Here is a 144,179-nt window from a genome sequence, read left to right as displayed (position 1 = left end):
GGAGAAGCTGGAGAGGAAGGGAGAAGCGATATGTACTAAGAAGTGAAAGTGGAAGTGTTTCTTTCCCTACGCGACCCAGCAATCATGTGACCTCAGAGAGCCCCCTGGCACAGCAGAGCTGCAGCATCCAAGCGAACCCTGATCAGCTCTGCTAGTGACTATTGTTACTACATGGGGATGTTTTCACCTGTAACTGGAGCTCATTTGGATGCCCCAGCTACAGTGGAAAAGTGTGAAATATGAAAAAAAGACCATATAAATGACCCCAGATCTTATATGACATCATGGGGGTCATAGATGTTTAAAAAAAATTAGTTACAAAAATAAGTTAAAAAAATTACAGAAAAATATATAAATATATACATATTTAGGGCTTATTCAGACATCCGTATATCGGCCGGGTTTTCATGCCCGGCCGATCTACGGTGTCCCTCTCTGCAGGGGGAGGAAGCTGGAAGAGCCGGGAGCAGTGCACTGAGCTCCTGCCCCCTCTCTGCTCCTTGCCACTATTTGCAATGGGAGGGGGCAGGACGGTGCAAAACATCCCAAACTAAATAAGGAACCCATTCCTATACTTTATTAGCGTAAATGTAGTAATAAAAAAACAACTATATATATTAAAAAAAGCTTTTTTTTTAGCTTTTTACCCCCAATAACACTAAAACATGGAGGGGAAAGTCAGTGGAAAATGACATAAAATATTAGCACTATATGTCACGGAAAAAATAACTGCAAAAATCATTTTGGTAGCTGAAGGGAAAAAAAAAAGGCCAGTAAAACCATCACATGGGTAAGATCCCTAAAAAGTGTCTGGTCCTTAAGGTACAAAACAGCCTGCTCCTTAAGGGGTTAATGTTACGTTTCTTTAATAACTATAAACTCAATACACATAAATTAAAATAATATATAAATAGAAAAAGCTTACAGTTAACTAAAATCACCAAGTCCTTTTCAATGTCAATTTTGCCCAGTAGTTTCCCTGCCTATGTGCATAACCTTACATTTATCAGTGTTAAACCTCATTTGCCACTTTTCTGCCCCCAAGTTATCTAGATCCACTTGCATCCGCAACTTTACATAGTTTTGTGGCATCTACAAATATTGATATTTTCCTGTGCAATCCTTCTAGAAGGTCATTATTAAATATATTAAAAAGAATACGGCCCAGTACCGACCCCTGTGGTACCCCACTAGTAACGGTGACCCAATCAGAGTATGTACCATTAATTACCACACTCTGCTTTCCATAACTGATCCAGTTACTTACCCACATTGTTACCTAAACTAAGCATTCTCATTTTATATACCAACCTTTTATGTGGCACAGTATCAAACGCTTTGGAAAAGTCCAGATACACAAGATCCAGTGACTCTCTCCGGTCCAGTCTACAACCTACCTCCTCGTAGAAGCTGATCAGGTTGGTTTGAAAGGAGCGACCCTTCATAAATCCATGCTGATTTGGAGTTATATAGCTATTTTCCTTGAGGTCCTCCAGGATAGCATCTCTTAGAAACCATTCAAACATTTTACCCACAATAGAAGTAAGGCTTACCAGTCTGTAGTTTCAAGGCTCACGTTTTGAATACTGGCACCACATTGGCTATGAGCCAATCCAGTGGAACAGACCCCATCACTATTGAGTCCTTAAACAGACAGACCCTAATTTCTTAAATCACATTACTTAATTCCTTTAAACCCCTGACATTTCATTTTCCTCTGTAAAAACACTGGAGAAAAAACCTATTTAATAGATTTGCTTTCTGCTCATCACCCTGCACAATTTTTCCTCCTTAGCAATATGTCTCTTTATTATCATCTTTGCTGTTTTTATCAGCTTTTTACATAATTTATTTTTATACTCATAGGTTTTTTAATGCTTCTTCACTGCCTTCTTGCTTTAGTAGTTTAAATGCTTTCCTTTTACTTTTTATTGCTCCCTTTAGATCTTTATTGAGCCGCATTGGTTTTCTCCTATTCCCAATCCTTTTATTTCTGTAAAGTATGAACCTCTCACAGTAAGTATTTAGGATGTTTTAAAACATTTCCCATTTTTTGTCCGTAGTCTTACTTTTGAGGACATTATCCCAGTCAATATGCTTTAGGCCATCTCTGAGTTGGTCAAACGGCTGCATCCTTTCTGTGATTTCGGATTGGTGGGATAGGGATGAAGATTCTGGTAGATGTTAGGTTTTTTAGCGGAGCAGCTAAGGAACACGTGCTTTCAGCAAAGCAGCTCCAATATACAGCCCTTGATTGAATAACTTGGCCTAAACATATACAGCAGGGCTACACCACCTATAGACATACATGCTCAGCTTAGGATAGGCTAATGAAGGGACAGCTGCAATTTTACAAGAGCCACATTGTCCGCATTCATTGTTTCCAGAGGTACAGGAGCTTTTTCATATAAGCGTCTCTCCCTCTCATACAGCAGATACTTTAATATTATATATGTTTATAACTGCATAGGCTTCTATATGAGTACATAAGTGCAAGAAATGAGATTTAGCAAACTATCAACCATTTTTAGGAAACAATGCATACAATAATGACCTACCTGAATTAAATATTTCTGCTAGTTGTTTGAGTACAAAATATAAATATTCATCCCCCATAGACCCTGCACCCAGATGAAAAAAGGTATCTAGATATGCCTTTGGACTGAATAAGTTCTGGTATTCGTGCTCTCCTGGGAAGTCAGACATAGTTTCTTCCTTGTAGATATTGGCTGAAGTAACTGCAGGGTCTCGCTGCTGGAAATGTTTTCAGTGCACTGCCAGTCTTCAGAATAGCCTGAAAACAACTAATTCTGCTAAGTTAATATTAGACATGAGCCAAATTAATAATTACACATTCTTGTTATGAAACTACGGTCAGTCGCTGCAAGCATTGAAACTGAACAATTATCATTCAGATTCCTGCGATCCAGCGAGAATCTGGCAGATAATTGTGCAGTGTATAAGGGCCCTTTGCAATTTAAGCAGATACATAACCCTAAGACGCTGCATCTCTGAATCATCCCAGGAGGCAAGGACTGTATTAGGGCAATGGGGAGATTTATAAAAATGATGGTTCATCTTTATGGTATAGACTGAAAACTACTTGAGGTGTTGCCGAGTCCAAAGCACCCACTTTCATCTTTCTATGTCCTCAGGATCGGGCAGATTTGGATATCATCTGACTTGATAATCTCTCCTATATCATGTAGGGTGTCCGTAAATAGATAAAATAATGTTATAAAATATGATGGTCATAGTTTACCTCTAGGAATGCTATATTTATCTTGGAGTTTTGTGCATCCATTCAGCCTGCTTCTGCCTAATGTCACAGGTGCAAGCTAAAAGGTGTGGCTGGGGGAGCCCTTAAGACCCCAGGGATGTAGAACCCGGTTGTAGGAATTACAGGAGATTGTATTAGATACAAGAACTGTCCACCCCTAGCTTGTCTCTTAGCGCCTAGACTTCTTAACCAATCTAATCAATAAGAACTAAAGTCTGGAACCTCGGAACCCAGTAGGTGGAGAAAGAAAAAACAATATCAAGGCCAAGCATTCTGGAAGTCACAGATTGCATCTCTAGATCTCGTGTTTGAACATGGGATCCGAGGGAGTCCCAGTGTAGATGAAGTCAGCACCTGTGGGGGATACATTGTAAGGGGGAGTTACACCATAGACCAAAAAACTTCTCAAATTTATTAGGGCACTTTTGTCCTTTATAGACTATATAATTATATGGTATGACAGAGTTAACGGTCTTCCTTCACATAGAAAGTGACTGATTTTTATGCAATTATTCCTGGCTAGGAAAATAATGATTCCCTCAGAAAGATTCTAATATGGTGCTGCCATTGTTCTTCGTCTAGTATCCCAAATAGGCAAATTTCAGGGCATGTATAAACCGGGACTCCTAGGTTCTCCAAAAGAGAACCCCTGTAACCTCCTCCCAGTATTGGGTTGAGGCGGTTCACCAACACCTTGGGTTGGAATGTAGGATTACATACTGTTATCTTATTTATCACTGATAATACACTGGTGTTTCATCTTTTTGGTTTTGTTTCCATAGAGGAGGCATGGAGCATAAGTAGTTCATCAAGGATTTCATTGAAGTGTTTCTTTCTTTTTCTTACTCATGGAAGGTAACCGATTTAAAAAGCAGAAGCATATAAAAAGTTAATTGAAGTTGCACAGAAAAATTTCCCTGGACAGCAGATAGATATAAAATTTGTGTGAAGGCAAAACTTCAGAACATGCAGAATGTCTATAAGGCCTGGGTCACACGGGCGATATTCCGTGCGACCTGCGCATGCGATCTGCGATCTTATAGAACCATTGCTTTGCAATGGTATCGGACACATGAGCGCTTTTTATGCGCTCGTTCGATAAATTATAGAACAGAAATCGCAGATCGCACCTATCTGCGATCTGCGATTCCTGTTCTCTTCTCTATATGCGCTCAATGGGGCCGGCGGCAGCAGCGCCGACCCCATTGAGAACATATAGTAGACAAATCATTCTCCTCTGCCACAGCTATAACAGCTGTGGCAGAGAAGAATGATGTTTGCCTATTTAATTTAATGAAGCCGGCAATACAGCCGGCTCTATTGAAAGCAATGCGCTGCCGGCGATCGCACGATGAATTTTCGGGAAGGGCTTAAATATATAAGCCCTTCCCTGAAATTCATCCAGAAATGCGTAAAAATAAAAAAATATATATATACTCACCTGGTCCCAGCAGACGGAGTTCAGCCGCGGCCGGCCCGCAGTTCTCCTGAACCGCTGTGAGTAGTATTCAGCAGCCAGGGCTTTAAAATCCCCGCCTGCTGAATGAGCTGCCTCTGATTGGTCACAGCCCTGACCAATCAGAGGCAGCTGTCACTCACCCATTCATGAATTCATGAACGGGTGAGTGAGTGCTGCCTCTGATCGGCTCAGCGCAGGGATGAATGACAGCTGAGAGCTGCCCCTGATTGGTCCCTGCGCTGAGCCAATCAGAGGCAGCTCATTCAGCAGGTGGGGATTTTAAAGCCCTGGCTGCTGAATACTACTCACAGCAGTTCAGGATCGCGGGAAAAAACGCCCATGTGACTGAGGTCTAAGAAAGAACTGAACAAGATAGAGAGCAACACAAGATCTGGGGCTGGTGTGGATTACGTTTACACACCAAGACTGTGTTACTACGACCTCCTGACTTTCACCAAGGACCAAGTCTCACTTTCTTCACAATATGTTCTGAGTACTATCATTCCCATAAGCAATTTATTTATTAATATTTTCTACAGAGCACAACGATTGATAAAGAAGACATCAACAGCTGTGAACACACAGGAAAGTAAAGCATGACCTATTTTTATGCGCACACGCAAAATATGCATGCAAAACACACATATGTGAAGGAGCCCATTGTGCTCCAAAATACCACCATCCAATACTCGGCCATTTTTGCCAACATCTACCATCAAAAATTCGTAGTTAGCATTCACAGGGGCCATCACATATACACTAAATTAGCCATTGTAATTATTGAAGTAGGATCCTGAGTTTGCCGGCTGAGAGATCCGAACATGTTTGCCGTCAAGGGCCCCTCCACAGTTGGGAAATTGTTCGAGACGATCCTCTGAAAAAATCTTCCACTCCTCCATGCTCTTTGTAAACTGTAGAAAAAGAAAAAATTTGGTTACAAGAATGATCACAGCAGTGAAGCTCGCAAGCAAAAGCAAACCTTTATCAACCACTTTGCACCACATTCTGGTAGGTTTCATTTACACAGGGCAATGCGAATTGCACCCAAGACTCTTGCACCCCATCCTTGTGCTGTGTCAGGTTAGAGGGATTAGTTAGGGCTCATTCACACGGCCGTGATTTCACCAAGTATTATACACTTGATGCACGGCCGCGTAGTTCGCTGTGAACAGTCAATGAGAGTACATTGATTTTCATTGATCCATTCACATTAGTGTATAGACATTGCATGCAAAAGGTTTGCAGCATGCTCTATTTTACCACGTATCAAGCACGAACAGGCCTATTGTTCTGTATGGGCAGCGTATTGGCGACGTATATGTAATGCCACTATAAGACAGAGCAGGGAATTAAAAATAGTAAAAGATACAAGTCACACTCTGTGTGAGCGTATGTGTGAGACATGCAGTCATGCACAGTGCACTATCACTGCCATATGCAGCCATAGCCGGCTCCCATGGCGGTGAAATGGTATACGGCCGTATGAATGAGCCCTTAGTGAATGATTCAGTGGTATTTTAGAAATATCTACATTTACTGTTTTTGTTGAGAATTTATTGAAATGGTTGAAACTAGCGGTTGATTGTAAATAAAATATAAGTTTCAAAGTTTAAGCGCCAATTAATGTTTAACACAAATTCACGGGAGTGAGCAGAAACTCACAGCAAACACTGCCATGTCTCAAGTTTCATACATTTATTGATTAGCCGAGTTAATCATTGCTTACTTTTCAACTATGCATACCAAACAAGGTTGGGTAATCAAGCCTAGACTACTTTGATGTGAGGAATATTTTGCTTTACATCTACTTCTTTAGGCTTCATTCACATGAGAGCATAAATGGCAACGTTTTTACGGCGGACCGATATATATGACCATCTGAGGTATTGCTTTCCAATGCATGTGTTCACACGGCGAATATACAGCGTGCAAATATGTGAAACTGTCAAAAATCGAACATACACGACCGAAATACAGCTGACATATACACTTGTGAAAGAGACCTTATTTTACATAATAGTAAGTAAAGTCAAGTTGTTATTCAATTGGCTATTGCATTTGGCATCTTTATCCATGCTATCGTTGAATGAATAGTATTATAGACACGTGTTACAGCCTAAACATATGCATACCGTGTTTCCCCCGAAAACAGGCCCTACTCCGATAATAAGACCTACCTCGTTTTTTGGGGGAGGCTTGAAATATAAAGTCTTCCCCCAAAAATAAAACCTAGCTAACCTGCATTAAAGAAAAAAAAAATCAATACTCACCTGGTCCGTGACATCCCGATAGTCTCCGGCTGCGCTGCGGCAAACTGCAGTGTGCTCCCCGTCTGCAATCTCAGCTTCTTCTGGTGACTGGGCTTTGAATACCCCCCCTCCAGCAAAGCGAACACTGTGATTGGCTAATCAAGCGCCAGCAGCCAATCACAGCCGACGATCGATGAGCCAATCACAGCCACTCAGTGAATGACATCACTCAGAGGCTGTGATTGGCTCATCGAGCGACGGATGTGATTGGCTGCTGGCGCTCGATTAATCAATCACAGCACTCGCTTTGCTGGAGGCGTGGTATTCAAAGCCCCGTCACCAGAAGAAGCTGAGATGGCTGTTCCTCTTTGGGGCAAAAATTAATACAAGACAGTGTCTTATTTTTGGGCAAACACGGTAGAATAGTTTTATTAAGGTATGCTCACATGGCAGAATTCACAGTGGATTTTCAATTCTTTCTGCTGCGTTTTTTGGCATGGATCCGTGCACAGATTTAGTCAATAGGCAAAAGTCTCCTGCGGAATTCCAATGCATTTCTGCAAGTTTCTGCATGAAGTAGTGAATTCTGCAAGTAGAATTTGACCATTGACAGGGCTCCATCCCTGCACAAATCCGCATCAAAAACCACGGCAAACGGACACGTTTTTTTATGTAGTTTTTAGAGGTGGAATTCACGTGGAAAATTCCATGGTGAATTCCTCCATGTGAAGATCCCCTTAGGGAGTTGTACCACGAAGCATATTGTCAATAGTTAAAATTAGCCCATAATTACAATATTTATGACATACATTATACTTTGTTAGTGGTAAACATTCATTGATAAATTTTTGTCTTTATCAATAAACAAAATCAAAATCTACAAAAAATTATGAAAAATTAGCAATTTTCAAAATCTGAGTTTTTTTCTGGTATTAAGATAGATAGTCATATCCTGCAAAATATTACATAACATTTACTATATGCTATATTTACTATATTTTTTTGCATTTACACATTTTTTTTTAAGAATGCTCACATCCAAGGATTGTCCATAAATGTTAGAATAGCGCCACCTGCTGTTTCTACTGAATAGCATTTCTGTGTGGACTTTAGGAAATGAAAAAGGTCTAGTACCGTGTTAGCCAGTAGAGCAAAATGTGATTGTTGTCAGCAAGAGAAACTAAGTAATCTTATAAACATGATACCTTTTACTTTCTAACAAACATACATGACGTTATAGCGAGCTTTCAACCCTACATAGGGCTCTTCCTCAGGCATAATGAAACTGATCTGGAAAGGGTATATATATGTATATATATATATATATATATACACACACACACACACAAATATACTGTAGCTCAGCGGGGGTTAAAGAGCACTCCAAACCGTCACTTTTCGTTTCTTTTGGTTTATTTACACAGTCTTTAACAGAAACATAAATAAACTGGGTCTCCAGATAAATAGTAAATCATAGCCACAACAAAAGTCTCTGTTCAGGTTTAACCCTCCTCACTCCGGAAGGTGACACAAAATCCTCAGCTGAGGAAACCATATGAGTCCTTAGAGGTGCACAGACCTGTGGATGTCCAGAGTGTCGCTGGTCCTTATGCCTTCACTCTCTCAGGCTCTAGTCCAAGGGCAGGCGTATCCCCAGGGGTCCTGCTGGAGGCTTGGCAGCGCCTCGTCCACAGCGCCTCTTTGCTCTTACTGCAAGTCACAGAGTAACTTCAACCTGTATCTCCCAGGCACATACACACCCCCCTACCTTCCACCTGTCTCCTTAATTGGCAGGCTGGACAGGTGGTAAGATCTGGCCTGGAGTGAAAGAGGACCGGACTACCTCACAGAGGCTAATAACCTCTGTGACACATACTTTCCACTCCAGACCATTCCTCTTACCCTGTTACATACCTCCCCCCTATGCCCCAAGCCGTCCGGCTGGGCACCAACTGCCACTGAACAATAAATTCTAGACAGGGCATCTGCATTACCATGTAATTTTCCAGGCCTATGTTCCACTTCAAAGTCAAATTCTTGCAACGTTAAGAACCATCTTGTCACCCTGGCATTATTCCCTTTATTTTTATACATCCACTTCAAGGGAGCATGTTCTGAGATTAGTTTAAATTTCCTTCCCAGGAGGTAGTACCTTAGGGAGTCTAATCCCATTTTCCGCTAACCCTTCCTTCTCAACTATGGCATAATTTTTTTCATATGGGGACATTTTTCTGCTTAAGAACAGCACGGGATGCTCTTCTCCGTTAATCTCTTGGGACAATACGGCCCCCAGCCCTACTTCGGACGCGTCCGTTTGGACTATGAACTTTTTTGAAAAATCGGCAGCTACCAATATGGGCTGTCGACACAATACACGTTTTAGCTGTTCAAACGCATGTTCCGCTTCTGGTGTCCATTGTACGATTACCGACCTATTCCCCTTTGTAAGCTCTGTCAGCGGGGCTGCAATCGTGGCAAAATTTGGGACAAAGCATCGGTAATAGCCCACTATACCTAAAAACGCCCGCACCTGTTTTTTGTTAGAGGTCGTGGCCAGTCCTGAATGGCTTCCACTTTATTAATTTGGGGTTTAACTAGCCCCCTACACACTATGTAGCCAAGGTATTTGACCTCTTCCATTCCCACTGCACATTTTTTTGGATTTATCATGAACCCCACCCTCCTGAGGGAGTCTAATATTGCCTGAACCTTGCTGAGGTGGCTTTCCCAGTCCCGGCTAAATATTATAATGTCGTCTAGATAAGCTGCTGCGTACTTCTTATGGGGAGCTAGGATTTTGTCCATCACCCTCTGGAATGTTGCGGGGGCTCCTTTTAATCCAAAAGGCATGATCACATACTGAAAACACCCTTCTGGGGTAGAAAAAGCCGTCTTTTCTTTCGCGTTGGCCGACAGGGGAATCTGCCAGTACGCTTTTGTGAGGTCTAGTGTAGTCATATACCGGGCTGAACCTAGTCTGCCAATCAGCTTGTCGACCCGGGGCATTGGGTACGCATCAGACTCGGAAGCTTCATTAAGCCTCCGATAATCATTGCAGAAGCGCCATTCCCCTGACGGTTTCGGCACCAAGACTATGGGGCTTGACCATCCACTTGTGGATTCCTCAGTGACCCCCATTTCAAGCATCCTTTTTACCTCCTGGGACACTACTTCCCTGCAGGCCTCAGGGATCCTATAGGGTTTTATATTGACCCTTACGTTAGGGTCTGTCCGGATCTCATGTTCCAGGACCCTAGCGCGACTGGGTCGGTCGGTAAACAGATCCCTATTCCTCTGCAAAAATTCTTTGCTTTCTTGTTTCTGGGATTTCGACAGGGTTTCTGCTATAATCACGTCCTGGATATTACCCTCCGGCTCCGTGACCAAGCAGGGAGAACCCAGTGAATCCCGCTCCTTCCAGGGTTTTAACAGATTTACATGGTAAATTTGGATGGGCTTTCTCCTACCTGGTTGGAGGACTTTATAATTGACAGTCCCTACTTTTTCCACCACCTCGTATGGTCCCTGCCACTTGGCAAGAAACTTACTTTTTACGGTGGGGACTAGCACCAGCACCCGATCCCCTGGGTTAAACTGTCTGACTCTGGCTGCCCGATTATAGACATTAGCCTGCCTTTCCCTCGCTTGGAGTAGCTGTTCTTTTACTAACGGCATTATCTTGGCAAGTCTCTCCTGCATTTGAGCCACATGTTCAATGACACTCTTATGTGGGGTGGCTTCGCTCTCCCATGTCTCTTTTGCTATGTCAAGTAGTCCACGGGGTTGTCGTGCATACAATAGCTCAAAGGGAGAGAAACCCGTGGAGGCTTGTGGTACCGCTCGAATGGAAAATAGTAAGTACGGCAGCAAACAGTCCCAATCCCGGCCATCTTTTTCTACCACCTTTTTTAGCATATTTTTTAGTGTTTTATTGAATCTTTCCACCAACCCATCTGTCTGGGGGGTGGTAGATGGAGGTGCGCAATTGCTTAATCCTCAGCAACTTGCACAGTTCCTTCATCACCTTCGACATAAATGGGGTCCCCTGGTCTGTTAGGATCTCTTTGGGGAGTCCCACCCGAGTGAACATCTGGAACAATTTTTTACCGATACATTTAGAGGAAGTGTTCATCAGATGTATTGCTTCTGGATACCTGGTGGCGTAGTCCACGATTACCAGGATATACTGGTGACCTCTAGCTGACTTCACCAGGGGTCCCACTAAATCCATAGCGATTCGCTCAAATGGTATTTCTATTATTGGTAATGGTACCAACAGGCTTCTGAGGTGCGAGATAGGAGCAGATATCTGGCACTGAGGACAGGATCTACAGAAATCCTCTATTTCTTTATGGCACCCTGGCCAGAAAAATCTCTGTAGAATGCGTTCCTGTGTTTTTTCTGCCCCTAAATGACCGCCCAGTATGTGAGTGTGGGCTAGGTCGAGGACCGTACGCCTATATCCACCAGTTGTTGGAAGTTGTTTTATCACTTCATTATTTACTTTCGTTACCCGATATAACAATTCATTAATCAATTCAAAATGAGGAAATCGCACCTTACCCCTTGCCTCTTGGGGTACACCATCAGATATTTTCTCGTGCATTCCTTAAAGTCAGATCATTAAGCTGTGCAGTCCCAAAATTATCCCTGTTCACCTCAAGGTCCGGTACCTGGGGTTCCGGAGTGGGTTCCTCAGAATCAGTCAGTCCTGCAAAGGGAAATTCGTTAGGCTGATGTTGAACACCTCCCGTGGTGTTCAACGTGCCAGCTCCGCAAGGCTGCGGCACCTCCGCCCACAGTTCCCAAAACAACGGGAAGTCCCTCCCAATTATCAGTGGGTAGAGTAATTTGTTAACCACCCCCACCTAGTGTACATAGGTTCCGCACACTGTGTCTATGGTCACCTGGGTAACCGGGTATTCTTTAGTGTCCCCGTGTATATAGACCACCCACAATCTGCCCCGGGGGTCCAGTCCAGTGGTGATGGCTGAGTCCAGCAACGCAATCATGCTCCCTGAGTCCAGCAAGGCTGACACTTCCACACCATTCACTGTCACTTGACACATCTATGGCTAGGTGTCTCTGTCCACCCCTGTAGCGCAGGTAGAATGTGCCACCAAAGAAAAGTCCCAGCCATAGGAGCATTCCATGGGTTCAACCCGAGCTGGACAATGAGCGGCGATATGCCCTGGACGTTGGCACTCCCAGCACGTAACGGGGTTGACTGGGTTTCTTTGTACAGGCTCCAAACCCCTCTGGTTCCTTTGCTTCCTTTCTGAAATGGATTTGGCGCTCTCTCTCCAAGCGTCTGCAGGATGACTAGGAGGCCTCACAGCCGCCGCGGTCTCTTCCGCTGCAATATACCGTTCGACCAAACCGACCAGATTGTCGATACTCTCGGGATTTCCCTGGGCCACCCATCGTTGGATAGGCCTGGGCAGAGTCTGTATAAACCGGTCCGTCACAACCTTCTCTACTATTTGTGTAGGTGAGGAGGTTTCCGTCTGTAGCCATTTTTGAGCTAGGTGCAAGAGATCAAACATTTGTGACCTGGGAGGTTTGTCTTGGCTTTACTTCCAGTGATGGACTCGCTGTGCTCGGACTGCCATGCTCACTCCCAGCCGAGCCAAAATCTCAGTTTTTATCATATTCCCCGGCATCCTGTTGGGGCAAGTCATAATATGTCTTTTGCGGCTCCCCAGTGAGATATGGGGCTATAACTTCCTCCCATTGTTCTGGTGGCAGTTTTTCCCTCACTGCCACCCTTTCAAAAATGGCCAGGTAAGCTTCTACATCATCCTCTGGGGTCATTTTTTGTAACGACCTCCTTACAGTTTTTAATATGTCCATGCTGGTGAATGACTTCTCTTTTCTTTTAGTCTCCATTAGCAACGCCATCTGACGAGTCAGCAATTGATTTGTTTCTTGCTGCAGACACAATGCTTTCTGCTGCTGTGTGCTAGTTGCTGCTAGCTGTTTTATTAACTCCTTCATGGCTATGGCAACAGTTTGTTTTTTCCCTCGGGGAGTCTACTACTATCAGTGCCTTGAGCTGTTTTATTAACTCCTCCAGAGCTATGGAAGCAGTTCGTTTTTTTTCCTCGGAGAGTCTCCTAATGCCAGCGCATCCTCCACCACTTGTAGCACAGTGGGGGTTAAAGAGCACTCCAAACTGTCACTTTTCGTTTCTTTTGGTTTATTTACACAGTCTTTAACAGAAACATAAATAAACTGTGTCTCCAGATAAATAGTAAATGATAGCCTCAACAAAAGTCTCTGTTCAGGTTTAACCCTCCTCAGTCCGGAGGTGACACAGGTAAATCCTTAGCTGAGGAAACCATACAAGTCCTTAGAGGTGCACAGACCTGTGGATGTCCAGAGTGTCGCTGGTCCTTATGCCTTCACTCTCTCAGGCTCTAGTCCAAGGGCAGGCGTATCCCCAGGGGTCCTGCTGGAGGCTTGGCAGCGCCTCGTCCACAGTGCCTCTTTGCTCTTACTGCAAGTCACAGAGTAACTTCAGCCTGTATCTCCCAGGCACACACACACACACCCCTACCTTCCACCTGTCTCCTTAAATGGCAGGCTGGACAGGTGGTAAGATCTGGCCTGGAGTGAAAGAGGACCGGACTACCTCACAGAGGCTAATAACCTCTGTGACACATACCTTCCACTCCAGACCATTCCTGTCACCCTGTTACAATACACATATGAAAAGGCATAGACATAGCGTGATTAATTTGCACTTTAAACAATACCAGACAAGATGAGCAGATAAATAAATTCTTACCATATATACTCGAGTATTAGCCGATCCGAGTATAAGCCGAGACAATAAGTTTCACCACGAAAAAATGGGAAAAGTTATTGACTCCAGTATAAGCCTAGCTATACTGGAGTATATACTAGGTTAAAAAAAACCTCCAGCCCGCGTCTGTGTCTGTTCGGCAAGCTGTTTGAATTCTACATGCTGGTATACCCTGCCCGTCCTCTCTGCTTGGCTCTGTCAGTGCTGTGTAAGTGCTGTGATTGGATTGAGCGCCAGTCAATCACAGCTGATGCTCGATCCAATCACAGCACTTACTTACACAGCACTGACGGCAGGGGATTTAAAAGCCGAGCAGGGAGATAACAGCAGGGAGAATTCTAAAGCAGCTTGATTGGCTGTGAATGATCGAGCACCTGCTGTGATTGGCTGACACTTGATCCAATCACAGCTCTTACTTACAAAGCGCTGACGGCGGGGGATGACAGAGCCGAGCAAAGAGGACGGTCGGGGATGACAGCAGAGAGGATTCAAGCAGCCTGCCGCACCGCCGCTGGAGACACAGATGCCGGCTGGAAGGTGAGTATGAAGGTGTTTTTTTTTAAGCCTTCCCTGACTCGAGTATAAGCCGAGGGGGGCTTTTCAGCACAAAAAAAATGTTCTGAAAAACTAGGCTTATACTCGAGTATATACAGTAATTAGTCTACTGGTAATGAATGTGACAGTTTTCTGGTTTCTTAACTGGTGGTAGGGGGTCACAGGCCTGTGTGTTATCTCTACTTTAGATTTGTCATATTCTCTACTGATGCAAAAAAAAAAAACCCTCCGAGGTTCATTCCATTCTTGAGGGTATCAAAAATGGCCATAACTTTATACTCCTAAATACTTCTGTGACGCTGCGACTTGAAGTTGTCCTTCAGTATGATAACTCTCATCTCTTGTATGTGTTGTGGGGATATAGCTTGGTAGGTGTGCGGGTTCTTGATACACAGAGATGGAAACCCCAGCGGATGCAGTCCAAAACAGCAGTGACCTGCGTCTTTATTTTCTTATATCAGCAACATAAACAGTCCAACCTTAACTTCAGGCAAAATGGCAACATAAAAGTCCAGATTCAGCTATCAGGCCCTCCCGGCCTGATCAGGTCCCACTTGGCAGGTGCAGCGCACACAGGGTTTCTCTCCCCAGCCGGTCACACAGGCTGCCAGGGCTCAGCAGCCATCTTAGCTCCCTCTGTGTCCGTGCGCCTGCTATTTAAAGGCACCTTTGGTTTGGCTCAGCCTCAGCACCTGGGCTGATTGGCCTTGCCCACACCCTGGAGTAGAGGAGGTGGAATGGACAGCCCCACTACCAACCTGCCATCCATTCCAAAAAAACCCGGCCCGGATATTTTTAAACAACAGATCTCCAGCAACTACTTGCTGGAGACCACATTACACTCCCGGTTTCTTATGTCTTTGAGAGCGAGAGACATGACCCTCCTCCAGTCCCCTTATGCATAATACTGTAATCGAGGGGCGACGTAGCGAACATTCACCACTACACCCCTCAGTACCTCACAGTGTCTGATAGAACAAGATAGAACAATACCTCTACAGAGCCACCAATTGGAAGGCAGCATTCCTTCAAGTCAATGTCAAACTTTTTAAACAAGCTTTGTAACAATGACTGGGAATTGCAAACCAAAGCCACAGTCTTCCCCAAGAGGAGAAGATAACCATGCACAGACAGCTGTTTTGTGGTGATTGCCCCTCTAAAAGGTGCAGCAGGTTTCTGGCTTGACTAGTACGAGGCCTATAGATGTGGGTCAGAAAGGGTATTATATTTTTTTAGGGAGAGCAACTAGAAGGTGTGAGGAGACTTATAAGGTCATCTATGCTCTTCTGGGAAATGTACAAATGGTAAGATGGAACAATAACTCTACAGCGCCACCTGTTGGAAGGCAACATTCCTTCAAGTCAATGTAAGACTTTTTAACAAGCCTTGTAACAGTGACTGAGAATTGTGAGCCAAAACCAGAGCCTTCTCCAGAAGGCGAAGATATCTATGCACAGACAGCTGTTTCAGGGTGTTTGCCTCTCATCAGTGTGCAGAAGGTTTCTGCCTTGTCTAGTGAGAAGCCTATAGATGTGGGTCAGGAAGGGTATCATCTCTCCTTATGAAGAGCACCTAGAAGGTGGGAGGAGATTTATAAGACCATCCATGCTCCTCTGGCAAATATGCAAATGGGAAAATGGAACAATAACTCTAGAATGCCACCAATTGAAAAGCACCTTAGGAAATATTTTGACAGGCTCATATATACTTTGCTCCACTCGGTATGGATGTTGTCATCTGCAGGAATCCTCCTGCTGTTTAATTATCCCATCTTCTAATTTCTTGTTGGGGTGGTTGCTATGAAACTGTCTCATAGCTGATCTATTAGATTGGTCAGGTCACCTCATTCTTGGAGATCAAGCTTCTTTGGAGGAGAGTTCCTAATTGGCTAACCTCCCTTAAAATATTTTTTGCTTCTGCGAAGTGTTGCTGATTATAACATAAGCCATGTATATTTTATTACAGTATTTCCTGTTTGCTTCCATCACCATTAGCATCATTAATCTACACTATTTTCCAACTTCCATCTTCATCATCCATATGTGCTATAATCTGATCCTGTTCCTGAAGGATAACAATAAGTGAACAATGCCCAGCACTCTAGAGAATATGCCTGTATATATACAAAGAGTAGGTAGAAGTAAGGAACATTCCCTTACTTCACAAGGGGGTCTCAGATGACAACACCCCATAATCCTGGTTAGTGAAGTACCACTGAGGTATTCTCAAAGGCTTAGGCTGGGTTAACACAGGGCGGATTTGCCGCCGAAATTCCAGACGGAATTTTTGCGCGGCAAATCCGCCTGCGGCCGCTAATCTCGGGATTAGCCAGCCATGTGGACGAGATTTCTGAGAAATCTCGTCCACACGGGGCGGCCAATCCGCTGCGGTTAATCCGTCCAAAACCGCAGCAGTGGCGCAGCTTTGCCGACCGCAGCATGTCCATTCTTTTTTCTTTCCGCTCTCCTCTATGGGAGCGCCGGCCGCAGCAGAAGAGCGAGCGGCCGACCTCTTCAAAGCCGCCTCGGGTTTTTCCACGGCGCTTTTCCCGGCGGAAATCTCACGGTTTTTGCTGCGGCCAAACCGCGAGATTTCCGGCGGGAATTCACCCCATGTGACCCCAGCCTTAAAGAGATGGATCCAGCGGAGATAAGGTGTACAGGGTTTATTTACAAGGGTTTATTTAGAAATAATATATAATCTTTACAAGTTTAACACATTATAAAAAATAAAAAAACACAGGCTTATTAACTAAGAAAAGTGTGCAACACGTTTCGGGGGATAGCTTAACCCCCTTTCTCACACATACATAACAGGGTGTCTAGCTAAGTATTTATAAAGGTCAGACAACAGTGTGTTTGAAATTACCCACTACTGCAGTTGTTTTGGCATGAAAAAACAAGCGCAAAATGAGCGTTTGTGTGTCTAGGCATAGAACCCCTCGGTCGAATCCACATGTTGCACTCCAAATGCCGTGGTGCGGACAGGTATGAAAAAATTGGGCTGCTTGACAAAAAAAAAAAACATAAGTCAATCTATAAGTAAACACAAACTTCAGGTGTGATGGATTGCCCCTTCTAGAGTGGCCCAATCATGCCAGGTAAGTCACCTCCATTTTCTGTGAATTAATTTCTTTTTCCACCCCAGGAGCGCTGCCTTTCTTTACTATCCCCTACAATCCTGTTACTGTCATCTATTGGTGAATTCCTATTCTTGCATTTTTGTTACCAACTAAGGGCGAGCACCCACTGGCGTTTTTTTAACTGCGTTTTGCGTTTTTCCTGCACAGGCATAGAGATAACATGTGTTCCTGTCCACTGGCGTTTTTTTTGCGTTGCGTTTGCGTTTTTAACATAGGAACTGTCAGTTGCATATGTGTCCTTATTTTTCTCCTAATGCACCCATGAAAGTCAATGGAAATTAATGGAAAAGCCGCGAAAACGCCGCGAAAAACACGTGGAAAAATCGCGGGAAACGCGGCAAAAACGCTGCGTTTTTTTCCCGCGGAAAACGCAAACGCCAGTGGGTGGGCGCCCTAATGCTGATACAGGCTTCTTATTACGCATTTAAATGTCCAGATGTTAAATAGCATAGCCCTGGGGAACTGGGGATGCGTGAATACTTGGAGACACTATTAATACAAAGGAAATGTGACTGCTCTGGGTGAAGACCAGATTGTCTTGTGTCCAGCCAGCATCATTACAGTGTCACTGATTAATTTGACGTTTGGCTACTCCTGAGGGCTGCTACAAGAGGTCCTTGGCCTTCTTGCTTTTACCCAGGTGTAATGCTAGTGCAGGGGCAGCTGAGCCAGGTGGGCCAGAAGACACTGAGGCATGGTGTTACAAACAGAGCATGGACCGACTAGACCAATCAACCAATTTGGCTTTAGGCTACTCCCAATGCGGCTGGAAGCTGATTCCAGGTGAACAGATGTAAAACTAGGCCTTGACTAGTAAGGGACATTGGGGTAACCCTGCCTATAAGCAGGGTAGGCGTCCTGATAAAAACGTCCCTGAAGGTCTTCCTCTTGGGCCTGAGTATCCCAGACGAGACACAGGAGAGAAAGACTGGACACAGGAAGCACCAAAGACACAGGACAGAGCTGTACAAACCATGGAACTAGGAACGGTACCAAGACCATATCTGGCAGCAGATGGAGATGCACAAAGGCACAAGCAAAAACAGGAACAGATCTGGGTCAGGAACAGGGTCAAACAGTAAACAATGTACACATAGAAAAAGGTACAATGTTACGGCACTCTGCCCCCCGAGTGCCAAGTGGGGTGCCCTGATCTTCCCGCACCCCACTGTCCCTGCCTACTTGCCTCGGCCCTGGCTAACCCCAGGCGGACAACTGGACGGCGGTCCCTGCCCTGGCTAGGGACCTGGCGGCTGACAAGAAGAAAGCTACCTAATAGGGGGAACAGAGTGCCGACAGGGGAGGCAGATGGATCAGACCAACAAAACTTACAAGGCTGGAGATGGAGCTCACAGGCAAACTGGAAGGATGCTGGATAGCAACTAGTGCTGACTGGGCCAGACTAGACTAAAGGCTAAACGAACTAGCAAGAACAAACAGAGCAATAGGGAACCAGAAGGAGCTGACCGGCAACTAGGGACTGGCTGAGGATAACCGCAGACAGACTGGCTAGGTGCATGCAGAACCAATAACTGGCAGTGAGCTCACTTCACTGCCAGTCTTTTAACCACAAGGTTCCGCCCAGGGGCGGAGAGTGGGAGGAGGCAACTCTACCCACTGCTGTATAAGAAGAACGGAGGAGTGCAGGCGGCACCCTACGGGCGGACATGCCCACGCCGCCGCCCACCGGCCGCCCCAAGCTGCTGGGATAACCTCGACACAGGGCTCCAGGCCGCCGGAGCCGACGCCTGAGCGACGCGCGCCGACCGCGGGACCCCGTGCCGCGCTGTATGGTAACATACAAGATGCCTAAGCTGGGTGACTGGAGCAAGCTCACACCAGGCAAAAATACCAAAGTCAGGAAGCAGCAAACATACAAGGCAATGAGCAGACTAAGAATACAGAAGTGGAGAGGCTATGCAGGAAGACAGATCCAAACACACAAATGGAATAAGGGCAAAAACAGTAAGGCAAACAGTAAATGGAATACAGATACAGAATCAGAAAAGCAATAAAGACAGAAACAAGGAACCTAGGAGACCTGAGTGTCTGAGACCAACACACAACAACTATCAGGCAAAGAGGAAGTGCCTCAGTCCAGCTTAAATAGGAAAATAATGCCAATTAACCCCACAGCTGGGCTGAGAGCCAGAGAGCTGGTTACCTCTTTCAGTGATGGAAGAAAACAGACATAAAGAGTCCATACACAAAGGAGGAACCGAACGATGCTCATATCTCCCTGGAACCGCAAGAGGGCGGAAGACATGGGTAGCAGACCTAACACAAGGTACAAAGGGGACAAGCAAGGACATAGGCAGTAAACAGGTCAAGGTCAGGACTAGCAATTGGCTGGCGCTCGATCCAATCACAGAGTTTGCTTTTCTGGAGGCGGGGTATTCAAAGCCCCGTCCCAGAAAGAAACTGATATATCAGTGCGGAGGACACTGCAGCTTGCTGCAGAGCCCCAGGAGACCATCGCGAGGCATCGGGAGCCGCAGACCATGTGAGTATAAGTCCCCCTCCCCACCCCAAAAATAAGACACTGTGCCTCTTTTGGGGCAAAAATTAATATAAGACAGTGTCTTATTTTCTGAGAAACACGGTACGATACAAGCAAATATTTATATAAAATCATAAGAACTTGCTTGTAAGGTAGACAATTACTGTGTAAGCGATGCTGGGTTGTTGCTGTGGCATCATCTTCCGGGATCAGGTGGGCATGGTCAGGATAGGCAGAGTTTTTGAAAGCTGATTATATAGACATGGGTCAGAACTGAGAATAAGGCAGATACTGTAACAGCTGTACTTGGATCACTAGGAAACTTATTGCTCAGGTGCCCTCTGGGAGGATGATGCCTAAATTAACAGGGAAGCATCCAGAAAGGTTGGTGATAGAAAAGCTAGGTGCACAGACTGTCTCTTTCATTCCTTAAGGGAATGGCCTATTTTGGCCTTAAAGGGGTTTTGTCATTAAAAAAATTCTATAATCACCTATTCCTCCCCTGTCAGTCCCCTTACCACATCTTCTCCTGGCTGAGCTTCTGTAGTGCCCCAGGTCACCTCAGCACATGCTGGCCGGCTTGTTATGAAGCTGGCATTCCTTGCATTCTCTTCCGGCTGGGTCAGTGAAGGTCACGTCCTGTGCTGTAGCGTTCACTGCCTAGTAAAGAATTCTGATCTGTTTCAGAGGCAGCTCGCATTAGCAGTCTCTGAAGCAGATCGGCACTCCCCCTGCTGGCCTGTGAGCTGTGACATAACGTACATTCGCTTGCAGGAAGAAGACTGCCAGCAATGTACGTAACCTCACAGGAAAGAGAAGAGTGACACTCCCGGACTGCAGGAGACAGGAGAAGATAGGTGAGGTGAAGATCTGGTAAGTAGACTGATGGGGGAGGAATAGGTAAGTATAGAATTTTTCTTTTTTAATGACAGAACCCCTTTAAGGACCAAGCCGTATTTTTCAAATCTGACATCTATCACTTTGTATGGTAAAAATGTTTTAAAGCTTTTACTTATTGACATGATTCTGAGATTGTTTCTTTTCATGACATATTGTACTTTATGTTAGTGGTAAACATTCATTGATAAATTTTGTCTTTATTAATAAACAAGATCAAAATTTACTGAAAATTATGAAAAATTTGCAATTGAGTTTTTTCTAGTATTAAGACAGATACTCATGTTCTACAAAATAATAATTAACATTCACTATATGCCTACTTTATATGTCAATCATTTTTTAAGTTAGTTTATTTTTTGCGACTCCACAAAATATGTATGTTTTGCAGTAATTTATTACATTCACAAGCAAATTTCAAAAACTGACTTTCTTAAAGGGGTTGTCTCGCGAAAGCAAGTGGGGTTAAGCACTTCTGTATGGCCATATTAATGCACTTTGTAATATACATCGTGCATTAAATATGAGCCATACAGAAGTTATTCACTTACCTTCCCTGCGCTGGCGTCCCCGTCTCCATGTCTCCGTCTAACTTCAGCGTCTAATCGCCCGATTAGACGCGCTTGCGCAGAAGGGTCTTCTGCCTTCGGGTCTGTCCGGCAGCAGCGGCGTTTTGGCTCCGCCCCTTCTGTGCGTCATCGAGTAGCTCCGCCCCGTCACGTGTGCCGATTCCAGCCAATCAGGAGGCTGGAATCGGCACACGTGACAGGGCGGAGCTACGCGATGACGTATAGAAGGGGGCGGAGCCAAAACGCTGCTCGTGCCATTTTGAGCAAAAATTTGATCTGAAGAAAAAAACCTATTAAAGTTTACCCCACTGAGCACTGTTGTATTAAATTCTATCCCCGAGTTCCCAGTAAAGTCAGGGATCTAGGGTCTGAAATTTTCTGGGGTGATCCATTAAGCATCAGGTGAATCAAAGTCATTTACAGGGCCAGTTCTTGGACGCCTTCTCAGAGGTTCAGTGTCACTACTAGACGATAAAGAGGATAACGCCATTAAAGTTGGGTCATCCTCACTAACTGAGTCTGACTCAGATACAATAATTGCATAAGCATCTTTGCGGTTAACCTCCCGCAAGCCAAAGTATAGATCCATGGTGGCGAACCTATGGTACGCGTGCCAGAGAGGGCACACAGAGCCTTCTCTGCTGGCACGTGCGTCGACGGCTGTTAACCACAATAGTGATTACCAGCCGGGGTGCTGCTGGTAATCACTCAGTGGCACTGCTTGGGTGCACACACTGATGCAAACACCAGGGATCTCTCCTCAGTTTCGTTAGGGGAAGAGGAGTTCAGGTGCACACACTGTCATCAATGTGTGCGTCCACAGCAGCGCCAAGAGCAGAATCAGCAGTGCTCCGATAACAAGAAGGACGTAAGTATATGATTCTCAGGGGGACACTATTACTATTGGGGCTACTGTGGAGGGTTACTATTACTATTGGGGCCACTGTGGGGGGTTACTTTTACTACTAAGGCTACTGTGGGGGATCACTATTATTACTGAGGCTACTTTAAGTGTCCATATTTCTACTGGGGCTACTGTGGGGGGTCACTATTACTACTGGTGTTACTGTGGGGGATCACTATTACTACTGGGGCTACTGTGGGGGATCACTATTTTTACTGGGGCTACTGTGGGGTAGCATTATTACTACTGGGGCTACTGTGGAGTTCACTATTACTACTAGGGCTACTGTGGAGGTCACTATTATTACTGGGGCCACTGTGGGAGTTCACTGTTACTACTGGGGCTACTGTGGTGGTCCCTATTACTACTGGGGCTACTGTGGGGTTCACTATTACTACTGGAGCTACTGTGAGGTCCATTATTACTACTGGGGTCAATATAGGGGACACTTACTACTGAGGACACTATGGGGGTAACTAATACTACTGGGGCCAATATGGGGGTCACTATTACTACTGGTGCTGATAAAGGTGACACTATTAATACTGAGACCACTCTGCACATGGCAGCGTACCTCAAGCTGACTTGAGGTACGCTGCCACTTGTTTACACATGGTGGAAATGCTGCGGAATATCCGCATCAGACATTTCCGTGGCAAATTCTGCATCCAAAAAATAGTCAAAATTCACACCATTGGTGCTCCCCCTCACCTCCTCTGTAGGCTTCCCGCTGTCCGTGCTCCCTGACTTTCAGTTCCCAATGGCCTGGTCAGGTGTGGTGTCGCTGTTCAGGTGTGGCTAGTACAGGTTGCTGAGAACCAGAAGCTGGGAGCACTGACAGTGGGAAGCCTTTGGAGGAGGTGAGGGTGAATACCGCATAGTATGAAATTAGCTGCAGGTGTGCAGCTGATTTCCAGTCAAAATCCACACCAATTGTACTCCAGTGCTCCAGCTAGGACAAAAAAACACATACTTTTTCCTTGTCTATTTTGAAACTACCCTGTCCTTTTTATGAGGATGGAGGTAAAATCATACGTCATGATATTACGATAAATAAGTGGGTTTTGGGTTGCAGTTTGGCCACTCAATCTCTAAAACACCCACCATCACTGGTATAGATAATAAATTTATTATGCACCAAGAAAAAAAATATTGGGTGGGTGACCACTGGAATGGGGTGGCCACTGGACAGGTTCAGGAACCCAGGAGGAACTTTTTATGGTTTTTTTTTTACGCTACGCTGACACTACACTGATTAATTACACTGGGAATTCAATGATGCTGCACCTAACAGGGACGACTCAGAAAGATACAAGCTATACTCTGCAGCCATCTATTCTAACATATCATGCCTCCAAAGGATTGCGCTTAATTTGGTGGTGCTTTATTTCATAATATAAATAGAGATGAGCGAACACCAAAATGTTCGGGTGTTCGTTATCCGGAACGAACTTCCCGCGATGTCCGGGTGTTCGTTTCGAATAACGAACCCCATTGAAGTCAATGGGCGACCCGAACATTTTTGTATTTCGCCGATGCTCGCTAAGGTTTTCATGTGTGAAAATCTGGGCAATTCAAGAAAGTGATGGGAATGACACAGTGACGGATAGGGCAGGCGAGGGGCTACATGGTGGGCTGCATCTCAAGTTCACAGGTCCCACTATTAAGCCACAATAGCGGCAAGAGTGCCCCCCCCCACACTGTCAGCATAAAGATCGTTCTCCTCTGCCACAGCTGTAACAGCTGTAGCAGAGAAGAACGATGTTTGCCCATTGAATTCAATGGAGCGGCAATACAGCAGGTTCCACTGAATGCAATGGGCTGCCCGCGATCGCAGGATGAATGGTCGGAAAGGGGTTAAATATATAACCCCTTTCCTGCAATTCATCCAGAAATGTGTTACACTAAAAATATATACCGGCGTATAAGGCGACCGGGCGTATAAGACGACCCCCCAACTGTCACCTTATACGCCGGTAATACAGTGGAGCAAAGAATAAAAATCATTACTTACGTTTTTAGATGATCTGCGGCGCTCCTGCAGGCTGTCACTCCCTCCTAATCCACGGCAGACAAGCTTTCTCTATGAAAGGCTTTAAATCCCTGCCTCCAGAAAGACACGTGCCTTCAGCCAATCACAGCCAATGACAATGATGTCATTGAATGGCTGTGATTGGCTGTGTTTCTGGAGGCGGGGATTTCAAGCCTTGAAATCCCCGCCTCCAGAAACACAGCCAATCACAGCCATTCAATGACATCATTGTCATTGGCTGTGATTGGCTGAAGGCACGTGTGCTTCTGGAGGCAGGGATTTAAAGCCTTTCGTGGAGAAAGGAATACTTTGCCGTGGATTAGGAGGGAGTGACAGCCTGCAGGAGCGCCGCAGATCATCTAAAAACGTAAGTAATGATTTTTATTCTTTGCTCCACTGTATTACCGGCGTATAAGGTGACAGTTGGGGGGTCGTCTTATACGCCCCGTCGCCTTATACGCCGGTATATATTTTTAGTGTAACACATTTCTGGATGAATTGCAGGAAAGGGGTTATATATTTAACCCCTTTCCGACCATTCATCCTGCGATCGCCGGCAGCCCATTGCATTCAGTGGAACATGCTGTATTGCCGCTCCATTGAATTCAATGGGCAAACATCGTTCTTCTCTGCTACAGCTGTGCCAGAGAAGAAGGATTTGTCTTCTATATGTTCTCAATGGGGTCGGCGCTGCTGCCGCTGGCCCCATTGAGCGCATATAGAATGCATCCATAGCGAACCGCGGGAGGGGCAGACTTTTATATCAGGCGGACACCTTATCTCCCCAGCCACTCACAGCAGGGGGGTGGTATAGGGCTTAAACGTTGCAGGGGGAAGTTGTAATGCCTTCCCTGTCTTTATATTGGCCAAAAAAAAGCGCTAACGTCTCAGGGAAGAAAGTTAAAGTAACCCGGACACCGCATGGTGTTCGTTACGGATAACGAACATACCGAACACCCTAATATTCGCACGAATATCAAGCTCGGAAGAACACGTTCGCTCATCTCTAAATATAAAACAAAAAGAAAACCAAACAGCAAATACACACAGTGCATGTCAGTGACCTTAGACGTTATTCAAAGTCACCAGTCCGGCCACTATGAATTAATTGCAGACCATACACAGCTAACAGTGGGGTCTGGGGAATTCAATTAGGCTGTGCCAAACATGGACAGCTCACAAAGATGCAAGCTATATTCTGTGGCCTTCTGTTCTTACATATTGTGCCTCCCAGGGATTGCAGTTTAATTAGTTGGCAGTGCATTTTTTGTTAATATAAAACCAAACAGGGAAACCGTAAATACACACAGTGTGTGTCAGTGGCTTCAGAAGTCAGCAATCTGGCCACTACAAATTATTTGCAGACCTTACACAGCTAGCAGTGGTTTTCTGCAAACTACAAAGTTAGCTAATGTTACTTAAAACTACACAAAAAAGTAAACCTAAAAAAAAAAAACTAAATTAAAAAATAAATCAAAAGGAAATCTGAAGAAAGCAAGGGGTAAAGGACGTGTTGGTGGTGGAGGTGGTATAGGATGGAGCAAGTTGGCACTTCAAGTGGCTCCTACTGAAACATCAGGTTCACATTCGCAGGAGGCGAGGCAAGCCTACTGCCATTCCTTAAAAGTGGTTCTACCCATACATTGCATACACAGCACACACAATAGGTCATAGAGTGGATGACACAGCATGCCTCAAGTACCACCACCTCCTGTTACTTCCAGTTGTAGGCACACAGCAGTCAGTCTGCATCAGTCAGCCATGAGCATCCCCCTCTACTTCACCCGTGCCATACCCTTAGCAAACTCCGAAGCAGTCCACATGAATCAGTCTGAGGAGCTGTTTGATCATTCTGTGTCGTGGATGTCAACCAAAGGTAGTAAATAAAGAGTGGGGTGGAACTCCTTCTGTGTAACTAGTCTGGTTCTGGTTTGGAGCCTCTGGTGTTGTAGCCTGTGCAGACTGAAAGCATAGTCAGAGAAGAGTCAGGAGTCAGTAACAGGTGGTATCCGTTGAAGTAAAAGAGAGCAAGCAGGTATCATTGTCAGAAGGAAGCCAGGAGTTGGTAACAGATGATATCGGTTGCGGTAGAAGGGAGAAAGCAGGTAATGTTGCCAGAAGGAAGCCATGAGTTGGTAACAGGTGGTATCAGTTCACAGGTATAAAGGATCAGGTTTGGAAGAGGAGCTAGACTATTGGCAGGGAGTTCAATGATTGTGTATTGGTGCAGTGACAAGGCCAGGCTTTTATAGTTTGTCTAATCAGAAGCAGGGCGGGGCCAGAACAGGGAACCTGACCAGAAGTAAAGATCATGGCTAAGCTTAGCAGGGGAGCTGTCCAGGCGGCTGCACAGCTCAGCAGGGAGAGCTGCCGACTAGAGCACAGGAGTTCCTGGGTTTGAACCCTTACAGTAGACCCCTTTTCTAGGATGGCCTTTGGACATTCCAGGGACTGGCTTACCCGGATACCTCCTGTGGAGCTCCCCCGTGAGTCTTGGAGCATGCACATTTTTGTCCAGCTTCTGGAGAAGAATAAGACCCAACATGCTTGTCTTGCTGACAGTTATTCCCAAAGTCATAGTTTCTTTCAGCTGGTGACATGATATGTGACAAAAAAAGCACATGGGTGCAGTTGCATCTTGTCTCTCACTCATTGAGATAGGACGGTTCCCATAGCAGAATCTGAGGTGTTCACTTCAACAACAAAGTGTAATTCCGGATTTGGATGAACCAGTAATGGTGCAGAAGAGAACAGAGCTTTTAGTTTTTCTAAGGCGCCCTTTGCCTCTGGAGACCATGAATATGTTTTGGATTTCTTTGTTAATGAAGTGATTGGTGAGATGATTTTTGAGAAGACTTTAATGAATCTCCAGTAGAAATTTGCAAATCCTATAAAGTGTTGCACATCTTTTAAGCTTCTTGGAGTGGGCCAGTCAACCACAGCTTTAATTTTGCTAGGGTCCATACTCAGATTAGCTGGGGAGATAATATACCCAAAAAATTGGATCAGGTTTGTTCAAAATCACACTTTTCCAGTTTGATATAAAGATGATTCCATTGAAAACATTCCAAGACTAGCTAGACATGCCTGCGATGTTCCTCCAAGCTGTCAGAAAATATAAGAATATCATCGAGGTCGAAACACAAGATTAATAAAATGTTGAAGGTGACAGGAGCATTGCAAAGGCCAAAAGACATAACCAGGTATTCAAAATGTACATATCTCATTCAAAAAGCTCCCTACCCCAAAATTCCCCACCCTAAAAGCTCCCCATCCCCAAACCCCATACATCCATAACTTTTTCACTGCTAAATTCCTAAGCCTACTAGCTCTCACAGAAAAATGGATACAGCAATCTGACAGGGCCTCCCCTGCTCCACTGTCTTACCTGCAGTTCTCCCATACCCCAAGACCAGAAAACAGGTGTGGTGGAGGAGTGGGTGCTCTCCTGTCAATGCAATGCACCTTCCAGGTCATTTCTCTGGTACCCTAACTCCCCTTACCATTATTCGAGGTACATGCCTGGCGACTTTTCTGTCCGCTGTCCATGCGAGTAGCAGTCATCTACGTCCCGTTCCCACCCCCCACCCCCACCCCCAGGTTTTCCTCGCCTTTTCCAGGATCACTTTGTGGCTTAACTCCCCCACTTCCTCTCCTGCGAAATCCCAGCCCTCATCCTAGGTGACTTTAACATCCCCACCAATGACCCCATCTCTCCCTCAGCTTCTATCACTTGCCTCTTCCCTTTGTCTTGCACAACTCACAACCTCTCCCGCTCACAGAGATGGCAACACTCTTGATCTGGTCTCCCCCATCTCTGCTCTGCTTCCCACCTCACTAATTCCCCTCTCCCACTCTCGGACCATAACCTTCTCTCTTTCTCTGTCAAGCTCCCTAGCATCTCCCCAGACCCTCCTACGCACCATACATACAAGTACCTTCAGGTCACTCACACCCAAAAACTTTGCTGAGTCTCTACAGTCCTCTCCTGCCGCACATTACAACACCACTCTCAAACATGCATTGGATGAAGCGGAAACACCCCACCCCACCCCACCCCCGTGACCCAAGCCACCCAATGCAGACCTCAGCAACCCTGGCTCACGCCTTCCTCCACTTCAAATTCAGGCTCAGAACCTACAACCTAGCCCTCCACCATGCAAAACAACTCTATTTCACCTGCCTCGTCTCCTCCCTATCCCACAACCCTAAACGACTCCTTGACACTTTTCACTCCCTTCTCAGACCTAAATTGCAGCCCCAGTGACGGATCTCAGTACTGAAGAACTGTCTGTTTACTTCAAAAAGAAAATCGATGACATCCAGCAGGAAATAACCTCCCAATCCCAGACTAGCCTTGACCCTAGTCTCATCAGTACTGCATCTAGCTCCTGCTCATAGTCTGTACTTAGACCAAAGACTGAGGCAGAAGTCTTCAGATTGCTTTCCTCTGCTTGCCCCACCACCTGTGCTGGCGACCCTTTATTCTCACACCTTCTCCAGTTTCTCTCCCCGGTGCTCATCTCCCACCTCACCACTATATTTAACCTCTCTCTGACCTCTGTCATCTTACCCTCCTCATTCAAACACGCTATCATATCCCCACTACTAAAGAAACCGACTCTTGACTTGACGGATGCTGCCAATTACTGACCCATCTCAAATTTACCCTTCATCTCCAAACTATTAGAATGCCTGGTTTACTCCGCCCTATAAGCTATCTATCACAAAACTCTCTTCTTGACCCCCTGCAGTCCAGCTTCCGCCCTCTACACTCAACATAAACTGCCCTGACTAAAGTGTCAAACGACCTTCTGGCAGCTAAATCGAGGGGTCACTACTCCCTACTGATCCTCCTTGATCTCTCTGCAGCCTTTGACACTGTTGACTTCAAACTCCTTCTTAATATCCTTCGCTCCATTCGACTAAAGGAGACAGCTCTCTCTTGTTTCTCTTCCTACCTATTTGACCGTTCATTCAGCATTTTGGCAGGCTCCACCTCCTTTCCCTTGCTGTTGGGGTCCCCAGGCCTCAGTCCTCGGGCCCCTCCTCTTCTCTGTCTACATAGCCCCTATTGGACAAACCATCAGGAGATTTGGCTATCAGTAGCATCTTTACTCTGACAACACCCAGTTATACACCTCTTCCCGTGACATTATAGAACCATTCCTCCAGAATGCCAGCGACTGTCTGTCCACTGTCTCTAACACTATGTCCTCATCCCCCATTTGGACATCAGAGCCACCATTATCTCCTGGTTCTGTCACCCGTTGGTGCCGGCTCCAGCCGGGTCCCCAGGTAGGAATGGTGCACTCTATGTCCATCTAGGGCAGTGATGGCGAACCTTTCAGAGACCGAGTGCCCAAACTGCAACCCAAAACCAACTTATGTATCGCAAAGTGCCAACATGTCAGGGGGCGGGGCTTATCACGACATGATTTTACCCCCGTCATTCTAAAAAGGACAGGGCTGCTTAAAAATAGACAGGGTGCAGATTCTGACTGCTTTTTGGATGTGGAAAATTCTGCAGCATTTCTGCATCCAAAAAGCAGTCAAAATCTGCACCCTGTCTATTTTGAAACAGCCCTGCCAGTTTCTGCCACATGTAAACATACCCCAGTGGTAATAGTGGCCCTCCTAGCGATAATAGTGACACACCCCCCACCCCCCACCCCCCAGTGGTAATAGTGACATACCCCAGCGGTCCCCCAGCAGTAATAATGCCCGCTTCCCCCCCAGCGGTTCCCACAGCAGTCATATTACCCCCCCCCCAGTGGTCCACCAGCAGTCACAATGCCACCCCCAGCTGTCTGCCAGCAATAATGCCCCCCTCCCCTCAAGCGGTTCCCCCAGAAATGATAATGCGCCCCCCTCAGCAGTCATAATGCCTTCCCCCCAGCGGTTCCCCCAGCAGTACTAATGCCTCACCCCCCAACAGTTCCCCCAGCAGTCCTAAAGTCTTCCCCCCCAGCGATTTTCCCAGCAGACAGAATGCCCCCCCTCCCCCCCCAGCGATTTTCCCAGCAGACAGAATGCCCCCCCCCCCTCCCCCCCAGCGATTTTCCCAGCAGTCACAATGCCCCCCCTCCCCCCCCAGCGATTTTCCCAGCAGTCACAATGCCCCCCCCCCAGCGATTTTCCCAGCAGTCAGAATGCCCCCCCCAGCGATTTTCCCAGCAGTCAGAATGCCCCCCTCCCCCCCCAGCGATTTTCCCAGCAGTCAGAATGCTCCCCCTCCCCCCCCCCCAGCGATTCTCCCAGCTGTCAGAATGCCCCCCCTCCCCCCCCCAGCGATTTTCCCAGCAGTCAGAATGCTCCCCCTCCCCCCCCAGCGATTCTCCCAGCTGTCAGAATGCTCCCCCTCCCCCCCCCAGCGATTCTCCCAGCTGTCAGAATGCCCCCCCTCCCCTCCCCCCAGCGATTCTCCCAGCTGTCAGAATGCCCCCCTCCCCTCCCCCCAGCGATTCTCCCAGCTGTCAGAATGCCCACCCCCTCCCCCACATACGTACCCCTTCTCCTCGCGGGAGCGCCGCTCCTCTCCTGCCTGATCCCAGGTGCATACTGAAGGCAGTGTGCTGCTGTTGGATGCCTTCTCCCCCTGCTCTTGCGGAACCAAAGTAGGAGACGTCGGGGGACGGGGGAGAAGGATCCTAGCTGCACACTGACTCACAGTGTGCGCCGGGATCAGCACAGAAAGCAGCGCTGAGTGAATGTCAGCAGGGGAGCCGCGGCCCCTGCAGGCATTCACTAAGGTGGTGATAAGTGGCCGATGGCGACGCGTGCCAGCAGGGAGGGCTCTGCGTACCGCCTCTGGCACGCGTGCCATAGGTTCGCCACCACTGATCTAGGGTATCAAGACATTTAAATGGGTGCAGAAAATCGGCTTTCGGTACATTTAGCTACGCAGGAAATTATTACCTTTATTGCAATATATATACATAAGATTATCATTACCACTTGTAATATACTTTGTAGAATTCCCATGAACCAACCTCCTAACCCCGAGAACCAATTGGAAGGGTTAAGAAAGCTAAACCATCCCTGATCTTTATCTTGTTTTATGCTGGCAACTATTTTCCCTAAGTTATTGATTCTTTGGTGTATGGATTCTGAGTGATCAGAGAGGTTAAAACAACACATCCCCTCAAATTCCTCACATCCGTGGTTTAGCGCAAGTAGTAAGTAATCTATGGTGGCCCTGTTCTGTATTGCTGCTTTTCTAACTCCCTGTATATCTAATAGAAGAAGGTCCAAAGCCTGAGAGGTGGCATTCAGACCCTTTACCATATCACATGCTAGGCCATTAATTACTCTTGCGTTATATTGGGCCAGTCCGGGAACACCCACAATACTGACAGCAAGTGCCGTATGTTCCGAAAAACTCAGTAAAGTGGGTGGTCCTTCACACTTGCTATCTAGCCCCTTCACCTCCCGTCTTCGTCTATTCATGGATCCTGGGCTGTTAGGTTTTTGGTACATTAGTATACTTAGCCTGGACAATGCACACGGTCCTCCTGAAATATTACCAGGGATGTATGTATAAGTCAAGTTGCCGCAAGACAGGACCCATCCTAACGGCAGCTTGACATGTCGGAAATGGCTAGGACTTTTAATTGTACTGTTGCATTGCATAGTATTGGCCAGCTGTCGGCACTAACTAGTCGTACGATTGCAAAGTATTTGAGAATCATTAGTAGCTGTTACTTCTGCTGCCTTAATTTGTTGACATTTCCCGATTTCATTAGGGTCACAAGTAAAATTATAACACACTTCAGCCAATGCAACATTTCTCACCTGAAACTGAGTCATATTCATCCAATGTGTATGTTCAATGGCATTACAATGGAGACAATATTCATATGTATTAAGGAAGGTGTTTTCCTGAACAACATTGTCATCTACTACATCACTATCATTGTGTACTCTTGAGTATATGTCTCGAAGAGTCTCTACGGGAGTGGGGACGGATAATAGACAAGTCCGCAAAATGTCTTCTCCACTCCTGAGGTTGGGCATACACATGTGAGAAATGTTCAATACATCCTTTGCTAGGTATTCCCACATATTGGGGTGTCCTTCTGCCCATCCAGTCCATCGCTTCTCAATGTGGATCGTTTGTAGTGGTGTTCCCCAATAAGAGGACAGTCCAATAAGACAAAATGCAGATGTCAAAGTCAAAATGCCCAGTACCCCCCACCCAAACAAAGCCAGGATCCCACCCATCACTTTTCCTCTGGTTCAGGAACTTTCTTGCAGTGGGAGGCGTGTATCCAGGTAGCTCTCCCTTCCACTTTTACCAAAGTAGGTGTTGTCAACAGAACTTGGTATGGTCCGTCAAACCTTGGTTCCAGAGCTTTTCTCACGTGTCTCTTTACGACCACCCAGTCTCCAGGCTGCAGGGAATGAGTCCCTTCTAGGCTATCTGGGTCTGGAATTGAAGAAAATACTAGATCGTGTGTTATTTTCAGCTTACGACACAGTTCTTGTACATATTCAGTAACCTTATCACACCCCTGCTGCAGGGCCTGCGGATGGTACAGGCCTAATCTTGGCACTGAGCCAAACAGTACTTCATACGGAGAAAGACCTGTCTTTCGATTAGGGGTGGTGCGCACAGAGTAAAGGGCCATTGGGAGACACTCTGGCCATGGTTTTCCAGTCTCAGCCATGGCTTTCTGGATCTTGAGTTTTAAGGTACCATTAAGTCTCTCAACCTTTCCTGAACTCTGCGGATGATAGGGGGTGTGGAAGGCTTGTTCCACTCCTAATGCTGACATGACTTCTCGCATTACTTCACCAGTAAAGTGTGTGCCTCTATCGCTTTCAATGGTCTCTGGGACCCCAAATCTACACACCAATTCTGACACCAGTTTTTGTGCAGTGACTCGCGCAGTGGCCCTCCCCACCGGATATGCCTCAGGCCACCCGGAAAAGAGGTCCACGCATATAAGCACGTACTCATACCTTCCTGATTTGGGCAGCTGGATGTAGTCAATCTGTAGTCTCTGGAAGGGGTACAATGGTCGGGGTGAGCATTTTCGAGGGGTCTTCACCACCTGACCAGGATTGTGTAACGCACACACTTTACATGCCTTGACATATGCTTTTGCCATCCTGTCAAACCCTGGGGCATACCAAACCTTGTCTACCATCGAAACCATAGCATTGCGCGAGGCATGTACCTTTCCATGGGCCAGTGATGCCAGAGTGGGGTAGGCAGAGGTCGGTAGACATGCTCTATTTCCCATCATCCAAACGTTCTCTACCTTCTTTCCTCCTGCTAGGGCATATCCCTCCTCCTCCATCCTGGTAGGTTTAAGTACCATATTGGTCGGAGAAGTGGTCCCCATCGGGGTGTCCACACCCTCCTCAGAGGTTCCCACCTTCGTATCAGGGTGAGGGGCCGACTGAGTCTTTACCTTGTTGCACACATGGTCCTTTCTGTCCAGTAGGGCTGCAGCCTTGGCTGCTCTATCGGCCTTCTCGTTGCCCTTACTTTCCATGGACTGACCCTGGGTGTGTGCCTTAACCTTCACTATGGCCACCTGTTCTGGCAACATGATAGCCTTCATCAATGCACTTACAGCTTCACCATTCTTTACCGGCTTGCCTTGAGCTGTGAGGAAGCTCCGTGCGCGCCAAATAGGCCCATAGTCGTGTGCCACACCAAACGCATACCTGGAATCTGTGTAGATGTTGGCAGTTACACCTTCAGCTAGTTTGCAGGCCTCAGTCAAAGCACACAGTTCGGCCTCCTGTGCTGACATATGTGGAGGCAATGGTTTACTTATCAGTACCTCGTGCAGAGTGACCACAGCAAAACCCGTGACAAAACTGCCCTTCTCATTCAGGTATCTAGATCCATCCACAAACATTTCAAGGTGGGGGTTTAGAAGAGGTTTGTCAGTGACATGTGTGAACCCAGCTGTCTCCTGCTCCATGAGCGCTGCACAATCATGCTGGTGTTCTGCGTCAAAGGCCTCCTCCTCATCATCAGTCAGGAAATTTGCAAAAAGCTGGTCCCCTGTACTTACTCCCCCATTTGAATCAGTGTCACCTAATGGTAATAAGGTGGCCGGATTCAAAGTGGTGCAACGTTGAAATGAGACATTGGATGAAGAGTGTACTGCAAGTTCCATTTTGATCTGTCTAGCAAGGGACAGATGTCTACGGCTTACCTGTGTCAGAATTCCGTGTACATCATGGGGTGTCAGAACCACTAGAGGGTAGTCTAGGACCATCTCAGAGGCTTTCTCAAGTAGTGCTTGTACTGCCAGAACTGCTCTTACACAGGAGGGTGAACCCCTGGCTACTGCGTCAAGATGTGCACTGTAGTATGCTACAGGGCGCTTTTTGTCACCATGCTCTTGTGTGAGGACGGCAGTAGCATGTCCCGCCATCTCAGTCACGAACATTTGAAAGGGTTTATCATAGTCTGGCAGGCCCAGTGCCGGAGCACTGGTAATCTGTATTTTCAGCTGATGGAAAGCTGACTCGGCTTCCGGGGTCAAAGCAAATGGCTTAGAACTCAGGCAGTCGTACAGAGGCTGCATGGTCATGGAGGCAGAGCGAATCCACGGCTGACAATATGAAACTAACCCCAGAAATGTCCGCAACTGAGCATAGGAGGTAGGGAGTGGCATGTCCTCCACCACCTTGGTACGTTCTGGCGTGAGGTGTTTTGTACCAGGACCTAGGCAGTGACCAAGAAACACAACATGAGATTTGCAAAACTGTAATTTGTCTTTACTGGCTTTACACCCGCTGTCTGCAAGAAAACAAAGGAGGCTCAGGGAAGCATCTATGCAGATAGATCTGTCCGGTGCACAGAGCAGTAGATCATCGACATACTGTAGGAGGGCCACTCCAGGCGGGGCGGCCCAAGCATCAAGCACTTACATCATACATCTGGTAAACTGGTTGGGGCTATTCTGCGCCCCTTGAGGTAGGACGGTCCAACAATACTGTTTCCCTCGGAACGTGAATGCAAACAGATACTGGCAGTCAGGGTGCAATGGAACTGAAAAGAAGGCGTTAGCAAGGTCCACCACTGTATACCAGCAAGTTCCGGAAGGTATAGTTGATAACAAAGCATGTGGGTTGGGGACCAATGGTGTTTCCAAAACAGTTACTTTGTTAATTTCTCTTAAATCGTAAACCATACGGTAGGTGTCTGGTTCGCCCTTCTTTCCTTTCTTCTTTACTGGGAAGAGTGGCGTGTTAGCGGAGGAGACACAAGGTTTTAAAGCATTCAAGGCACATAATTCTGTAACAGTGGAGGCTATTGCATCTTCCTGTGCCATGGCAAGAGGATACTGGCGAATCATGGGGGCTTTTTCCCCATCTTTGAGGTACACCATGACCGGGGGTACTTGAAGACGCCCCAAGTCCGTCTTCCCCCTTGCCCATAGAGTCTCTGGTACTGCTGAGAGAACATGTGCATCTTCTGGGGTCAACATATAGACAGTACAAGAAGGAGGCGGAGTGACCAAGTCTGCTGCCATGAGACAGAATATTTGGTGGTCGGCCGCGGAGGTGCTGACATGAGCCTCACCCGAAGGGTGGAGCTGTATGCAGCACCCCAGGGGTCCCATCACGTCGGTTCCCATAATGCAATCCCCAGCGGGTGACACCAGGAAGCGAGTGAGGACTCGTGACCCCTGAAAACAGACTTCCACGGGCTCTGTCTCTCTCATCGGTGTGGGATCGCCAGAAATACCAAATGCCACCTGGATCGTATCAGATAGGGGAAGGTTAAGGTCGCGGACTGTTTTGCGACTAATACAAGACTTGGTTGCACCAGTATCTATTAAGAAAGGCACCTCCTCCCCCCCTATCTCCTGTGGCTGAAAAATTTGAGTCCCCCTATCTTCAGCGCTCACCAGGGCTATGGGGGCAGGATAGCCAGGACTTCATTGGTAATTAACATAGCTGCCTCTGCCTTGCGGGACGGCGGGTGCAGCTTGTCCCCCACCCTGCTGACTGTCATTGGTTTGTTGCTGTTGTCTCGGTCTCCTAGGAGCTCTGCAATCCCGGGCCAGGTGTCCGGGTTTCCCGCAGTTGTAACACTTGCGGGTCTCCCGTGGTGGTCTGTCAGTCCCCTGAATCTTCCCACCTTGGTTGCTATAGTACTTGACCGCCACACCGGGGCGCTTCTCGTCCATAGCAAACCCTACTGCCTTTTTATACAAGTCTCTAGATTTGGCTTGACTCCAGTCAGGAGTACAGGCTTTAACTTTGTCTGCTATTGATGGCCCGATGCCCTGCATAAAGGCTTCAGTCATCATGGTTTCGTACACTTCTGAAGGACAATTATGCAAATTCATATCGCGGGCCTTTGTCTCTAGTCGTCCGTAGTAACAGTCAATCATCTCGTTCTTTTCTCTCCTACAAGTTGTCAATGTAGTCTGTCTTTCCCTGTTCTGAGCTTCTGTCCATCTATAGAGTTTCTGTAGGAACTCCTTGCCGCTTTCCTCTGCGACAGGGATGCAGGCGGGTTATTCAGTCGACAGACTGTGGACACAGTACTATATAGTCCCTCGGGTAATTTAATGCGTGCTAACGTCTCTAAATCAGCCCATGCAGCGGTATAATTTTTCTGTATTATCTCTAATTTACGGTGGAAGGCTGCCGGTTCAGTCTCTGGGTCAGGAAGTTGTTGGCATAGGGCCATTTGGTCAGTTACTGACCAGGGACGCCAAGAGGTAACCGTCCGCTCGTCTTTGGTGACGGACCGCGCAGGCGCTGACGCCTGGGCTTCGTCCGTTGAGTCTGCACCTTCAGCCCCATCAGCTCCTGATGTTGGTGCGGGTACTACAGGGTGGGTGCTTATGCTCTTACCTTCGGTGATACCAAAGGTGACAGGATAAATGCACTGACCGCAGGGCCGGGGAGTCCCACAGACAAAACATGTCTCCCTCTGACAGGCATTTTGTTGACCGCATCTGGGGCAGTCCCAGGCCGGTCCTCGATTGGTAATATCTCTATGTGGTGTTGTAGGAGCTGTTGCCGCAGGGTAGGTCGGCGGCTCCTCCTCTACTGGGGGTAATGCAGGGTATAGACTGGTTGGCGTGGGCGGTGGTCCTGCCGGAGGGCGTGCTAAGGGACAGTAGACTAGTATGCCCTCCGGTCTGGGCTCAGAGTCCCAATGCTCCTCATTAGCCTTCTTGCTATAATTTAATATGGCTGTCATACCTTTCTCTAGACCTGCGTCTCGTATCTCCTTCCAATTTTTATCATGATACTGAGACCAAAATTCAAAATTAAATGTTCCCGCCTTTTTAAGGCCTATTCGCTTATATACTTTATATGCTTGTCTGCATATGTCTCCCCCTTCCCTCTCCTTAATTATCTCTATGGGAGTCAGATAAGTTTTAGACTGTTCAGACCCCATTTTCAACCACGAAGGTATTTTATTCCCACTATTCTTCACTAAGTATACAGGACTTTATTTCACACAGTTGCACTAAGGACACTTAGTCCCTGGTCCTGGAATAGTTTTACGGACTCACTACAGCAGTCACTTAGACTACTTAGGGGTTCAGGGGAGACCAAACCTCTCCTCTAAGGGAACTTTTGGTGATATTATAACAGATCCAGTAAAAGCAAATTATGGCTAAAATAACACAGACTATCAACGTACAGATTTCAACAATTACTACAGGCAACATGGCATGAAAATATCCCAGTAGTGAGTTCTTCCGTCTAATACAGTTTCATGAACAAACTACACAAAGAGGCGGGGAACCTGAAAGTAACACATGCAGCAACTAACCTTCTGTCAACAGTAGACACAAATCAGGGGAGCCCAGAGCAGAAAATGGCAAGTCAAGGGCTTACCTTACACCGGTGTTTTGTAGATCTGGGGTCCCGTGATCCTGGTCCTGGGGTGTTGGCAGTTGGTGTCGTCAGGTATCGGCTGCAGGTGAAGAGGAGTCCCCGCCCCACGTTGGGAAGCCAAGTACACTGTTGGGGGGGTCTTCAACGGCGACCAGTGCTGATGTTGCCTGAGTTCAAATTCAAAGGAAAGTTATAGCACGTGCTTGAGGAGAACCAGAAGAAGCCACTATACACACAGCTCAGTGGATCAAATGAGTTCTGGTTTATTTGGAGAAACACACAGCTTATATAGGACGTTGCCCGCGCAGGGTGCAACTTTGAAGAATTACTTAATCAGGTGACTGAAACAGAATATTAGCACATTGGGAAACCAACGTATCTTAGAAAGGAAACACATCTGCTGTGGTTCGGGTGCATCCGACCACAAACTGTTAGTAAGCCCGCCACAAACGGTCAGTAGGCCCGCCACAAACTGTCAGAAAGGAACCTTATTACTACTTAGTTCGTTATCTGGTGCAAGGCCCTGACTGAAATAAGGAACTTCTAAGTTCCGCTCCCTATGTTATGTTACTTCAGAAACTAAATTAAATTAAATTAACCCTTATCATAACCGACCTCATCCTGACATCTCAATCTCAGTGTATGGCACCACGATAACTCCCAGACAGCACGCCCGCTGCCATGGGGTTATATTCGACTCCAATCTCTCCTTTACCCCCTACATTCAATCTCTGGCCCGAACATGTCACCTGCACCTCAAGAACATTGCAAGAAAATGCTTACTGTTGCTCCCATCCACCTTTGGCTCTATTATTGCAACTTGCTGATGATCAGCCTCCCCTGTGCCAGACTCTCCCCTCTCTAATCCATCCTGAATGCGGAAGCCAGGCTCATCTTCCTGTCCAGCCGCTACTCGAATGCCTTTGCTCTGTGCCAGTCACTGTAGTGGCTGCCCATCAAATACAGAATTCAATTTAAACTCACCACCCTCATCCACAAAGCCTTCCACAGCACTGCGCCGCCCTATATTGCTTCTCTCATCTCAATCCACCACCCAGCCCACGCCCTCCACTAACGAAATCAGATTGTGACCCTTTGATTTGAAGCTCTCCTTCTCACCTCCAAGATTTCTCCAGAGCAGCACCAACCCTCTGGAACACACTGCCTAAAACTATCCAGACAATCCCTGATTCACGCAACTTCAGGCTTGCTATAAAAACGCACCTCTTCAGGGAGACATACCACATCTCCTAAACCAAACCCCTCTGTACTCCAACTGATAACATGTTCCCTGTCCTACCGACTGCAATACCTGCTAGCCGTAACCAACCACCCCCTGCAATCATAGCGATTCAGCCACTATACCGCTCAACCTGACCATTCTCTGTGTATAGCATCCCACACTCTCCATCTCGCCATACAGTGCACATCTCCAGCTCCTTTTCCTTCTGTATTACACCATTATTTGTAATGAAAACAAAGATCTGGTACGGTGTTAGCCAGTAGAGCAAAATGTGATTGTTCCCAGCAAGAGAAACCACGTAATCTTGTAGATATGATACCTTTTAATGGCTAACAAAAATACATGATGTAATAATAGCGAGCTTTCGTACCAACGCAGGGTACTTCTTCCGGCTTAAATGGATTGGATCTGAAGAGGCATGCATATTTATACACACTTATAACATACATACTTATGACAAGGCACAGATATGGATGTGATTGGTTCGCACTTAAAAGGAATTCTGCAAACCAGAAAACAAACTTTTTTTGTCTAGGCACTGATAGCGGAGTGAAAGTTTTATGGTCTCTAAATTACTGTTGGAGGATGGGGGGGGGAAACTTAAACATAAACTTTCACTCCCTTATCAGTATTTAGCTAAAAATGTTTGTGTATCTCTTATAACAATTCAAGCCTGTTGACCTTTCCCCCCCCCCCCTCCAACAGTAATTTAGAGACCATAAAACTTTCACTCCGCTATCAGTGCCTAGACAAAAAAAGTTTGTTTTCTGGTTTGCAGAATTCCTTTTAAGTGCGAACCAATCACATCCATATCTGTGCCTTGTCATAAGTATGTATGTTATAAGTGTGTATAAATATGCATGCCTCTTCAGATCCAATCCATTTAAGCCGGAAGAAGTACCCTGCGTTGGTACGAAAGCTCGCTATTATTACATCATGTATTTTTGTTAGCCATTAAAAGGTATCATATCCACAAGATTACGTCGTTTCTCTTGCTGAGAACAATCACCATTATTTGTAGTATGTAAGCTCGTTGGAGCAGGTCCCTCACCCCTAGTGTCTCCATCAACTGATTACTTCATGTAACCGTGGTTTTGTTTTTATTACCCGTTTGGAAGTGCTGCGGAATATGTTGGCGCTATATCATAAAATGGTATAGTTGGAAGGGACGTCCAGGGTCACCGGGTCCAACCCTATGCTCAATGCAGGATTCACTAGATCATCCCAGACAGATATTTGTCCAGCCTTTGTTTGAAGACTTCCATTGAAGGAGAACTCATCACCTCCCATGGTGATAATTATTATTATTACTATTATTAAAAGTGGTCTCCCACTCATCCCCTGGGCAGATCCGTATGACGTAATAGACCCCTCTCAGATCGAGTTTGGTAAAGATCTTGGCAGAACAGAGTCTCTCCAGCAATTTTGTGATTAAGGTGAGAGGATAGGGATTGTTAGCAGTAACTTTATTTGGTTCCCTAATCAATACATGGTGCATGGTTGAGTCTTTCTTTTCTACAAAAAAGAAGAGTGAACCTGCTGAGCATGAAGAAGGTCGAATGAAATCCAGGTATTCTCAGAGTACTTTTAATTCTGTTTCGGAAAGATTGTAAATTTACCGGAAAGGAATGGTTGTTCCAGTTAGCAACTCTAAGGAACAATTATATGGCCGATGAGGGGGTAGTTGATCATCATTGAATTGCTGGTATTGAAATGAACCATCCACGGTTTCCATATCGATAGGTATGAGTTTGGTCCTGCTTGCAATGGTATAATCAAGAGCATATTTAAAGTCCACGAAATTCCCTCCAGCTCCCGTATCTAACATAGCAGAGCAATTAAATTTCTGGTCCCTGACTAGGCCCAGTATAGGAATGACAAAGTGAAAAGATGGGGGATGTATCTTATCTTTCTCTTGAGTGAGCGATTGGATGGCCTGTGACTTCAGAACCAGAATGTCAGATTTGCCTACAGTCTTCGCACTGGTAACAGCAATACCGTTGTTTTTTGGAACTTGGGCAGTTAATGGCATAACATCCCGAGACCCCATAATAGAAACAGATATTGTTATGTCCATGCAGCGCACTAAAGCACCACACCTCAGCACGGACACAAGTTGGTATCCTAATAAAACCGCAACAAATGTTGCATAGACCAATTGCACCACTCCAAGTAAAGATTAATGGACCCCTGTCCCTTACTAATCAAGGAAAGTGGGGAACCCCTGCCGGGGGCTGCATTCAGACGAACGTATATCGGCTCAGTTTTCACGCCGAGCCGATATACGTTGTCCTCATGTGCAGGGGGGGGGGGAGGATGGAAGAGCCAGGAGCAGGAACTGAGCTCCCGCCTCCTCTCTGCCTCCTCTTCGCCCCTCTGCACTATTTGCAATGGGGAGAGGCGGGCGGGGGGCGGGGCTACGTTCCGAGAATTAGCCCCGCCCCACCTCTCCCCATTTGCAAAGAACAGGAACCTCATCCAGAACTCACATGCATACAGATAGTAAAACATAGCTAGTCCAAGTGTCGTCACACCAAGTGGAGAGAGAGTCAGCTACCTTACTGACATACAGGGAACAGTGTCAGGCATCAACCATCTGACACACAAATGAGACGTCTGGAAGCCGCATCTGTAAAGGGATAGGGAGAAACCTGCGGGTGTATGCACCTGTGCGGTCACCAGACCACACACTACTCGATGTACACACCACAGAATACAAGGAAGGGAGGGATAGCAGGTGTCCAGACGATCCTCAGGGAAGGTGAGAGAGACACTTCAGACAAGCATGCAAACACCAACTCTGAGTTGGATTAACACAGAGTAAAACAGTAAAGCACTAAAATGACCAGCATCTACTACCAAGAGATGCTGGTATTTAAATGCAGCAGACCAGAGGCAATTGGCTGATGGAGTGTACCACACACAGCCAGCTCAATTAACCCTCACCTGTGAAGCTGTGCTTATGGAAACCTGTAGAACCACAGGTCCCAGACGCACAACCTAACAGATATTCTCTGTACGGCACCTTTCCTTTTCTGCTAGGGAAAGAGGTTTGCGGATGATATCAATCTGCATTGGTCCAGGGGCAGCTTCAGTCCTTTGCTGGGCATTTAATGCTGGTTGGCTGAAAAATTAAGCAAAGTGGTTCCCAAAAGCTAGCAGCTTTTCCTTCTTATGTTGAGTATTTGATCAACATGAATACACAACCAAATAAAGTTCTCCAAGTTGTCAGGGGTCTCGACTCTGGCAAGCTCATCTTTTACTGGTTTGGATAGTCCTTGTCAGAATTGACTCTTCTGTGCAGCTTGGTTCCATGTGGTATTAGTCACCCAGCGAAGAAATTCTGCCATATATTCGGCAACAGAGCGTCGCTCTTGTTGTAGGTTATGTAACCTACCCTCTGATGTGGCACAGCGATTCGGATCATCGAAGACTTGATCCATAGTGGTAGTATGGTATCGAAGCTTTCGAGGTGGTTACTGATAGTCTCCACATATGGCGAGGCCCAAGCAAGGCCCATTAGTGAGGAGGTTGGTGGTGAAGAATACCTTCTTCCTGTCACGGTAAATGGAGTGGGTTGCATCTGGAAGAAGATTCGGCTCTGATTCAGGAATCCGCGGTATTGGCAACCATCTCCACAAAATTCCACTGGCAGTGGCATGCAGACATGTGAACCTGAATTGCGCATCTCCAGGAGTTGCCTCTGTAACACATCTATCTCTCTTTGCATTTTAGCAACGCTTTCCTGGTAGGAGACACAAAACTTTTAGAGCTCTGTAACCTGTCGCTTACCGTGACCACAACGGACTGCGTTTTAGCTGTGATTACTTTGTAACCAGTCTGGTTCTGGGTTGGAGCCTCTGGTGTAGTAGCCCATACAGACTGAGAGCATAGTCAGAGGAGAGCCAGGAGTCAGTAACAGGTGGTATCGGTTGCAGCACAAGGAATCAAGCAGGTAACGTTGTCAGAAGGAAGCCAGTTGGCAATGTTATTTGGAAATGGGGAACATTTGGTGTGTGTGTAGTGAAGCCACATTCGGGAAGAGCTCTTAAACTGACAGAACGGGAACAGCAAAGCCTTGTACGAGTTGTGAAGGCATAATGAACATTGTTTGCCAAAACACTCGCTCACGAGGTCTCACAGGTAGAGATGAGCAAGCATACTCGTTAAGGGACAATACTTGAGCGAATATCGTCCTTTTCGAGTACCTGCCTGCTCATCAGAAAAGATTCGTTTGCCGCCGGGGGTGAGCAGTGGGTTGCGGGAGTGAGTAGGGGGAAGCAGGCAGGTACTCGAAAAGGACGATACTCGCTCAAGTATTGTCCCTTAACGAGTATGCTCGCTCATCTCTACTCATAGGCCATCGGAACACCTATTGGCGCCAGAAGCTTCCATAGGGAACTGCAGGCAAAGGGTTATCATAGACGAGCTGCTACACACAAACCCAACATAACAGCAGTGAATGCACAGAGGCGCCTGCGGTGGTGCTTTGAGCGCTTTTCTTGGACTGTAAATGAGTGGAAGCAAGTGTTGTGGACAGCTGAATCACAGTTCACCATCTTCTGATCGGATAGCTGCCCTTGGGTGTGGGGATCGCCTGCCGAGCGTTTTCTACATGGCTGTATTGTCCTAACAGTTCATTACTGTATCTATGCAGTTAGCTTGGTTCTGATACTGTATCTAGGCAGTTAACTTGGTTCTGATACTGTATCTATGCAGTTAGCTTGGTTCTGATACTGTATCTAGGCAGTTAACGTGGTTCTGATACTGTATCTATGCAGTTAGCTAAGTTCTGATACGGTATCTATGCAGTTAGCTTGGTTCTGATACTGTATCTAGGCAGTTAACTTGGTTCTGATACTGTATCTATGCAGTTAGCTTGGTTCTAATACTGTATCTAGGCAGTTAGCTTGGTTCTGATACTGTATCTAGGCAGTTAGCTTGGTTCTGATACTGTATCTAGGCAGTTAGCTTGGTTCTGATACTGTATCTAGGCAGTTAGCTTGGTTCTGATACTGTATCTAGGCAGTTAGCTTGGTTCTGATACTGTATATATGTAATTAGTTTGGTTCCGATACGGTATCTATGCAGTCAGCTTGGTTCTGATACTGTATATATGTAGTTAGTTTGGTTCTGATACGGTATCTATGCAGTCAGCTTGGTTCTGATACGGTATCTATGCAGTAAGCTTGTTTCGGATACGGTATCTATGTAGTTAGCTTAGTTCTGCTACTGTATCTATGCAGTTAGTGAGCTCAGTCTGGTATCCTCTTAATGCAGCAAACATTAGATTACTTTAGATCGTTGGACTTGTGGGGGTCCCCAACTTTCATGTAACCCAGAGCACTTGGTAGCGTTAATTGACCCTTGAATAGAATATAATACTGCTTCATCTGTGGGAACCCTGGAAGGTACTTGTTTTTTACCTCAGAGCCACGGCAAGTCATTATAGTGTTACTCTTAGCACTATTAGCAATGTCTCCTGTCAATCCAGTTTCTCAACCGCACTACAGTATAAATAACGTCGTTCCTTCTCAGCCCCCTTTTGCAGCACCCACAGTACACCGCCTTACGGCAGCCGCCTGCTTGTGCTTCTGGTCACGTGACCCCCGCTGGCCCCTCCCTCTGTTAGCTCGTCGGTTGTTGCTAGGTGGTGTGACGTCACGGGCTCGGTGTGACAGCCTCTCGCTGGGGTTCTTTTCCGGAACGGACCGGGGGTCAGTGTAATCCGCCGTAATCCTCCGGCACCGGGCGGAAGCCGAGCTCGGGAGTGACGGGAGCACCCGGCCACCACCCTCCCTCGTCACTACAGCTTGCTTGGAGGCGCCTTCATAGCCGATGGCCACCGGGAACTGATGGTGAAAAGTGCGCCGGAGGTCAGAGGCTGATTGCGGGGAGGAGGAGCGGGTCGGAGCGGCATCATGGAGCTGAGAGTCGGGAACCGGTACCGGCTGGGCCGGAAGATCGGCAGCGGCTCATTCGGAGACATTTATTTAGGTAAGAAACAAAATGGAGGAGGAGGAAGAAGGGAGGCGGGTTGTCGGGGCTCCATTGTGGCGGTTGTCGGCCGCGGGTGTCCTGTAGGCCCGGGCGGTGGGGGTGGGGCCTGTCAGCCCTAAGTCACCCCACATAGCCCTTATTGTGGCCTCACCCACACCCTGAAGGGGGTGCAGGACCTGGTGCCCCCAAATGTCTGTGATGTTATCCACCCCAAAAATGGTGGTGCTCCTCGACGTCAAGTGCAGGACGGAAACCGCAAATGTGAGCCAGGCGTCGTGTGGTGGGAGCTGTTGTGTACGTTCTCCTGTAGGGGGCGCTGTGTAATGGGGGCAGAGCTGGGGCGGTTGTAGACGTCGTCGTGGAGAGGGCGCCCGTGTAGTGGGGGCGGTTGTAGACGTCGTCGTGGAGAGGGCGCCCGTGTAGTGGGGGCGGTTGTAGACGTCGTCGTGGAGAGGGCGCCCGTGTAGTGGGGGCGGTTGTAGACGGTGTCGTGGAGAGGGCGCCCGTGTAGTGGGGGCGGTTGTAGACGTCGTCGTGGAGAGGGTGCCCGTGTAGTGGGGGCGGTTGTAGACGTCGTCGTGGAGAGGGTGCCCGTGTAGTGGGGGCGGTTGTAGACGTCGTCGTGGAGAGGGTGCCCGTGTAGTGGGGGGCGGTTGTAGACGCTGTCGTGGAGAGGGCGCCCGTGTAGTGGGGGGCGGTTGTAGACGGTGTCGTGGAGAGGGCGCCCGTGCAGTGGGGGCGGTTGTAGACGTCGTCGTGGAGAGGGCGCCCGTGCAGTGGGGGCGGTTGTAGACGCTGTCGTGGAGAGGGCGCCCGTGGAGTGGGGGCGGTTGTAGACGTTGTCGTGGAGAGGGCGCCCGTGTAGTGGGGGGCGGTTGTAGACGCTGTCGTGGAGAGGGCGCCCGTGGAGTGGGGGCGGTTGTAGACGCTGTCGTGGAGAGGGCGCCCGTGTAGTGGGGGCGGTTGTAGACGTCGTCGTGGAGAGGGCGCCCGTGCAGTGGGGGCGGTTGTAGACGCTGTCGTGGAGAGGGCGCCCGTGGAGTGGGGGCGGTTGTAGACGGTGTCGTGGAGAGGGCGCCCGTGCAGTGGGGGCGGTTGTAGACGTCGTCGTGGAGAGGGCGCCCGTGCAGTGGGGGCGGTTGTAGACGTCGTCGTGGAGAGGGCGCCCGTGGAGTGGGGGCGGTTGTAGACGTCGTCGTGGAGAGGGCGCCCGTGGAGTGGGGGCGGTTGTAGACGGTGTCGTGGAGAGGGCGCCCGTGGAGTGGGGGCGGTTGTAGACGTCGTCGTGGAGAGGGCGCCCGTGGAGTGGGGGCGGTTGTAGACGCCGTCGTGGAGAGGGCGCCCGTGGAGTGGGGGCGGTTGGAGACGCCGTCGTGGAGAGGGCGCCCGTGTAGTGGGGGCGGTTGTAGACGTTGTCGTGGAGAGGGCGCCCGTGTAGTGGGGGCGGTTGTAGACGTTGTCGTGGAGAGGGCGCCCGTGTAGTGGGGGCGGTTGTAGACGTTGTCGTGGAGAGGGCGCCCGTGTAGTGGGGGCGGTTGTAGACGCTGTCGTGGAGAGGGCGCCCGTGTAGTAGGGGCGGTTGTAGACGTCGTCGTGGAGAGGGCGCCCGTGTAGTGGGGGCGGTTGTAGACGGTGTCGTGGAGAGGGCGCCCGTGTAGTGGGGGCGGTTGTAGACGTCGTCGTGGAGAGGGTGCCCGTGTAGTGGGGGCGGTTGTAGACGTCGTCGTGGAGAGGGTGCCCGTGTAGTGGGGGCGGTTGTAGACGTCGTCGTGGAGAGGGTGCCCGTGTAGTGGGGGGCGGTTGTAGACGCTGTCGTGGAGAGGGCGCCCGTGTAGTGGGGGGCGGTTGTAGACGGTGTCGTGGAGAGGGCGCCCGTGCAGTGGGGGGCGGTTGTAGACGTCGTCGTGGAGAGGGCGCCCGTGCAGTGGGGGCGGTTGTAGACGCTGTCGTGGAGAGGGCGCCCGTGGAGTGGGGGCGGTTGTAGACGTTGTCGTGGAGAGGGCGCCCGTGTAGTGGGGGGCGGTTGTAGACGCTGTCGTGGAGAGGGCGCCCGTGGAGTGGGGGCGGTTGTAGACGCTGTCGTGGAGAGGGCGCCCGTGTAGTGGGGGCGGTTGTAGACGTCGTCGTGGAGAGGGCGCCCGTGCAGTGGGGGCGGTTGTAGACGCTGTCGTGGAGAGGGCGCCCGTGGAGTGGGGGCGGTTGTAGACGGTGTCGTGGAGAGGGCGCCCGTGCAGTGGGGGCGGTTGTAGACGTCGTCGTGGAGAGGGCGCCCGTGCAGTGGGGGCGGTTGTAGACGTCGTCGTGGAGAGGGCGCCCGTGGAGTGGGGGCGGTTGTAGACGTCGTCGTGGAGAGGGCGCCCGTGGAGTGGGGGCGGTTGTAGACGGTGTCGTGGAGAGGGCGCCCGTGGAGTGGGGGCGGTTGTAGACGTCGTCGTGGAGAGGGCGCCCGTGGAGTGGGGGCGGTTGTAGACGCCGTCGTGGAGAGGGCGCCCGTGGAGTGGGGGCGGTTGGAGACGCCGTCGTGGAGAGGGCGCCCGTGGAGTGGGGGGCGGTTGGAGACGCCGTCGTGGAGAGGGCGCCCGTGGAGTGGGGGGCGGTTGGAGACGCCGTCGTGGAGAGGGCGCCCGTGGAGTGGGGGGCGGTTGGAGACGCCGTCGTGGAGAGGGCGCCCGTGGAGTGGGGGGCGGTTGGAGACGCCGTCGTGGAGAGGGCGCCCGTGGAGTGGGGGGGCGGTTGGAGACGCCGTCGTGGAGAGGGCGCCCGTGGAGTGGGGGGCGGTTGTAGACGCCGTCGTGGAGAGGGCGCCCGTGGAGTGGGGGGCGGTTGTAGACGCCGTCGTGGAGAGGGCGCCCGTGGAGTGGGGGGCGGTTGTAGACGCCGTCGTGGAGAGGGCGCCCGTGGAGTGGGGGGCGGTTGTAGACGCCGTCGTGGAGAGGGCGCCCGTGGAGTGGGGGGCGGTTGTAGACGCCGTCGTGGAGAGGGCGCCCGTGGAGTGGGGGGCGGTTGTAGACGCCGTCGTGCAGAGGGCGCCCGTGGAGTGGGGGCGGTTGTAGACGCTGTCGTGGAGAGGGCGCCCGTGGAGTGGGGGGCGGTTGTAGACGCTGTCGTGCAGAGGGCGCCCGTGGAGTGGGGGCGGTTGTAGACGTTGTCGTGGAGAGGGCGCCCTTGGAGTGGGGCGCGGTTGTAGACGTTGTCGTGGAGAGGGCGCCCGTGAAGTGGGGCGCGGTTGTAGACGTTGTCGTGGAGAGGGCGCCCGTGGAGTGGAGGGGGGGGGGGCGTTGTCGTGGAGAGGGCGCCCGTGGAGTGGGGGCGGTTGTAGACGTTGTCGTGGAGAGGGCGCCCGTGGAGTGGGGGGCGGTTGTAGACGTTGTCGTGGAGAGGGCGCCCGTGGAGTGGGGGGCGGTTGTAGACGTTGTCGTGGAGAGGGCGCCCGTGGAGTGGGGGGCGGTTGTAGACGTTGTCGTGGAGAGGGCGCCCGTGGAGTGGGGGGCGGTTGTAGACGTTGTCGTGGAGAGGGCGCCCGTGGAGTGGGGGGCGGTTGTAGACGTTGTCGTGGAGAGGGCGCCCGTGGAGTGGGGGGCGGTTGTAGACGTTGTCGTGGAGAGGGCGCCCGTGGAGTGGGGGGCGGTTGTAGACGTTGTCGTGGAGAGGGCGCCCGTGGAGTGGGGGGCGGTTGTAGACGTTGTCGTGGAGTGGGGGGCGGTTGTAGACGTTGTCGTGGAGAGGGCGCCCGTGGAGTGGGAGGCGGTTGTAGACGTTGTCGTGGAGAGGGCGCCCGTGGAGTGGGGGGCGGTTGTAGACGTTGTCGTGGAGAGGGCGCCCGTGGAGTGGGGGGCGGTTGTAGACGTTGTCGTGGAGAGGGCGCCCGTGGAGTGGGGGCGGTTGTAGACGTTGTCGTGGAGTGGGGGGCGGTTGTAGACGTTGTCGTGGAGTGGGGGGCGGTTGTAGACGTTGTCGTGGAGTGGGGGGCGGTTGTAGACGTTGTCGTGGAGTGGGGGGCGGTTGTAGACGTTGTCGTGGAGAGGGCGCCCGTGGAGTGGGGGGCGGTTGTAGACGTTGTCGTGGAGAGGGCGCCCGTGGAGTGGGGGGCGGTTGTAGACGTTGTCGTGGAGAGGGCGCCCGTGGAGTGGGGGGCGGTTGTAGACGTTGTCGTGGAGAGGGCGCCCGTGGAGTGGGGGGCGGTTGTAGACGTTGTCGTGGAGTGGGGGGCGGTTGTAGACGTTGTCGTGGAGGGGGCGCCCGTGGAGTGGGGGGCGGTTGTAGACGTTGTCGTGGAGAGGGCGCCCGTGGAGTGGGGGGCGGTTGTAGACGTTGTCGTGGAGAGGGCGCCCGTGGAGTGGGGGGCGGTTGTAGACGTTGTCGTGGAGAGGGCGCCCGTGGAGTGGGGGGCGGTTGTAGACGTTGTCGTGGAGAGGGCGCCCGTGGAGTGGGGGGCGGTTGTAGACGTTGTCGTGGAGAGGGCGCCCGTGGAGTGGGGGGGCGGTTGTAGATGTTGTCGTGGAGAGGGCGCCCGTGGAGTGGGGGGCGGTTGTAGACGTTGTCGTGGAGAGGGCGCCCGTGGAGTGGGGGGCGGTTGTAGACGTTGTCGTGGAGAGGGCGCCCGTGGAGTGGGGGGCGGTTGTAGACGTTGTCGTGGAGAGGGCGCCCGTGGAGTGGGGGGCGGTTGTAGACGTTGTCGTGGAGAGGGCGCCCGTGGAGTGGGGGGCGGTTGTAGACGTTGTCGTGGAGAGGGCGCCCGTGGAGTGGGGGGCGGTTGTAGACGTTGTCGTGGAGAGGGCGCCCGTGGAGTGGGGGCGGGCACTGCTGGGGCGGTTGTAGACGTTGTCCTGGAGAGGGCGTCTGTGTAATGGGAGCAGTTGTATACGTTGTCCTGTAGGGGGTGCTGCTCTCCTCATAGCTTTTGGGAGCGTCCAAGGCACCTCTTTATGGGGAACAGATCTCGGTGTCGAGCAGGTTCACCGCTGATGCCCCCTGTGTTCTGATTGGCCGGCCTATACTGTTACCCCCATTGCTCGCCCTTATATAAGTGTCTGGGGGGTCGGCGGCATCCTTCCAGGTTGGAGGTGTTTTCACGTGAGAGTTCTGGTCAAGATGGGACAGAATTCGCAGGGGGGAAAAAACATTGCTCTGAATGGGTTAAATCACACATAATTAAACTTTTTTTTTCTTTTTATTTACCTCCACCCCCAAGTTTGAAAAATCGCTGCCCATCCTATTTTTGTGTGAACTGAATGGCCCCTTATGAGGGGCGAGTTTGTTCCGTTTTTCATGCCTGTTACCGTGGCGACTGCATGAGAAAAAAAACAGGAAGTGCAGAACAATGAAAACTCACTTAAAATGGATGCAAGTCGTGTGTGAAAAACGCATGGAAAGTCCGTGTCTGTCAGGGACGCGTTGTAGAAGACTCGCACGCAGCTCTGAGGGCCGGTATGCCAGTAGGATCCTACACCTTAAGGCCGCTGTTACACGGCCGAGGTTTGTGCGTTTTTGAGGTTTTTGTTTTCCCGCTTTGCGGTGCAGGAAAAAACTGCGTCCTGTCCAATATTCGGGCATTCCAGCAGAACACGTCGTCAATGGGGCCGGCAAAAGCTTTCCTGAAGAGATGCCAGTGTCTTTGACACAAACTCCTCGCGTCTGCGGAGAAATCGCTCGTTCCTGTGCGCGATATTGGGCCGAGTTTCACAGCCCTATATCGCACTCGCCGGTGTGGCATTGGTAGGGTGCGTCCACGCGGGTGGGATGGTTCCACCTGAATGTAGCAGAAATCCCCACTCTAAATGCAGATTTTGATGCAGAATCTTCCAAATTTCATTCCGTATGAAAATCCGCTCGTTGGCAGATATATACCACGAGCGCAAATTCTGCAAGGCTCTAGTGAAAGCATCTTAAAGCTGATCTCACCTGCTCCAACAATCAACGGAATTCCTTACCCATTGAAAAAATGGAGGATTCGCGTGTCCGTTCAGATGAGCGATAGTAATCACGATTTCTGCAAACGGATTTAAAATTGCAGCTTGTTCTATCTTTGTCCGCAATCCGCACGGGCAGCTTCCCATGAAGTTAACGGAAGCCGTCCGACCCGCAGCCCATCTGAAGTTGACATTGCCGTTAGGCTTGCAGGTACCTGCTTCATTGCCTAGCGACAGCGTGTTAAAAAAAAAAAAAAAGGCAAACCTGTATTGCGGATGACTGACGGCGAGCGTTTGCTCATCTTCTATACAGAACGTGAAGTCCACTGGGTCGCCAACCGGGGTCAGACGGATTCTGCCGCAGGCTCCCGCATGCAGATTCCAACTCGTTCGTATGAGAGCGGCCTAAGATGGTTTTCAAGAAGAGCCCGGGGCTCAGAAAGCGCTGCTCAAATAGAGAGAAGTTTCTTGCAGGCAATAAGTGTCACTCAGTTGGAAAATCCGTCGGCGCTCTAGTCGGTCTCTGACCGGCTGTGATGATGCCGGTAAGGCTACCAGCAGGGGGCGCTGCAGCCCGTGACTATCCTCAGAGGTCACATATGCTAATATTCCTGCTGAGGACTGATCTTGGCTGCATTGGTCACAACGACATCACTGCCGGGCGGCCGCACAGATCGGTGGTGGATGTTCCAGGTGAGTAAGGCCGCCTGCAGACGACCGGGTCGGATCCGGCTGTGAGAATTCTCGCAGCGGGACCCGACCCGAGCGTCTGCAGAGAGCAGCGCGTACTCACCTGCTTCCGCGGCTCCGGCGCATGTGCATACCGCAGCCGGCAGCCTGGGAGTGCGGAATTTCTGGCCGTCTGCAGGCGGCCTAAGGACTTCTTCACACTGGCAAGAAAATAGTGCTTTTTTTTTTTCTTGCAATGCGAGAGTGAGTGAAAACGCATGATTCTGAAACCAATGAATTTCAGTGGTTTCATTCTCATCTCTGATGTTTTCACTCCTGCAATGCTGTGCTAAAAAAAAACAAAAACATAGCATTTGCAATATTTCCCATTGATTTCAATAGGCCCGGAGCAGCAGTGCCGACCCCATTGAAATTAATGGAAGAAAATCGCGAACCCCCTCCCTGCTGCATTGTGACAGCTGCGTCGGGGGATTCCTTTAGCCTTGCAGGGAATCGAGGCTGCCGCCTTCAGGGGTTTCCACATGTCTTAAGTGGGGCTGGCGGCAGCAGCGCCACCCCCATTGAAAACAGTGGAAGAACATCGCAAGCTCCTGCCGTTGCTGTGACAGCCGCGGCGGGGATGAAGGAAACCCCTGCAGGGATGTGAGACTGTTTCCATGTGGAATCGCATCCAGGCATTTCCAGAAGGATTGCGAGGGCGACATTGGCCCGATAACGCCCTCGGCAGCGTGCAGGAGCCCTAATGCTTATGTTTTCATTTTCAGCTTCGCCTACTTTCTGACAGGTGTTTATAGAGGACTGATCACCTAAACATGGGTGACACATTTGGGAAGGATACTCATTGGGGATTTTTTTTTTGTTAAAGAGTCCCATATTGCTGCATGATGTTTTCAAAAACGCCATGCATACGCTTACAGCTTTGTCTTCCCGGCAGTAACCGTGACATAAGAGAGTTTTGGAACTTGAGATTTCACAAGTTATCGCAATAGCATGTGAGATTTCACAATCCAAGATTCCCTTACGTTGCCGGGAGGGGGAAACCTGAAAATGGCAGGCTCACTTTTTTTCAGAGAAGTCAGAAGAATTTGCGGTATGGCGTTTGGGTTTTTTTCTTTCTCCTTTAAGTGAGGAAAGTGAATGCCCACGGACGGATCTCTACAGTGTTTCCGGCGGCGGAATTCCGAGCATGAATTCCACAGCGATAGCTTTCTGCCTGCCAGTGCTCACGTGCATAATTCTACCGCGGATTTCCACAGCGGGAAATAAATTTCAGCATGTTCTATTTGCCTCGGATTTACGCTGCGGGAGGTCTTTATTAATATAGCATTTATGGAGACCGCAGAATTCCATGACCACCAGCAGGCACTTTTTTTTGTTTAATTGCGGTACTCCCGCGAGCGTATCCCGTGACGCTGGGGGGGAATGAGCCCTAAAGCTTTTACTGGTAGAGGGGCCTGTTGACTTGTAAAATAAGATTTAAGTTTAGGGAAGAGGTCTTCATAAAGGGGTTTTTCACGCAATATACCTTTTGATGAAGTTGGTGCCAACTCTTAGTGCCGCTACATGTGTCTGAGTAGAAGCTGCTGCCCTGGCCCCTATGTAGTGCTCGGCGCTCTGCTTCCCTGCACTCGCACTGCTCTCAGATCTGCAGTCAGGGTGTACACTATCTCTGCCTCCCCCAACCTGCTATGTGCACTTATCTTTATGTTATAGGTATGTTGTGTGTCTCTAGTTAAGCAGCTAATGACAATAATTCCAATAGGAACTATGTTTTGCCAACAGCAAACGGGAGACACACCAAATACCTATAACATAAAGATAAGAGCACATAGCAGGTTGGGGGAGGCAGAGATTGTGTACACCCTGACTGCAGATCTGAGAGCAGTGTGAGTGCAGGGAAGCTGAGCGTGTGAAACAGGCCGTTCCCCAAAGCTAAAAACATGTCCTAATGTCCCACTTACTAGAGAAGCTGAATGCCTGACTACAAGCAGTGGATTGCAGAGGGGCTGCACTTCACATTTGACTTACAGTGGTAAAACCAAAACAAATTTTAATGAGTATCTTACAATATTTATGAGACACGCAGGTTATTAGATAAGCACAGGTTGTCTGAGAAGTTGGGTATGATTTAAGTGTCTAGGACAACCCCCTTAACGCCACATGACCTATGTTTATGTAATGGAAGTGCCGGCTTTGTATGGATACACAGTCCTACACAGTTGGTGTCCGCTAGCTTTGACAGCTGACACCTGACCATAAAAGCCAGGATCAATGTTCAGCATTTAAATGCCGCTGTCGGTTCTCACAGTGGCATTTAAATATCCACACCCCCACCCCCGCAATGAAATCGCGAGGTGCTGTTCAGTTGCAATGGCAATCCAGGGTCGTCTCAGGATGCAGTAAAATGCAATATTGTGGTATTGCATTATACTGTAGGAGCGATCAAACAATTGCAAGTTCAAGACACCTATTAGGACTTAATAAAACTTTTTTTTAAACTAATTTTTACAGTTTTTTAATGTATTAGAAAAAATAAAAAGTAGCAGAGGTTTAATAGAAAAACCCTTTTCAAAATTAAAAAAAAAATAAAATATATATATATATATATATATATATATATATATATATATATATATATATATATATATATATATAAAAAAAATCTGGTATCGTTGCGTCCGTAAAAGTCCCATCTATCAACGCATTATTTATCTTGCACAGTGAACGTCTGCAGAAGAAAAAAATGCCAGTTGTATGTACTCCCAAATGGTACCAATAGTAACTACAGCCCCCACCTCGTAGAACTGTCAACAGAAATAGAAGTTATGGTTGTCAAAAGTAGTACAACAACAAACTATATAATTTTGGCCTTGTCATGATTGCATGGAGCCATAGAATAAAGTTTACATAACTTTTGCCGCACTGTTTACACTGTAAACCCCCGCTCCCATTCCCTCTCCTAGAGCTATGCTGACAGAAAAGTGAGTTACCTTTCTTTGAAAGTGGGGAGGAGAAACCAAAAAAGAAAAAGGGGTTGACTTTTATATTGTGGTGTTATGATTCGCTCTCTAGTGATGTCTTGATAAATCACCAAAGAGGCTTTCTTTCTAGGAAGTTGAGAAAATCCTTTGGTTCATGCAGTAGCCAGGTTTTATATGGAGAGTTTCGAAACCCTTCCTTCAGGCAAAAACATGTATAGCAACTCCATGTGCCGACCCAGTACAAGGAAGGGTGGGGTTGGCTGAAGACAGCGAGATGTCTCACCAGCTGTGGGTGTAGGTGAGGCATCTTGCCAACTGAGTGATGGTAAAACGTCCTTACCCCCCACACAGCAGTTGGTAGGCAAGACACATGTCACCATGTACAGCCAGCTGCTACCTGCTTCATACAAGGGTTATATCATACTTTGACAATGATTTTTTTAATTTTTTTTCCAAGTCAGTCTTGCAAGGGTTAGAGGAACGTTTTGAACAAGTCTGACACTGCTAAATGTTTCTGATGACTGCGGAAGACACGTGTACGTCTTCTAATGATCCGATCTCATGACCTCTTGAAATGAGGAAAGTGGTTATGATTCATATTTGCAATACAAGACACTGTTTGTATAGACTTCTCTGGGGGTTGTGTGCATAGAAATGACAAGTGACTTAATGGATTGTTTTCATCTAGTCCCATCACAATCTGCTGGCTGTACAGTCATATCCTGTTTGCCTAATAACCTCTTCTATGTTTCAGGTACTGACATTGCAGCAGCCGAGGAAGTTGCCATCAAATTGGAATGTGTGAAAACGAAACACCCCCAGCTCCATATTGAAAGCAAGATCTATAAGATGATGCAAGGAGGAGGTGAGTGGAAGACGTGGTGAGAAATGTATACTGGATCAAAGCAACAAGCGTGGCACGATAGCGGTTCCTCAAATGGGTGGACACTAGTGCTACATTAATGTGAGGGACAATGGGAGAGAGCAGTGCTTAAACGCTGCATTTTTTCTTCGCCGTGTCCAGTGCTAATACTGTTTGCCGGAAAATAAGACCCTGTCTTATATTAACTTTTTGCCCCAAAAGAGTAGCTAGGTCTTATTATACTTGCCTTGCAGACTCTGTCCAGGTCCCTCCTGAGCTCCCGATGCTGCTCTTGCAGTCTTGGGCCGCCCACAGAAGATGACTTTCTGGTTACGGGGATTCACAAATCCCGCCTCCAGGAAGTGATGGCTGTGATTGGTTCATCAAGTGCTGGATTAATTGGCTGAGCAGCAGTCGTCAAAGAACCAATCACAGCTATCGTGTTGTGGAGGTGGGATTTGTGAATTGGCTTAGTTGCAGCATTGATTGGCCAATTCATAAATACCACCTCCACAACGTGATGGCTGTGATGGGTTCTTCGAGCGCTATATTGATTGACTGAGCAGCGCTCGAGAACCAATTGGAGCCAAGCGAGTTGGAGTTCTAAAGAGCAGCGGGAGGAACCTGGGCCAAGCCTGCTAGGTAGTGTATTCCTTTGTTTTTTAAATGTAATGCAGCTAGGGCCTATTTTTGTGGTAGAGCCTATATTTTAAGCCTCCTCAAATCTTGAAAAATTTGGGTAGAGCTTATTTTCAAGGAAACAAGTTAATCGTCTTATTTGCTTTTCAGTTGGAATCCCAACTATAAAGTGGTGTGGTGCAGAAGGGGATTACAATGTCATGGTCATGGAGTTGTTGGGACCAAGCCTTGAAGATCTCTTCAACTTTTGCTCCAGGAAATTTAGCTTGAAAACTGTGCTGCTACTTGCTGACCAGATGGTAAGCCAAAAGGAGCCAATATTAATGTGATCATGTGTGTGTTTGAGTAATAGCAGGATTTCTCATCAGAAGGGTAGGCTTCTTTCACATCACGCTTTTGATTCCAGCACTGGCTTTGGCTCGGATTTCCAGGATAGTGCTCTTCTATCCAGCTAAAAAGAATGGGGACAAATCTCATGTTAAATGGAGAACAAGAAGGTCTCGCTTTCACAGATTAAACCCTCTGGTTCCCATAGAGGTTTTCGTCTCCATGCTATTCTCGGAACAAGTCAGACATTTGAGACAAACTATGCTGGATTACAAATCTAATGTGAAGGGAGCCATACCTGTGTGATTCATGGCTCAGCGGTTCCCCTCTGCTGATGTCACCTCTAGCTGTCACTTTTCCTGAACTCTGCTCCAGATAAGGCAGGTATAACCTGCTATGGTCTCCAGTACTTGTAGCACTTCACCCTGCCCTTAGCTCACAACTGTACACCTGCTTCTATTGATCAGTCATCTGCTCCCTCCCCATACTTGAGAACTGGCAATGAAGGTCTACAAATTTCTCCACTTGCACCCCTTGACACAGTAGTATCCCTTTGAACCGTGGCATCATAATTAATGGGGTTCTCTGTTACTCACATAGACTTGGTTTTCAGATGGGATTGAATTTCCATACTGGTTGTTTGAGCATACTTTGGGTATGGCCTAACTGATGCCTGTGGATATCATGTTAGCACTTTTTTATTTTTTATTTAAACAAACCTTAAGCAAAAATATATATATATTCAAGGTGAACATTAAGTCAGAAACAAAAATACAATACACATTTTTGCCTTAAATCTAAAAAAAACAAAAAAAAAGCTGCTTGTGTCACCATGTCCATTGTGTAGAGGTGCTGGGCAGGACAGCCAGCCAGAACCTGACTGAAGGGTCTAATGCTGAGAAATCATTCCTACCAGAATGTATGCGTGGCAGAACCAAGACACCACTACAGTCTCCAAAGTCATACTCCGTCTCCTTTGCCCACATTGTCACTCCATGATCCCTCTAGGGACAACTCTCGCTCTGAGGATTAAATATCGGATTCTGACTCTTAGCGGAGAAACTGTCATCCAAAGATCCAATCACAGGAGATAATCTCATAGAGGCCATGAGATGCTCCATGTCAAAGACCAAGATTCCTCTGCCACAGCAGACTCCTTTTGATGTCTAAGATGTTCGCTTACGACATTCCTCACTCAAGTTTAACTTGAGGCTGTCTTTTTTTATTTATTTTTTTTTATTTTATTTATTTATTTTTTTTGTAAGGAGCCAATAATCCTGAAACGCAACTTATATATTACCTGAGGAATCGGTTTTTAAAAAGTGGTCTTCCACCTATGTCTTGTCTTTCCAAACGCACTGCCTTAGCAAATGCATCTTCAAGGACCAGCATGTTAAGCTGCTGGAAACCTTCGCCAAAGCATCTTTTGAGACAACATGGTCGGCCCACCGCCCTTCCATTCCCTCATCCTGGGTTAGTAGGGCTTCATCTAAATGAAAGAAATAACTGTGCTGAGGCATCCTATCCAGTGCACCCCAAGAGGAGTTGGCTGAACTTGCTCTTCAGCTCCCTCAGGCAAACAAGCTCATCTGTGATGCCTCCTTGGATGCTGCCAAGCTTCTAGCTCGCTCCTCCGTGCTTTCTGTGGCAATTACATGTGCTGTGGATAAAATGTTGGTTCTGCAGACGCCACCTCCAAAAGGTCCTTAACCAGACTTTCCTTTTGGGGGGGCTCATCGATCGTCCAAAATCCAACATGGCTCATTCAGATCAGCTTACCTCTTTGGCCTGGTCTTCAACACAGTTCAGGCAAAACTACAGCTTCTGAGGGACAAACTTGCACTTTTCCAGCAATAGGTACACTTGCTGCGATCATGCACTCGGCTCTCCATCCACCAAGGCTTGCAGGAGCTGGGACTCATGGTTGCCGCCTTGGAGCCGGTCCCATATACAGAGTTCCACACGCACCCACTGCAGCAAGCCATCGTATCCAGTTAAAACAGGTGGCACGAGTCCCTGGATCGGCCTTTGATCCTTCCTCGCTCTGTCCATCAATCCCTTCTTTAGTGGCTGAAGTTTCCCAACCCCTTCCAACGTAGGTCCTTTCCCCGACTCTGGTAGGAGGGGAGATCTACGGACCTCTTGTTTTTGTATAAAGTTAGTTAAATGTTAGTAAAATGTATCGACCCACAGAAAACGTTTAACGTGTCATTTATACCCCACAATAAACTATGTAAAAAAAATAAATAAAATTGCTATTTTTCATTACTATACTTCCCTAAAACAGTATAAAACGGTCAAAGGCACATCTACCCCAAAATGGCACCAGTAAATACTCAAGAACATCCTGCAAAAAAGCAAGTCCCCTCAAAGCTGCTCTAAAAATTAAAAAAAAAAATTCTAAGTATGGCCATTAAATATTGAGCAAAAGTAATAAGACCAACTAGATAGATTTGCCATCAGTAGTACTGACCCACGGAATGGTTTTGCTTTAATTTATACCGCTTGATGAACGCCATAAGAAAGGGAAACCCCGGCAACAATGATGGAATTATTGTGTGTGACTGTTTGGTTTTTTTTTTCCAATTTTCCGCCACCACCCCAAGAAATTAAGCCACGATTCACTCTGCGTAAAGGGTTAACCAGCTTTGTAAATGTCGTTTTGAAAACTCAGCGCTGCAGTTTTTAAAAGGGGATAACTTACAGGTGTTTCTAATATTTCGTTAATCACTCCAGAACTAAAGTGAAACAAATAGAATTTGTATATTCAAAACTAGAACAATTGCCCTAGAATTCTAAGCTTTCTGACTGTTTACAGAATGATGCCGACAGAGTTCACATAAGTGAAAATGTTATTAATTAACTATTTTGTGTGGAAGAAGTAGCAGAAAAATTCAGTTTTGGGGGGGGAGGGGGGTGTTCAAAATTATCAGAATTTTTAGATCTATTTATTTTTTTAATTCTATGTATTAACCAAAGTTGACTACAATAAAGTACAAGGAGGTCATGAATAAATGGTCTCAATTGCTTGGATAAGTAAGGGCATCCCAAAGTTATTTCTGCATAAAGTAATAAGGTTAGTTTTGAAAAATAAGGCATGGTCAGGAAAAATAAACTGTCTGCAGGGGAAGGGGTTAATGAGCATGGTCACAAGGGTCGTTAGTTTGTTTTCATGTACTTTATATTTGGCCAGCGGAGTGTGCTATGCATTCAATTAGAGTCATTTGACAGAATAGGAGTTTAAGCCGAAAAAAAATATCAGGACGGCTTCATTGCAAGGATAGAATTTCTTCCACTTGCTGCACCCAAACAGCAGGACAGAACGGCTGCCAAGATTAGGTGCATCTGTTTGAACATGAGTCTTGTGGTTTGTAGCCTTAAAGGGCCAGCACACTGAGAAATGAATGAGGGGGAAAACTAGCAACTCGAGCTCTTCATTCTTTGACGCCTGTAAGTTGGGAAACTAAATGTTTGCCTCTGGCAATGCTGACGGATCATATATTTCAATTTTGTGCCCCTGTTATGTTTTGCATTCCACATCCAATTCACTCTGAATGTAGAATTTTGCCATTTCTTGAGATTAAAGGGGTCACTGCATTTTGTTAGCGACTGTCTCATTCGCTGCTTTTCCTTCCATGGCCGTACTCCCAGCCACACTTGCCTACATGGTACCATAGCACAACCCCCCCCAAGACAGCAGTTTCTTGATACGAATGTACACATCAATGTCTGAGGATGGTCATAGGCTCTGCCAGCTTTAGTCTGTATTGTATGTTGTGTTAGAGCTGACCAATCTAATTCTGTTATTGCATAGGATATATGCAGACAGATTTAAAGCTGCTTTGCATAGCGATCAGCATACTTTTCAATCCTTTCTCGTATGTCGTCGTTTTCAACCGCACCCCCTCCCAAAAAAGGCAAATAAAAATAGTTCAGTATCTGCTCCTTCGATGTGTACGTATGGGCACTGACTCAGAGCTGCAGCAGCGTCCGATCTTCCCAGTCTTAACAGTGAATGTTAACAAGAAGTGTCGGAAGCAGCTATTTTATAGTGGCGAGAAATGTAAACTAGCGGAGGAATGGGGTGGACTCTTCCATCATTCATTCCATTACCTAATGGCGGCAGCCTGTTCCAGCAGGCGAATGCTCCCTGCCACACTGCAAAAATTAAGGAGTGGTTTGAGGAACATGATGAAGAGTTCAGCGTGTTGACTTGGCTTCCTGAATTCCCCAGATCTCAAATTGGATTGAGCTTCTATGAGATGTTGGAAAAATGAAGGTCCCACCTTGGAACTTACAGGAATTAAAGGGGATGTCCAGCTATAGTAAAAACCCTTCTGTATCTAGTAACATAACAAAAAGACCTACTCACCTCTCCTTGCTCACTGTGTCCTGTGCTGGTGCTTTGAGTCTCCCCTCTGACATGACGTTTACAGGCTGCAATCAATAACAGCTCAGCGATCGATCACTGAGCTCTGTTGTTGGCTGCAGTGCCTGTGACCTTCCTTTAAACTGGGCGGGACTTCAGCCTATCAGCAAACGGACACAGAGAGCCAATCACAGGTGTGGGACACAACAGGTAGTTGTCTATTAAAGTTACTACATGTAGAAGGGCGATGTACTATAACTCAGACAACCCTTAAAGGATCTGCTGCTAAAGCCGTTGGGCCAGATATCATAGAACGCATTCGGAGTATTGTAGAGTCCATCTCTCCGCAGGTCAGAGCTGTTTAGGCAACCAATAAGGGACCTATCAATATTACAGGTTTAATATTATGGCTAATCAGTGTATTGGAGTTGCGTTTTTGCTTTTTTTTTTTGTTACCATATATATTGTCCCATATATGAAGCTCTGTGTTTAAAATTCTATATTTCCAAATACTATAGCGACAGAAGCTGTAGTATTTAGCTCGCGGTTTTGGTTAAATCTGACTCGTGCTCACCATCTTGTTTTCACAGATTAGTCGCATTGAATACATTCATTCCAAAAACTTCATCCATCGTGATGTTAAGCCCGATAATTTCCTCATGGGCCTTGGTAAGAAAGGAAACCTCGTCTACATAATTGATTTTGGACTTGCAAAGAAGTATCGAGATGCCAGGACACACCAGCATATCCCTTACCGTGAAAACAAGAACCTGACTGGGACTGCCCGATACGCATCGATAAACACTCACCTTGGAATAGGTATGGATAATTACAAATCATCTAAAGTATTTTTAAAGGGATTGTCTGAGATGGTCAAAAAGTTTCTCTCTGCTAGAAGTGTGATTAAATGGACAAGCGTAGCTTATTTTATCTGCCGCCACTCTCCGTACCATAGCTTCGGTTTTCTCATCATCCTTGGTTTACTTGGTTGCAGTGATGTGTCCATCTACCTCACATGACCTCTGTAACCAATCACTGGTTGCGAGCTGTAGGCCAATGAGGCCAGTGATTTGCTGCAGCTGTCACATGGGAAATATGGACATGTCGGTGCAGACAAAGTGAAAACTGGAGGAGCGCTACTGGAAGCGGCTGATTAATGGGTATCAAAACTATCTAACATATATGGGGAAATCCTTTGACCTTCATTTTCAAGCAAACTTTTTTTATGTTTCTGAGATGACTAATGCTCATGCAATGCCACAAAGTTGTAAATTGAAATCCTAGAGCTTTGTGCTTTGACAATGTAGTAATAAAACTGTTTGTTTCTCTACAGAACAATCTCGCAGGGATGATCTGGAGTCATTGGGATATGTGCTGATGTATTTCAATCTGGGTTCATTACCATGGCAAGGACTGAAAGCTGCCACCAAGCGACAAAAATATGAGCGTATAAGTGAGAAAAAGATGTCTACACCCATAGAGGTTCTTTGTAAAAGCTATCCTTGTAAGTTTTTCAGGCTTCATAGCTTCTTTTGGGGCTGCAAGATAATAGAACCAGTATTGATTGATTCTACTTTCCTCTTCTTGACGAGGGTTAGTTGTGCGGCCTGAAGACTGCGGTCCTGGGATATTGCATCTGAGGAGCGTGCATGTGGTCGCATCACGACATATCTTTCATACAACACTGGCTCTAAAACAGTCGCATGACAGCAAGCCGTAGACTGTTTGTGGTTTTGCATGACTTTCATCATGCCACAAACTTGATGTTACCAGGCAGCCATAGACTAAATGTATGGATAAAATTTTACAAAGCTCATCAGAAACGTCATGTTACCCCTTCAAGGGGAACCTGTTATTTACTTTGTGCTTCCCTCAGTGAGGGCAGGATAAAGTAGTGACACGCACACTGATTTCAGCAGTTAATCACTTATGGGGTAATGTGCAGTTTTTAAGAACTTTTGGTCCTTTTACGCGAGACGATTCTCGGGCACTTAAGCGCCTGACAGTCGTCCCAGCGGTTACTGCACCTGCGCATTCAGTGATCTTTGGCCCACACCGTTTGTCTGCCTCCGTTACAGTAAACATGCGGTCCTTCATAGATGGAAGACTGCATGTTTACCCAGGCCGATCATATATTTGCTTTTAATACCTGCACAAACTGAACCATGAATGATAACGAACAGATTCTCATTCCTTTAGTCACTGGCAGCATTCACAAGGAATGATTGTTTTAGATTCGCAAAATCTAGCAAGAATCTGACTGATAAAATCATTCCATGTAAAAAGGCCTTTACAGGTTTCTGCAGCTCCCAGTAAGAGAGAAGTGCAGTCAGCCCCGCTCATCCACCACGATTGACAGTCTTCTAGCTGCTACATAGCTCTGCATACTGAGAGGTGCCATCAGAGTGCGGGTGAATCTAGACTCCTGAACTAATCTGGACTCCTCTTGCTGGGAGCTGCAGCTTGCGTTCTAAAAATTATGTGTTAAGGCCCTTTTACACGCAAGGATTATCGCTCAAAATTCGTCCAAACGGCCGAAAATTAGCGATAATCGTTACATGTAAATGAGGGCATCGTGTGTTTTTCGTTTTAACGATGGATTTAAGCTCTCATAAAATCCACCGTTCAACCACTGGAAGACTGAGCAGATACATTCCATTTGAATGTATTTCACTCCTCTTTCAAAAGACTACAGCATGTTCTCCTCACGGCATGTTTACACTAGCTGCAAGAAGAACGATGGAATGTGTCGTCAGATGTTTGCATAGCTGGGCGTGCGTTTAAACACACTGGGCTCTGCAAACAGCTCTCGGAGGTCCTTTCGCATAGTGGCCATTAACACTTTATGCAAATGGATCGCTCAATCTTTCAGTTGTTTGAAAGATTATTTGACAGCTTGTGGCACATATTTAATAAAATTCTGTCTTAAAGGAGTTTTGTCATTAAAAAAGATAAAAACCTCTACTTGCCTATTCCTTCCTAGGCAGTCTTCTCACCAGATCTTCTGGCTCCTCCAGTCCCCAGTCACGTCACCTCCAGCCGGCCAGATCCTCTACCTGTGATGAAGCGATGTAGTGTTCACTGCCTAGCGGGGAATGCCAAATCCTCGGTGGCCTGTTTTAGTGTGACTACGCATGCACGATGTCTCGCCACTAGTGTTTTTATGTACTATGTGAAAAACTAGCAGCAATATATCATGCATGCGCGCTGAAGCCGGCTGCCGAGGATTCGGCATTCACTGCCCTGCAGAAAGTGAACTGCGGCTAATAGACAATCCAAAACGGGAAGAATAGGATCCGGCTGGTTGAAGGGGAGGTGACCCAGGGGACTGGAGGAGCCAGGAGAAGATAGGGGAGGTGAAGATGCGGTAAGAAGACGGCCTGCGAAGGAATGGGTAAGTATAAATTATAATAAGTTTAATTACAAAACCCCTCTTATCAAAATGGAAATGGCTGTTCCTGAACATGAATCTTGGTATTCTGTCTAACAAGAATCATGCAGTTCTCATTGTATACAAAAGGGCTATAACAAAACATGGAAAGCGCATTTAAACGGGTAGAGCTGGTTTCTGCCAGCGGTGGACTGTAGCAGTGGAGGGGTTCCACTGCAGCTCATCAATTAAGCCACTGCCAGCTGAGTGCAGTATGATCAATTAAAGGCTTTGGCTGAGAAACTTATTTTAAAACCTGATTTCCCCCCCCCCCCCCCCATGGCAGAAAATAACTCTTATACTCACCGCTCCCGATCTCTTGAGTGACGTACTGTATACAGGCTGCAGCACCCCTGAATGGGATGTCACATGCTGCAGCCAATCGCAACACGGGTTAATAATCTATTGATGACCTATTCCCAGGGTAGGTCACATATAGCGGAGAAGTAATTAGTAGTCGGCCATCTGAGACCCCTGGATCAGCTTTTCACCAGGGCCAAGTGGAGCTGTGTGCCTGCAATACCTCTCTAACTGCGGGTTTCCAGCACACAGCACCTCTATGTAGCCAGCAAGGGTCCTAGATGGTAGACCTCCACTGATAAACTAGAGATCTGTCCTGGAGATGGGTCATAGAATAGTGCCTAGGACACAGGTCTCGGAAAACTGGCTGATCTGGTATTGATGACCTATCGTGAGAATTGGTCAGCAATGGCTTAATCCTGGAAAGCCCCTTTTAATACAGATAATGGCCTAGCTGGGTCACTTTCTACTAACCCATTTTAATCTTTATAGCAATAGATCTTCAGAGCTTTTGATAATACTGCAGTAGATTACCATTTTAGCCGCATTATCTGCCAGGCGTCAGATATCTCTACAGCCAACACTGGAATAGCATGAATAGGATCTCGCCTCTTCTATTCTGTATGATGGTAATGTCAGGAATTGACAATGATCTTCTCCTTAAAAAAGAAGTTCCAATATGTATTATTTTTTTTCTTCTTTGTGTTTTTAGCTGAGTTTGCCACCTACCTGAACTTTTGTCGGTCTCTACGTTTTGATGACAAGCCAGACTACTCTTACTTAAGGCAGCTATTCAGGAATCTCTTCCACCGTCAAGGATTCTCCTACGATTATGTGTTTGATTGGAACATGCTTAAGTTTGTGAGTATAATGTAGACCGAAATATTCTTATTATAAAGAACTTTTTTTTTTTTTTTTTTTTTTTTTTTTTTTATTAATTCTTTGGAAATGGCTTAAATAAATGAGTGTTCTGACTGCACACACATGGGATAACCATGTAATATATATATACTATAAATATCCAATATATGGGGGTTCCCTGACACGCCTTAGGCTGCCTGTCCACGGGCGTTGCGGTATCCTGCAGCGGATCTCCCTCCTCCAAGGGAGCCGCCACCCGGGAGCAGGAGCCGGCAGACGGAACTCCACCGGTCAGCCTATTTGACAGGCTGACCGCGGCAAGTCGCAGAATCACAATGATTCTCTGCTGGTGGGGGGAGCGCTCTCCATAGCAACGTGGGGAACGCAATGAAAACCCGCCCATGGACAGGCAAGCTTATTCTGATCAAAGCCAGCACACAGCTACATATTGAAGCCAATATGTTTTGGAGGACCTCTGTTTTGTCTAATGGCTGAAGAGGCTTTTCAATCCAAAGTTGTTCAGGACGTATTCTTAGAATTATTACAATTCTGTGTATGTATAAATCTATAATGTTTGTCTGTAGTGTTGGGTTGTTGGATGATAGTTTAGATGACTGCAGCTATTTGATTGCTTCTCTAGGGCGCAAGCCGTGCTGCTGAAGACGCAGAGCGTGAGAGAAGAGAGCGAGAAGAGCGCCTGAGACACACAAGGAATCCAGCAGCCCGTGGCTTGCCCTCTACCGCTTCAGGAAGGCTAAGAGGGACGCAGGAAGTAACACCACCTACTCCACTCACACCAACCTCCCACACAGGTATGGCCATGTTGAATGATTGGAAGGCCTTTATTTTACCATTACAACACATTTGAAAGAGGAATTCTTACAAAATGCTTTAAAAAGACTGTCACCAACTTTTAGCACTATTAGCTAAGTTCCCCTTCCTCCTCTCCTCCCGATGTGAGCGCTGAAAGTCAACGCTTGGTGCATTAAGCGGCGCTGCTAAGTAGTCCGCCCATTATGAAATTAGAACTGGCAGACTACTCAGCACTGCAGTGGCAACTTTTAGTGGTGACAATGGGAGAAATAAGTGTAAAACTTGCATCCCCGAACTCTGCGGGTCACCTAGGTTCAGCCCATAAGCTTAGCTTATAGGACTCAAGGTAGCTGACAGATTCCCTATTTTAAGCCTATGGGAGGATTCTAGTAGGATATATGCTTTCCAAATTTTGATCTGTAATAACTCCTTTTCCTTTTGGTTTTGTTAGCAATTAACGGTTGCTGACCAGTTGTCGCCAGCAAATATGATGTATTGCAGAATCTAAACTCAACTTGCTATATGCATATGATTAAACTTGAGTTTATGCCGTTTATACAGGTACAACTTGGCCATAGTTTGGTGTCGACATTGTAATTGCAACACTGAGGCCCAATGTGCATGGACGGATTTGATTTGCAGAATACGCATAGGTCACCCGCACATAAGACCCACCATTCAAAGTGCCCATAGTAAAGCATTGGCATCCACAACTAAATTTAAGCATGCAGATTTGATTTGTGGACAGTTAGTGCGGAAAACAAATCACAGCATGCTCTCAGTGTGGATTCTATGTGGACAGGCACAATAGAAGTCAGTGGGTGCAGATTATCTGCTGTGCATCCGCAAATTCAATTGTGTATTCACTGCGGATTTGAAGTCTAAAATCAAGAGGGGATGTAGAGTAAAGGCTGGGAGTTGGGGGTTACGCATTTTTTTTCAGTGCGGATGATCTGCAATGCATCCGTGCAAAAAAACGATTACACCTGCAATCTCCCACAAATAGTTTCAGCAGGTTTCCCGCTGCAGATATCCACATGCAGAATCCGATCCGCCCGTAGATATGAGGCCCACAGTTGTAAGGAAATCAATTTGGATCCCTATAGGGACTCAAAAATTCTCCATGAGTATGCATTGAAACTTTATAAAACCGGCCTAAATGGTTGCTGGACCTCGCGGCTTTCCTGACATGTCTGTTGTAGTTTTAAAAAAAATTGTATTCCCAATAGTATAAACAGACCTGGAGCATCTTTTCTTGCAGCTCTGCATTGTACAACTTATCTGTTGTGCCTAATAGAAACTCATGAATAAATTGACCCCTTGGTGTTACTAACTGAAGGCGTCCTTACAGTCCAATGGCACACAAACAACTGATGACCCCATTTGTCTTTTATTCCTCCAAAAATGTGTTAATTGAGGAAAAGCACAATGCAGAGTTATAGGGTGGTGGTGAATTATTTAATGGGGGATACAAATATTAAAACGTGTCACAAGGTGAGAAGTCTTCTTTTAAATGAGTTTTCTGAGATTCAGATATTTTAAAGTGTTCATATTTTGATTAATTCCATAATCTATTTTATATAGGTCAGAGTTTAGAGTCCAAATCTCTTAAAGGTAATGTCATCACCTGTGAGCACTATAAACTAAGTTTATGGTGCTCATAGGGCAGGTCAAAAAGACTTTTGCTTTGCATACTTACCTGTCTTCCCTATCTAACACTGTCACCCATGGAAGTTTGCGCGTAAACCGTGCAGCAAACTCCTCTCTGCATAGTATGCGCACGCACTTACTCTTCTCTATTCGTGTGCACGCTTTACAGCATGCAGAAAGAAGTCCGTTGCACGCTCCTCTACAGGTGACAGCGTTGAACCGGGACACGCTTAAATATGCAAAGCACATCCACTCATAGGTTCCTCTTGACTAGCATTAAATGAAGATTTGTGTATCTTTGAATTCAATGGGAGCTGTATACAATTGGTGGCTAAAATCCAAGCTGCTTTCAACCAAACAGAACCCTCCTACCCCCTCTTCAAAAAAAGGTAAACAACTGTGTAAGCATATGTTCACATACAACAGATTTTCCACAGCAGAAAAAAAAAAGCGGGAGCACTAAGGATTTGCTGCAGATTTGGTTTTTTTTGTTCTTTTTTTCCTACTATGAGAAATCCACATTTCTGTAATGCATGAACATACCCTCTATCAAACCTTTTTGTGAAACGTACAATCTCTGCATGTGTAATATACACAAATTACAAATGAGGAGTAGTAAAAAATGTTAAGCCTACATAGGTGAATATGCAGATGATGTCCAAGAACATTGATGTAATGAATTTGGCATCTTTACAGCAACAGGGTTATGGTGTGTGCTGTCCAGCATGTCTAGAAGGGAGTTCAGATCTTAAAGGGGTATTCCGGAGATTGGGCAAACTTTCCATAGCATTTCCACTTATTGCCATTATTCCAAACACCAATCTAAATCCTTAAACTGAACTTCAGTATCTTTTTGCTGACCTGCACCACCGCTGATTTCAAGCCAGGTAAAGACTTCCACGTTATTTAAAATGGCAACCGAGGAGTTAAAAAACTACATTTCCCACAATGCCCCATTGCCAGTTACTGATGAGTGAGCTTTGACAACTGTACCAACTATGTCATCCTTGCAGTATTTGAAGGCACTGAGCATGCTTGACTAGTAATACAGCGGAGCCTACAGGACGTAACCATTGGATACCAATGGAAATCAACCAGGGGGACACGGGGTAAAGTCATATCTCTGCAACAAGCTATAACATTACATTGTAAAAGCAAGCACTTAGAAATGCCGGAATACCTCTTTAAGGAACTGGCAGGTAAAGGGGTTTGAGGAGCTGAGCACAATGCATCACAAACCTTCTTTGATAATTTTTGGCACTTCCCCTATTTGTACAGTTCTTTTCACACATACAGGGTAAAGGTTGTATCTTTTACTCTTTTTGTTTTGCATCTTTGCTCTACCAGATGTGAACAATGTTTGGCACCCGCTAGATTACCTGGTGAGGCACCTTCATTCATTTCTCATTAATAGTCTTAATGATTTTCTCTTCCATTTAATAGCCAATACTTCTCCCAGACCCGTGTCCGGTATGGAACGTGAACGGAAAGTGAGTATGAGACTGCATCGCGGTGCTCCTGTTAATGTCTCTTCATCTGACCTAACTGGTCGACAAGATACCTCTCGCATGTCAACCTCACAGGTATGAGTTAAACTGCTAAGGCTCATGGGTATAAAAGAACACAAGTCGCTTTTGCTTCTGAGCTTGCTAGCTGGCAAAGGTGTGATTCATACCTTCATCTCCGCAATGCTGTCTGTCTGACTTGCCTACAGTTAGGGGAAATCAACCCAGTTTGGGTAGTTCTCCTCTAATTGGGGCAATGCTTGCATTTAGAGTTTTTGTTTTGCTTCCATAACTATGATGATGGACCTGTGGATTCTTGAGAGCTGCTGCTATGATCATTTCAGTTGGTAATACCAACCGCACAAAGCTCTCCATAAAGCCACAGCGCCATCATTTGTAGACCAACCTTCATTCTCCGTCTGGTGAATCAGCTTCTCATTAGGGCACTGCCACTCCCTACTTGTTGCACATTCTCCATCTAATCAAATGTGATGAAATTGCCTCTAAAATGAACACGCCTAATAGCAACGTAGTATGACTTTATAGGGTATTCTTTCTGTTAACTCTTTTCAGGCTTCTCATGTAATACCTTTTTTATGCTTGATGGAGATGGTTTCTATTTCCTACATACCTTGTCATTTAAACCTTAGACCTGTCTGCCACTAGGATTGCTCTTTGAATTTGAGAATGTTCCCATTGCTCTAATGGAAGTGAGCTAGCTGTTTCCTTTTCACTTGTTAAACCAACCTCCTCCCACACACATTTAACTTTTTTAATAGGCCCTTTTGGCCGAAAGGATGCAACAATTTTGGGGGAATTTTCAACGCTACGTTTCAGAAGCCATAACTTTTTTTTTTTTTTTTTTTTCTTTCCGTTGACATGGCCATATGCAAAAACGAGCCCTAATGGCAATCTGTAGCTTTTATTGGTATCCCTTTCTTTTTTTTTTTTTGTTCTTAATTTCCCTGTAGGGCATTTGAAAGGCAATAGCTAGGATATTGCATTGCAGGACTTATGTCCTGCAATGCCTTATCGCTAATGATGGCATTGGCAAGCCGGAACACCGGTATCTGGTTTTTTGTTTTTTTTTTGCCATGGTGGAGGGCCATCGACAAGAAGTAAGGTTACATCCTGTGGCATTAAGGTTAAAATCTAACCTTGCATGAGAAGATGGGTGTCTGACAGGCGTGTTACGAAAGTCCATCAAACGTGCATATCTAAACCACTGGATTAATTCGATTGTTTCCACTAAACGTTTAACTCAGCGTTTTGAATTCTCACACATTTTAAAGCTAATGAATCCTATAAACCTTCTGATCAACCATTGAACACATAGAAAGCTCAGCTCTTATGCATGAATATGACGTGATCACTATGGATGCAGAAATGGCTTTTACAAATGGACATGTCTAGAGGATCCACCATGTGACTTCATAATCGTGGGAGATTACATTGAGAACGAAGACTAGAAATGGCACCATTTATTTATGGGGTCTGTCACTGATGTGTTAACTCCAATGCATGCATCCCTAGTGAATACACATAAGCAGGTTATGCAGAATAAGGACCGGTCTTAATGTGGTTGTAGGACAAACGATCAGTCTCTTTAACCACGCATGCATAAGTTGATTTGGGGCATTAGTATGAATTTTAAGTGTCTCTTGGGCAATTCCATTTCTGGAAACTAAATGGAGTTTACTCAGAGCCTGAGTTTCTCGGCCACTGCTTCACACTTCCTTCTGGCTGGCGCTTTATGGGTGTATGCTTAAACACAAAGCTAATGTACATCTTAAGCACAGTAAATTGCTGGGTTGTCGGACAGTCACAAGCAGCTGTCTTTTCCCCACCTCAGAATAGCATTCCATTCGAACATCATGGCAAGTAGCTGCTCGCCCCAGTCTCGGTTGAAGGCAACACTGGGTGAGTGTTGGTTAGAAAGCATCCCTATGAACTGCAGCTATTCCACTCTGAAGGCGCATAGAGAAATCTGCTACATGTGTGTAAATATACAGCTGCAGAAATTCTCTTTTGTAATAGTGGTGTTGTATATTGTAAAGGGAATGTCATCAGAAAATGACTTGTGGTTAACAGTAAACTTGAGTTAAACAATGTTTTTTAACAATGGTAATATTTTTTCCCAAGTTTCTAATCTTTATTAGCTTAAAAAAAAGAACAAACTTCCTTTTTTTTTCTAGTGATCACTTCCTCATTCTCAGTTAGGGTTACTAGGAAAAGTAACACTTCTATTATATAACAGGCAAGTTACACATTATCCATCATTGACAATGAGTGATGGCCACATCTTGCCTTTTGCCTGCCCAATGATGCCTGTACAAGTCAGAGCGTGCCTTGAACCTATAGCCCATTTGATTTCTTTAAAGAATTTTCTATAAATGCTGGTAACAGCTTGGGCAAGAAACTCTTAATCATGGAATCATACTTAAAAATCTATACTTAACCTCTCCGCCACTGCCGGGGGCTCAGCACATCTAGCCGCTTGGGTCCCGTCATTGTAATGAAGTGCTTTCAGCAGGCAGGGATTTAAAATCCCTGCCTGCTGAAAGGGCTGCGTCTGATTGGCTGAGCGTTCAACCTATCACAGGCAGCGCTCAGCCATTCGTTGAAAGAGATGAGTGCTGCCTGTGATTGGTCACAGCACCAGCCAATCACAGGCAGCGCTTGGCAATTCATCGAATGGCTGAGCCCCAGCAGCGGCGAAGAAAGTATATTTATTTATTTTTTATTTTTTTTATTTTTTTTACTACAACTAGGGATGATTTTCAGGGAAGGGCTCATTTAAAGGCCTTCCCCGAAAATCACTCTGCGGGTGTCGGCTTGTACTCGAGGTGCCTAAATTTTCCCAGTTTTTTTTTTTTTTTTGCTGGTAAACTTGGGTACCTCGGCTTATATTCGGGTTGGCTTATACTCTAGTATATACAGTAACTTAGAGAGAAACCATATGTAGGTATCTAGTTTTAATTGGCAAAGTGATACTTTCTCTTTTTTAAATGGTGTGGAGATCACTCAAATATTTTGTTAGTTCTTCATCCTGTCGGCCCTTTCCTCCGTTAACCTATCACCTACAAGACTTGACACAAACCAAATCTGTCTAGAGATCTTGTAGAAGTTTAATTGACCTGCAATTTATTGTGAACTCTCTGCAGTAGACGTCCTTCTTTGTCCTATTGTGATGTTTACGAATCTGTTAACTAGATGATCTGTCCAACTGCTTGGATGTAGAAGAGCTTGGCAGAACATGACTTTAACTTTAGGATTGCAGATATGATTCAGCCCTGTCCAGTAGTTGTTACCCCAACACAAAAGTATAGAAGTCCTTCAGTTGTCCCCTTTCTGCCATATAAAAAAAAAAAAAAATCTGTTCAGCCATGGGGGTTGCAATGATTGCTGGGTAACATCTGCTGACCTCTGGAGGTTCTACAGGGCTTGTCGCAACTTTTGTAGTCCTTATCTGGCAAATCAGTTTGCTTATGCAGGATAATATGGTGCCCTTCTTGAAATATTGGCACAAAGATACCTTTTTTGAAATGCTCAAAAAGGGAGCCCGTTTGTCTTCTCTACACAGTACTCAGAACTACAGATTCTGCTTCTTGTCTGTAACAGACCTATGCTGTAAGACGGTGTACAGCAGTACTGAAAGTGTAGATGTGAGTAAATTGCATCTCCATTAGCTCTAACGGAACATCTGGGTGTGTCTCCTGCACCCATTCTCCCTCTGCTCCCATAGACTTCAATGAGCAGGATTACTCTCCCCCTCCATTTACTTTTCTTTATCTTCAAGTAACATCACTTAAACAGTAAGTGAATAGACAGGAAGTGAGACCCCTAGTGACCAGCCCTGTGGAGGGATTTGTTTTTTCAGCATAAAGATGTATTTTGGGTAAATAAATTGCTAAGCACAAGTTTGTTTGCAAAGTTGGTGGCCATTGAAGTACTTTCAGTGAGAGATAAACATACAGGAAGTAATTGCAGGAACCATTTAGTTTTCTGTAGGACAGTTGACGTCTAAACCTTTGTTCCTCTGCCATGGAGATGTACATCAGAGTAGCGGGGTGAAGATGACGTATGCTTGAACCAGAGTCCTTTGCTTACCTGGTGGGTGCCAGCTGTTAGGTTCCAGCAGGTATCAGCTGTTTCAGCCTGTGGCATATAGGCTTTCAGTCAAGGGAGCATGTCATCTGTTGCTGATAGCTAGGGGCTACACAAAAGCGTGTATTTAACCACATAAAGCCCCGCCAATAAATATTGAATAAAGTCATGTGTAACCAAATGTGATAGCAATAAAAACTACAGCTCACCTCGCAAAAAAACAAGTCCTCCCACACCCTCCTGTAGAGAAAAAGAACAATTATAGCCCGTGGAATGCACGTGTATCTCCCATAGACTTGTATAGGAAAGCGCCTGTAACCCTGAAAAGACTGGAAAATCTGACTATCTTTTGGAGGGTGGATCGAAGGAGATGGGGGGGGGGATCCTTGCACCCAACTCCTTGTCACATCTCCTAACACTGCCATAACTTATGCTGCATTTAAATGGACCGATTATCATTCAGAAAATTGTTCAAAAGAGTGAAACTGAACGATGATTGTTTAGTTTAAACAACTAACATCATGCAATCCAAACTTGCTGCGCGAATGAGGTGGCGACATCACCAGCTCATTCAGTTAGGCAAACGAAAATTGTGAGACTCTCATCCTGTGTAAAAGGGGCGTTAGTTTATGGGGATGAGACGGATTCCCTTTAGTGACTTGTGTAGTCTCAATAACGGGGGGGTGCGCATTGAAACTAACTTCTAACTTGTTTCTGTGACACGCTGACCTGCAGCACAGAATACGCGGTCATCTGCCCAGTAGCCTCACATGGTTAAATGGGTTGTAATTAAACTCTCCCAACAAGCTGCTGCATGCTTCCTGGTGACATTTTGGCTCACTTTGTGTGCCCCCCACTTACTGCAGTACTACGATGTCTCGCTGGTATTGCATACTGCAGAGAGCTGGGGACTAGCAGGGAAAGCGGCTGTATGGAAATGACAATACCCGTTTATTGTTGAAAGGGGTTATTTTACATACAAAAAGTTAATATTTTCTTCCCAGCCTTCTGTACAAGTCCGCAATATTCTTCTATACCTTATCTAACTGAAGGCTGCTGATGAATTTGTGTAAGTATCCCTGGCAGTGCCTAGATGAGTGCTTCCCACCCAGTGACTCTCCCATACATGGATTTTGGGCTGACAGTAATTTTTGCCATCTGGCTGCTGATTTCCCCACTAAACACGAGTGACCTGCCGAGCCAAACGTTCATGTGTACGAGGCGACCAGGAGAGACGGCTGTCGAATCATTTATCCCACAGTGTTGAATGTGTATGGCCAGCTTAAGTAGTCAGTCCAGCTTTACTGGCATATCCTCCTATTGATACTTAGTCTGCAGTTTCTATACACAGTGATGTGTAGAAACTACAGAAGACACAGTGCAACATTTTCCATTAACCCCCCCCCCCCCCCCCCAATTGTAAAATGTCAGCCCAAAATCCATGCATTTAAGTGAAAGGAAAAAATTGTCCTACGGGCGTTTAATAGGTTATAAACATGCCAAAACGATTGCATTGAATTATTCGGCTTCCCTGCAAAAAAAATCAAGCCCATATACAACTCTATTAACTAAAACATTGAAGTACTCTCTGAATGTGGTAACAAATAAAGGTATGCTGTCCAATAATAAAGTGGTTATGCAAAATGTTTCTTTTTGTTTTTTGTTTGTTTTAGACTTATACAGACCATTGTGTTCTACATAGTTACAAACTGCAAACAATTGCTGTGAAGAAAGTCCGCTTCGAAGACTGGTTAAAGGGGGTTGCTCAGTTTTAGGACAATCTTGACAAATAAGATACTGTTGTGTTTATGCACTTACTGGTACAACATATGTTGAAGTGTCCCAATGTTGTTCAAGCCACACACCACCACTGTGCCGGCCTTCTGTCCCCTTTGGATGGAGATCCCATCTAGAAGATGGCAGCACATGGTGGGGCGGGTGATCCAATGCGTCTTTATCCAGTCTTGATCCGTCAAAATCCAGTGCACTTGGCATCTGCACAAGTACTGAACGTTGGGAACAAGTGCGTGGTGTTTCAATGTAGGAGGCATCTTGAAGTATTGGTCACAAGTCTTACCCTATGCAGCTTATGGCATCCAGAATGGACAGGAGGTTGGCTGAGCGGGGGTGTGTGGGTTACATAATATCGGGACATATCTTCAAAGTTCTATCAGTAAGAACAAAAACACAGCATTAATACACATTTGTGAAGCTTGCCCAAGAGATGGCCAACCCCTTTAAGCCTTCTAGTATCTTGTCATCCTCTCCCCTTTAATCTTTGTTTCTTTGTTATATTTCATATCCGTAAAGTTGTTCTCCTCTGCAGCATGCTGACAGATTGTTACCGTAACACATTGGAAATAGTTCTGACCTTCTTTTGCAGATTCCCAGTCGGGTGGCTTCCAGCGGTTTCCCGTCAACTGTACACCGATGAACACATTCCCCTGTGGAGGGGCGGTTAAGTGCATGGCTAATCTTTCAGTGGTTCACTAGCAAATAAAATAAAAATAAAAAAATGAAAAAAGGCACAACCACGGCAACAAAACCCAGAAATAAAAGCAACCAAATCCAAATGGAGCTTTACATGCTTTTTACAAAGATGGCGTTCTGAACAAAAAAAGACCAGCTAGCGAAGCGGGAGCTTTGGGGGAAAAAAAAGATGTGATACCCTTTAGGACTTTTGACCACCAGTGCAGATGTAGACTTTTAAGCGCCAAATACAGAAATGCCATTTTGATTTTACGTATGTTTGTTTTCAGGAGCCCTTTTTATTCTGTACATGACTTTGTATCCATTTTTGTTAACATGAATAAATGTGCCAGATGTGTCTTTTTTGTTTTTGCTTCTCCAATGACCGTGATGTAGCATGAGCGAGAGCTGAGATTTGCTGGCCATGATTTTACTGAGAAACGGCATACTAGTGCATACGGCTTCATGTACAACTTTTTTTTTTTTTTTAATAAACTATTTAATTCTTTTGTTCAATGGATTTTAGTTTTTCACGCTTTTCTGTTTTTATTGGGGTTTAATAAAGCATTCCTATGCATACCTAGATAACAGGGTTTTGTAAAAGTCAAGTTCTCGAAGCACTGGCCATCATGCATTATGGAAACCTTTTTTCTGGGAAATCCCTTTTTTGGTGGTTTTTAATTTTCCCCTCCCCTTTTTCCACCCCCCCCCCCCCCCTTTTGTTAATAGACATGTCACTAATGCCTTTGACTTCATATCAAAAAAAGAAAACTCGCACTTCCATTTTGTAGCATTGCCGTGCGGGAGTGCGGCTTTACAGCATTTAGATCTCACTGTTTTGAGCCTCAAGTTATCACTGTAGCAAGTAAAAGGTGAAAGCCACTAAGTGTACGTAGAGGTAACTCTTTGGAATTGTTGATCTGTGTCCTTCATATATTAGGCAGCACAGGCCCTCGTTAGAGATTCATAGGACTGGCTACCCATACTTGGGTTGTGCAATATTGACGAATGTCTAAATTTTGTGAGGGAGTAGGGTGGGTGATTTGGGGAGGGTAGGCTGGGTTTCCAATGTTTGATGTGGTCTTCAGCTGTGTTTTTTAAATTTCCTTTTCATTCAGTAGGCTTCACATAAGTTTTTATGGTACAGGATGCAGTCTGTTAGATGGATATTTACAATAGGTAAGGCTTTGTGTTCTTGTTGTGAGAATGTTTATTATCTAAAGTGTGAGGATCGTCATGGAAGGAGTCGTCCGTGTATGCTAGTTAACATGTAATTTCCGCATGTCCCATGTGCTCTGTACAATTCTTCACAACGTGCTTTTTCTCTGTAAATATCTGTGAATGTCCTGTTAACTAACCAACTTTTCTAACCACTGTACACAAGGTCTTTACATACTGTTTGAAAGCATAGTAAGTTACAACAGAGGGGAGCGCTCATTCCCTCATTTGCCATAATGACAGAATGTTTTTCTGGGATCCTAAGAAATCCTCCTACATTGATACTTATTGCTGAGAAAACAATTTGTATCTCTACTGTATTTGTGTACTTTACAAAGTGTGTAAATAATAAATTCGTAACTTCTACAATTCTTTGTTTGCATTTCTGGGGGGAGGGCAAAAAGAGAAATGGAGGGGTAGGAAGTGTAGATAGCGACCTGGCCAAGTGATGGGAATGTGGGTAGAGCAGGGGGTGGGATTAGTACAGTTAGAACTGACCGAACAGCCAATAGTACCATTAGTAGCAAAATGAATATAAAGAGTGGAAAAACAACCGTATAAATTGTATGGCAACGAATGCAAGACGTCTGATCGGTAAAGTGGGTGAGCTTGAAGTGAGAATGACTGATGAAAGTTACAATATAGTTGGAATAACAGAAACATGGCTTGATGGTAAGTGCGATTGGGCGGTGAATTTACAGGGTTACAATCTCTTCAGAAGAGACCGTGGGGAACAGAAAGGTGGGGGGGGGGTATGTATGTTAAATCCTACTTAATGCCGAGGCTACAGGAGGATATAAGGGCAGAAGATAAAATCATGGAATCTCTATAGGTAGAAATACAGGGAGAAAAAAAATAACAATACTGATAGGGGTTTTCTATAGGCCACCAAAAGCAACAGAAGAAACTGAAATCCTATTAAGGCAAATGGAAGAAGTGTCAAACCGCAATGAAGTAATTATTATGGGGGACTTTAATTATCTGGATATAATATGGGAAAACAAAACCTGCAAATCTCACAAGGGTGATTTAAGTTTGTGAACAATTAAGAGAACTACCTTACCCAACTTGTGCGGGAGCCAACAAGAGGGAGGGCCACTTTGGACTTAGTATTAACCAACAAACCAGACCGAATAATGGAGGTGCAGGTTGAGGGACATTTGGGAAATGGTGGCCACAATATAATTTTCAGCTGTCAAATAATAAATCTTAGGGAACGACAAAAACGAAACTTTAGTAAAGCAAAATTTGATCAGCTCAGAACTACTATCGGTAACATAAATTGGGACAACACCCTCAAAAATATCAGTACAGATGACATGCGAGAAGTTTAAAAACATCCTAATTACCTTATGTGATCAGTTCATTTCCTTTTACACACAAAAAAACCCCAACACAAGTAGAAAGAAACTAATGTGGCTCGACAAGACTAAGCTGGGGGGGGGGGAGGGGGATGGAAAAAAACGTTTAAACTACTAAACCAAGGCAACAAGGAAGTGTTTAAAATCATACAGGGAAAGATCAAAATTGCTAAGGAGGCAGAAAGACTGATCGCCAGAGAGCAAAAGTAACCCTAAACTATTCTTCAACTATCTTAAAAGCAAAAAGATTTGCACCACCACACCCCCCCCCCACCCCCCCCCCCCCTACACGCACGCACACACTTACTTCCCTGCTAAATATTGCATACCTAACAGGAGGAAGTACAGAGACGGTTAGAGGATAAAAATTGCTAAATTGCCAGGCCCAGATGGAATACACCCAAGAGTTCTGAGGAAATGAAGTGATGTAATAGCTAGACCGCTATTATATTTATGGACACCACCAAGACCAGGGTTGTACCATTTGGATTGGCGCATTGCCAATGTGGTTCAAATATTCAAAGGTCCAAAAGAGAGCCTGGTAACTACAGGTCAGTAAGTCTCACTTCAATAACTGGAAAAATATTGGTGGGGTGTCTGAAAGACTCCAACCTAGAATACCTCAAGGAGAACCGTATAACCCCTCATCAGCATGGGTTCATGAGGGGTCGATCATGTCAGACCAATCTGATCAGCTTCTACGATGACGTAAGCTCTAGGCTGGAGCTGGGAGAATCTATTGATCCCATGTATCTGGATTTCTCTAAAGCATTTGACACCGTGCTGTATAATAGGCTGATATATAAAATGAGACCGCTTGGTCTGGGCGAAAACGTGTGTATCTGGGTAAAGAACTGCCTCAGATAGAAAATAGAGGGTGGTAACGGTTCGTACTCTGATTGGGCCACCGTTGCTAGTGGGGTGCCACAGTTTTCAGTCTTAGGCCCCATTCTGTTCAATATATTTATCAATGACCTGATAGAGGGGCTGCACAGTAACATATCAATATTTGGAGAGGATACAAAATTATACAATGGAGGACAATGTACGGCTACAAAAGGACCTAGATAAGCTGGGGGCTTGGGCAGAAAAATGGCAAATGAAGTTGATAAATGTAAGGTTATGCACATGGGCAAGAGAAATGGAGGTCGCCAATATACACTAAATGCAGTATAGCTAGTGAAAAGTAATATGGAAAAAGACCTGGGAGTACCAGTGGATTATAGGTTTAACTGGAGTAACCAATGCCAGTCATCTGCTTCAAAAGCAAATAAAGTCTTGGGGTGCATTAAGAGTTAAAGGGACGAGAACATTATCCTCCCACTATATAAGGCACTTGTCAGGCCTCACATGGAATACTGTGTACAGTTCTGGACACCGGTGCTCAGGAAAGATGTTGCAGTGCTTGAGGGGGTTCAAAGAAGAGCGACTAAATAAATTGAATGCGAGGACTGGAATACCCAGAGAGGCTATCAAAATTAGGATTATTTACCCCGGAAAAAAGATGGTTATGGGGTGATCAAATAACTATGTATAAATACATTAGAGGACAATACAAGGATCTCTCCCATGATCTGTTTATACGCAGGACTGCGTCGGCAACGAGGGCATCCGCTACGTCTAAGTCAGCCTGTCCATGGGCAGGTTTAAATTGGCCACGGGAACGCAGTAAAAGCTCTTCATAGCGTTGCTATGGAGAGCGCTCCCACCCCCACCTGTCCACGAGTGGGCAGCAATTCGCAGCATGCTGCAAATTTACTGTGATTCTCCGCAGTCAGCCTATCTGTCTGCCGGCTCCTGCTCCCGGGTGGCGGATCTCCGCAACGCCCTTGGACAGGCAGCCTAAAAGAAAGCAGGTTTCATCACAAACACAGAAGGGGGTTCTTTACTGTAATAGCAGTGAGACTGTGGAACTCTCTGCCTGAGGACGTGGTGATGGCAAAATCCATAGAGGAGATTAAGAGGGAACTAGATGTCTTTCTAGAGCGCTATAATATTATAGGATATAGACATTAGGTAACGAGCGGGGTTGTTGTCCCGGGTCTTACATTTAGGTAGGACCTATCAAAGGTTGATGCAGGGATTTTTCTGACTGCCGTTATTGAGTTGGAAAGGAATTTTTCCCCCGAATGGGCTAATTGGCTTCTGCCTTTCAGGGTTTTTTGCCTTTCTCTGGATCAACAAGGAGATTGAAACAAGCTGAACACTCTTCATTCAGCCTAACCTACTATGTATTATGGATGGACTTTCTGAGATGTCAGAATGCATTGCGTATTTAAGCATCATTCGCTGGACTGCGCCACTTTATTTTATTTCTTATTTTTAATGATTGTTGAAAATTTAGATTTTTACTTCTAAGGACTCTTTCACACGGGCGTAAAGATTTTCATCCAGCCGTGTCACGGCCACAGCACTGCTGAAAATCACATGAATGAGAGGCAGCCGTGACCAGGTCACGGCTGCAACTCCAGTTTCAACGCCCATTCAGACGGCCGAGGCTGCGGTGCATATATGTCACAGCCTCGGAATGTCGGGGATTTTTTTCAATTGAAGCTCTCTAGACCTCTAGGAATTAAGAAAAAAGGCAGGGTTTTTCCTTTTTAAATATCCCTGTGAGTAGGGAAGGTACTTTGGCAGCTGGGGAGTAACCATTCAAAAGACAGAATCCTGGACAGACTGAGGCTTTTGCATGTTTTACATTCATAGTAACCTGGACTGTTACCAACTGATTAGTAGCAAGATATTGTATCTCCCTCCTAACATATCCTCAGAAAAAAATATGTGAAGGAAAAAAAAAAAAGTTCCCCATGTTCCTGGTCCATATCCTCTTCAGGAGATGCATTAGACCATCCCATATCTCCTGAAGTACTACTCAGCCTATCATGCCTCTTTTTAAAACTCTTAGGGTGCGGGCAGACGAGCGCATAAACGGCGCGTTTTTGCGACCAAACGTATATACGTGACCATCTGAGGCAATGGTTTCGAATGTATTCGTTCACATGGGCGATTTTATGGCGCGTAAAAACGGCAATTCGAAAAAAAACGGAACATATGCGACCGAAATACGCGCCAACGCATATTCGATCGCCGAAAAGACCGTTTGCAAAGTAGGAACAAACGAAAATACGCTTTCTAGCTCTGGTCGTGATCGGTGAAAAACGATCGCTCGGGCGATTATACGTTGCGCTCGTGCGAACGTAAATACGCCTACGCTCGTCTGCCCGCACCCTTAAATAGAGAATACGTTGGGCGTACTACCATCTAATGGATTGAGATAAGGAGGCAGATTCTTCAGTTACATTAGGATGGTTTCACATCTGCAGCAGTGATTTCACTTACCTGCTCCGTTCGGGGAGAAGGAAAGAGGAATTCCCGTGGCTGAACGGTTCATTCTCTAGATAGAACTGAACAGCACCAGGTGGACCCCCATTGACTATAATGAGGTCTGCAACTTTCTGGCTCTTGGACAGAAGAAAAAGAAACACTGCATGCCGCACTTTCTTCCCGTATTTTCAGTCAAATCTGCAACAGAATCCATGGCGGGAGGTTCCAACGCAGATGTGAAACCGGCCTTATCTACACAAGAACACAGAAGGTTTTGGATGGGAAGTGGCAATTTCTCCTTGCACACTACACACTCTCTCCTTTTATTGTAGCAGTAGCCTTTTTTAGCAGTCCCTTTACTAGCCTGTATAAAATAGAACAAACAGAACCACAATTACAATAATAAGGTTATGTCACACATTCACCAGCAGTCACCAAAACTAGTCTGGAGGATCTAGAATCATGTCTCTTTGAGCGTGGACCAACTACTCCTTGGTTCAGACATGGTGCAGTTAAGAGGGAGGAGCAAGCACTGACCAACTCCCCTCTGTAGTGCTAGTGGTTGGCTGGTGAGGACCTCCAGGCAGGAATGTTGAGTGCAGCTTTGAAATAAGCATTTCCAGCGCACTGAAGGGAATCTTTCACATGAAACGATGGGCCCATAACCATAAGTGGATAATTAGTTGGCTCTCCCAACCCCTTAAACCACTGAGAATGAATTACTACAGGCAAGGAAGCAAGCTCTCCTCAATGGCATCTAGCTCAGCCAGGACACCAGCCCTGCTAAAGGAGGAGACAGACCCCACAACAAACTGCTCTCGAGACACCTTGTATGTCACAAAGTAGCCCCATTTAACTGCCACAGCAATGAGGGACCTTCAATGCAGAGGTAAATTCCAATGATAAAAAAGGCTCAAAGACCCAACTCAAGAAGTCTTATATCTGGCCAGGAAACCTGAATGAAGGATCCTTTAAGACAAGCAGATTCTCGTTTTAATGAGTGAGGGATGTCCTTAGGCTTCATTCACACGGGCGTATATCGGCTGTATTTTAATGGCCAGTCGATATACGCCTCCCATCTGATGCATTGGTTTCCAATGCATGTGTTCAGATGGGCAATCACGCATAAAAGCCGCCAGACAAGATAGCGCATGCCAGAAAAGATAGTTCTGGAACTCTTTTCCATCTGGAATACGGACGCTGCCATAGACTTCTATAGGAGCCTATGACCGCTGCCAGAGATGGGAGGTAGTTTAGCAGCATGACCGCTAAACTCGTTCCCCATCTCCACCCCTTGCCAGCTGCCTGCAATGGGAGGGGCGGGAGCTAGTCTGCTAAAGTCCTGTTCCCTCCCTGGCAGCTCCCATAGGCTAGAGAGAGGGAGGGACTAGCTCTACTAAGGCCCCTCCCCTTGTCATAAGCCAGCAAAGATGTTCAAATCATGTGTTCCCTCAGCGGCGTTCTACTCATTGTGCTTGAGAAAGTCGCAGATAGCGACGAAACGCGCTGCATTAAAGTACTGTTTATTATCGAGAGGATCCGGATATCTTTTTTTCTAAACGAGCACTGAGGGGATTTTTTCAATAGGAGCTTATTCTGTGTGCCCGCTTCAGCCTGAAGGGGCATAATCACTCAGCAGCTTTCCTGTAGCCACAGGATAAGAGAGAAGATTGCGAGGTTCCCTCTACATGCCTACCGGGATGTGGAGGTGTGGCGGCATTTCCCAGGAGGGAACCCCGCTAGACACCAGGTAAGGCCCGTTCTTCATTATACCCTTGCTCTCATATAGTCACCATTTATACTGTGGAGCGCTGTCCTAACCATTTCATAATTAGAGCTCTAGAGAAGGACGTATCCTTTTGAGGAGGATGATTCAACGGACTGGGGTAGGGCTCCCAAAGTTGACATATCTCTTAGTAAGATACTTAGGAAAAATGCATTCCCCTTTTGAAGATCTGGGTTACATCTCTGATTCAGTGGGCCAAAAGGCAGTCTTCACTTTATTAAGAAAAAAGTTTAGAAGGCGATAACTTTTTTTTAGACCCTATACCTCCACTACCTGTGGGACATGCACCCTTCAGGTATAGGTATTCCAACTGGAAGCCTATCCAATGGAAGCCATCTAGGAAACAAATGCTAAACTCCCTGATGGCCCTTTTTTTTTAAAAAAAAAAAAGAAAAATCAGGTTATTTGTTTGATTCAGCCAGATGAGCGGCAAGGGCTGCTGCTCTTGCAAATTCAGGGGGTTGAAGACATGTCCTCTAAGCATATATTGTGTGCCATTACCTGCTCAGGTGAATTTTTGATTGACTTCCCTTTTTAGATGACTTTTTAGAAAAGTTTCTATTTCATGTTGTATTTTTTTTTTAATTACTTTAAAAAATTAATGTCAGCAACACATCTCAAAGTTGTGACAGCGATATGTCTACCATTGTGTAGCATCACCTCTTTTTACTGCAGTCTGTCAATGTATGGGAAGTGAGGAGACCAATTGCTGGAGGCACGAATGCAACTCGATACCATCAGACATGCTGGATCTTAAACTGGGTGCTGATAAGCTGGACGAACTTCTCTTGACTCCGCAGCACACGGCGCCTGTGGTGTCCAATAAGAATTTCAAATTTTGATTCATCTGACCCCAGAACAGTTTTCCATTTTGCCTCAGTCCATCTTAAATGAGCTCTAGCCCAGAGAAGTCACGGACATTGCTGAATTGTTTGGTGTGTATACAGCTGCTTCTTTGAATGATACAAATTTAATTTGCATTTGTGGATTTCACAGCAAACTGTTCACAGACAGAGACTTCTGGAAGTGTTCCTGAGATCATGCGGTAATTTGTATTGTAGAATCATGCCTGTTTTTAATGCAAATAAGGGAAAATGGAACGATACTTCTGCAGTGCCACCTATTGGAAGGCAGCATTCCTGCAAGTCAATATTAGATTCTTTATACAAGTCTTATAATTATATCGCACTTTCAACTTCAGATATATGCTCTATATTTTATTGCAAATAAAATGTGGTTATGAGATTTTCAAATCATTGAATTTTTTTTCCTCACATTTTACACAGCGTCCCAACTTTTTGGGAATTAGGGTTGTAGAGTCCATCATACAAAAAAAAGGGGTTCTGGTGCAGGTTCCAGTCTACTTTTTGGACAATTATACATTTTAGATGGCTGAACCACTTCTTCCTTGTGTACAAAAAGCTTCGCATGGAAACTTTTAGCTTTTATAATTACTCTGTTCCAAGACTGCTTCAGGTCATAGATTTAGATTACTCTTATTACCAATGTCTGTAGACCACTGTCTGATCAAAGGTTTCTAAGGATGACAGTCATTCTGCAAGGCCATCAGATCCACCTAAAATGCAAAGCTCCAAAGTATTTATGAAACTTGTAGAAGAAATGTCCTCATTTGTCAGAACAAGAGGGGTTAATAAATGCCCTACCTCAATGACCTTCGGGTAGTATCTGCCCTGCAATTGTCTCAGGATCTACAGGCGGTTTCTGGTGCTCCTTTTGGATTCTTCAGCCTAGGTCTCCCTGTTACCCTCAGAAAAACTGTTACTCTGAGAATGGACCCATTCCTCTCTTACGCATGTTCAAGTAGTAGTGTCGGTCCTAGGTCTGTTTCCTCATACATTTCTACAGCGATGTGGGGCCATCACAGATTCAGATTTCTTCAATGGGATATCCTTTTTCTTCAAGGCCAGACTCTACCTTTCCTGGGTCCTTTCTCCTTTAATAAACATCACAACGGATGCCTGGCCATGGCTTTGGGAAGCAAGTGCAAATTTTGGCTAACTCCAGGGACCATGGTGCGACCACTAGTGACAGATGTCTTAGAACTACAATAAACTTGGTAGCAGTTCATGAAGTCCTTCTCTTTTAATTTCATATCTTGGGCCTCAATGTCAAAATAAGGTATGTCCGGACAATACAACAATAGTATCTTCCATAAACAAATCCTTTGTGGGCCTGACTGCACAAATCTGTCATGTGCTGGAATCAAATATATCTATCAGCTGTGCGTTTAAGGAGAGAAGACAGCAAAGTGACTGACTTCTTGAGCAGGGTAGCTCTAAATCAGTCAATTAAATATGGAAATTTTTTGGTTGAGAGGAGAAAAAAATAGGCAATTAAGATTCTCTTACCTAAATCTTGGCAATCACCCTACAGTAGTAGATACTCTGGCACAATGTTGGAGTGGATAAAGCCTATGTTTTGCCACTCCTCTAACCTGATTTCCAGGGCCACAAAGAAAATAAGAGTAGACTACCTCAGTGATGCTGGCCAAAAATATCATGGTTTATGTATCTCAGTCCCCTATCAGTGGATCAACCATGACTTCTTTGAAATAGGGATAACCTTCTCTTTTGGGGTCTGGAGGTCCATCCTCACATGCAGAGTTTGCACTTGGAAGCTGAAAGGGTAATTCTTAAATGTAGGGGGCTGTCAAGCTACATGTCTACCACTTTTTTTGCCAGCAGGTAGGAACTAACATCAAACACCTACCGGAGAACATGGGAAGCTTTTCTCCAGTTAGCAGAGGATCCGAAAGACCATTTAAACAAACCAGACTTAGTTATGGACTTTCTACAGGAAGGCCTTTACAAAGATCCTAGACCAAGGATTGAACGACTCCTGTTTATACTGCGTGAAAAATCGCTTTGTTTCAGTGAGCTACTACTAAGCAATATCGTGCTCCGCACCTGGTTGTGGCTGAGTACATGGCATGACTATTGCCAAAAATCGCTATATTGAGCTGAAGTCTTATAGTTTCAAGGGAAGAATATGGTCTATGAAGCCAGCATATCCACTATTACCCACTGGATAAAACAGGCCATTAGTTTAGCCTATATTAGTGGATAGTTCTCGATCAGCATTCTTTGTGGCTCATTCCACAAGGGTAGTCTCAACTTCCTGGGCTGAAAGTGCTTAAGTATCCCTAGATCAGATTTGTAGAGCAGCTAGTTGGGAGTTCACTACATACCTTTCTAAAACCACATCCACTTTCAGACCTAAGATTTTGACATAAGGTCCTACAGTCTGTAGTCCCACCCTCCGGTTGTGCTGTCATGGCTGAGAAGGTAAAATAGTGATTACTTTTACTAGTAATCCAGTGTTCATGATGTGATCCCAGGAGGTTTCCCTCCCCAAAAAATAAGTTGGTATGTGTCTTCATATATATTTCTAAACAAATATAGACATGGTAGTGAACATCGGGTCAATCTAGTAAAAAAAATTAAATGACTGTTACAGTTTTGACACATATTTTCCCATTTTCTAGAAGTGATTACATTTTTTCTGAGGTCTGTGTGAAGTTACAGAAGTTATCTTTCTGATTTGATGGTTGGCATTTATATAACATTCGAGATATCTCCAACCCAGTCTTTCCATAGAATAAATACATTGGTTCTTTGACCCTCTGGAGACCCCCCCCCCCCCCCCCCAAAAAAAAAAGATTTATTAATTGTTGATTTCCTGAGTCTGTGCTTGTTACCCTTATATACCCACCCATAGTAAAATTCCGTAGGATAATCCATCGCTGCCAAATCTGTGTAGTCCAGCTCCTGGAATCCTCATCGATCAGCTCATTGAAGGGACTGCGGTGCTCAGGTGAGAGACGTGACCTCTTTATTTTTCACCAGGCACAGCTCTATACATTTAGTGGCTGTGCCAGGTCCTGCAGTTCAGTCCAGGTGCTACCAAGTTTACGGAGCTGTGCCTGGTTAGCAATGAAGTGGCTCTAGCTGGTCATGTGCTGATGCATTCTCGATTGATAGCACAGCATATAAACACAGGGAAAGCAGGGAGAAACGTAAAACAAATTAAGACAGTGTCTGATGAGTATTAGACAGGGGGCTGCACTGCATGTAAATGAGTGCAAAATAAATAGAAGAGGTCCAGAGTGTGACAAGCTATCAGGTGAGGGGTGCAGTGATGGAAAATGTGTTGTTGCTGGAGTGGCCCTTTAACCATTTCACTCCTCATTCAGTCTATCACCTATTCTGCTCACTACAGCTATAAAGCTTCAAAAAACTGTGAAGCGCCTGGGAATCTTGGCAAATAATTCCAAATTCTGGATGCCAAAAAATAAAATGTTTTCCAAAGAAACTATAGTTCTACTTTCCATTCCTCGTGCAATTAAAATGTAGAGTCATAGCAATCCAGGACTATTTGTCATACTTATAAACAGAATCTATTATTAGGGGACCACTGCATCAGGGAGGTTATAACCTTTTACTTATAAGACTGCATATTGCTAACCACTGGGAAATCTTAGTTGACTTTATAAGCAGATTCTCTTGAAGCAATAAAGGATTCCAAAACTCCTACTGTCCACACTGCATATAAACTGAACAATTGGAGAAGATCCCCTGCTATGTCTCTAAGACTCCCATATTCAATAGGAAGACTATGCTACAAGGCTGGGTTCACACGGGGCGGAATTGCCACAGAATTTCCGTACAGACTTTCTGCACGGAAATTCCACCTGCAATTTTAATCCCAAAATCAAGTAGCAAAGTGGACGAGATTTGCAAAAATCTCATCCACAAGCTGCGGCTGATCCGTTGCGGGTTTTGAAGCTGCCTTTTCACTGCAGAAATATTGCGGAATTTCCGTGCAGTCCCGCTGCAGACATTCCGCGGGATTTACACCCCATGTGAGCCCAGCCTTATGCTTCTATTGCTTGACTTTGGTACTGGAACCACGTGGCTCTGGTTACAACAGCCTAGGAGACAGTGTATGCCCGCTGCCTCAGTTTCATGCATTTATATACAGCTTGCAGCACAGACAACAAATGGGAGTATTAGGCTTTATTCACACGAGCGTATATCGGCCGCCGTTTTCTCAGCTGGCCAATGTACGCTACCATCTGATGTATTAGATTCCAATGCATCAGATCAGACTGGTATATTCCTGCGGCATAAAAGCGCCCAGCCGGCCAATATAGCGCCAGGCAGGAAAGATAGTCTTTCTGGCCAGAATACATTGGCGGCTCCATAGACTCCTATGGGAAATACATAGTAACATAGTAGGTTAGGCTGAATGAAGACAATGTGCATCTAGTTCAGCCTGTTTCAACCCCTTCCTTGTTGGTCTAAGTGAAGGCAAATCCTTCCTGACTCCATAATGGTAGCCAGAGTAATCCCTGGATCAACATTGTCTATATCCTGTAGTATCCTTCCACTCTAGAAAGACATCTAGTCCCCTCTTAAACTCCTCTATGGAGTTTGCCTTCGCCACGTCTTCAGGCAGAGAGTTCCACAGTCTCACCGCTCTTACAGTAAAGAACCCCCTTCCATGTTGGTGATGAAACCTACTTTCTTCTAGATGTAGCGGATGCCCTCTTATTCCCGTCGCAGTCCTGGGTATAAACAGATCATGGGAGAGATCCTTGTATTGTCCCCTAATGTATTTATACATAGTTATTTAATCGTCCCTTAACTGTCTTTTTTCCAGGGTAAATAATCCCAATTTGGATAGCCTCTCTGGGTATTCTACTCCTTTCATTCCGTTTATTAACTTAGTCGCCCTTCTTTGAACCCCCCTCAAGCGTTGCAACATCTTTCCTGAGCACCGGTGTCCAGAACTGTACACAGTATTCCATGTGAGGCCTGACAAGTGCCTTATATAGTGGGAGGATAATGTTCTCACCCCTCGCCCCTATACCTCTTTTAATGCCCCCCCAAGACTTTATTTGCTTTTGCAGTAGCTGACTGGCATTGATTGCTCCAGTTAAATCTACAGTCCACTAGTATCCCCAGGTCTTTTTCCATATCACTTTTCCCTAGCAGTACCCGATTTAGTGTCTATTGGTGACATCCGTTTCTCATGCCCATGTGCATAACCTTACATTTATCAATATTGAACTTCCTTTCCCATTTTTCTGCCCAAGCCCCCAGCTTATCTAGGTCCTTTTGTAGCCACATATTGTCATTCTTTGTATTAATTGTTTTGTATACTTTTGTATCCTCTGCAAATATTGATATTTTACTGTGCAGTCCCTCTATCAGGTCGTTGATAAATATATTGAACAGAATGGGGCCTAAGACTGAAAACTGTGGCACCCCACTAGCAATGGTGGCCCAATCAGAGTACAAACTATTTATTACTACCCTCTGCTTTCTATCTCTGAGCCAGTTCCTTACCCAGATACACACGTTTTCACCCAATCAGAGCTGTCTCATTTTATGTATCAGTCTATTATGTGGCACAGTGTCAAGTGCTTTAGAGAAATCCACATATACGAGATCAATAGACTATCCAAGGTCCAGCCTAGAACTTACTTCATCGTAGAAGCTGATCAAATTGGTCTGACATGATCGACCCCTCATGAACCCGTGCTGATGAGGAGTTATACTGTTGTTTTCCTTGAGGTATTTTAGGATGGCATCTCTCATAAACCCCTCAAATATTTTTCCAATTATTGAAGTGAGACTTACCAGCCTGTAGTTACCAGGCTCTGTTTTGGACCCCTTTTTATATTTTGGAACTACATTAGCAATACGCCAATCCAATGGTACAACCCTGGTCTCTATAGTGTCCATAAATATAAGAAATAGCGGTGTAGCTTTCATGTCACTTAGTTCCCTTTGAATCCTTGGGTGTATTCCATCTAGGCCTGGAGATTTATCGATTTTAATCCTCTTTAACCAGTTTTGCACTTCGTCCTGTGTTAGGCATGCAATATTTAGCAGGGGGTTCATTTTATTCCCCTGCATCTCGTGTGACATTTCTTTTTCATTCGTGAATACACTTGAAAAGAAACTATTTAATAGATTTGCCTTCCCCCCATCGTCTTCTATGGTTTCTCCTTCATTATTTGTTAAAGGGCCAGTGCCTTCAGTGCAAATGTTAGATTTGTGCGCCCATTCACGTGTTTTTATGTCGCTGGCAGGCGAAAGTAAAAATGCCAATGCACATTTGAAAGAGCCCTTATGCTGTAAATAAAATTGGGCTTATAAATAATATTAATAATATGGCTTATAAAGCAACTACTGGGCAGGTGATCCCCTGCAAGATATTTCACAAGTGATTGATACACTTCGAAGTGACACTCCACCTTTGGATGTACAGAATTCTATTTAGAAACTTTATGCCGTTCTGTTTACTCTATGTAGAGAGCTTTGTGCTATTACTCAAATCCTTTTGTAAACATTTTGTTCAAATTGCTGTAAAGAATATCCGAAAACACATATTTAAAAAAAATTATATGTTTATGTATACATATAATTGACTCAGTGCAATACCAAATACAACCAAAATTCGAATATCAAATAAAAGTTCAAAAAGAGATGTTATAAATAAAATGATAGATACAAACGATGAATTTACAGAGGACACAAGACAAAAAAAATGTGTGAACCCAAATAAGCACTAAGTGTGACAGGTCGATACAACAGTTCACAATAATAGTAGCCAACATTTTAGACTGAGAAACGGTTACTTTTTGCTCCGACTTCTGCATATGTGGTTTGGTTTCCTGGATACATTGGAGTGATCGATAACTGGCACAGCCCTAATGCTACTCCTATAAATAAAATCTGCTAAATATTCAGTCATCCTTCACACGCAGGTTTCTGGATTAGCTACGACTTCACCATTTTTCTCCTTCTCTTCTTCTTCTTTCAAGAACTGTTCCGCCTCAGGAAATTCTGCCTGCTCATCCTGGGGGGTTTTGTCTTCCAGTTTATTGATCTCCCCTATTTCTGTAACCTCCTCTTTGCAATGTGGTTCTTCAGGCTTTTTCTTAATGCAAAAGAAATTGCCCAGGCTTAAAACTAATGCAGAAGTGACCACTTCAGTCCCAGCAATGATGAAAATGAAAAAGTATCTTCCAGTTGCATCCAAAATTTTCCCTGTGAATGATAATAAAAAATACATTGTCAATATAATAAACACAGGTGAATGATTTTGACCAATTTCAGACATTCTGTCCAAGTCCACCTGACAAGCTCCCAGAGATTGAAGGACACCCAAGATAGAAAGTGACTTTTCTCTAAAAACTGCATTGCAGTTCAAATGGTAAATTTTCACTACAGGGAAATTTCTACAGATTTTTGTGTGCTGCACTTCTACAGATTTTTTGTATGGTGGCTTTTTCTGCATTTTTGTGAATGCGAACATTCATTACAGTATGTCCTTAAAGGGAACCTTGTCACCACCATCTCACTTCTCAAACCACTTTACTGTCTGGCAGGAGATGAATCATTTCTAATGCCCTCTATCTTCTCAATAAGCTCATGTAGTTCCAGAATTAGGTTCTGAAGTTATCTGCGCTGTTCACTATTCAACAGAGAAGAGTCACCTGGTCCATACTATAACAATTATGTAGTGTTTTTATCACGTCGGTCTCCTGAGACCTGTGGTTTTACAGGTGCTCTGGAGTTCTCCTGCTCAGGTGTTGGGGATTGTGTTGGGTGGAAGTGTGTGTGTCTCCAATTAGCCAATCACTCCAGGTCAATACACATAAAAGCTGTCTTCCCAGATGTTGGTGTGGTCAGCTTTCTCTGTTCTCATTCTCTCTCTCTGTGTGGTGTGAGCAGGTTCTGTGTATGGTGGCTGCAAGGAATGTTTGTGTCTTGTGGTTTTGTCAAATTGACAATTGGGTGTTACCAGGTGTGTGTGGCGGGAAGGGGGTGCCTACACAGTCTGACATTAAGATCAAGAAAAAACACCCACTATGTAGGAAGTGCTATATATTATAAACCAGTCCAGTATATCATATGATGCAGTACCTGGATAACCATTGGTTCAAATAGAAATGAAGTCCAATAATCTACCCAAAAATCTAGCATATGCAGAATAAAATTGTAAATAGTTTATGTAAGTTGCTAAAAAACTCTGGGAAACGGACAGTGGCATACATAGAATTGATGGCACTCAATATCATACATTTAAATGGGCCATTATGGTATTTGATTTTCTTTTTTGCAAGCTAAACATTCCCAGATCTTTTAACCGTTCCTCATAGGACATGATTTGCAGACCGCTCATCATCTTCGAACTTGCTCCAGTTTGACTATGTCTTTTTTTTAAAAGTGGAGTGCCCAGAACTGGACACAGTATGCCAGTAGAGGTCTGACTAAGTAAGAGTAGAGGGGAATAATTACCTCACGTGATCTAGACTCTATGCTTCTTTTAATACATCCCAGAATTGTGTTTGCCTTTTTTTGCTGCTGTATCACACTGTTGATTCATGTTCAGTCTGTGATCTATTAGTATACCCAAGTCTTTTTCATATGTGCTGCTGTTTAGCCCAATTACTCCAATTCTGTATGTGTAGGACTTTGCATTTCTCTGTGTTAAATACCATTCTGTTAGTCGCCACTCACTGTTCAAGCTTGTCTAGATCTTTTTGAATCCTCTCTTCCCTAGTGTTAGCTATCACTCCTAGCTGTGTGATGTCTGCAAATTTGATCAGTTTCCCCTCAATTTTCTCATCTAGATCATTTATAAAGATGTTGAACAACACTGGGCCAAGGACAGAGTCTTGTGGTATCCCACTTGATACATTCCTCCACTTGGATGTGCAGCCATTTATGACCAATCCTTGAGTACGATCACTCAGCCAGTTGTAAATCCACCTAACAGTTTCCTTGTTGATCCCATATTTGGTAATTTTTTCAATAAGTGTGGTATGAGATACTTTGTCAAATGCTTTACTAAAGTCAAGATGTACTATATCTGCCACACTTCCCTGATCAACCTAGTCTGTGATGCTGTTATAGAAGGAAATTAGATTAATCTGACATAACTTGTTTGTTACAAACCCATGCTGGCTCTGGTTCATTACTCCATTCTCAAATCCAAGTACTTGCATTCATGTTGTTTAGGGCTCTTTCCTATGAGCGTAAGCGTTTTTGCCGGCACCGTAAAAACGTGTGAACAGGCACACAAATCTAACGTTTGTGCGCCCGTTCAGACGGCACGGGCTCGGCTAATAAAGGGAGGAAACATTGCTTCTATGGGCAAATACTGTGCCTCCATACAGAAGCCTTTAGATATTATATATTCCAGTGGTTAATGAATAGAGATGAGGGAACGTACTCGGTAAGGCCGATTTCGCAATCGAGCACCGCGATTTTCGAGTACTTCACTACTCGGGTGAAAAGTACTCGGGGGCGCTGTGGGGCGGGGCGTGGCGTGGTGGAGTGGGGGGTAGCAGCGAGGAACAGGTGGGAGCTCTCTCTCTCCCTCTCCCCCCCACTCCCCTCTGCAACCCCCCGCTCACCCACAGCGCCCCCGAGTACTTTTCACCTAAGTAGTGAAGTACTCGAAAATCGCGGTGCTCGATTGCGAAATCGGCCTTACCAAGTACGTTCGCTCATCTCTATTAATTAACAATAAAGCAATATAGTCCTGAGGGTGCTAAATATAAATAAATAAAAACCTCAAAAAAAGGAGTTAAAATAGACATTGGAAAACTTGAATTGGATACATTTCTCATCATATGGAATCTTATCTTATGCAGCTTTTTTATTTTAGCTTATCAAAGCAAATACCAAAATATTTGTAATGCAAAAGCGAAACCCTGAAATGTAAAATGCCACTACAGAATTTTAAAAAATATTTAGACACACCAAGAGGTGTCCATCCCTGAGCTCACCTGCTGATGGTGGTCCAATAAGGACAGCCATTGCTTCTGCAAGAAGTACTAATCCAATAGCACTGGAGAACTTCTGTGTGCCAACAATTGCCATGAGGACCTCAAACTGTAAAGCACCAACCATCCCATATGAGATTCCAAAGAAGATGCAGAAAACCACCAGGCCTGCATATGTATTTGACATAGATCCCATCAGATCAGTGAATCCATTAAACATCATGGCAAAACCAAACAGATAGACACAGTATGGTCGAACCCTCTTCAGCCCAGCAATGATGCCACAGGTGGGCCGTGCAAATATATCAACAAATCCAAGAATGGTAAGGAGGAAAGCAGCTTTTGTATCTTCAACCCCAATGTCTTTTGCATAGCTCACCACAAATACTGGAGGTACAAAAAGGCCTAAAACCATAATAGAAGCAGCTAAAGTATAGATGACAAATCCACGGTCCTTGAACACAGAGAAGTCAAGCAGTTTTTTACGCTTAGGCTTTTCTACTTCTTTGGTCTCTTCTTTTTCTTTCTTTGGTGGCTCAAGTGGTCTCATTAGAGCACCACATGCACAGCAGTTAAGGAGCAAACCTCCTAATATGAGAAAGCCTCCTCGCCAGCCAAACTCATACTGGAGAACTTGTCCTAATGGCGACAGGCAACAAAGGAACACAGGACTTCCAGCAGCTGCCAATCCATTAGCCAGTGGACGGCGCTTGTCAAAGTATCGATTTAACATGATGAGCGACGGCTGGAAATTTAATGCCAGTCCTAGACCTGTCACAAACAAACATCAGAATATTAGTCAAAAGAAAGTCAAGCTCAGAAAAATCGACAAAGCTATTTTTTGCCCTTTCATAGGACGAATTCAATATGAACCTTAAACCAATTCTGTATGCTCTAATCTATCTTGATTTTCCATGGGCAGCATAGTTCTTAGTAGCCTGGTCTTTCTTCTTATTAGTCATTCTGTATTCATCAGTCATCAGTATTTTCTGTCTCATCACCACTACCACAGACCATCATGTTATAAATGATAGCGTAACCTACCCGTGAGGACTCCAGCAGTGAGGTAGATTGTTATGATGCTTGTACAAAATGACGCGCACACCATCCCAAGTGAGGCAAATAGACCACCAACCATCATCACCGGACGGCATCCAAACCGGTTCACACAGATACTACAGAGAGGACCTACAAGACAAGATATAGTTGTTAGTTCTCAGACAAAATGTGTGAAATACACTCATTGTCAAAAAAATCAAGCACCTAGAAGGAGTTGTTGGCATCGAATGAAACATTAGATGTGGAACTGTAATGTTAATATAAGGATTACAATATCAGAGCAAAAGGATAATTCATTGCAGAAAGCTGACCACTTGAAGGGAGGCTCCAGTACTCTGTTGGGCCACCTCCAGCTTGGATGCAAGATATGATACGGGTGGGCATGGAGGTATACAAGTTCCATATTGTATCCTGTGGCATATCACTCCAGATTTGCTGTAACTGCGCCTCTAGATCAGTGTTTCTCAACTCCAGTCCTCAGGGACCGCCAACAGGTCATGTTTTCAGGATTTCCTCAGTATTGCACAGGTGATGTAATTATTGTCGGTGTCTCAGACATTGCCACAGGTGCTCTTACTATAGGATATCCTGAAAACATGACCTGTTGGGGGTCCCTGAGGACTGGAGTTGAGGAACAATGCTGTAGATCGTGCAAATTTGTAGGTCATCGAAATTGGCATCCCAGATGTTCTATTAGCCATAAATCTGGCGACCAGGCAGGACACAGAAGTGGGAAAATGTTTTAGAGGCATTCCTGTGACCCCCTTGTGTGCGCGGCCGAGCATTATCCTGCTGAGAGGATAGCCATGAGAGGAACACGTGGCTACAGGATGTCCTGAACATATAGCTGAGCTGTCATTGTCCCTCGTACCACTACTAGGGGTGACCGACTGTCGTATGAGATGGCCCTCCAGAGCATCACACCAGCAGTGGGGACAGTGTTCCGCTCTACAGCAAAGGCAGGATTGAGGCACTTGCCACTAGGTCACAAGACACGAACATGGTCATCGTCCAGGCCAAAACTAAACCTGGATTCATCACTGAAGACAACCCGGTTCGACTCTGTAGCAGTCTAGTTTTGTCATTCATGATACCACTGCAAACAGTAATGACATTAGGTGGGTGTTCAAGGCAGTACAGGTGATGGGCACCATGGAACCCAATGTCCTTCAGCCAAGCGCCTGGAAATGGTTCCCACAGACACAGAGGATGTAACGATGGTGCCAGCTGTCTCTGAATGATGGACAACGAAACAGTTGGAGCTGCTCGTGCTTGTCAGATGCTTAGACGATCCTCTCTTTAGCGCGGTCACCTTGTGTGTGTGCCCTCACACATCCACTGGTCCCAACACCTCATAACAGTCTGATCAGAATGGCCCAGGTGGCGGGCAATTCGTCAATACCACCATCCAACTTTTCACATTCTAATAGTGCACCCCCTCAAACTCTATTAATTGGGGAAATCTCTGATTGCATCGCAGAGGCGTCTAGTGGTCAACAAGCTCTACAGAAGCAGAAAAATAGGGCCACAACACACAAGTAGCCTCTGAGAGCCTTTTATAGGCCAAAAGTGGAAACACTTTTAGGGCCTCTGGTGGCAAGACCAGTCATCTAATCACACCACAACTGTAATCATTTGCATATCTGCCTGAGATGTAACTGCAAGCTGAATTTTGCAGCAAAATGACAGGTCCATCTCGGTGCTTGATCTTCTTTTACAAAGAGCATATGTTGTATTATGCATTTCCTATTACTTCCAAATATATAACATCATCAGTACAGATGGAGGTATCTGTATTATGCTTACTTACAAATATGTAGAGCAGGGAATTTAGCCAAAAGACTCAGACTTCATTAAAAAAAACGTTTCTATTCACATTAAAATGATTGACTAAATCATCCTATCAGATAACTTGTTCTCCTGCAATATTCAATATTGAGGGAAATATGAATTTCATAATATTTGCAAGTCACCACTTTAATAAACACTAGTGCTGGAGAGTTTTGACCAAGCCATACTGTCATGGTGTGCGCGCCTGGTTATTGTGGTGCTATGCACTGACAGGAGTGCAACTCTTGAGGTGGTGGTTGATTAAGTGAGCCTTGAAGTAGACTGTCCAGCTATCCAATCACCATTGCTCTGTGCACATATATCCTGGCCCCTCCTCTCACAAGGTGCTTGTTATTCTCCTGACTTTATTCTGTTTGGCTGTGTCCTGCCTGTTTCAGGACTGTGTCTTGTCAGAACTCCGTCAGGTGTAGTGTCTGATGCCTATACCATGTCTGAACCAAGTTTAGTCTGAACAGTATCCTGACTGAGGTGCCTGGTGAGGCAACATACTCCTGTCATCTGAAAACCTGGGTACTGGTGTATCTTGTCTCCACCACAAGTATGGGTGAAGACATAGTGAAGGCTGTATCCGCCCAGTGTATGCCCAAAAGATGCTGATTGGCTGCCTGGAGCAAGGTCCTAGCAGTGCGGGGATTTACTTATGGCTGGGATGGAGGGTTAGGGTTAGGGTTAGTTTCAGTGTTAGGCTTATATTATGTTTAAATGTTTCAATGTTAGAGACGGAGAAGCAGTAACATGGAAGGATTTACAGTTAATAATGTAAGCCTAACACTGAAACTAACCCTCCATCCCAGCCATAACTACATCCCCACGCTGCTAGGACATTGCCGGCCATGTAACATCATCTCCCCTCCAGACTTACCCCACTCGCCCCGCTCCACTCCCTTACTCTCCCTACTAGGCAAGGCATGTGCGGCCGCAGTTACATTCCCTGGAGCAGCGCTCCCAGCGTCTCCTCCTACCCGGTGTCCGGCTGCATCCTTGGTACCCCTCCTGCCTCCTGTCACTCACCCTGGGCCGGAGCTCTTCTTTGTGCCATAGCAGCTCCAGCGGTGTCACTGTGGGGAGATCGGAGTGGTGAGTGGCAGCCCAAGGACGGGAGCAGCGAGCCGTGCAACCAAGGGAGACTGGAGTGGTGAGTCACAGTATCTGAGGGAGCGAGCCGTGCAGCCTATTAGGGACTGGGGGCGTCACCTGGCTGTCAAACTGCCTTACCCTTGTCAACACCCACCACTTCCAGTGTCAACAAGGTACAATAGTACCAAGAACCAGTGGCTATTTAGCTTGTGTGGGGCCTATTCAGTTCTATGAAATACTGTGTTATATGTTCTTTCCATCAGCATTAGGCATCTTCCCTATCCTCCATCTACGGATAGACTTGGCCCCCTTGGTTTTTGATGTGGGGCCACCCCGATAGGGGTGAACACCCTGCTTCTAGGCAAGGTCTGCCTCACCTAAGTTGGTTAGCGATAGTGTTCCCATTTCTGTATTTCTATTACCATTATTTGCCTTGTTTCGCTATCTTTTTTTGCACTAATATAATGCATATGTTTTGGCATATTTGTGTTTGTCATGTTTCCATTCTTGGTAAATTAGTGTTCTGTATGGACCTTATTTATGTCTTGGTCTGACATGTTGGTGATGACCATGAGGGGAACCATACTTGCGCCCTACACAAACATAATACATACCCTTCCTTAGGCTGTATGACAAAGCAGGTTTAACCCTTTCCAATCCAATTTGTATCTTGGTTTTCCTAGGGGGCTTACTCTTTTTCTGCCGTTATACAACGGCGCTATCTGCTGGCTAAAGCCAGTACTGCATGAGGTGATTCGTTGGATAGGCTCCGACAGCAGAGAGGCTGGCAATATACAGTAAGAGAACCCCGATGGACATCTTCCAACATCAGAGCTGTACAGCCTTCAGACGTCAGACAGTGGATTGTAAAAGGTTAAATCGAACAGTAGGACTGTCCCCACACACACTTGATTGTTGGTTTATGCTACCAATTTCGATGGGATCGGCCAACATTTATCTTTGTGTATGGCCAGTTTACTCACTACATAAAACCGGTTGGTATCCTCAAATGAGGAGAGTTTATACAAATAAATCATACTGATACTTGATCTAATATTGTAGTGAAAACATGAAACTTGCCAAGGAGGCAATTTACTAATACAAGCTGCATTACACCCTTGTTAATAATGGAGCCACTGAATGTTGAATCAAGATAAGGCATCCTTGTGTCATACTGGACAGGCTAATCTGTCACTAAATGGGGGATTACACATCATTAGTGAGGGACCAGTGTGACAAAAGCCGATTTATCATCATCTAACCACTCCAGATAATGTGCTTTTGAGTACACACCTGCACGTAGAGGAGCTTGGCATTAAAATGTGAGGCATAGTAAAGCAACTGTAGATCAATCACAATGAAGACAGTTTTAACAATCTCGGTTATTCAGATCTGAACTTTTACATTTCTTTGATGTAACTCTTTCATGTAAATGAGGAAAGTGATATATTTTTTAAAAATCGATTATACATAACAAGGTCGTCAATCTTTTATGTATTCATGTTAATGTATCGTTTACTCAGAGGGAGTCACCGGGTTCTATAAATTTAGAAGGCAAAGTGCAACCGCAGGGGGAAATGGCTCTGTTTGTTCATTAAAAGGGCTGTACAAGATTAGAAGGAACAGTGGGACAGAGTTATTAATCCTCTCTAACAGACAGTGTAAACTTAGATCAGACAAGCCTAAAAATGTGCTACATTTATCACAGCGGCTTCTGCTAGATGCTAAAATGAACCTTATACTACTTATTGGTGTACTCTGCGCTAACATTTTGGCAATACTTGGGTCCATGCTGTCATATCTAAGTCACATGCCTGTCCCACTAAGCCATGCCCCCGTACTTGTTTTATTAATAGGATTAAAACCTGATACAACATTATGTACCAAATCTTGGTGCATTTTAAAACAAGGCCTTTGACACATTCACATTAGAAAATCTTTTCCATTATCACTTCTGAACTCTATAAAAACTGGCCTTTCCATAGTTAAGGCTCCATATAGAGAGATCACATTACATCTGTTTATAATGATTGTACAATTAAATAAGAAAGACATTAAATGGGTTATCTGGTGGTAAACTACTGATTGCCTAACCTCAGGTTAAGTCATCAAAAGTAGTGTCAGGACCCAAACCTCGGTCCCTCCTGTGCTCCTAACGGTGTCACTGCCCTGTGAGCTATCCAGCTTGCTGGACAAGCTCGCCTACTGAACCTAGCCTTGTTCCATGCTCCTGTTAAACTAGTTTCTGTCTCCCTGTCGTAGCCCCAACTTGCTTATAATCAGGCTCATTATAAAAGCCTGACATTACCACTGTAGCAGCGCATAATTATTGTGCTCCACAGCCTTGATCAAGCTTCACTCCTGCCTACTCCTCTGCTATTTTAACTAAAGACATCCTGATACCGACCTCTGACTTCCTTCTTGACAAGGCTACCTGTCTCCTCCATTTGTACCATGACACGAGACCTCCTGATACTGACCTCTGACTTCCTTCTTGACAATGCTACCCACCTCCTCCTTTTTTACCGCAACACGAGACCTCCTGATACCGACTCCTGGCTTTCCTTGATCATTCTCCACACCTATTGCTCCAATCCTGTGCCTCAATGCCACAAGTAGACTGTTGGGGATCCATTGCCTAAGACTCGTGTCATTATGACGTGCCATCCTCAACAGGTAGTGGAACCTAGGTGGCGTCTTTATGTCAGACTTGTCTACGTGTTCATTCCTTAGGCGTGTTTGAAAGCCTTTGTCCTGTCACTGCAGAAGCTCCCTTTGGTGCCATCCATCAGCAATCCCTCAGGGTATTCTGTCACTGCAGAAGATCCCTTTGGTGTCATCTGTTGGGGATTCCCAGATGGACCCTGACTCTCTTTCCACCTTCAATATCTCCTATGGTGAATGGACTGATTGGTTGACAGAGAGGTGTGTTCCCTGAAGCCAATCAGCCATTACTGATGTGTATTTATTATTGCCAAGCCCTCTCATGAGTGTGGGTTATTTTCCTTTCCTGTGTGCATGCATGCTGTGTCTGAACTATTTGTTAGACTCCTTCAGATGGGTGATGTCTAATACCTTAGTCTCCTGTCTGCCTGTTTGGTTGAGCATGCATGCTAGCTCGAACCTTATCAGTTGTGTGAATCTGTGTCTATATGGGTTGTCAGATGCTGGTGTCTAGTCATGTCCTGTCCCCCCCACTCTCCCTGAATATTCCCCTTATCTGCATGGTCTGCTGGCTCCTGCTCCCTTACCCTTCTTTCAGGTGTGGCTCTGGACATCGGATGTCCCTACTCAGTCAGGTGGGTGATGTCTGATGCCATAGTCCCTACTCTGTCAGGGTACTAGTGTAGCATGTCTCCACTGGAAGTATGGGTTGGCCAGGCTGAGCTACAGGTAATGCCCAGGTCATGCCAAAACCTGCCAATTGGCTCCCGCAGTGGAGGCCTACATACTACCATAGTATACTGAGGACAGTGACCTAAGTCCAGACCCTCCTCACTGCAGGCCGGCCTGGGCTCTCTGTAAAGTGAGACACAGTACCATGCACACCATATACACAGCAGATATATATTATATATATGTTGTCTGCCGCCTTTGTCCTCAACCTATTTGCATGGTTGTCGAATGTCTGAATCCTTTCTGTTGGTTGATGTGGATGCCTAAATTCTGTGGTGTTTGTGGCTGGTTATAATGTCATCTCTGGTTTGACCAGTTTACGGAACAGAAAATGACTAATGGTAATAGAACTGAATGTTACTAGGCAAGGAGGACCACAGGGACCAAAATGCCAGAGTTGTCTGAACCAGACTGATTCCTCAAGCAGAGTAGCCATCCTGAAATGGACAACCCCACTATGGGAGAGAGACCAGAACCAATCTGAACTTATCTGGTGACTACGGAACAAATACTAAATCCCTAAAACAAATAAAGTAGGCAGAAACTAGATTCCTAACTAACACACAGAAAACAAACACAAGATTCTCTGGCACATCAAATGGCCAATACACAAGCAGTATAACCCGCAGAGTGTGTCGAAGAAAGAATCTGATTGACTGACTGAGCTGACAATCATCCCAGCCAGTCCTATAGCAAAACAAAACTAATAAAGTAGATGACTGGCTGGCTGAGCTATCATCTTAGCCAGCCCAGCAGCTAACCAGCAGAGGGAATCATTAACTTTCTACTGCCCAGGCTGAGTGAAACATGCATGATGCAGCACAAATCTAAAGTCACAGCGCAACCGATGCCATGACAGACCCATGCTAATTTGCCAGGCCAGAATATTTGTGCACTGAGCAGATTTCTCCAGGAAATAGACAGCTCCGCTCTTACTGTAGTGGCCAGGCTTGGTATTGCAGGCAAAGATTCCATTGTGAATGTGACCTACAATACCAAGCCTGGCCACTGCAGTAAGAACGGAGCTGTCTTCTTCTTGTAGAATTCGGTTCAGCTCAGGAGAGCATCAGCCCTTTGAAAAGCCGATCGTCAGGGAACCCAGGCAAAGGATCCCCACCAATGTACTATTGATGATTTATCCTGAGGATAGGCCATCAATAATTTAGACCTGGACAACCCATATAAAATGACCAGTTCTAGCAGATACAATGGGGATCTTGCTGCCATTGCTTCATTGAACAGCAGTTATCCGACAGTCAGCTGCCTACAGTAGTAAGAGATATGCTGGAAGTTGCTTCTGGCTTTCGTTAATAAGGGGGGAAGCGTCAAAGTAAAGGACCCCTCTATTCACGCACGTATTCTAATATCATAGGACACTGAAATATAGCAGATTGCATGTAAATGTCTGGCAGGCTGCCAGTCCAGCTGCACTTTAGTCTGTCTTCACTCAGCAGCCATACACTACTCTATGCCGGATTAGACCGTCCTTATCCTGATTTGGCTTATCCAGCTCTGTTAGAGAAATAATATACAGCTTCTGCAACTGAGAAAAATACTACATTGCTGGCACAAACAATCAAAACAAAAAGGAAAGCTAAACAAGTGATCCCAACATACAAATACCCCTTTCTGCACGTGAGCAACAAGGTGTTTTCCAAATCAGGGTTTCCCTCTTACCCCGTGATTTAAAGGGCTCTTTAAGGGGCATGTTTCCATATCCTCTAATCCCATGTCAACCCAAATTCTATAGAAGGTCGATCCAAGGACTCATGCACAGATCAGCTTCCATGACCCGCAATGGGCCCACAGTATACCTCCAAAATTATACATTATTTTTTATGGATCTCTGATGAGGGGCACGTGGCATGTTCAATCATATGTACGATGACGGAGGTATTGTCCCTCTTCAATAGGGACTGTATATACGATTTTTATTTTGCAGCCAGAAAGTAGCAGGCAAGCTATTGGATGCCAACTCACGAAATGCTAATTATCCATGTCATGGATGGTTTTGTCATACAAGAATGGATTTTTTTTTTACTTCGCTTTATTAGCAGATTGCAAAACAAGTATTACATTCAGTTCTGCATAATGTATTTCTCATTTTTTCTGTATCTTACATCACACTGTGGTTATATAGCATCCTATGTATAACACTTAGCATTTGAAAAATAAAACCTTTAATATGTTTGGTTCATTGTGTATTTATTTCTCCCTCACTTCTATTATTTCTCAAGATTATGTTTATTCAACTTGTAATGTATTGTGCGAGTTTGTCCATAGACCCCATACCTTTTCAAATTTATCAGGGCATCCTCTGTGTTGATAGACCACCTTTTCATCGGGGATTATGGTATCAACCAGCCTCATCCAGTATGAGATGGAGGGCGGTCTTGTTGCCATCCATCCCATAGCCACCCTCTTCCTAGCTACAAATACCACCTCCCTGATAAATATCGAGTTGTGATGGGTCCACACTTCCTCATCCATTAATCCAAATATTGCTATTTTTGGATCCAAAACCAGAGGTACAGGCAGATGACCAGTTGGAAAAGTGAACACTTCCTCCCAAAAACTCTTTACATAAAAACATTCCCACAGTAAGTGCCCAAAATCGGCATTTGGTTGACGACATCTATGGCAAGATGTTGTGCTAATTCTACCCATTTTGTTCAAACGAACTGATGTAAGATACGCCTGATATACAATATACCATTGTATAAGTTTATTATTAATTGCCGGTGATATTAGTAGGTGCGATCCCGTTGCCTCCTGCCAATCCTCTGTTGACAATGTGGGAATATTAATTTTCCACTGGTCATAAACTGATAATGGATCAAGGTCCATTTGGCCGACAACAAATGTGTGTAGAGTATTGATATTAGTCCCTTAGGTCCCTGTGTTTTAACAATTCCCACTATTGGGTACTTGGAAAAATTTGGTGGAAACTGAGCATTTAACCCCTTGAGTGGCGGGTTTCCTACCACCCTGTCGTGCCCACCAGGGCAGGTTTTTTAAAATGGTCTTATCATTGAATTTCAACTAATTTTGCAGTTGCGTCTCAAGAGCCATAACGTTTTCATTTTTCCATTGACATGGCCATATGAGGGCTTGTTTTTTGTGGGACAAGTTGTGATTTTTTAAACAGGGGGGGAGGAAAAAAAGAAATGGGGAAAAAAGAAAATATGGGGCCATGTCATTAAGGGGTTAAATAATGTATTAACTTCCTTCTCTGGGTCATTACGACGCATGGATACCACATGTGTGACTGTATTTTTGATTTTTTACAAAGTAAAGGGAGACAAGTGTTTTTATTATTTTTTTTATAATTTTTTAACTTTTTTTTTTATTTTTATTTTTTTTTGTCCCTTTTAGGGGACTTCCACAGGGACCCATCAGGACCCCTGATCACATTCCGGGGGTCCGATGGTGACAGCCCTTTACATGCTGCAGTGACAGCCCTTTACATGCTGCAGTCACATAAACTGCAGCATGTAAAGGGTTAACACAGTAGAGATCGGAGGTTTTCTCTGATCTCTGCTGTAAGAGCTAGTACCTAGCTGTCCTCTGACAGCCAAACACCAAGCTCTCCCTGCCACAGAGACCATCGGCTTGCTTCTGACAAGCCAATGGTCTCTATGGCAACCTGTAAACAAAGCAGGAGATTGCCGACATATCGGCAATATCTTCTGCTGGTTTTTCAAAGCCCTTGCTTTGTTTTCTGTGGGTCTGTGCAGGCAGAGCACACTGTCACAGCTTGTGGCATTGTGCTCTGCAGCTCCCATAGTGATACATCTTCCGGGCTATGTTGCTATGAGCAGTGGAGCTCGTCCCGGAAATTTTCCGGGCGTGCCACTCAAGGGGTTAAAGCATGCCTGAAAATATCTAAAGAGCTGTAATCCAGGCATCTGTAGCTTCTCTGGCACCTGCATATAGGACAGCATTATATTATCCTCACATATGTCCCCCCAGTACATTTATCCCCCAGAGCAACCCAATATCCAACATCCTGCAATGATTGCAGTGATAACAGGGTGGGATTTCCCCATAGAGGGGTATCAGTCATTGTGTCAGTAAACTGTTGGACCGCCTTGGCTGTACGCCAAACCGATAGGGCCAGCTTATGTAGAGGTAGAAGTCTAGATGGTTTTGTATATTCCGGGTGTTCCAAAAAAATCAATTAAATTTCGCCCAGCCATCTCACTAGCCAAATAATAATCAGTCAATGGCATCTCCTCCCCAACAAACCAGAAGTGAAGATTTCGTAATTGTCCTGCTAAATAATATAATTTAAAGTCAGATAGCGCCATTTTTATTCTTTTAGAGCAAAATAATGGCACAGGTCTATGGAATTGACACGACCTGCATAAAATGTTTAGTAATACCACTTTGCTCATACACATGGAGCACACACTTTGCACCATTTATTAATGTAGTGTATAAAGCACCACTTTTCGTTACACTTAATAGGTGTGCCCGCATTCATCACTATGTAGGAAACAGAAGCGGACTTTGGCATTTGAGGTGTTAGGTTTTGGGGGTTTTTTTGCTTCCATGCTCCACAAAGCTCTATTCTTCACTTGCTAGGCAATGACACATGGGAAGTAGTGGTGGAGATGACTCACAAGACTAATTAATTCCACTTCTCCTGGCAAAAGAGCATTCTAGAGTTAATCAGTCCCTTATAAAATTACCATGGAAATCATCCTAATCACTCACATGCAATCAATTTTGCAATTCTGTAATCATCTTTATTTGTAGTTTAGCCAACAATCCATATAAGGGCTCACCTATCAAATTCTTCCAATTTAATGGTGGCATATTTTTCATGTGCATCAAATATGCAAAACACAATAAGGGCTCATTCATGTGGTCAATTTTGCGCAGCTAAGTTACACACGCAAAAAAAAAACCGCAACTAATAGAGGCAATGGTTTCCTATGGAAACATTCAGATGAACGATTTTAAGCCACGTCCAAAAAAAAAAATCGCACCTAAAAATATTGGACAGCAGCTAAAGCTGCTAAACAATGGCAATGGGAGGGAGAGGGAGTTTGTGAAACCATGCCAGAGGGAAGGGGAGTGAGATTAGCAGAGGGTAGTGCTGCTAAACAATGGCAATGGGAGGGAGAGGGAGTTTGTGAAACCATTCCAGAAGGAAGGGGAGTGAGATTAGCAGAGGGTAGTGCTGCTAAACAATGGCAACGGGAGGGAGAGGGAGCTTGTGAAACCATGCCAGAGGGAGGGTGAGATTAGCAGAGGGCAGTGCTGCTAAACAATGGCAACGGGAGGGAGAGGGAGTTTGTGAAACCATGCCAGAGGGAGGGGGGTGAGATTAGCAGAGGGTAGTGCTGCTAAACAATGGCAATGGGGGCGAGAGGGAGTTTGTGAATCATTGCCAGAGGGAGGGGGAGTGAGTTAAGCAGCGGGTAGTGCTGATAAAGAATGTCAGATGGGTGTATGTATTGAGTTGAAGGTTTTGTGCTGCCTGGCTGAAATAAAAATCTCTCTCTCTCAGCAGCGCAATTTTTTGGCAATACGCCGCTCCTGATCATGGTAAAAGCACATCGTCTGTGTGAAAGAGGCCTAATATAGAGAATGACACCCCACCCCCTTTATTATTTCAGAAGGCTCTAAAAGGGTACCTAAAGTGGTTCCCTAGTCTTGAAAAACCATTTCCACGTACATGAGTGTATCAATCCACAAAACAGATTTCAGTCTACTCTACCACAGTTACTCATAAGAATTGGAAATTTACATCATTCCAGCCCCATTGATTGCCAAAAAGAAATAATAATAGTCATCTATTTGTGTTACAGGGTTATCTGGGCTACTGGTTTACAGTATCCCAAGTCATTTAGAATATGACTATAGTAATATAGCAAAGTAATGGAAACCAGGGAAGACGAGGCAAAGTTGGCAGTCAAGGTGGTCAGCTACTCTGTTCCTGTACCAGATGACTGTTACACCTACATATCCGACATTATACTTACATATTGAGACTATTCCACCACTTACCTGTACCATATAGCATAGCAAGTAGGATGGAGGATATCCATGCTGTGTCACTGTAGCCAATGCCAAACTCTCTGATAAGTTCCTTGAAGAAAACGCTGACTGCTTTAGGGAAAGCATAGGAGAATCCAGTGATGACAAAGCAACCAAAGAGAACTGCCCATCCCCAACCACCATCCGGTGCCTTAACTTTGGACGGATTGTCATCTATAACCACGGCTCCCATGATTCCCTATTCTGTCCACCTGCAATGAAGAAGAGAGAAGGTTCAATGTTTTCGCTCAGATTGGTCATAGCCCTAAATTACTAAGCACCATGCTCGCGCCACACACAGCCATTACTAAGCACCATGCTCGCACCACACGCAACCATTACTAAGCACCATGCTCGTACCACACACAACCATTACTAAGCACCATGCTCGCACCACACACAACCATTACTAAGCACCATGCTCACACAACACACAACCATTACTAAGCATCATGCTCACACAACACACAACCATTACTAAGCACCATGCTCGCACAACACACAACCATTACTAAGCACCATGCTCGCACAACACACAACCATTACTAAGCACCATGCTCGCACCACACACAACCATTACTAAGCACCAAGCTCACAGAACACACAAACATTACTAAGCACCATGCTCGTACCACACGCAACCATTACTAGGCACCATGCTCGCACCACACGCAACCATTACTAAGCACTAAGCTCACAAAACACACAACCATTACTAAGCACCATGCTCGCACAACACAACCAATACTAAGCACCATGCTCGCTTCACACACAACCATTACTAAGCACCATGCTCGTACCACACACAACCATTACTAAGCACCATGCTCGTACCACACACAACCATTACTAAGCACCATGCTCGTACCACACACAACCATTACTACGCACCATGCTCGCACCACACACAACCATTACGAAGCACCACACACAACCATTACTAAGCATCATGCTCGCACCACACACAACCATTACTAAGCACCAAGCTCACACAACACACAAACATTACTAAGCACCATGCTCGCACCACACGCAACCATTACTAAGCACCATGCTCGCACAACACAACCAATACTAAGCACCATGCTCGTACCACACACAACCATTACTACGCACCATGCTCGCACCACACACAACCATTACTAAGCACCATGCTCGCACCACATGCAACCATTACTAAGCACCATGCTCGCACCACACACAACCATTACTAAGCACCATGCTCGCACCACACGCAACCATTACTAAGCACCATGCTCGCACCACACGCAACCATTACGAAGCATCATGCTCGCACCACACACAACCATTACTAAGCACCATGCTCGTACCACACACAACCATTACTACGCACCACACACAACCATTACTAAGCATCATGCTCGCACCACACACAACCATTACTAAGCACCATGCTCGGACCACACACAACCATTACTAAGCACCATGCTCGCACCACACGCAACCATTACTAAGCACCATGCTCGCACCACACGCAACCATTACGAAGCATCATGCTCGCACCACACACAACCATTACTAAGCATCATGCTCGCACCACACACAACCATTACTAAGCATCATGCTCACACCACACACAACCATTACTAAGCACCATGCTTGCACCACACACAACCATTACTAAGCACCATGCTCGCACCACACACAACCATTACTAAGCACCAAGCTCACACAACACGCAACCATTACTAAGCACCATGCTCGCACAACACAACCAATACTAAGCACCATGCTCGTACCACACACAACCATTACTACGCACCATGCTCGCACCACACACAACCATTACGAAGCACCACACACAACCATTACTAAGCACCATGCTCGCACCACACACAACCATTACTAAGCACCATGCTCGCACCACACGCAAACATTACTAAGCACCATGCTCGCACCACACACAACCATTACTAAGCACCAAGGTCACACAACACACAACCATTACTAAGCACCATGCTCGCACCACACGCAACCATTACTAAGCACCATGCTCACACAACACAACCAATACTAAGCATCAGGCTCGTACCACACACAACCATTACTAAGCACCATGCTCACACAACACACAACCATTACTACGCACCATGCTCGCACAACACACAACCATTACGAAGCACCACACACAACCATTACTAAGCATCATGCTCGCACCACACACAACCATTACTAAGCACCATGCTCGCACCACACACAACCATTACTAAGCACCATGCTCGCACCACACACAACCATTACTAAGCACCATACTCGCACCACACGCAACCATTACGAAGCATCATGCTCGCACCACACACAACCATTAGTAAGCACCATGCTCGCACCACACACAACCATTACTAAGCACCATGCTCGCACCACACGCAACCATTACTAAGCATCATGCTCGCACCACACACAACCATTACTAAGCACCATGCTCGCACCACACACAACCATTACTAAGCACCATGCTTGCACCACACGCAACCATTACTAAGCACCATGCTCGCACCACACGCAACCATTACGAAGCATCATGCTTGCACCACACACAACCATTACTAAGCATCATGCTCGCACCACACACAGCCATTACTAAGCATCATGCTCGCACCACACACAACCATTACTAAGCACCATGCTCGCACCACACACAACCATTACTAAGCACCATGCTCTCACCACACACAACCATTACTAAGCACCATGCTCGTACCACACGCAACCATTACTAAGCACCATGCTCGCACCACACGCAACCATTACGAAGCACCATGCTCGCACCACACACAACCATTACTAAGCATCATGCTCGCACCACACGCAACCATTACGAAGCACCATGCTCACACCACACACAACCATTACTAAGCACCATGCTCGTACCACACACAACCATTACTAAGCACCATGCTCGCACCACACACAACCATTACTAAGCACCATGCTCACACAACACACAACCATTACTAAGCATCATGCTCACACAACACACAACCATTACTAAGCACCATGCTCGCACAACACACAACCATTACTAAGCACCATGCTCGCACAACACACAACCATTACTAAGCACCATGCTCGCACCACACACAACCATTACTAAGCACCAAGCTCACAGAACACACAAACATTACTAAGCACCATGCTCGTACCACACGCAACCATTACTAGGCACCATGCTCGCACCACACGCAACCATTACTAAGCACTAAGCTCACAAAACACACAACCATTACTAAGCACCATGCTCGCACAACACAACCAATACTAAGCACCATGCTCGCTTCACACACAACCATTACTAAGCACCATGCTCGTACCACACACAACCATTACTAAGCACCATGCTCGTACCACACACAACCATTACTAAGCACCATGCTCGTACCACACACAACCATTACTACGCACCATGCTCGCACCACACACAACCATTACGAAGCACCACACACAACCATTACTAAGCATCATGCTCGCACCACACACAACCATTACTAAGCACCAAGCTCACACAACACACAAACATTACTAAGCACCATGCTCGCACCACACGCAACCATTACTAAGCACCATGCTCGCACAACACAACCAATACTAAGCACCATGCTCGTACCACACACAACCATTACTACGCACCATGCTCGCACCACACACAACCATTACTAAGCACCATGCTCGCACCACATGCAACCATTACTAAGCACCATGCTCGCACCACACACAACCATTACTAAGCACCATGCTCGCACCACACGCAACCATTACTAAGCACCATGCTCGCACCACACGCAACCATTACGAAGCATCATGCTCGCACCACACACAACCATTACTAAGCACCATGCTCGTACCACACACAACCATTACTACGCACCACACACAACCATTACTAAGCATCATGCTCGCACCACACACAACCATTACTAAGCACCATGCTCGGACCACACACAACCATTACTAAGCACCATGCTCGCACCACACGCAACCATTACTAAGCACCATGCTCGCACCACACGCAACCATTACGAAGCATCATGCTCGCACCACACACAACCATTACTAAGCATCATGCTCGCACCACACACAACCATTACTAAGCATCATGCTCACACCACACACAACCATTACTAAGCACCATGCTTGCACCACACACAACCATTACTAAGCACCATGCTCGCACCACACACAACCATTACTAAGCACCAAGCTCACACAACACGCAACCATTACTAAGCACCATGCTCGCACAACACAACCAATACTAAGCACCATGCTCGTACCACACACAACCATTACTACGCACCATGCTCGCACCACACACAACCATTACGAAGCACCACACACAACCATTACTAAGCACCATGCTCGCACCACACACAACCATTACTAAGCACCATGCTCGCACCACACGCAAACATTACTAAGCACCATGCTCGCACCACACACAACCATTACTAAGCACCAAGGTCACACAACACACAACCATTACTAAGCACCATGCTCGCACCACACGCAACCATTACTAAGCACCATGCTCACACAACACAACCAATACTAAGCACCAGGCTCGTACCACACACAACCATTACTAAGCACCATGCTCACACAACACACAACCATTACTACGCACCATGCTCGCACAACACACAACCATTACGAAGCACCACACACAACCATTACTAAGCATCATGCTCGCACCACACACAACCATTACTAAGCACCATGCTCGCACCACACACAACCATTACTAAGCACCATGCTCGCACCACACACAACCATTACTAAGCACCATACTCGCACCACACGCAACCATTACGAAGCATCATGCTCGCACCACACACAACCATTAGTAAGCACCATGCTCGCACCACACACAACCATTACTAAGCACCATGCTCGCACCACACGCAACCATTACTAAGCATCATGCTCGCACCACACACAACCATTACTAAGCACCATGCTCGCACCACACACAACCATTACTAAGCACCATGCTTGCACCACACGCAACCATTACTAAGCACCATGCTCGCACCACACGCAACCATTACGAAGCATCATGCTTGCACCACACACAACCATTACTAAGCATCATGCTCGCACCACACACAGCCATTACTAAGCATCATGCTCGCACCACACACAACCATTACTAAGCACCATGCTCGCACCACACACAACCATTACTAAGCACCATGCTCTCACCACACACAACCATTACTAAGCACCATGCTCGTACCACACGCAACCATTACTAAGCACCATGCTCGCACCACACGCAACCATTACGAAGCACCATGCTCGCACCACACACAACCATTACTAAGCATCATGCTCGCACCACACGCAACCATTACGAAGCACCATGCTCACACCACACACAACCATTACTAAGCACCATGCTCGTACCACACACAACCATTACTAAGCACCATGCTCGCACCACACACAACCATTACTAAGCATCATGCTCGCACCACACACAACCATTACTAAGCACCATGCTCGCACCACACACAACCATTACTAAGCACCATGCTCGCACAACACACAACCATTACTAAGCACCATGCTCGTACCACAACCATTACTAAGCACCATGCTCGCTTCACACACAACCATTACTAAGCACCATGCTCGTACCACACGCAACCATTACTAAGCACCATGCTCGCACCACACGCAACCATTACTAAGCACCATGCTCGCACCACACACAACCATTACTAAGCACCATGCTCGCACCACACGCAACCATTACTAAGCACCATGCTCACACAACACAACCAATACTAAGCACCATGCTCGTACCACACACAACCATTACTACGCACCATGCTCGTACCACACACAACCATTACTAAGCACCACACACAACCATTACTAAGCACCATGCTCGGACCACACACAACCATTACTAAGCACCATGCTCGCACCACACACAACCATTACTAAGCACCATGCTTGCACCACACACAACCATTACTAAGCACCATGCTCGCACCATACACAACCATTACTAAGCACCAAGCTTGCACCACACACAACCATTACTAAGCACCATGCTCGCACCACACACAACCATTACTAAGCACCATGCTCGCACAACACAACCAATACTAAGCACCATGCTCGTACCACACACAACCATTACTACGCACCATGCTCGTACCACACACAACCATTACTAAGCACCACACACAACCATTACTAAGCACCATGCTCGCACCACACACAACCATTACTAAGCACCATGCTTGCACCACACACAACCATTACTAAGCACCATGCTCGCACCATACACAACCATTACTAAGCACCAAGCTCACACAACACACAAACATTACTAAGCACCAAGCTCGCACCACACGCAACCATTACTAAGCACCATGCTCGCACCACAACCATTACTAAGCACCACGCTCACTGGCCTGTTCAATGAGCGCAAGACACTCCACCCGCCACCCGCTGTAATTTAAAGAGCAATTTAGCCCAAATGAATCCAGATGCGTACTTTTCACCATGGTTTTGCGCAGTATCTTGCAGGTTCTTTTTTTTTTTGCAAATTAGAAAAATGCCCATGCAAGGGAAATGAGAATTTATCCATTGGTATCGGTGAGTTCTATTCTCTGTATTGCGCGGGCAAATATGTCCTTGTGAAGCCACCCTTGCATCTATGGAACTAAGACTTATGCATTTTTGTGCATGCTTCAGAGCAACGCATCTGCACCACGAGCAAGATGTTTATGTGCGCATATTGGCGCATTTTACTGTACTTTTTTAATGCATGCTGGGCCTGTTCACATTGGCGCCGGACACACCCCTGCCATGACTTAAAAGTCTATTTAGTCTAATGTGGTCCTGATGTGTTCTTTTTTTCATGGAATTGCGCTGCATTCACGCATTCTGCTGCATATTGCATTCACATTTGTGCACCACACCCCTATCATACTTCTATGAAGCGGTTTGCTGCGCAAATGTGCACAAAATAGAGTAGATTCTATTTTTTGCGCAAGTGAGAAGAACACACTCCGCCCTGATTTAATGAGGTCCGGATATGTTCTTTTAACTTCGATTTTGCTCAGTATTTTGCACATACTGTTGCGTAATATGTGCGTATTTGCGCACCCCCCATAGACTTCTATGGAGCCCTAAAGAGGGGTATGTGAATGAACCCATTGTAAATTCACTGGTGTAAAGCAGAGAGTGATTGTCCACTTGACTGCTGATAGTATGTGTGCTGAAACCCAACAGTGCTCTTTGGTCAGGCCCATCATGTCACTGTATAAGAGTGCGGCCCAAGGAGAAAGCTGAATCCAAGTTTAGAATTCAAGACTCTCCTGACTCATTTCCAGTGTGTTTGGGCAACCGAGCAGAACCATGTATGTATGAAGAGAGCTCACGGGGTGACCTCTCTTCAAAAAGCGCAAGCGCCGGCTGTTTCTTACAACCGTCACCCGCCGGTGGCAGCTCCAATTAGCCGTGAGACTGATCTGAGCCGTTAACCCATTAACTGCCGCTGTCAATGAGATTGCAGGGAGCCATGTGGGTGTCATGGCAGTCAGGGGCTGCCTATCAAGCCATGCCCATGTGGTGGCTTGATAGACTGCCCGATCGCAGTATGATGTAATGTTATGGCATTAAATCATACTGCAGGAGCGATCAAAGCATCGCAAGTTGTCCCCTCTGGGGATTAAAAAAAAAAAAAAGGAATAAGATAAACAATAAACTTTTACTAATTATAAAAAAAAAGTAATAAAACTTAAAAAAAAAACTTTTGCCATATTTATAATAAAAGAATCAAAATCAAAAAACAAAAATACATATTTGGTATTAACGCATCTATAAACATCCGATCTATCAAAGTAAGGCTGGATTCACACAGATGAATATATTGTGTGTTTCTCGTGCGCAATTCCTGCGTGTGAGAAAAGATAGGATCAGCCCTATCTTCTGTGTGTAATGCAGAAAGCTACCATAGAAGTCCATGGCAGGTTAAAAACAACAAATGGAGGGGTGTGACCCTGCGGACGACCCTTGTTCATGCACAAATACGCTCCATTGCACAGTGTGTATTTGTGCATACATTTGTCTGTTGAAGCCCTCCTTTGCAGAGTTTGGTGAGGAATTTATCATTTTGTGTGAAAGTACCCTAAAAGTCTTATCCGCCCCAAACTGACTGTGAATCACCCAAATTAGCAGAGTATAGGATGTTCCATAACTATCCATGTTTGGACAGATTTTTTGTGTGTGTTAGTTAGATATAAGTAAATCAAAAACATCAGAAGAAAACAAAAAGTTAGGCGCCAGCAGCAAATTTCTAGGCACTTTGGTTACGCGGCTTCTGGGATTTGTCGAGCCCTGGAGCTGCAGTCAATTCCATGAAGTCATCTCCCTAGTAACTGTCACTCATACTAGACTAGACGATAAACTGTGAAGTTTTATGTACAGCTGACAAAACGTTTAATAGAAGCCAGGACATTGCTGCCAAGCACATCCTGCACAGCGCAGAAAGATAGAGCGGCTCCAAGCTTTGTGCACATGAGAAATACATACAAAATCAGGAAATAAGATTAAACCTATTGAAATCAATGAGTTCTATTTTCTGTGTATTGCGCTCATAAATATTACGCGCACAAATATGCCCATGTGTAGGAGCCCTTAGATAAAGGAGTTGTCTGAGTGGCAGAATAAATTGCGCAAAAGAAGGCATACAGTTCAATCCCACCTCGGTCCTCCACCCAGAGTGATGTGACCACTGCAGATAATCGCCGGCCTTAGCGTCCGTTAACACCACACGATTATCGTTTGAATGAGCAAACCAGCGAATGACGTCAGAGTCATTATACAGGCAGATACATCACTGGCTCGTTCAAACAAGAAATCGATCAGTCTTTCACATTCGTTATATAAGGGCTTATTCACACAATTGAATTTGCGCAGCTAACTTACACGCGCAAAAAAAACACGACTATTGGAACCAATGGTTTCCTATGGAAACGTTCAGATGAAAAAAGTTTAGCTGCTCGAAAAAAAAAAAAAAAAATCACACCTAAATAAAAAGGACATCAGCAAGTAAAATTCCTTGCTGCACGAAAATATAGGTCTTGACCTATCTTTGGTGCGCAAACCATAGGAGTGTCCATAGACTCCTATGGGAGACTATGCGAGCTGGAGAACAAGGGATTCTCTCACAGCTGGGATGGGTTCCCTTGTTCTCCCTTGCAGGAAAAATCCCTTGAACCCCTCCATCTCCACTGAAGGGGAATCCCTTGTTCTCCCCAGCAGGGGAACACCTACATTGCTGCTGAGATGAAGACATTCCCCAGCAATGAAGGGAAGCCCCGGGGAACCCCCTTCATCTTGGCAGCCGGGCCTCCTTTCACTGCAGAGAGATGAAGGGGGTTCCCCTGGGGCTTCCCTTCCTCTTTCTCTCTGCAGTGGGGGGAAGCCTCGCCATGGAGATGAAGGAGGTTCTCCCGGGGCTTACTTTCATCTCTCTATCTTCCCAGAGCTGCAGCGCATTTTTTCTGCAACACGCAGCTCCAGAAAAGAAAGTGTGTTCAAAATGTGAAAATAAAATACCAAATTCCACCCCAAAAATGCTTGCAAAAAAGGCATAGAAATCATGGCCAAAAAAAAAATACAAAAAACAAAAATTTCACACGAGTGTATTTACTGCTAAATGCCCCAGGTGTAATGACCCAAACTGATAGAGTCACAGGCCCAGGTCCAGGGCACTGAGCTCCAGGCTTAGAGCTTTCTACATAAGAGACAGAACACAGCAGTGTGTGCACACAACATAAGATCAGACTTCCGCTGAACGTCCCTGTTGTCATCAGCCAACTCCCCATTACATCATATCATGCTGGGATTAATAATTCAGACTGTTTTGTGCTGTGTCACTCCTGAGGTCTCTACATGAACGCAGGTTTTACGGAAAGGACACATTGAGCAAAGTTTGCCACAAACAGGAAAAGTTTAGCCTGGATCCAATAAGAGTTTTTACTTTCTTTACATCTTTCACCTGAAATCCAGCTTTATTGTTATATTAAACAATTGCAATGAGTCTCATAGGGGCGTAACTAAAGGTGATTAAGAGGATACAGTTGTTCCCGGGCCTAATTGCCTAAGAAGGTCCTTTCCCCATACGAGACCACCAACACTACTATGAGACACTGGATCATCCGATCCTCATATCCCCTAACATCAACTGTCAGGGGGACAGTCAGGAGGCCCCTGTATTCGTTGAGTAGTAAGCAGATATTGCTGATTTTGTCGGGATCAGTCAACATTAAATGGGTTTTCCATGCAAATACTCTTGATGACCTATCGTTGTCATTTATTTTAATTGGAGCTGCGTCTGCAATTACAAGCGCTAGCCACTACATAGGGGTCGGAGTTAACTCTTCCTCTCCATCTCCTGTGTATTGTGGTGACCGATCAGCTGATCATCCCGGATCCTAAGCAGCGGACCCCAGCCTATTAACTACTGATGACCTATCCTGAAGATATGTCATTAATAGTATTTGCATGGAGAACCCCTTTAATCTAAGGTGTAGCTATGGACAATTGACTACAGCAATGCGTAGGGGGACATGGCAGTAAGTCTACAGGATCAGACTACTCAGGATTTGTTTGAAGTCTCCAACCATAGAGAGACAGAAGCCTGTGTAGAAGCTGTGTACATAGAAATGGTAGATTTTATTTTATCAACACTATTGGCAAAGTTGCTTAATTTTTTTCAGTTTTGGGACAAAATCCTATGACAAGATCGGAGGGAGTAGGGAGTATATTTCCAGCAGTTGTGCTCCTCTTCCACCCTTCTAATCCACTGGATTCAGGTCCTGTTCTTGGCTGGCCAAGATGGACAAGACAACGCAAACTTCAGACTACCTTATCCCCCACTACCAGTATACTACACCTGTTCTCTGATTGGCCAGAGTTTTTCATGTGATCACCACTGGCCAATCAGTGTGCATTGTGCTATGGCCATCTTGGACAGATGAAAACAAGGGCTGCAACTGGCGGATCGGAGGGGCGGCAGAGGAACAACTACAGGTAATATACACCACCGCTCCCAGACAAAGTTTGTGGATTTTCTTGCATTTTGAACTGCAAAACGCGTTCCGTGGAATATTTTGCAGAATTTCTTGTATTTTATTCTGTAGACTTTAAGTGCAGAATTACATCTCCTCTATATTAGAAATCCACAACAACAATTGCGCAAGATGTCCTTAATTCTGCAGCAGAAAGCTTTTCCGTTGCAGTATTTAATCTTGCGGTTTCGGAGTAAAGACGCACGGAATCCAAGCCCCATAGGGATAACATTGTGACGCAGAAATATCCGCGCGGACTAGTTCTGTCCCGTGTGAAAGGTCCCTTAAGAGGCTGCCAGATCCACACATCCCCACTAGCTATTCTTAACCAAGGAATGCTACTTGTCCACACTCCCGAATGATTTCTAGGTCAGGGTGGGTGTTCTTTCGGTGACATTTACACCTCAGAAGAAGTCATTCTAACACGTACACCAGAAATAACCCGAACCCTCTAACGCCAACAGATGCCCTATTTTTGGTCGCTTGCTCTTTAGGCTGGATAGCTGCCTGGCTCTTGATAATACCGATGTACTTTGTATTGTGACTGATCAATCTGGGCAGTTTATGTGATGCTATAAAAGGGCTCAGACCTTTGAGTAGTTTCATTTGCTATTGATTAACATTTTGTCCTTTCCCTCAAAAACAAATCTTGAGTCATCCCATTCCAGCAAGTTCAAAACTCTATGTAGTCATTTCTGAGAGTTGACAATTATTAAGATCACCTTTGGAAAAACTGACAATCGACATTCCCAAACCCATTAATGAGTAACATGCCCATCATATAGAAGAAAACTAAGCAGATTTGCCATTCAGGAATCTAGGCGAGTTGGGTGACAAGCCTTAAAGGGGAACTCCATAGGCAACTGTTATTGGTTGGCAAAAACTTTTTTACATTTCCCTGATTATCTAGTGATATAAGGGAGGGTGAATCATGGCGTGATATATATATATATATATATATATATATATATATATATATTCACCATTCAGGTCTATAAGCAAGCTAGGTGGGTCCCATAATGCTAAAGCTGGATAACATATTCTCGTATGGCGGCCCTAATGCACAATAATAACGCGCTTCAATTCAGGGCTCATTTTAATTATATTTAAATCCTTAAAGTAACCCGAGTGTATTAATCCTCAGTACAGCAGCAGCCGCCAGCGAGATGGCAGATACTAGGAAGATCCAGATAACGGCGCAGGGCAACAGATGTCTTTGCCATGGCAGCTGCTAATAAGTTTTATGCAAATAGCCGGACCTGCATGAGCTTGTGCTAAGTGAACAGCGGCCACCTGTTTAGTTGGGGGATGGACCGTGGCTAGGAGAAGTGCGACGGACAATTAACCTACGGGGGAAATTTTAGGCTTGTGTATCTAAAGCAGATTCAGGGTTCACTTATGAATGGTTGCAGTTCAGAGAATTTGCAACAGAGGGCAGCAGGGAAGAAAGTTAAACAGAATATGTCTTTCTATGGATCAGGAAAAATGTACAAAAACTAGTAGGTATGAAACACGCTTCTCAGCCACTACTGGACCACCTCCAGACGAGTGGATGGAAACGTGTTAGTAATACGAATCCATAATACGGACGTGTTCCAGATGACATCACAACCGTGTAGATTTTTATTCTGATGGTCACATAGTCATCCGTAGTTGCCTAATAGACATGATAAGTAATACAGAGGCAAAAACGCAAAACCAGGTCATGCTACGTTCTCAAAAAACGGACGTAAAAAAATACAGCTATATGAATAGATACATAGATTGACATTAGCTTTGTATCACGGACCCTAAACGCGGACCAAATACAGCGCTAAAGTACACTTGTCTGAATTCGGTCTTATGGCAGGTCTGCTGGTCCACGCCAGAACTCCAGTTAATGGTTAACCATCTCAGGCTTCATTAAAAGCCCATTGACACAAGGTTTTTTTAATTTAAACCCCAAAGCAAATACATAAAGAAGCAGTCTGTGACGAGCCCTATATGTAAATAAGCATGGAGATCCTAGATACAATTGCTGATTAGAGATGAGCGAGCGTACTCACTAAGGCACATTACTCGAGCGAGTAGTACCTTATGCGAGTACCTGCCCGCTCGTCTCTAAAGATTCGGGTGCCGGCGGGGGAGAGCGGTGAGTTGCGGGAGGGAGCAGGGAGGAGCGGGGGGGAGAGAGTGAGAGAGGTTATTTCTTAGGCCGTTTTCACACGGCCGAGAAAATCGCGCAAGAGTTGTGCTTTGCAAGATGCACAAATCTCCCACGAATATGCAGCCCATTCTTTTGAATGGGGTCATACACAAGAGCGATTTTTTTCCTCGCAGCGCATGGCATTTATCTTTGGACGTGCCGTTGCATCGCCTATTGTTTTCAACTGGGTCGGGGAGAGCATCGCACTGCATGCGAGATGCACGCTAGTGCAATGAGATGTGATGCGAGGTCTCCCCATCGAAAACAGGGAGATACTCCACGATCCTTTGCCATGGATGACAGCCCCGCGGAGGATCGCTACTTTCCCGAAGTAATACGAGGCGGTTTTGATATAAAAACGGCTCGCGTCCGCGGGGATATCACATGCTGGCGAGCTCGATATCGAGCTGTGAGTCACGGTCCAATATCGCACTCTCCTGCGTGAAGTTAGCCTATCTCTATTTTTCATGGCCATGTTTTAAAAATGCAGCATGCGCTACTTTTGCCCACTTTTGCCCATTTTCGGCTCCATATTTACATTCACTGCGATTATTTTCTATTGGGCAAATACAGATTAGTATTCCTCTAGTAGAAAATAAAACAAGTGACCGCACTGATGAAATGCTGATGACATACAGCTGCAATGCCATCTGTAACACGCCCGTATCATCGATCCATATTACAGAGGTGTTAGGCTGGGTTCCCACGGGACGGAAACCCCACGGCTTGGCCGCACCAAAAAACTGCGAGATTTCAGTGGGATAAGCGCCGCTTCAAAACCCTCAGTATGCCGCGGGTTTTGGAGCGGTTCGGCCACCGGCATTCCAATGCAGCTTTTTCTTCCCATAGAGAGGCCGCAACGGAAAAACAGAAAGAATTGAATGCTGTGGCTGTCAATTCGGTGCCGCAGCGCCGGCGCAACGGATTGGCCGCCCCGTGTGGACGAGATTTTTGCAAAATCTCGTCCACATGGCTGGCTAATCCCAATATTAGGAGCCGCGGGCGGATTTGCTGTAAAAAAAATTCCGTGACAAATCCGTCCCCTGTGAACCCAGCCTTACAATACCGAAATCGGACAGGTATAAAGCACATTGTTTTAAATGGTTCTATTCATACATGTCATTTTTTAATCGGATGAACAGTCCAAGCAAGAAAAAAATTGCAGCATGTCCTGTTTTGTTATGATTTTCGGGGGGAAGTTTATGGGTGTTTAAAAAAAAAATCGACTACACTCATTTCATATAATTGCAATCCGTTTTTATCCCATGTAACCTTAGAAAAAAGTGTTCAGAATCCATCATGTGTTTTTGCTCACATAAAAATCAAATGGAAAATGGATGAAAATCGCACAAAAAAAAAAACGCAAAACATAAAATAATTGCGTGAAAATTGCAATAAAAAAATTAATTTTCGGGATTAAAAAATACATCTTTAAGGCTCCTTCAGATGGGTGTATTTGTGTGCGTTTTTGCTATCAACGGGTTCACTTTTACGCGCGCGCATTTCCTGCGTGCACAAAAAATAGGACCTACTCTATTTTGTGTGCATTTGCACACCAGAGGACCCATAGCAGTCTATAGTAGGTGCGCAAATGCGTGCTCAATGCATTCGCAACTGTGCAAATACGTTAAAAAAAGAACACTTCAGGATCTCATTAGGCTAAAAAGCCATTTAAATCAGGGCAGGGGTGTGTCCAGGGCCTATGTGAGCATACCCTGCGAGCGCAAAAAATACAGGAAAGTGCACCAATACGCTCATTCACAGCGCTAATGTGTTGAGCTTACGCCTGCGTGAAGTAGCCCTTGAGGTGGTTATAAAATTAACACACTGGAGTAACTGTCCATACATACCCCACTATGCCCATATATTACGCTCCACCTCCCATTATACCCACAGTCCGCATCCCCCTCTGAGCACTCAGATGCTGCACCATTATTATTGATACAATGTTGTTATATTATGTTAGAATGTAATGTTCTGCTATATTGTCATATTATATTATATGTTGTATTACATTGTGTTATAATGTTATATTATATTATGCTATGTTATGTAATATTTTTTTAGACTATACAATTCTATTTTATATGATTAACATAATAATAAAGAATAGCACAAACTTAGAACAACATATGCAAACTAGCATAAAAACAGTTCCACCCCCCAATGTTAACCATATACCCCCCTTGTCCAATACCACCACCCATATATCGCCACTATCACCATATATAGTAATGCACTATGGACAGTATCCGTCATATGCATAGAGCTGTTTATATCATACACTGGTATATGGCACTAGGCACACAGCGTGGATACAAAAGTGAAGGCACAGGACAACTCCTAGCTATAAAGCACACACAGCAGTCACTAGATCACCCGGTGCCCATGGCATAGCCCACACCTACAGCACCTGGTAGACAAGGCATCAGGTGGGCAGCCAGTACCAAGCTGTAGGGGCTATGACCAGAGCTGATCCTCTCCCATCCCCGGGCACCTGTAGCCGGCGCTGCCGCTCCTCTCCGCTTCCCTCTGTGGCTCTGCTGCTCTCCGAGCTTTTACTCCGCACGTCCTCCCATGACGTCACCGCCCCGTCACTGTCACCTACACGAGAGGCTGAAGGTCACCGATGATCAGAGCATCCTCCGACCGGTGGGAGACAGGAGCATCCCCCCGAGCTGGGGGAGGGAGAGACCACCAGGAATCAGCTCCAAGGGGATACGTGTGCGTGATGTGGACCATGTACTGGAGGAGGAGCAGGACTGCATATAATATCAGTGATGTGACCATGTACTGGAGGAGGAGCAGGACTGCATATAATATCAGTAATGTGACCATGTATTACAGGAGGAGCACGGACTGTATATAATATCAGTGATATGACCATGTATTACAGGAGGAGCACAGACTGTATATAATATCAGTGGTGTGGTCCATGAATTACAGTAGGAGCACGGACTGTATATAATATCAGTGATGTGGACCATGTACTGGAGGAGGAGCAGGACTGCATATAATATCAGTGGTGTGGTCCATGAATTACAGGAGGAGCACGGACTATATATAATATCAGTGGTGTGGTCCATGAATTACAGTAGGAGCAGGACTGCATATAATATCAGTAATGTGACCATGTATTACAGGAGGAGCACGGACTATATATAATATCAGTGATGTGACCATGTACTGGAGGAGGAGCAGGGACTGTATAGAATATCAGTGATATGACCATGTATTACAGGAGGAGCACGGACTGTATATAATATCAGTGATATGACCATGTATTACAGGAGGAGCACAGACTGTATATAATATCAGTGGTGTGGTCCATGAATTACAGTAGGAGCACGGACTGTATATAATATCAGTGATGTGGACCATGTACTGGAGGAGGAGCAGGACTGCATATAATATCAGTGGTGTGGTCCATGAATTACAGGAGGAGCACGGACTATATATAATATCAGTGGTGTGGTCCATGAATTACAGTAGGAGCAGGACTGCATATAATATCAGTAATGTGACCATGTATTACAGGAGGAGCACGGACTGTATATAATATCAGTGATGTGACCATGTATAACAGGAGGAGCACAGACTGTATATAATATCAGTAATACGGACTGTGTACTGGAGGAAGAGCAGGACTGTATATAATATCAGTGATGTGTTCCATGAATTACAGGAGGAGCAGGACTGTATATAATATCAGTGATATGACCATGTATTACAGGAGGAGCACGGACTGTATATAATATCAGTGATGTGTTCCATGAATTACAGGAGGAGCAGGGACTGTATAGAATATCAGTGATATGACCATGTATTACAGGAGGAGCACGGACTGTATATAATATCAGTGATATGACCATGTATTACAGGAGGAGCAGGGACTGTATATAATATCAGTGATATGACCATGTATTACAGGAGGAGCACGGACTGTATATAATATCAGTGATATGACCATGTATTACAGGAGGAGCACGGACTATATATAATATCAGTGGTGTGGTCCATGAATTACAGTAGGAGCAGGACTGCATATAATATCAGTAATGTGACCATGTATTACAGGAGGAGCACGGACTGTATATAATATCAGTGATGTGACCATGTATAACAGGAGGAGCACAGACTGTATATAATATCAGTAATACGGACTGTGTACTGGAGGAAGAGCAGGACTGTATATAATATCAGTGATGTGTTCCATGAATTACAGGAGGAGCACGGACTATATATAATATCAGTGGTGTGACCATGTATAACAGGAGGAGCACGGACTGTATATAATATCAGTGATGTAACCATGTATAACAGAAGGAGCACGGACTATATATAATATCAGTGGGGTGGTCCATGAATTACAGTAGGAGCACGGACTGTATATAATATCAGTAATGTGACCATGTATTATAGGAGGAACAGGACTGTATATAATATTAGTAATTCGGACTGTGTACTGCAGGAGGAGCAGGACTGTAGAGAATATCAGTGATATGACCATGTATTAGAGGAGGAGCAGGACTGTATATAATATCAGTAATGTGACCATGTATTACAGGAGGAGCACGGACTTTATTTAATATCAGTGATGTGGACCATGTATTACAGGAGGAGCACGGACTATATATAATATCAGTGATGTGGACCTTGTACTGGAGAAGGAGCTGGGACTGTATATAATATCAGTGATGTAGACCATGCACTAGACGAGGAGCAGGGACTGTATATATCAGTGATGTGGACCTTGTACCGGAGGAGGAGCAGGGACTGTATATAATATTTGTGATGTAGACTATGTACTGAAGGTGTAGCAGAAAATGTATATAATAATAGTGATGTGGACCTTGTACTGGAGGAGGAGCATGGACTGTATATAATATCAGTGACGTGGATCATGTACTAGGGGAGAAGCAGGGACTGTATATAATATTACATGGACCATGTGCTTGAGTAGGAGCACACACTTTATATAACATTAATGATGTGGACCATCTACTGGAGGAGAAGCAGGGACTCTATACAATATTAGTGATGTGGACCATGTACTGGAGGGGGAGGGACTATATATAATACCAGTGGTGTAGTGGTGTAGTCCATGTACTTAAGAAGAATCAGGGACTGTATATCATTTTAGTAATGTGGACCATGTACTGAGGAGGAGCGAGGGCTGTACATAATATCATTGATGTGGACCATGAACTGGAGGAGGAGCAGGACTGCATATAATATTATTGATGTGGACCATGTACTGGAGGAGGAGCCGGGACTGTATATAATATTATTGATGTGGACCATGTACTGGAGGAGGAGCCGGGACTGTATATAATATTATTGATGTGGACCATGTACTGGAGGAGGAGCAGGACTGCATATAATATTATTGATGTGGACCATGAACTGGAGGAGGAGCAGGACTGCATATAATATTATTGATGTGGACCATGAACTGGAGGAGGAGCAGGGCTGCATATAATATTATTGATGTGGAGGAGCAGGGACTGTATATAATATTATTGATGTGGACCATGTGGTGGAGGAGGAGCAGGGCTGCATATAATATTATTGATGTGGACCATGTACTGGAGGAGGAGCCGGGACTGTATATAATATTATTGATGTGGACCATGAACTGGAGGAGGAGCAGGGCTGCATATAATATTATTGATGTGGACCATGTACTGGAGGAGGAGCCGGGACTGTATATAATATCAGTGATGTGGACATTGTATAGCTTTTGCGCACACAAAAAAAAATGACATGCTCTATTTTCTTGCGTATTTGTGCAGCAAAAGTCCCCATAGAAATTTATAGGAAGTGTGCGAATTCTGCTGGAAAAAGAACACATCTGGACTTAACCCTTTCCAACCCACTGTCTGACGTCTGAAGACATTATGATTTAAGGCTGTACAGCTCCGATGTTGGAAGACGTCCGTCGGGGTTCTCTTACTGTATATCGCCAGCCCCTCTGCTGTCGTAGCCTATCCAACGTGTCACATCATGCAGTACTGGCTTTAGCCAGCAGATAGCGCTGTTGTATAACGGCAGAAAAAGAGTAAGCCCCCTAGGAAAACCAGGATACAAATTGGATTGGAAAGGGTTAATTAGGCTAACTAGCCATTGAAATCAGGGCGTGTTTGTCTATCATGAGCAAATGAGCATGCCCTGCGTGCACGAAAAATATATTGCAGTGCACTGATATGCATGCAGATCAACCTCGTTCACAACATAAATAAATTATGCTGAGGCATGCGCATTTGCGCAGACATTCTTGTGAAGGAGCCCTAAGGCCAGATTCACAAAGATGCACTTATGCGGAAAAAGTTTGTGCGCGCAATACGCAGAAAATAGAACCCATTGATTTCAATGGGTTTGTTCACATGTGTGAATTTGGCTTGCGCAATTCTGTCCTGCGAAAAAGGCAGCATGATCAATTTTCCTGTGCATTTGCGTAAGAAAAGAACACATCTTGCACTCATTAAACCAATTGGCCATTTGAATGGCTCAGACCATTGGAGTGTGTTTTATTTCCACGTGCAATTTGCGCTCAACTTTCACATGCTAAAAAAATAGTAAAAAACCTGTTGCACATGTCCGGCCCAACTAAATATTTTTCACTATCGTAATCTGATATATGCAGATATTTTTATTGCTTTGCCCGATCAATGTTCCAATAGAAGTTAATTCCGTGGATGACGGCCAAAAGCAGCACAATTACATCTTTGCCTTTCCCAACTTAGAACATTATCATTCATTTGTTAAGAGCCACAACTAAACAGACAATTCTCGGTCTGTAATTACTATTTGGCAGTGTATCAAATATAACAGTACAGCGCAGGAGGCTACAGCTGTTGCTTGGCTCATGAAGTAAGGGAAACAAAGAAGAACTGACACAACAGTAATTGACACAGAGACCGAGTTGGGTGGCCACATGCAGATTTGCCAAAATGACTGGGTCTTGATCCGACATGGATTTAACCAAAAGCCAATGTGAATGAGGCCTTAAAAAGAATTTTTTAAAATGTACAGAATAGGCGATTCTAAGCATTTTTGCAATAGGTTACATTAGCCTATTCTGTATAGTTTTCTTACAAATGCCCTCTTCTGCTATACAACTACTGGTAGGTGAAGACAAGGCTGAGAAATCTGTCTTCACCTCACTGCAGAGGATGCTCCATCCAGATGTGTCTGCAGATGTTCTCTATAGAACAGCTGCAGACACAACTGTTCTCTATAGAACAGCTGCAGACACAACTGTTCTATATAGGACAGCTGCAGACACAACTGTTTTATGTAGAACAGCTGCAGACACAACTGTTCTATATAGGACAGCTGCAGACACAACTGTTCTATATAGGACAGCTGCAGACACAACTGTTCTATATAGGAGAGCTGCAGACACAACTGTTCTATATAGGACAGCTGCAGACACAACTGTTCTATATAGAACAGCTGCAGACACAACTGTTCTATATAGAACAGCTGCAGACACAACTGTTCTATATGGAAGAGCTGCAGACACAACTGTTCTATATGGAAGAGCTGCAGACACAACTGTTCTATATAGAACAGCTGCAGACACAACTGTTCTATATAGGACAGCTGCAGACACAACTGTTCTATATAGGACAGCTGCAGACACAACTGTTCTCTATAGAACAGCTGCAGACACAACTGTTCTATATAGGACAGCTGCAGACACAACTGTTCTATATAGGACAGCTGCAGACACAACTGTTCTATATGGGACAGCTGCAGGCACAACTGTTCTATATAGAACAGCTGCAGGCACAACTGTTCTATATAGAACAGCTGCAGACACAACTGTTCTATATAGAACAGCTGCAGACACAACTGTTCTATATAGAACAGCTGCAGACACAACTGTTCTATATGGAACAGCTGCAGACACAACTGTTCTATATAGAACAGCTGCAGACACAACTGTTCTATATAGGACAGCTGCAGACACAACTGTTCTATATAGGACAGCTGCAGACACAACTGTTCTATATAGGAGAGCTGCAGACACAACTGTTCTATATAGGACAGCTGCAGACACAACTGTTCTATATAGAACAGCTGCAGACACAACTGTTCTATATAGAACAGCTGCAGACACAACTGTTCTATATGGAAGAGCTGCAGACACAACTGTTCTATATGGAAGAGCTGCAGACACAACTGTTCTATATAGAACAGCTGCAGACACAACTGTTCTATATAGGACAGCTGCAGACACAACTGTTCTATATAGGACAGCTGCAGACACAACTGTTCTCTATAGAACAGCTGCAGACACAACTGTTCTATATAGGACAGCTGCAGACACAACTGTTCTATATAGGACAGCTGCAGACACAACTGTTCTATATGGGACAGCTGCAGGCACAACTGTTCTATATAGAACAGCTGCAGGCACAACTGTTCTATATAGAACAGCTGCAGACACAACTGTTCTATATAGAACAGCTGCAGACACAACTGTTCTATATAGAACAGCTGCAGACACAACTGTTCTAGCTGCAGACACAACTGTTCTATATAGAACAGCTGCAGACACAACTGTTCTAGCTGCAGACACAACTGTTCTATATGGAAGAGCTGCAGACACAACTGTTCTATATAGAACAGCTGCAGACACAACTGTTCTGTATGGAAGAGCTGCATACACAACTGTTCTATATACGACAGCTGCAGACACAACTGTTCTGTTCACATATACCAGTTTATTAACAAGTGTCTTGTTATATAGAATTTATTTTTGAAAGCCCTGTGTCCCACCAAGCCTGTGTTTTACTCCTCTCCCGTTCCATTAATGTGCGGTGAAGGGAAGCCCTTCTATTCTGCAAACAGCTTCCCCGCTCCAAGCACTCACTCCCTGCCAGATCTGATGCACTGACAGGGCCTCCGTGAATCGGGTATACACTACTATATGTCCTTTCTACTTTTATACAGCTAGATGAAGACGGGTTTCTTAGTCCCTTCTTCACCTAGCTGCATAGCAAAAGAGGGGTTTTCTAAGAAAAATGTGCAGAATTGGCTGATAAAATCTATGGCAAAAATGATTAGAATTGCATATTCTGTATATAAAAAAGAGTAGCTACTCTTTAAGATGTAACAAAATACTCTGTCTTAAACAGCGCATCTGGTTTTGCCCTAGGGTTTATCTATGCAGTAATTAAGCATTCAATGAAACATTAATTTTAGATGTTATATTTGAAAAACCTTGTGGCCTATTCCTTCATCACAGACCTGCAGAAAATCACAATGCTAGGCTCTAGAGCAGTGGAGGTGAACCTTTGGCACGCGTGCCAGAGGCGGCACGCACAGCCCTCCCTGCTGGCACGCACCACCATCGGCTGATCACTACTGGTGAATACCGGCAGGGGCCGTGGCTCCCCTGCCGGCATTCACACAGCTGTGCTGCTAGCAGCGCTGGGTACTGGTGTATTATGTCGCTACCGGAGGTTAGGGGTGGTGACATAATGCACCAGCATTGAGACTTGTTAACGCCCCCAGCTTCTGATAGGCTGGGGGCGTGTTTGTTCCCACAACTCCCATCCTGGTCGGGGAGCACAGCGGGAGCAGTGGAAGGGACAATTTCAGTGCCGTCCTGCTCTTGGAGGAGGGGCCGAACCTCGGCAGCACCAGCGGCACAGGCACGGGCAGCAAAGACGGCGCGGCCCCTATTGCAGATCCGTCCTGGGAGCGTAAGTGCCTGCTGCGGGGCCTTTTCATGTGCCATCCTATCGGCAGCGGCACGGGCGGCAGAGATGGCGCTGATGCAAGGGGGACCATTGACGGATGTCACTATCACTGCTGTGGCTGCTGTGGGGGAAGGGGTAACTATTATCGCTGTGGCCGATGGAGGGGAAGGGGGGGTCACTATTATTGCTGGGGACGCTTGGGGTGGTCACTATTACCGCTGGGGTATGTTTACATGTGGCAGAAATGGGCAGGGCTGTTTTTTGACTGCTTTTTGGATGTGGAAATGCTGCAGAATTTTCCACAGAATTTTCCACTGAGGACATTCTACAGCGTTTCCGCATTCAAAAAGCAGTCAAAATCTGCACGCTGTCTATTTTGAAGCGGCCATGTCCTTTGTAGAACAACGGGGGTAAAATCCTACATTGTGATATGCCCCACCCCCTGATGTGTTGGCACTTTGCGATAAATAAGTAGGCTTTGGGTTGCAGTTTGGGCACATGGTCTCTAAAAGGTTCGCCATCACTGCTATAGAGTTTAGAGTGCCATTTTAAATGGTGGCTCCTTTAAATGCATCCAATAAATCTGCAGAAACGTATGATTACACTGTTACTATATAGCAGCAGTCACAAGGAAGAGCCCAGAGGTCAGCACTACTGCTTTAACCCTTAGATGCTGCAGTCAATAGCAGCCACAGCATCAGAGGCAGAGGATGGGAGCATTCTCTGCCACCTATCAGTCCTCCCGCGATGCTATTGTTGGATGCTGATTGATTGCTATGACAGTCTTGGGTCTAACATAGACATAATACACTGCAATACCAAAGTATTGCAGCGTATTGTTGAAGCAGTACAGTGATCAAATGTTCAAAACCCTCAGTGGAGCAAACAATAAAAGTTATAAGAAGTTTAATTATATGTTAAAAAATTAAGAATACTGAAAAAAAAAGTCCTGCTTTGATATGGAGATAAATAATAATAATCTATATTTGTATAGCGCCAACATATTCTGCAGTGCTTAGGAGATGGACATAGAAGAGGAAGAGGAGGGGGGCTGGCGTTCTTTAAAACAGCACATGATGACAGAACAGCTGTGATCTGCAAGATCTGCAGTAAACGTTTAAAACGCGGCAAGAATGTAAAGAACCTCAACACAACGAGTATTAAAGGGGTTGTCCCGCGAAAGCAAGTGGGGTTATACACTTCTGTATGGCCATATTAATGCACTTTGTAATGTACATCGTGCATTAATTATGAGCCATACAGAAGTTATTCACTTACCTGCTCCGTTGCTAGCGTCCTCGTCTCCATGGTGCCATCTAATTTCAGCGTCTAATCGCCCGATTAGACGCGCTTGCGCAGTCCGATCTTCTCCCTGGTGAATGGGGCCGCTCGTGCCGGAGAGCTGCTCCTCGTAGCTCCGCCCCGTCACGTGTGCCGATTCCAGCCAATCAGGAGGCTGGAATCGGCAATGGACCGCACAGAGCCCACGGTGCACCATGGGAGAAGACCCGCGGTGCATCGTGGGTGAAGATCCCGGCGGCCATCTTGCTAAGGTAAGGAAGAAGTCGCCGCAGCGCGGGGATTCGGGTAAGTACTAAACGTTTGTTTTTTTTAACACATGCATTGGGTTTGTCTCGCGCCGAACGGGGGGCCTATTGAAAAAAAAAAAAACCCCGTTTCGGCGCGGGACAACCCCTTTAACAATCACATGAACTCCCACCACCTCTTCCTTTGAGAGCCCAGCTGGTCCAGAGGGCAAAGAGTCAACTTCATTCTGCTCCCTCTTACACTGCTCTTCCTCCATCTCCCCCCCTGTGAGCATAGAGAGGCAGTTTTGTGTAGGGGTAGTCGTACGCCTACTTCACACTGTTCTTCCGCAATTTACGATTGAGCTGCAGGTTTAGGAATCAGGACTGGGAATTGGAGAGCAGGAGTTGAGCCGCTACAATCACCACCACCTTTACCGATATTGACATATACCTCATATTCCAGTGTGTCCCAGGTCAACAGCCAGCACTCTTCTGCCATGGGAACTTAAAAAATACCACCCCAACTATCCACGAGCACAGAGTCTGAACGCAGGCATTGCACAGTTACTTGCAATGGAAATGCTGCCCTACAGGCTAGTTGACAAAGATGTCTTCCACAAAGCGATGTTCCGTGCTAACCCACCAGATGACCAGCTGCCATTTCTTTGCCCAGAAATCCATCCCTGCCCTGTGCCGCCCTGTGAGTGATAACGTGTCCCTAGCGTTGAAGAGCGTTGTCAGTGGCAGGGTGCACCTGACCACGGACACGTGTTCCAGCAAGCATGGCCTGGGGCATTACATATCATTAACAGCACACATGTCCTGCATGTGGGGTATGAAGCCGAAAGTGGGGGTCCAAGTTTCATGGTATCCCCAAGAGTTATGGAACATTCATCTTTGTCTGTCCTCCTCACACCCGCTGCTAGTTGTACAAGCACAATTTTAAAGGCAAAATTTTTGATCCAGGAGACCCTATGTGGACCATCTTATGTTTTCAGTGACACCCTTGTCCCACTATTGACTCCTACACAACTGTACACTATTTTAACCAATTTTTGGGAGAGGCACATTGTTCCCCAGATGTGTGGCTGTATTCCCATGCAATTTAGGGAACTTTGGCTGCATTGGAGACCTTATGGAGGGCAAATTATTGACTTTAATGAGAGTCAGAATTGACCATACCGATTCACAATGCTTTTCATGAAATCGGCTTGAGACTAACATAAAATAATTAGGCCTCATGTCCACGGGCAAAATATGATTTTAAATCCATAGGGATGCACTGACCACCCGCAGGTAGATAAATACCCACGGATGGTCAATAAAAGTGAATTTTAAAAAATGGAGCATGAAAAAAAACGAGACATGCTCTATTTAGGTGCGGGTCTCCCACGGGGACGGCTCCCGCAGGCTTCTATTGAAGCCTATGGAAGCCGTCCGGATCCGCGGGAGACCTAAAATAAGAATAACTTACCCGCAGCGGACCGGGCAGGTCTTCTCTTCTTCACGGCCGGATCTTCTTTCTTCGGCTGGGCGGATGTGCCCGGCGCATGCGTGCGGGATGCTGCCGGCATGCAGAGTACATCCGCCGGCCGAAGAAAGAAGATCCGGCTGTGAAGAAGAGAAGATCTGCCTGGTCCGCTGCGGGTAAGTTTATTCTTCTTTTCAGCCCTCATGCCCGCGGGGCAGGAGGGACCCACTACGGATTCTCCATGGAGAATCCGTATCGGGCCTGATTTTCCCCGTGGACATGAGGCCTTATTCCAGTAATCGCTCATCACTATTCATTACTTTGGGGAGTGACACTGAAAAGTTGATTAGAGGTTGCAACAGCAGGATGAGGAGAGTGTGCAGAGGTAAGTTGTGGCTAGAAGAAATCTCAGTGGAGCTAGAGAGAATACATATGACTCCAAACAGAGATGACATCACCAATGTTCACTGGAGGTAACTGCACTGCAATCACTATCATGTGTAGAGTCATGAACATGGCATCACTAATGTCAACACATTCAGTGTGGGCGTATTCGGGAGAGGGAAGAATATGTGTCAAAAGAACAACATGTGATCAGCCAGCATACCAGAAGAAGAGCTACTGTGTCACGTGACAGACATATGATTGTCAGAAAGGCGGAAATATTAAAAAAAGGACTAAATTACAAAATTATTATTCAGTAGTGAAATAATAACTCAGTCTCAGAAATTCCCTTTAATTTTTAATTGTATAGCACTGCCATAATAAAAAAAATTGCTCTAAAAAATTGTTTTCCATGAATATTCACTTGAGTTTAAAAAAATACCCGTTTCTGACAGAAGTCCTTTATGCATGCTTAAAAAAAGGCCAATGCTGGGGAAAACAGCAAAAGGCAAAAACAGTGGCCATCATAGCTCATATGAAACATCACGTCAAAGTACACGACACATAATTACCTTTAGCGGATATATATTTTTGGGTCAGAATGGAATATTTCCAGTTGCACCAGATATTTCCAAGACCACTGATGGCTGTCGAACATGTCAGATGGCTGGTTTGTTTAAAGTAACCAAGGAGCAGCATTGGGTTGGGCTGTTTTTGTTTCAGTGTGTTCTTTGTGGTTGAAGTAATGTGCTGTATTTCTTTTGAAACCCTCCAGTTGCATCAGATCAGCATGTTGCAGCAGCCGTGTGTAATACCGTGCAGAGACATGTGGTAAATGTGTTGCACGTAACGTGATCAGATCTATCGCTGATCTTTCCCTGAATCACTTCCCAGAGTGGGTGACAGTCTTCTTCAGTTGGCCAGGAGGAGTACTGTACCCAGCATTTCCATTCTATCAACTGCATGACAACCACGTGACTCCACTCCCTGCAATAAATCCCCTCGTCGTCTCATGCTATCACTTACCGCAGAGTTACTACATTCACACGGAACATTGTGTCAGTGAAAAGGAAGTCCCATCTATGAAGTCTATGCCAAGACCTTTGTCATTTGTCCCAGTGATTGGCCTGACTATAGATTTCTTAGCTAGAGTATATTTTAGCATTTTCTCCAAAGTTGGGAAAGCTGTGTGACAAGAAATATGGCTGACATTACAGCGCTCATAGGGATTGTCACCCAGCTTTCCCAGACTCCTAAATATAAAAGATGGGTGACAAAATTGTAATATCCAACACATTGGTTGTAACCCAGTTTACTGGGAAACAGAAATAGTGAAAGGGTTGAACAAAGTTTGTAACATCTTGATATGGGGCGTTTAGATCACATTTTTATCATCGACTGATTTTATTGAGAAAAATATATGCAAATTATTACATGCTGATCAGCTAGAAAATGCCCCTCGCAGGGGGTGCAATAAAGAAATTTCACAATAAAAATAAAACAAAAAATTAACTTCCACACAGGGTTCGGTTTACAGGAAATTTAAAGGCCCATTTACTCGGAATGAATGTCGGGCAAACGATACCCGACGCTCGTCCCTGTGTGTCCGCGCTCCCATGCTGTGGCACAGAAGCTAGTAGAGGTGGCTCACTCACTCCAGGAGATTGCTCTCGCTCCCCCACCCATCTCCATTGACATAACACAGCAGCCGTTCAGTACTAAACGACTGCTATTTGCACTGAGCGATAAGCGATCAGCTCATCGTCCATCGTTTATGCTGCCTGAAGCAGCAACAGAGACCATTGCGAGGGACCCGAACGCCGGCTGCTAGGTGAGTATTATAAGACCGGCCCAAAAAATAAGACACTGTGCCTCTTTTGGGGCAAAACTTAATATAAGACAGTGTCTTATTTTCAGGAAAACACTATATGTGCCGATACACGCACAAATGAGCCTTGTTCACTGCACAAATACGGAGAAAAGCGTATTTGCACATATGATCGTCTGAAGCTGTCCTTAGTCAAAGGTGAACTATGTTTGACTACTTATAGTCTATGGGTATGTCTAGCAATAGGTTTTAATATGTTTGATTATTATTAAAACATATATATTGAACAGATGGCTGAAAGATGATGTGCCCAGCCCCTAAGAGATGACATCATGTACACGGGTGTTTTTCTTTCTGTATGTCAGTTCTGCGCTCTTTCTTCTACCAATAGTTGGTAAACTAAAAGACAGCCGGTACAGGGTACAGCCCCAGGGTGTCAGTCCCAGTCCTCATTGTGTTCTGTTTGAAAAAAGAAATTTGTGTGGATCGTGCATGTGAAATATTATATTCTTATTAGAGATGAGCGAACGTACTCGTCCGAGCTTGATATTCGTGCGAATATTAGGGTGTTCGGGATGCTCATTACTCGTAACGAGTACCATGCGGTGTTCCGGTTACTTTCAGTTTCCTCTCTGAGACGTTAGCGCGCTTTTCTGGCCAATTGAAAGACAGGGAAGGCATTACAACTTCCCCCTGGGACGTTCAAGCCCTATACCACCCCCCTGCTGTGAGTGGCTGGGGCGATCAGATGTCACCCGAGTATAAAAATCGGCCCCTCCCGCGGCTCGCCACACATGCCTTGTGACTTAGCTGAGGGAAAGTGCTGCTGCTGGTGCTGCTGTAGGGAGAGCGTTAGGAGTCAGTGTAGGCTTCAAGAACCCCAACGGTCCTTCTCAGGGCCACATCTACTAGTGTGCAGTACTGTGTTAGCACAGTATTTTTTTTTTTTTTTGTCCAAAATTGGATCTGCAGAGCATTGCGCCCTGCAATAGGGACAGAAGTGGGGGTTAGGCAGGGAGAGTGTTAGGAGTTAGTGTAGGCTTCAAGAACCCCAACGGTCCTTTCTAGGGCCACTTCTATCCGTGTGCAGTACTGTCCAGGCTGCTGTTAGCAGTGTTGCATATTTTTTTTTTTTTCTCAAAACCGGCTGTGCAGAGCATTGCACCCGGCATTAATACTACAGGGATAGAATTGTGTAGGCAGGGCCAGAAGACATTTATTATTCATTGAATACACGCAGTGGGGTCTTCCCTTTGCTAAAAAGGAAAAAAATTATATTTGGCCTGCCTGTGTCAGTCCTAAGGTCTCCGTGTACGTGTGTGCTGCGTGTACAACGTACAAAAATCAGACGCAACCAGCTACGCTTTACTGCAGCCTAGCGCCATTGTCTTTCCTGATTGGCAAATACCTGCTCTGCTAGAGTTAATAACTCTGCTACACTATAGTTGTGTGACACTTTTTGAGGGCCACACCACAGATATTAAACTTCTTGTTCATTGAATATACACAGTGGGGTCTTCCCTAAGCTAAAAAGGAAAAAAATTATATTTTGCCTGCCTGTGTCAGTCCTAAGGTCTCCGTGTACGTGTGTGCTGCGTGTACAACGTACAAAAATCAGACGCAACCAGCTACGCTTTACTGCAGCCTAGCGCCATTGTCTTTCCTGATTGGCAAATACCTGCTCTGCTAGAGTTAATAACTCTACTACACTATAGCTGTGTGACACTTTTTGAGGGCCACACCACAGATATTAAACTTCTTGTTCATTGAATATACGCAGTGGGTGCTTCCCTTTGCAAAAAAGGAAAAGAAATTATATTTTGCCTGCCTGTGTCAGTCCTAAGGTCTCCGTGTACGTGTGTGCTGCGTGGACAACGTACAAAAATCAGACGCAACCAGCTACGCTTTACTGCAGCCTAGCGCCATTGTCTTTCCTGACTGGCAAATACCTGCTCTGCTAGAGTTAATAACTCTGCTACACTATACTTGTGTGACACTTTTTGAGGGCCACACCACAGATATTAAACTTCTTGTTTTTCATTGAATACACGCAGTGGGGTCTTCCCTAAGCTAAAAAGGAAAAAAATTATATTTGGCCTGCCTATTCCCCCAGCCACACTAAACACACTCTCTGACAAGACGCTAGCCGCAGGACAAGCAAGCACCTCCAGGGCATACAGCGCGAGTTCAGGCCACGTGTCCAGCTTCGACACCCAGTAGTTGTAGGGGGCAGAGGCGTCACGGAGGACGGTCGTGCGATCGGCTACGTACTCCCTCACCATCCTTTTACAGTGCTCCCGCCGACTCAGCCTTGACTGGGGAGCGGTGACACAGTCTTGCTGGGGAGCCATAAAGCTGGCAAAGGCCTTGGAGAATGTTCCCCTGCCTGCGCTGTACATGCTGCCTGATCTCTGCGCCTCCCCTGCTACCTGGCCCTCGGAACTGCGCCTTCTGCCACTAGCGCTGTCGGATGGGAAGTTTACCATCAGTTTGTCCACCAGCGCCCTGTGGTATAGCAACACTCTCGAACCCCTTTCCTCTTCGGGAATGAGAGTGGGAAGGTTCTCCTTATAGCGTGGGTCGAGCAGTGTGTACACCCAGTAATCCGTAGTGGCCAGAATGCGTGTAACGCGAGGGTCACGAGAAAGGCATCCTAACATGAAGTCAGCCATGTGTGCCAGGGTACCTGTACGCAACACATGGCTGTCTTCACTAGGAAGATCACTTTCAGGATCCTCCTCCTCCTCCTCTTCCTCCTCCTCAGGCCATACACGCTGAAAGGATGACAGCCCAGCAGCATGTGTACCCTCACCAGTGGGCCAAGCTGTCTCTTCCCCCTCCTCCTCATCCTCCTCATGCTCCTCCTCCTCCTCCTCCTCCTCAACGCGCTGAGATATAGACAGGCGGGTGCTCTGACTATCCAGCGACATACTGTCTTCCCCCGGCTCTGTTTCTGAGCGCAAAGCGTCTGCCTTTATGCTTTGCAGGGAACTTCTCAAGATGCATAGCAGAGGAATGGTGACGCTAATGATTGCAGCATCGCCGCTCACCACCTGGGTAGACTCCTCAAATTTTCCAAGGACCTGGCAGATGGCTGCCAACCAGGGCCACTCTTCTGTAAATAATTGAGGAGGCTGACTCCCACTGCGCCGCGCAAGTTGGAGTTGGTATTCCACTATAGCTCTACGCTGCTCATAGAGCCTGGCCAACATGTGGAGTGTAGAGTTCCACTGTGTGGGCACGTCGCACAGCAGTCGGTGCACTGGCAGATTAAACCTATGTTGCAGTGTCTGCAGGGTGGCAGCGTGCGTGTGGGATTTGCGTAAATGTGCGCAGAGCTGGCGCACCTTTCCGAGCAGGTATGACAAGTGGGGGTAGCTTTTCAGAAAGCGCTGAACCACTAAATTAAAGACATGGGCCAGGCTGCAGAGCCGCCACCAGCTTACGGCCGTTGTCACACACGACCATGCCCGGTTGGAGGCTCAGCGGCGCAAGCCAGTGGTCGGTCTGCTCTGTCAGACCCTGCAGCAGTTTGTGGGCCGTGTGCCTCTTCTCTCCTAAGCTGAGTAGTTTCAGCACGGCCTGCTGACGCTTGCCCACCGCTGTGCTGCCACGCCGCGTGACACCGACTGCTGGCGACGTGCTGCTGACACATCTTGATTGCGAGACAGAGGTTGCGTTGGAGGAGGAGGAGGAGGAGGAGGAGGAAGGTGCTTTAGTGGAGGAAGCATACACCGCCGCAGATACCACCACCGAGCTGTGGCCCGCAATTCTGGGGGTGGGTAGGACGTCAGCGGTCCCAGGCTCTGACTCGGTCCCAGCCTCCACTACATTCACCCAATGTGCCGTCAGGGAGATATAGTGGCCCTGCCCGCCTGTGCTTGTCCACGTGTCCGTTGTTAAGTGGACCTTGGCAGTAACCGCGTTGGTGAGGGCGCGTACAATGTTGCGGGAGACGTGGTCGTGCAGGGCTGGGACGGCACATCGGGAAAAGTAGTGGCGACTGGGAACCGAGTAGCGCGGGGCCGCCGCCGCCATCATGCTTTTGAAAGCCTCCGTTTCCACAAGCCTATATGGCAGCATCTCTAGGCTGATCAATTTTGCAATGTGCACGTTTAACGCTTGAGCGTGCGGGTGCGTGGCGTCGTAGTTGCGCTTGCGCTCAAACTGTGGCACTAGCGACGTCTGGACGCTGCGCTGAGAGACATTGCTGGATGGGGCCGAGGACAGCGGAGGTGAGGGTGTGGGTGCAGGCCAGGAGATGGTAGTGCCTGTGTCCTCAGAGGGGGGTTGGATCTCAGTGGCAGGTTGGGGCACAGGGGGAGAGGCAGTGGTGCAAACCGGAGGCGGTGAACGGGCATCGTCCCACCTTGTGGGGTGCTTGGCCATCATATGCCTGCGCATGCTGTTGGTGGTGCCTCCCCAGCTGATCTTGGCGCGACAAAGGTTGCACACCACTGTTCGTCGGTCGTCAGGCGTCTCTGTGAAAAACTGCCACACCGTAGAGCACCTTGACCTCTGCAGGGTGGCATGGCGCGAGGGGGCGCTTTGGGAAACAGTTGGTGGATTATTCGGTCTGGCCCTGCCTCTACCCCTGGCCACCGCACTGGCTCGGCCTGTGCACACACCCTCACTTGGCCCTCCGCGTCCTCGGCCGCGTCCACATCCTCTAGGCCTACCCCTACCCCTCAGCATGCTGTATTACCAGTGATTTGATTTCCCAGGCAGGAAAGAAATTGACGCAAGGCTGCACTCAACCGTAGCTGGTTGCGTCTGATTTTTGTACGTTGTCCACGCAGCACACACGTACACGGAGACCTTAGGACTGACACAGGCAGGCCAAATATAATTTTTTTCCTTTTTAGCTTAGGGAAGACCCCACTGCGTGTATTAAATGAAAAACAAGAAGTTTAATATCTGTGGTGTGGCCCTCAAAAAGTGTCACACAAGTATAGTGTAGCAGAGTTATTAACTCTAGCAGAGCAGGTATTTGCCAGTCAGGAAAGACAATGGCGCTAGGCTGCAGTAAAGCGTAGCTGGTTGCGTCTGATTTTTGTACGTTGTACACGCAGCACACACGTACACGGAGAGCATCACGAAAAGTTCGTCCCGAATAACGAGCACCCGAGCATTTTGGTGCTCGCTCATCTCTAATTCTTATAACTTTTCCATCTGATTTTTATGTTCCTGTAATGAATGCAGGAGAATGGTGACAAAATTGTTGAAGCAGTGATTGCAAACAACCGTGCCTTTCCTGTAGGCAGCAACAAGTACTGTAATGCAGAAATATATATAATGAAGTCCCTGTATAAAGCAAGTTAGACTATGACAAAGCCTCTAGTAAATCCGCTTGACTGTATAACAACAATCTTAGTATCAGTAACTTCTTATACCAGGTGCCCTTGCTATTTTAAGACTCATGCTATCTTTTATCGATGACAAAACCTGTTTCCCCTTCTTAACACAACTCTGCTACTACTCCTGGAATACTGCAGGCCATTATTGGTGACCTGATTACTCCACCACTTATCGCAAGCTCTTGTAGCAACTGCACTTCTCAACTCTGGGCATTCTCTCACTACACAACACGTCCTCTTCCTTTCTGGACTCAAACTCCTTCCCTGGCATTCTTGAGTAGGACTCTGTCACCATCTGCTGTAGTAAACAGGTACACCTGATATAACCATCTGGTTCTGGATTAGAGTCTCTTGTCATAACCGGTGCGGATCGGTAGCATGGTCAGTGAAAGCCAGAGGTTGGTACACAGGTAGGTATCAGTTCACAGTACAGAGGAGCAGGCAGGTAGCATAGTCAGAGAAGCCAGAGGTTGGTACATGGGTAGGTATCAGTTCGTGGTACAGAGGAGCAGACAGGTAGCGTAGTCAGGGAAGCCAGAGGTCGATACACAAGTAGATATGTCAGGTAGCAATATGGAGGAGTGGCAGGTGGGTTAGCTTGACTACTGGCTGGGATCACTATAACCTGGCAAGGAGTGAGTGGAAGGGCCAGGTTTTTTATGGGAGTCCAATCATGGAAAAGGGCGGAGCCAATCAGGAGCAAGGAACAAGAAGCAAGGATTCAGCAAGGGAGCTCATTAGGAGCAGCCATCTGGAGCACAGGAGCTCCTGGGTTCAAGTCCCGACACCTGATCTAGGTGTTGCAGCAGTGCCTCTGCGCGTTACAGACCTGGTGCTTCCAAACAGTCTGAAACTCCAATACATTTTGTTTTGATGTGCTGCTTGTGGCTGTCTTATTTAAGCTGGTCATATGCGTCGCCTTAAAGTCAGCCAAATCTACTGATTCGGGTAGCCATCTAATGTGTATGAGGGCCTCCTGACCCTCCACTAACAGAAGATATTAAAGGGAGAAAAGAATCAGGCAGTTGGATTTCAACATGCCCAATCCTTTTGTTCTCCAGAAAATAGGCTGCCAACCGGCTGTGTGGCTGCAGCTTATCCTCCTCTCCCTATTCATGGCATATGGAAAGAGAGCAGTTGACTGAACAAGCATATCTAAGATGTATAACCAGCTTGAACAGGAAGTTAATATACAAACTGGCATTGAATTCCTATGAAGGGAGTTTTACTGTTTATTCTCAGGAAAAGACAAACATATTCATATATTAATATCTTGCAGCTGCAGAACAAGATTAAAAGAAGCAGCGGACTTCGCAAACTCTTGGATACTAAAAGTTTCCTTGGTAAATTAGTCAGTCATCATTTAAATGCACTTTAGTATCAGTAAAACATCTTTTATTTCTTAGCAATGTTTATTATAAAAAAATGATAAAGTATTGCAGATTTTTATATCTCCTACTAGTGGTTAACACAGCAAATCACACTCTAGGAAACCCACTACTTTTCCAATTGATTAACACCCCAATATCACTATCAGGCAGTGGGTTAAATAATAATAATCTTTATTTGTATAGCGCCAACTTATTCTGCAGCGCTCTTAAGCATGGGAGAACACAGACAATACAACGATTACATATGATATGCAATCAGTTTGAAACAAACGGGGTGAGGGTGATACAGGAGGTACAAGGGGGTGTGGATGAGGCATGGGGGAACACAGACAGTACGGGAATTACATGTGGAAATCAGTTATTAGGAAGCAAAAGGGATGGGGGTGGTAAGGAGGTGCAGGGGTACAGGTCGTATGCAATAAGCAGGGTGGAAGGTGTGGGGAGCCAGGGGGACTGAGTCAGGAGATTTGTTATGCCTCCCTGAAGAGGTGCATTTTTAAGGTGCGTCTGAAATTTCGTGCATCGGGCATTATGCTTTGGGGTAGAGCATTCCAGGGCATCGGTGCTGCTCTGGTGAAGTCTTGGAGGCGAGCATGTGAGGTTCGTATTAGAGGGGTGTTTAGTCTGAGTGTGTTAGTGGATCGGAGTATGCGGGCTGGGTGGTGTACGGACAAGAGGGAAGCGATGTATGGTGGTACGGCGCCATGGAGAGCTTTGTGGGTGAGGAGTTTAAATTTAGTTCTGCAATGGATGTGCAGCCAATGCAGGGAATGGCATAGTGCAGAGGCATTTGAGATTGGAGAGGGGACAGTCTGGTGCGGGGAAGGCCAATGAATAGCGAGTTACAGTAGTCAAGTCAGGAGTGGA

The 144,179-nt window shown here is 45.7% G+C and overlaps 3 protein-coding genes across 8 annotated transcripts in view; 1 reads left to right on the top strand and 2 right to left on the bottom strand.

Annotated features, from left to right (window-relative positions):
• LOC136587401 (nicotinamide N-methyltransferase-like) overlaps positions 1-2,706 on the bottom strand; it is a 6,950-nt gene extending 4,244 nt beyond the window's left edge. The window contains exon 1 of the mRNA XM_066585976.1: positions 2,559-2,706. Coding sequence (XP_066442073.1) covers positions 2,559-2,706 — 148 coding nt within the window. The remainder of the gene's footprint in view (positions 1-2,558) is intronic.
• Positions 2,707-45,114: 42,408 nt separating this feature from the next.
• Positions 45,115-77,976, top strand: CSNK1D (casein kinase 1 delta). 4 transcript variants are annotated; one of them, XM_066586109.1, is made up of 10 exons: positions 45,115-45,474; positions 55,812-55,922; positions 56,709-56,857; positions 61,845-62,073; positions 62,588-62,758; positions 65,697-65,845; positions 66,486-66,657; positions 69,752-69,798; positions 71,666-71,733; positions 76,304-77,976. In XM_066586109.1, exons 1-9 carry the CDS (start codon positions 45,399-45,401, stop codon positions 71,696-71,698), a joined length of 1,137 nt encoding a protein of 378 aa, XP_066442206.1. In that variant the 5' UTR covers positions 45,115-45,398; the 3' UTR covers positions 71,699-71,733; positions 76,304-77,976. The 4 variants fall into 4 exon arrangements, with proteins under 4 accessions (XP_066442206.1, XP_066442205.1, XP_066442203.1 ...); XM_066586106.1 differs by having other exon boundaries at positions 45,116-45,474; positions 69,752-69,891; XM_066586108.1 differs by lacking the exon at positions 71,666-71,733.
• A 13,522-nt stretch (positions 77,977-91,498) lies between these two features.
• On the bottom strand, positions 91,499-135,371 carry SLC16A3 (solute carrier family 16 member 3). 3 transcript variants are annotated; one of them, XM_066588070.1, is made up of 5 exons: positions 135,309-135,371; positions 108,308-108,549; positions 95,951-96,094; positions 94,910-95,677; positions 91,499-92,159 (listed from the first exon to the last, which is right to left on the bottom strand). In XM_066588070.1, exons 2-5 carry the CDS (start codon positions 108,528-108,530, stop codon positions 91,867-91,869), a joined length of 1,428 nt encoding a protein of 475 aa, XP_066444167.1. In that variant the 5' UTR covers positions 108,531-108,549; positions 135,309-135,371; the 3' UTR covers positions 91,499-91,866. The 3 variants fall into 3 exon arrangements, with proteins under 3 accessions (XP_066444167.1, XP_066444166.1, XP_066444165.1); XM_066588069.1 differs by lacking the exon at positions 135,309-135,371 and adding an exon at positions 124,050-124,323; XM_066588068.1 differs by lacking the exon at positions 135,309-135,371 and adding an exon at positions 124,134-124,323.
• Positions 135,372-144,179: the final 8,808 nt, after the last annotated feature.

The sequence above is a fragment of the Eleutherodactylus coqui genome, chromosome 13 (assembly GCF_035609145.1).
Source record: "Eleutherodactylus coqui strain aEleCoq1 chromosome 13, aEleCoq1.hap1, whole genome shotgun sequence".
Classification (NCBI taxonomy): domain Eukaryota; kingdom Metazoa; phylum Chordata; class Amphibia; order Anura; family Eleutherodactylidae; genus Eleutherodactylus; species Eleutherodactylus coqui.
The sequence above is the reverse complement of the archived record's forward strand: the minus strand, read 5'-3'. Positions and strand labels throughout refer to the sequence as shown.

Bases quoted from the DNA above. Each gene is read 5' to 3' on its own strand.
- CSNK1D (XM_066586105.1), top strand. From the start codon at position 45,399: ATGGAGCTGAGAGTCGGGAACCGGTACCGGCTGGGCCGGAAGATCGGC. The intron at 45,475-55,811 runs GTAAGAAACAAA...TCTATGTTTCAG, and splicing joins ATTCGGAGACATTTATTTAG to GTACTGACATTGCAGCAGCC. The intron at 65,846-66,485 runs GTGAGTATAATG...TTGCTTCTCTAG, and splicing joins ATTGGAACATGCTTAAGTTT to GGCGCAAGCCGTGCTGCTGA.
- SLC16A3 (XM_066588070.1), bottom strand. From the start codon at position 108,530: ATGGGAGCCGTGGTTATAGATGACAATCCGTCCAAAGTTAAGGCACCG. The intron at 95,678-95,950 runs GTAGGTTACGCT...TGTTTGTGACAG, and splicing joins CACTGCTGGAGTCCTCACGG to GTCTAGGACTGGCATTAAAT. The intron at 92,160-94,909 runs GTGAGCTCAGGG...TATCATTCACAG, and splicing joins TATTGGACCACCATCAGCAG to GGAAAATTTTGGATGCAACT.